The sequence below is a fragment of the Ursus arctos genome, unplaced genomic scaffold, assembly GCF_023065955.2.
Source record: "Ursus arctos isolate Adak ecotype North America unplaced genomic scaffold, UrsArc2.0 scaffold_12, whole genome shotgun sequence".
Taxonomy (NCBI): Eukaryota; Metazoa; Chordata; class Mammalia; order Carnivora; family Ursidae; genus Ursus; species Ursus arctos.
Genome location: NW_026622786.1, coordinates 28,283,147 through 28,405,042, shown reverse-complemented (window position 1 = coordinate 28,405,042; position 121,896 = coordinate 28,283,147). Strand labels below are relative to the sequence as shown.

At 38.5% G+C, this 121,896-nt stretch overlaps 1 protein-coding gene across 7 annotated transcripts; it reads right to left on the bottom strand.

Moving 5' to 3' along the window:
* Positions 1 to 12,099: 12,099 nt before the first annotated feature.
* Positions 12,100 to 85,525, bottom strand: ARHGAP29 (Rho GTPase activating protein 29). Of its 7 annotated transcripts, none has more exons than XM_048220684.2 (23): positions 85,400 to 85,525; positions 68,268 to 68,504; positions 56,179 to 56,313; positions 46,791 to 46,887; positions 46,338 to 46,410; positions 43,952 to 44,000; positions 43,317 to 43,454; positions 42,377 to 42,441; positions 41,843 to 41,953; positions 41,653 to 41,733; positions 41,254 to 41,442; positions 40,359 to 40,496; positions 28,755 to 28,912; positions 28,072 to 28,211; positions 27,691 to 27,795; positions 25,337 to 25,435; positions 23,451 to 23,590; positions 22,993 to 23,181; positions 22,582 to 22,719; positions 17,766 to 17,998; positions 15,838 to 16,168; positions 15,590 to 15,698; positions 12,100 to 13,231 (listed from the first exon to the last, which is right to left on the bottom strand). In XM_048220684.2, exons 2-23 carry the CDS (start codon positions 68,470 to 68,472, stop codon positions 12,357 to 12,359), a joined length of 3,798 nt encoding a protein of 1,265 aa, XP_048076641.1. In that variant the 5' UTR covers positions 68,473 to 68,504; positions 85,400 to 85,525; the 3' UTR covers positions 12,100 to 12,356. The 7 variants fall into 7 exon arrangements, with proteins under 7 accessions (XP_048076641.1, XP_057166435.1, XP_026353366.2 ...); XM_057310452.1 differs by having other exon boundaries at positions 68,268 to 68,496; positions 85,400 to 85,466; XM_026497581.4 differs by lacking the exon at positions 85,400 to 85,525 and adding an exon at positions 74,063 to 74,195.
* Positions 85,526 to 121,896: the final 36,371 nt, after the last annotated feature.

Sequence of the window (121,896 nt, the reverse complement as noted above, 5' to 3'; positions counted from 1 at the left end):
GCTCTGAGGAAAATAGAAAAGACAGGGGGATAGGGGCCACTGTTTTGAAAAAGGGAATACCTTTTACAGAAATATCTAATGTATATTATAAAATTTTAAAAATGAAATAGATTTTTGTATATCTATGAACACAGCAACACAACAGTAACATCACATTCAGGCTCCGAGGAGGGTGGGAGAGCGGGAAGCAGGGATAAAGACCCCCCCACCCCCGGCAGGGAGCTCAGAGCACAGGACACAAGCTAGGTCAGCAAAGGATGCTGCGTGGGTCGCAGAGCGGCCGGACTAGCATGAGGTTCCTCTGCTCCCCGCTGATCGTGCAAACAGGGCTACATCTGTCCAAGGGGAAGAGTTCACTTACCTCAAGGCCTTCATGAGCTTAGGCCCGAAAGTCAGAAAAGGTTTTACAGGTGATTTCAACCAACATCTTTCCCCCAGAAAGATTTCTCACCAAAATATGCTTAAGAGGCAGGCGGTCACCTAGTTTTGGCTTTGCATGTGTTCTCAGTGACTGAGAAATCATGGGGTCACACGTTCCATTTAGAACTATTCTAACTGCAAAATGGCACCCTTATATTTTTGCGCAGCAACCTGGGTGCTATGAGTCCCAGCCTTTGGTTCCCCTTTCTCCCTAAAGGAGCAGACAAGCACTGTCACTTTAGTCCCTTCCCACTCCAGGATGTAAGGACGGCTGTCATGTCCCCCTGTTCCCTTGTTCCCAGGCCAGGCCCCCCCAGGTCAGTGCATTCCAAGTGCTCCATCCCCACTGCCAACAGGTATTATGTCTAAAATATTTTAAAACTATGCATTTCATTATTACATATCATACTTCAAATATTATGTGATTTCAACAGAGTTGGCTAACATTGGGGAAACCCTGAACAGCTCTGAGTACATTATTTTATGAGTAGCCTTTTCAGATAATAGCTTAGCCCAAATAAGATTACAGGCTTTAAAAAATTCCCTTTGAAATTAAATTTAGGTCAAACAAAGGGAAGTAGTGAGGAAAGAAAAGACTTATTCAATGGGTAACCAAAAGAATTTGCAACTAACACAACCCACTCAACTCCCTCATGCTAGGAGATTTTTGTCTTTATCACATGAAGTCTTTACAGGATCCTAAATACTTTAGGGCTTGCTCTAGAATGGGTCCTAATTTCCCATGATAGCTAGAAGCACTTTGCTATTTACAAAGCTAATTATAAATATTCAGTTAAATGTTTAGGCCCACATTTCCAGAGTGTCCCTCGAATAGCACTAGGTTTACAGTAGGATAAAGTAGTTGCGGACAATCAGCCTGTAAGGCCGGTGCTGGATGTTAAGGTTTTCCTAAGTTTAAATTCAAGGGATTCATTCATTCATTCATTCATTCATTCATTGAAAGAGAGCAGGGAGTGGGGGACGGGCAAAGGGAGAGGGAGAATCCCAAGCAGGTTGCACGCCCAGGGTGGAGCCCCACATGGGGCTTGACCTCACAACCCTGAGATCATGACCTGAGCTGAAATCAAGAGTCAGACAACCGAGTCACTCAGGCGCCCCAAGGCTTTATTTAAATGAATAAAACTTCTGCAATATATAGTGTGCACACATAGACACACACACACACACACACACACACACACACACACACACAGAGGTGTGGACTTTGAGGTCAATTAAATCATAGAATATACCTTCTGCAGGGCTGGGATCCTAGGAGGAAGAACGCAGCCAGGAGAACAGGACTGGAGACGTCTGGTGGAAGAGTGAAGGAGAAACAAAAGCGTCAAAAACAGCATCTCACGGGTCCAAGTGCTACCTTCTTTTGCTGGCTGAACTTAAGGGAAAGCTCAAAACGTCTGCTCTGCCTATGGAACAACTATATCAATGTGCCTTAAAGCGCATTTGTAAAAAATAACGAGAATCAGTAAGACCGGGTTGAATGTCTAGATCAGTTTGGAGAGAACTACTATTTTCATATTTCGAATCTTCCAATCTGCAGAAATGGAATATCCTTCTATTCATTTAGGTCTTTAATTTATATAAAAAGATTTTGTGTATTTCAGTATAGAAATAAACATCTCTATACATCTCTCCTTAGATTTCCTAGTTCTTTGATGTTCTGAATGTTATTTTAAATGATGTCATTTCATAAATTCCCTTTTCTATTTGCTTTTGATTTATAAATATTAGTGACTTTTGAGTGAAGTTCTAAGCAGTTTGTTACATTCACTTACTAATACTAATAGTTGGTAAATTCATTTGGATTTTCTATGTACATAATTGTATCATCTGCCAACAAATGACTTTTCTTTCTTTTCAGTCTTTACTGCCTTTCATTCCCTTTTCTTGCCTTATTATATACGGCAAGAATCTCAGTATAATGTTGAATAGAAGTAGTGATTGTAGGGATCCTTGCGTCATTCCTGTTCTCAAGGGCAAAACTTCCAGTATTTTACCACTAGATATGTCTGCTGTGGACTATATCTCTTATCAGTTTACAGAAGTTCTATTCACAGTTTACTAAGTTCTTATCATAAATGGCTGTTAAATTTCATCAAATCCTTTTTCCAATTTGCATCTGTTGAGATAATTACATTTTTATCCTTTTATAAAAATTAACGTGGCAAATTACACTGATTGATTTCTCAAATGTTAAACCACATTTGCATACATGGAGAATTAACCTCGCTTGGTAGTGATATATTATCTTTTGTATATATTGAAAGTCACTTTCCTATATATTGTGATGTCCTTGTCAGGCTTTTGCTATCATGGTTCTGTTGGACTTAGTTTGGAAGTATTCCCTTTTTTAATTTACTGGAAGCATATGTATAAAATTGAGGTAATATCTTTCTTAACTGTTTGAGAAAACTCATTGGTAAGGTTCTATATTTTCTTTGTGTAAGGGCTTTTCATGATTGATTCAATTTCCACTAAAAGAAGAAACTCTCCAGATTTTCCATTTATTTTGTCAGCCTAATTTTTTGAAGAATGTGTCCGTATTCAGATTTTCAAGTTGATATTGTGTTCATTATATCATCACATCTTTTCACTGTAGAGTCTCCAATGTTACTATATTTTTCATTTCTGGTGTTACTTTTTTCTCTTTTCTTACTGATGTCTTTCCAGGGGTATGTCAGTTTTCTTAAACTTTTCAGAGAACCAGCTTTTAGTTTTATTGTTTTTCGTTAGCTTCATTTTCTATTTCCCTGATTTCCAATCTTTGTTTCCTTCTCATTCTTTGCTTTTCTCTCCTTGCTTCTAGAGATGAAGTGTAAACGATTTTAACCTTTCAACTTTCATAGTAAATATAGTTGAGGCTATAAATTTCTAAGCATCGCCTTAGCAGCTGCTGCCCGCAATGTTTGATATAGCACATCTTCATTTTCATTCAGCTTGCAATATTTTCTAATGCCTGTTATTTCTTCTTCGATCCATGGGTTATTTAGAAGTGTGTTCTGTTGAATTTGCATTTGAGGATTTTCTAGTGATCTTTTGTTACTGATTTCTAGCATAATTTCCCTGAAGTCAGAGCATATGTTGAATTATTTCGATCCTTTGAAATGTTTTGAGGCTTTCTTTATGGTCTGCTTTTTGTCAGTTTTAGTAAATTTTAAATACGGGCTTAAGTGAAATATGAATTCTGTCGTTGACAGTATCCTCTACATATCAATTAGGTCCATTGTGTTTACTGTGTCCTCCAGATCTATATTTTTACTACTTTTTTGTCCGTTTGTTCAGAAGTGCGTTAAAGTAGCCCTTAGGATTGTGGATTGTCAGTTTCTCTTTTTCGTTGTCTGTTTTTGCCTTATACATTTGAAACAATGTTATTGTGATTATGAAATCTCCCTTGTAAACTGACTTACCATTTCAGAATATCCCTCTTCATCCCCAGTAATGCTTCTTGACTTCAGTCTGTTTCATCCGGCATTAGTCTAGCTGGGCCAGTCTTTTCATCATATCACATTGCATGTTTTAGCTTTTGCCATCCTTGTACTTTCGGTGCACTTGTACTTAAGATCTGCCTCTTGCAATTCGGACGTACATGGGTTTTATTTTCTTCCCAGTCTGACATTAGCATATTACTTGAAGTATCCAATCCATTTTCATTTAATGTAATTCATGATTTAGATGATTTGATATCTACCATCTTACTACTTGTTTTCTGTTTGACCCACTCTTTCATTTATCTTTTTTTCTTCTGTCTTGTCTTCTTTTGGATTACTCAAATATTTCATTTTCTTCTCCTTTTAATGTACTCTTTTTGATATTACAACACATATCTGGGTTAAATTTAATACTAATTATTGTATTTACCACTTCCTTGATAATACTAGTACTTTATACTTCCATGTTTTTCACCTTTTCCAATATTCTTATCATGTCTTCTAACTCTACATAAATTTTATTTTTTTAAAAGATTTTATTTATTTGAAAGAGAGAAAGAGTGTTCATGTGAGCAAAGGAATTGAGGGGGGGGGCAAGGCAAACGGTGAGGAAAAGCAGACTCCCTGCTCAGCAAAGCAGGGACCCCTGGATCCTGACCTGAGCCAAAGGCAGCTGCTTAACTGACGGAGCCACCCAGGTGCCCCTCTACATTCGTTTTAAACTTCACGTTACTAGCATTGTTTTGTAACAGTCAATATTCATTTATATTTACTTTTTTGTAAAGGTTTTCATTCTTTGCTACATTTCTGCATTTCTATTTGGGATCTCTTCCCTTCTGCCAAAAAACCTCTCTACAGAATTTCAATTAATGCAGCCCTCCTAATAACGAATTCTTTTCTGTTTGTAAAAACATCTACATTTCAGAGGATATTTTTACTCTACATAGAACTTTGGGTTGACTTTTTCCCCCCAGCACTCTAAAGAGGTCTTTAATGATGTCTCTGATGAGGTACAAATGCTTCCTTGCCTACACTGATAACGGTGGCATAATGAAAATACTAAAATTGCTTACTGCAGTGATTTTAGGATTTGCAGCACCTAGAAACATCTTCTTCATTTTAAATTCAAGGCCATAGAATTATGATCAGAGCTTGAAGTCTTTACAGATCATCTAGCCCAACTTCCTCCCTAACACTAATCCTTGTAGGAGGGTAGTTTTGCCTTAAACACTTTTCCAGTTTTGAGGAATTCACCAAATCACAAGATCATGCATTCCATTTACAAAGGTTTACTCATAAATGGCTTCCTTAGAGAGTACTGAACAAAATCTGCCTCTGTTTCACTCTGTCATGGGACCTCATTCTGCCTCAAGGAGCAAGTAAGATATTTAACTTCAATCCTTTGTTTTCACTCATAATATATGAAGAGAACTCTTATGTGCCCGGCTTCCAGGTTCAGCATCACATTCTCGACTCTGCCAACTCCACCCTCAACCTTCACCAACTCCACATGCACCATGGGTCACTAATCCCTGTCAATTATGTTCCTAAAAATAAATTGGAATTAGGTCAGTGGCTTAATTTAGGGCCTATTTCTCACCTGGAATGCTGACTCTTTTCCTGATTACCAAGCTGGGAGATCTCATGCAAACCATATTCTCTATATGCTTAAATTCCTCAAATAGCTCTCCATTACAGCACGGCTTTTCTAACTGTTCTTTAGGAATTGAGGGTGGAGGGGTAGAATTATTTGTTTATTCCATCATCTGCTCTGTTATCCTCTCATTATGAATAAAGTCTAAACTACAAAACTCACTGCAACCCAGAAAAACTTCAGCAATTTAGATGCAATGGTTTTAATGAAATGAATAAACTTTAACGCACATGTACACTAAAAATGACCTTGGAATTGGAATATAACCCAAAACTTCAGTTTCCTAGCAACCAGTAAGAAAAACTATAGCCTGAAAATATATTTATGACTGACCCTGGTTTAAAAAATGAAAATAATTTAGAAATGACAGGGTTCATAATAAAAACATCTGGGTTCAAATCTTGAACCCCTTATTAACTCTATAACATATAATAAGTTATTTAATCTCTTTGAAGCCTATCTGCTCATCTGAAAAAGGCAGTTAAGAATACTTGCCTTGGTAAATTTATCATAGGAATACTTTATAGTAGTTAAAAAAAAGGAAAAATATGTTTGCAGCTATAAACATTTACATGGATTAATCTTAAGAAGATGATGAATGTAACAAGCAAGCCACAAAAGAATTAAGGATGGCACTTGTAAAAGGTTTCATAGGAATACTTTATAGTAGTTAAAAAAAAGGAAAAATATGTTTGCAGCTATAAACATTTACATGGATTAATCTTAAGAAGATGATGAATGTAACAAGCAAGCCACAAAAGAATTAAGGATGGCACTTGTAAAAGGTTAAGAGACAGTCAAAATTAAATAATACATAGACAGCAAATTTTTTTAAGAGACAGGAAATGATAAACATAGAATTCAAGACAGAGGGGCTCTTGGGTGGCTCAGTTGGTTAAGTGTCTGACTTTGGCTCAGGTCATGATCTCAGGGTCCTGGGATCAAGCCCCACCCTGGGCTCCCTGCTCAGTGGGGAGCCTGCTTTTCCCTCTCCCTCTGCCCCTCCCCCTGCTCGTGTTCTAATAAAATCTTTTTTTAAAAAATCTTAAAAAAAAAAAAAGAATTCAAGACAGAGATTACAACAGGGTTGGTATGTGTGTTGGAGAAGGGGGAGAGGTGTGATCAGGGAGGCATGCTCTGGTGGCCCCCTAACATTCTATGGAGGGGTCTGGGGGTTAATGGGAGTTCATTTTACAGTTCTTTAAACGATATACATATATTTACATATTTCTGCACATATGATCCAATTTAAAACAAAAATCATTTAAAACTCCCAGTGAATCAGAGTTAAATATCGTATCTGCACTTGCAGATGGAGAATTCATAGGTTCACTACTTTCTCCTGTGCTGAATCACAGCACGGTCTGATTTCACTGGCGACCGACTACATGAACTCTCACAACTTTGAAGAAGATAGCTGGATGCAGAAAAGTTTTAATTCTTTGGAAGTAGATCTCAGAAAGAAATTTCTGGTGTAAAACGAAATGAGATACAGATAATTAATTTAGCGGACAGAAGCTATAATACTCCAGGCTGTGTGCCAGCAATTGTGAGTAAAATCTTCCCACACTTGATCTATGTCCTGAGTTTTACTCCAGGGCCACATTCACTTACCCACCAGCACTCTCTAGACAATGAAAAAGCTCACTGGTCTATTCACATTTGCAACTCAGAAGCATGGACAAATAGTCTCTTTCCCTCCGCTTTCTGAAAAGTATGTTAATTTTATGTTTATAGGGTAATTAAACTGGTTGTAAAGACAAAAAACAACATAATATGTAATATGGCTTAGTTATTACAGGAAGTATTAATATCTAAAAATTACTCGCAAGTATTAGGGCTGAGACAAAAAAGGGATATTAAAATAATTTAAAACTTCCTATAAATTTCATAAATATATCCATGTTAAAACATTTCTGATAAGTATGTTTAGCCATTCATTTGCAAACTTTTCCTAATGAATTTAATGAACAAATATTTAATAGTTGCTCATTATCAAAAGTTCATGAATTTGTCCCTTCCCTCCTCTCTGGTTGCGGTGGGGGATTCAGTCAGATGACCAGGGCCTAGGATCAAATGGTGGGGTGAGGACTGACATCACTAGGGTCAAGGTTCAGCTGGCCTGGTCCTTGTTGTGGTTGAGGCTAGGGTTTCAACAGGCATATGAGGGAGTTGTACGGTCAGGACAGTGTGGTGGTGGCTGACTTATTTGACATATTTGGAGCTAGGTGGGCCAGTGCAGCCACTGGCATTGTCAGGGGGTTGGAACGTAAAGGGTAAGCAAATAATATATTTAGGATTATGGGAGCCAGATCTCTTACTACGAGAGACAGGAGTTACAACTATGTAAGGGGAAATACTGGATTAAACCCTTAAGCACTGAATTAGAATTGAAGGCACCAGTGTGAACTCAAGGTTTCCTATATATAGCTGTATGTCTCTGTGTGTGTACACACATGTATTTCTTTTTTTTCTAAAAATTTTGAGAGAGCAAGAGAGCACAAGCAAGGGGGAGGGGCAGAGGGAGAAGCAGACTCCCCACCGAGCAGGGAGCAGACACCTAACCTTCTGAGCCACCCAGGCGCCCCCAGACATGTATTTCTTTGATCTGTCCACCAATAAGGCTTCATTCAACGACTTGTTCAAGTCAACCAATGACTTTCTAGTAGCAATGAGCACTTCTCAGGTTTTGGTTTCCATATACTATTTTCCGTTTAAAGGAACCAAGGTTCCTTGGGAAAAGTACAAGATAAGCTTGTGATACCTTAATGTGCCAAAAAAAATTAGAGCTCGAAAAAATCAAAAGGACACAGAAGCAAACTTGAATAGACCCCCCATAGACCAAATATGGGAAAAGCTCAGTATCAGTATCAAAATGCACGACAGTCCTATACTGGAACTTGCTGAATAAAGTAGGATCCATGAGTTCACGCTGATACAAATGAATAGACAATGAATGGAGAAGGGACTGGTCTTCCTCACAGAGTATCAATCAAAGCATTAGCAATGATGAACTCACCATCTGGCAACCAGAATAGTGATAATTGATTCAGGTAACAGGTGTTAACAGATTCAAACTGGTGACAATTTGATGAGAAACAGGACATTTACATAGTCTCAAAGACTGTCCTCACCAAATTCTTTTTACGAATTTTAAAATAGAGAAAGCTGATATAGATACTATCCTAACCAAGTGATCAAAATTAACATTGCCAAGAATGGGACAATTTGACATTGTGTACCTCCAGGTACGATATAGTGAGAAGAATACAACAGCATTTCTGACAAAATGTGTATCTTGAATCTAATCATGAGGAACCCTAATCATTAAACCCTAACTGAGGGACATGCTACAAAGTGCTCCGCCTATACTCTTCAAAACATCAAGGTCATGAAAGAAAAGACTGAAAACTGATCCAGATCAGGAGAGACAAGAGACAGGACAACTAAATGCACCGTCTGACCTTGCACAGGGAGGGGCGCTGGCACAGAGAACAGTACTGGGGTAATCAGTAAATGTGAATACTGCTGCGGATTAGATGCTCTGCATCGATGTTAATCTCCTGATTTTGATTGTCCTACTGTGGCTATGTAGGAGTGCTTCTTGTTTTAAGGAAACATCATCAAAGTATTTTGGGGTAATGGGGAATCATGTCTGCAACTTACTTTCCAACGGTTCAGAATTGGTTCAATATTGGATAAGACTACACTGAATCGTTAAATAAATGGAAGGTAAAGGAACATCTTTACAACATTGAGGCTTCCCATCCATGCACATCATAGAGCATTCCATTTTTTCCAAGATCTCCTTAAATGTTTCTTTTGTCTAAAATTATCTCCATGAAGATCCTGTACATATTTTGTTAGATTTATTCTCAGGTATTTTAAATTTATATTGAGATCTTTCTAAAAACGTTTAGTTCTTATTAGCTGATGATATAGAGGAAGACAGCTGACTTTTGCACATCGTGAATGTAGCAACTTTGCTAAGCTCCAGATATTACTGAACTGCCTACGTATATAATCACATCAGCACATCAAAAAAACTCCCTGCCTCTAGGAAGGAAAACCCCAGAGAATTACAATGACAATAACTTGCCATAAAAACATACAGGGTTGCCACTTCAAGAGATTTTTATAGTTGTACAAACACCGTAAGTAATACAAGGTTAGCTGGGAATAGTGTGGCTGTAGTACCATCTTTAAATTAAATCACCCAAGGAAGGGAGGTATGACTTCGCTGGCTTCTGAAATCTCCGAACAAGTCCTTCACAGGGAACATCTCTTCTTCATCTCTATATCAAAAGAAATACATTGCTGAAGTGCACTACAAGTAATTTTAAATATTCATAGATGCTAATTAAGTTCTCAGCATGTAAAACAAGCCTATCAAAGAAAGTCATGATCAACCCTTCACAAATGACTTCTTGCAAACTTGAACAAGATGCTTTCCACAACCTTTCTGGTGGTCTGGTAGCTCTAAAAGGGCTCCCCACTACTGCCTTTCCCTTGACCCACATTCTTTCCATGCGTCATAAAACAACTTCCTGTGAAGGACTGTCACCAAGTTACTAAGTAGAACAGGGCACAGTGTACACGCTGGGTACTCTAGAAACAGCAGCATTTGCTCAGGAGGAATGTGCTCCATGTCCCAGGAAACAAGAAGGCACCTATAGACTGATGCGTTAAGCTGGATGAGATGCCAGAGAGCCCTAGAGACAGAAAGGACCAAGCGGAATTCCCACTTGTGAGGTTAAACAGTGAGGCCAGTTGATTATATGATAGATTCTTTGACTCGGTTGTCTTAATACATCAAAAGAACACCGACGTTTTAAAGTACATTTTCAAAGTTGCAGTATGGAATGATGAGAAAGTTCTAGAGATGGGATAGTGGTCATGGCTGCAGAACAATGTGAATGTACTTAATGCTACTGTATACTTAAAAATGGTTAAAATGGTAAATTTTGTAATACATATTTTGCCACAAATAAAAATTTAAAGGTGCATTTTCTACTGTTAAATATTACCTGATATTACTTAGTAATAACAGTCATTAGGAGTACTAACCATCAAGAATCTGACAGCCCTGTGTTTGAGACTTGACTCCAACTGTTACACCTGTGGAACCAAAGCACATCATAACTAAGCCTTGGTTTCCCTGTCTGTAACACAGGAATAGTAAAATACTTACCTACGTATTATAGTCTGCTGTGAACTTGAAATCACTTACGTAGGAATTTAGCAGAGTTCATGGCACAAAGAGAGGGCTCAATAAATGTTGGCTCTTATTTTCTTTTTAGGTTTTCGTAGCAATACAATTCTTTTATATTTTGTACAATAAGGACTAAAAACAAGACTCTAGCACAAAGGAGTTACTCATTTCTCCCTAGTCCACAATGTCATATAAAGCTATACAGCAACTTCCCACAAAATGCATTCCATGTTATAGTCAAGGGATGTATGAGGCCAAGCGTTGACCACTAAGCCAATGGTTACAAAATCTCACCCCTAAGAGGCAACAATTTCAGAGAAGCCACGAGAACTTGAAATAATTTAACTATACATATATATATATATACACACACATATATATTTATATATATATGTATTTTTTATCAAGGATAACATGTTCATATAAAAGCATTTGCTACAAAGAGAATTCACACATTGAAAAAGAGGTTATTTTAATTTTTTTGTCCCTTTTATATCCTATTTTAGGCAAAATGATGAAACCCAGAAAATTTACAGAACTGCACTGGTTCTAAAAACTGAGAATTTTATAAATGAAATCTATCCATCTGATCATCTACACCTTTTCTCAAATTCCAAACAATGAGGCTTATCAAACTATACTCTTAGAATCAACTTAAATAAATCTCTGCATGATTTGGATGGAACATACATTGTCAATGGTTAAAAATTCAGGTAGAAAAAGTACATAAAATTACTTAAAACTGAAAACATTTCATACTAAAGGAGTGGTTAAAAACAAAACCCAGACAACATGAAGAGGAAATGCATTGAGTTTTAAAACATTTTTGGACCATTATATAAAATACTAAAATGTTCAAAACTGTTGAAAAGCAAAAGTTTATGTAGAACAAAGCCAAGAGGTGAAAAAATATGAAATGTGTTAAAACCATCTAAAGCCAAAGAAGACGTAACTGAACTATGTAATTTAGAAACAAGTTTAAGTGCACCTTCTTTGTACAGCTCAACTGACTACCACATGGAAAATCTGGCCATTAATCAAAATGAAATTAAAAAGAGATTTGCAAGCCTTTTGGCCATTATGTAAATATTAAAAGGTGAATTGCCAATTGAAAAATAAAAGGTTACATACATACCATGTAAGTGGTCAAAGACACACTATAAAATTGTGTGAACAAGACAGTCATACCAGACAAAGATCTTTCAGGCACTTGCATTCGGAAATAGTCCTTTTATAAATAAACAACATAGTTTCACTTCAAAAAATAAAGCGGATTTTCCCCAATTGCATCTATTAGTTGAGAACTATATCATATATTAGGGATGTATTTAAACGGGCCATTTTATGGGAAAAATTGACTAAACTTTAAAAAACATGAGTCCACCTATTTATTCACAACTTTAAAAATACAGAGAATTCCAGTGAGGCACAGATGGGGCCCTATCAAAACAGTCTACCATTCAATATGACCAACACAGTGTAACATGATACAACGACAAAAAGCAAAACCCATGATGTGGCAATACCATACAAAAGGGGCCCTGTCAGAAGTTTCTTTCACGAAACAAACACAATACCACAAAACAAAACAACAACAAAGCAAAGCCAAATTCTGACAACCCTACACAAACTGCGGGATTTCATCTTCAAGGTCTTCAAACTGTTGCATTCGTTTTAGCCTCGGTCTCTGACATGTGGGAGGCACATCAGGCACGTCCCGCTCCTCAGAGCTCTCTCTCGGCTTGCCGGTGGGCTGCGTGGAGGCAGCCGGCGCCTTGTCTGAGGTGGGAACTGCTTTTAGCACATGTCCCTGGGGAGTGGGGGCTGTGCCGGGAGGCAGTGCCGGGGAGGGTGGGGCAGGCTTCTCCTCATCCCCTCGCAGGCAGCCAGTCGGAGCCCGTGGTTTGTAAAACGTTGTCCAGTGCTGGGGCTGCAGCGTTCTGGGTGCTCTGACAGGAGCGGGAGGGCAGGAGTCAGAGGACCGTCTCTCCGACCTGACTGGTTCTGTGTATGGCTTACTGGGCTGGGGGGCACTGCCCGGCTGGTCCCCACCGATCCTGAGGCTCGTGGTTCCTCCTCCTTCTTGGAGTGCGTTAGGCACAGTCACTGCAGTCTTTGCACTGAGGCCATTCTGTTCATACTGTTTCTCCCAAGTTTTGTGTAGAGCTTGCTGGTCAAAGCCATCCAATTTGGAACAGACAATAGTAGGAGTATCTTTCCTACTAACTCCTTCAAAGGTAGGATTCTTGCAAAACTTGTCTGAATTTACATTTCCCATATTTCTGACATTTCTCTCATTGGGAGGGCTTGCAAGAAGAAGTAGTCTATCTACAGGCAAACTTGCAGGTCTAACCTTGGTCCTTGGAGCATGCCTTTCAATACTGTTTGTTTCCCTATCTGATTTCAGAGTAAGTGGCTTGGAAGTTTTACAGATATCTTCCATCTTTTGTGATGCTGATTCAAGGTCTTGATCTACAAGCAAACCCACTTTGTTGTCTAAAAAAGGAAAAGATTTATTAAAAATCAAACTTCATGGCATGTGGTTAACAAGAATCATATATTTTTCCAAGTTATTCTCAGTTATCTATGGAGACAAGTTAAACATTCATAAAATATTAAAGATGCACTTGAAATAAAAATGTTAGAATTTCATATTTATTTAAGTCAATATAATAAGCTACAAAATCTACTGCAGGTTAGTAAAAGAAAATTTGAAGTAACTTTTTTTTTAAATGTGCTCCATGTAAACAATTATTTGTGAGGGGAAAGGAGTGTCTCAATTTCAGTAGGTAATTCAGTAAATTAACCTCAGAAAAGCTACACCAATTTACATACCAACCAAATGCAGGTATGCCTCGAATCCAAAGATTTTTGCCAACTCAATCTGCTATTTTCAGTTACATTCAACCACAGTGAGAATATATCCCATTAACTGCCTCAGATGCCTTCTTATCTGATCAACTCATAAATATGCTATAACATTCATCCTGTCCAAGTCAGGTTGAAGAGTTCAGTTTTAAGTAACAAACACCATTCTCCCCATTGGTTGTTCCCTTCCAGGCTTGCTTTCTTCTCTTTCCTATCAAGTCTGGATCCATGGTCCATGCTTTCTTAAACTAGAACCCTCAACTCCTTCCAACCTGGTCCCTTCTTGTAGCTTCTCCCCTAAAACAATTCCAATTCCTGGAAAATTCCAGCCCTCTGCTCATGCTGTCCTTTCCTGCTGGAAAACATCAAACAAGTCTGTGCCTTGGCACCATTCTGGCTTTGAACTTCAGCTGCCCTTCTCCCTGTGGCCAGGTCCTTCTCCCACATCTCTGGGGCAGAGGTGTGCAGACAGGAGGCCATCAGAATCAGCTGTCAGTCTTCATGTCATCTGACCTTCCTTACCTGACACTGCCGACCTGTCTCCCCTGGGCTTCCAGGGCACTGCGCCCTCGGTTTGCCTTCCCAGGTCCTTCCCAGCCTCTGTGGACCACTCTAAAGGAACTGACTGCTGGTGGTCGGGCCACAGTCACCAACCAAAGCACATTTTTTTTTTAGCATTTTTTAAAAAGGTTTTATTTATTCATTATTTGAGAGAGAGATAGAGATTGAGAGAATGAGTGGGAGGAAGGGCAGAGGGCGAAGCAGACTCCCTGTGGAGCAGGGAGCATGACGTGGGACTCGATCCCAGGACCCTGGGATCATGAATGAGTCGAAGTACATTCTTAAAGTTCTGAAGGACAAACTTAGAGCGCAGTGGGTCAGAGTACAGACTCCGAGCCCAGCTGCCAGGTTGAGCTCAGCTCTACCTCTTTGGCGCGGGCAATGTCACCGGCCCTAAGTGCCTGCATCTGTCAGAAAAGATCATGATTGTATCTGTGATGATGTGTGGCCGACATGATCTCATCATGAACAGTTCTCAGAATGATCTGGTCTGTAACAGGCCCTCAAAAAATGACATTTATTATAATTACTCTTCCTTATTGGGAGCCCTTGATCATGAGGTAGTAAAATAAGCACAAATATAAGTTCAAATACTGACTGAACAATTTACCAGCGGCATGACCTCTGACATGATTTCACCGCTGTCAGAGAATTCGGCTATGAGTCGAATGGGGCAGATACTACCGACTTTACAGCACAGAACTGTTATGAAGATCAACTCAGATAAATGGAATCAAACAAGAAGCACAGTGCTTAGCAGAGAGCAGGTAGATGCTTAAATGAATGGTAGTTCCCTCACTTTTTAGATCCTGTCAGGCTGTGATCACCGACACAGGATCATGCATCAAATTTAACATATGTCTCTGCATTCTTAAACATTGGAATTTAGTTCTAATGATATATAGCATTATAGTAACAAATGGAAGCCTTTTCACCAGCACGACAGCTACTAATCACTACAACTAAAATTACCATGCAGGGAATAAAATATACATACTTGTGCTCCATGTGTGAAAGGTGACAGGTAAAAGCATTTGAAAAAATTTTAGGAGTCTAGTTGACTTGTGAGCAGTTAGGTTGATACAATGATTCATAGTAACAGACTGTATGATAATTCATACTGCTCAACACATTTCTGCCTTGACTTCAATTGATGGCAAAAACAAATAAGAATTTTTTTTGGAAAGAGAACAAAAATACCTATGAACTCTAAGATGTCTTTTTATAAGAAAGATTACTGTAAAGAATGACATTCACTTAAATGTAAGGTACAGTAAACAGCAACTGTTTAATGACCAGTAAAGATGCATTTCCTAATGAAGCTTCTTTCTCTGATTTCTCTCAACTTCACTCACTCTAGCTGTTAGACAAGCTTTATCAGCACAGTCTGACATCTACAAACACACATTTCACATGGCCACTCACCAATGAGACATGTATCACGTTTTTCTAATGCATTTTGCTTTCGTTCTGATTCCTCAAATGAGGAAGCTGGCCCAAAAATTTTGGTTTCGCTATCCACAGTATGCATATCCTGTTGATAGAGGAGAATTTTTTAATCTGAAGAAGTAAAACACACCTCAATACAACTCAAAGATTTTTAACTTTAACCTTATTAATAACTAATGAACATTACAAAATTCCAACACAATTCCATAAAGGTCAAAACTCACTTCCTTTGAAGAGAAAAACAGTGACTTCGTAGAATGTTCTGGGTCTCTTTCTTCTGGTGATAAGAGGGGCTTTGGAAGGCAGCCTTGATCAGCATGAGAAGCAACACCACCTGTACTACACACGACTACCTCTTGCGGCTGCAGGGATCCATCGAAGATCTTCTGTGAGTAAGTGATGAGGAACTCTACCAACCGTGCTTGGTTTGAGTATTCAGCAAGAGAGGAGATGGTGACAGGAGCAGTTGTGGGCCTTGGCCTAATGAGACTTGGTCCAAATATCACCCCCAAGTTTTTGGAGTTCATTTTGTTTTCTTCTGCATGATCTACGACTCTGTGAAGTAGAACACATAAAGCTGTGTGAGATTTGCCTATTAGATTTCCTTGCTGGTAGTTTATTATGGGTTGGGAAGGATGGAGGAAAAACGGGCTGCAGAAGTCTAGAAAAAGGATATACTTATTTGACTGGATACTGACCACACACTGAATTGGGTTTCACAGTATTGGGATAAAATTTAAGTAAGAAGGAACTACTGAAGTTTTACCAGAAAAGCAAAAACAAAAAAAACAAAACAAAACAAAACAAAGAGCTGCTCCTATCTTAGTATATACTGCATCCTACCAGGTCCTTATGCTGGAAACATCATCGTCGATTTCTCTCTCATTGCCACAGCTAGTCTTCAAGCCAAGCTGATTCTGCCTCCTAAAGATCTTTCTGCTCGACTGCCACTCCCAATGCTCTGGCTTTATTTCAAGTTCTCCACACCTTTTATTTCTATGACTCCAAGAAGTTCTGAAATGTAGTAAAGGACCCCCTTCCAACCCATTCTCCATACTGCTGCCAGAAAGATCTAACAAACAAATCTAAACATGTTAAATTCTTGGCTCAAAATTCTTTAGTGGGTACAGAAGGAAGACTGTCAACTCACCTGGCAGGTATGTATGACTTTATCAGGCCTCTGCCTAGCTCACTTCAAGCTACTGCTTGCTATGTCCCCGCCTAACCAAATTAACTATGCTTCCCAAAAGCAAAATTATCTCGTGTCCCTGTGTCTGTTACTCTCTACCTGGAATGCTCTTTTGCACATTCTTTGTCACCAAAACACCACACAGCTCAAGTCTGGCTCACGGTTAACTTTTCTGACTCACGACCCCCCCCCCCCCATCCCCTCTCATCCTCTGCACATTGTGCTGGCTCCGTTAGAACAGGAACGGTGCTGCACCACACTTGTCTGCAGGTCTGCCCTCAAGCTGACAAGCACAACAGGTGACAGAAACCTTGCATTTGCATCCTTATCTCCCCAGCCAGAGCACAGCACATAGGAGGCATCTGAACAGAAGATGTGAACTGCAAGAATATATATTCAATGTCTCCCTTTCCCTAACACATATGAGAAATGAAACATTCATTTTAAAATATCACAGCAATATGAATGTACTTAATACTACTGAACTGTACACTTAAAAGTGGTTAAGATGGGGGTACATGAGTGGCGCAGTTGGTTAAGCATCCAACTCTTGGTTTTTTTTTTTTTTTTAAAGACTGTATTTATTTATTTGACAGAGAGACACAGCCAGCCCCGGGATCACGCCCTGAGCCGAAGGCAGACGCTTAACGACTGAGCCACCCAGGCGCCCCCCAACTCTTGGTTTTGGCTCAGATCTTGGTTTTCGTGATCTCAGAGTTGTGGGACTGAACCCCACATCAGACTCCACGCTCAGCACGGAGTCTGCTTGGAATTCTCTGTCCCCTCTCTCTGCACCTCCCCCCTCATGTACTCCTTAAATAAATCTTTAAAAAATAATAAAAGTGGTTAAGATGGTAAATTTATGTGTATTTCACAATTAAAAAAACCCCAAAAAGCAAAACAAAAAACTGATCAATTATCCACCCACTAATGAATGCTCGCCTTATACAAAATTCTTCTTACCGCTTCAGATGAACTATGAGGTAATGAAGACTGTTAAAATTTGATACTGGCAGTTGTCGTAGAAGGTCTTTGCTTTTTATAAGAATTCGGTTTATTTCTATGCATGTACTCGGCCATTTTTTGTCCTCAGAGTTATCCTTTTTTGACTCCTGTTCTTCATTTACATGCTGGATCTCTTTTGCAAGGTCTATAAATTCCTTGTACAATCGGAATAAAATGAACGGTTCTGGGAGCTAAAGAAATAAAATCACATTAGGAATATCATTCTATTTTTTTTCCTGTTAATGATTTCCTGAGTAGCTATTGATGGATTTAGTATGTCCCGATTAACAAGACTTAAGGTCAATCCACATTTAGAAATATACATGTTTGTTACTGATGTTATCTATAAATATCTGACATTGCCAAAAATTGTATCTATATTAAAAATGAGTTAACTGATAATCAGTAAAACTTTCTAAAACCAAAAGTTGCATGATGGGATTTTAAAACTCTGCTACATATCCTATACACATTACATTCATGACCGCCCCAAGGTTAGCGTGATCTTCAACTGTTTTACTAACACAAGCCCAGTCATATTAATTAGAAAAAGCTTATATTCTGAATTTTAATGGTATGAGGTAGACATAGAACAAAACACTATTGGGTCCTTTTGTTTTACTTTGGACAAATTGAAAATTAGCATAAGACTATATGGTTTACAAGAAAGACACTGTCAACGTTTTATTTATCTAATTTTTAAATACAACTTGAATTGCCATAAGTAGGTTAAAGAAAAAGTTCCTCTCTCAAACCACCAAGGGGCATGCCACCTTCATCTCTCTACTGGCATAAGCGATTTCAATATTTCCACTGCTCAGTGATGGAAATAGCCTATCTCTGGCTAGCTGGTGTCCTACACTATCTATGGTGAGGTAGGCATCCACTTCTCCAGTTTCCCCTGCTGGTCCCAGAGAGGGGAAGCCTTGAGATTAATTTCTACCTCTACTATTCTGGAATGTGAAGGAGCTCAGTTAACCTTGAGGCTTCAGATTTCCCATATAGGAGTAAAATGAAGGCTACTCTCTAATACTGTAAGAATTGAGCATGGCTCCCCACACTAAAATGTTGGTTCCATAGTATTCTTGAGATGGAATAGTATTGGACCCCATTTATTTCCTCTCCCTGACTGGCTAGAAGAGATAGAATGATTCATTGTGAGATTAACAGTCATTCAGAGGTACTCTGTCTCCACTTCTCGGCTGAAAATTCTATAAAATGTGAAAATCCTGTAAAGAAATCAAGTTTCCTGGGCTAACATGGCAGATCAACACTTGTACCTAGTTTCTTTCCCTCCAGCAACCCCACTGAAACACCGTTAAGCCCACAAGATTAGGAGAACAGGAATGGAGATAAAAGCAACATTTCACCACTGAAGAGCAGATAAATAATGACTTAGCAGTCCCGAGAAAGCTAAAATTCCGAAATGAGAACCAATACAATTTATAGGAGACCCAGACACTGTCAGCACTAGGTACTCTGATCCTGGAGGAGGATGGGCTATTTAAGAAGCATTAGATCTCCAGAAAGACAACTATCATATGATTTCTCTCATCTATGGAACATAAGAACTAGAATGATCAGTAGGGGAAGAAAGGGATAAAGAAAGGGGGGGTAATCAGAAGGGGGAATGAAACATGAGAGACTATGGACTATGAGAAACAAACTGAGGGCTACAGAGGGGAGGGGGGTGGGGGAATGGGATAGACCGGTGATGGGTAGTAAGGAGGGCACATATTGCATGGTGCACTGGGTGTTATACACAACTAATGAATCATCGAGCCTTACATCGAAAACCGGGGATGTACTGTATGGTGACTAACATAATATAATAAAAAATCATTATTAATTAAAAAAAAAAAAAAAGAAAAAAAAAAAAAAAGAAAAAAAAAAAAAAAAAAGAAGCATTAGATCTCCAGATCCTTGCCTCTACTCCATGCTTCTGAACAACCTCTTCCCCAGGAGTGTGGGGATTTCTTCTCTGAGCAGTTTAAAGGAGAGGGCCTCTGGATGGGCAATGTCAAGCACAAACAACAGGTGGGCAACTATCTAAAAATAGGGATTTAGCGACTGCATGCATGCTACGGCAGAGATCCTGGAGCCTTCTTACCCAATGTGGCTCACAGAGTTCTGGTACCACATGCACAGGTGTGGTGTAATAGCCAAGCCTAAGAGCAGAGCCCTAGAGATACAGACAACAGGTGTGTCCCAAGCAGCCCTCCTAGATCACACTAAAGCTCAACATCTTTAAAGCCTGCATGTATTCAAAAGTTCCCAAAGAGACTTTAATTCCCAGTTCTTTCATTTTAAGCAGATAACCATGAAAGACTGAAGTCAAAATAAGTAGAAACAAAACCAACTGAACACATACGGCTACTGAGCACTGGAAATGTGGCTATTCCAAATTGACATATGCTCTAAATATAAAGTACACACCACATTTCAAAGACTCACTAACCCCTCCTGTCAAACAAAACAAAAACCAAAAATATTTCACTACAAATTTAAAAATATTGATTAGATGTTCAGATGATATTTCAGTATGTTAAATATTAAAATTAACTTCACCTGTTTCTTTTTATGTGGCTCCTAGAAAATTTAATATTATATATAGGGCTGACATTATATTCCTATTGAAAAGCACTAGAGGCCAAGCAGAGAAAAGAATGCTTTTTAGAAAAAAAGCTATGAAAATCTCAGATATTACATTCATTAAAAAGGATGCTGTAAAAGGAACAGAGAACCAAGATCTTAGAAATGAAAATATGATCTCAGACATGCAATAGATTATAGCAGGTACAGAAGATAAAACTGAGGAAATCTCGGGGTGCCTGGATGGCTCAGTCAGGTAAGCATCCGCCTATTGGTTTCCGCTCAGGTCTTGATCTGGGGGTTGTGGGTTTGAGCCCCACGTTGGGTCCCATGCTGGGCCTGGAGCCTACTTAAAAAAACAAAACAAAACCCAACAGAACCAACTGAGGAAATCTCTTAAAAAGTTGTTAAAAGAAAACAAAAACAAAAAAAGAAATGAATAACAGAGAAAAGATGAAGGAACTAGAGAACCAGTACAAGCTGTCCAGCATGCACATTTCCAGAAAGAAAATACAGGGAAAATTTTAAGAGCAACAAAATAAAAGTCCTAAGAACAAAAGGCCGGAGAGGACAGAGCTTGTGGAGGACCTGAAATAACAGATGAGAATACACCCACATCAAGGCAGACACTAGGAAATTATAAACAATGGGGAGAAAAAGGAGATTCTACAAGCTTTCAGAGAGCAAACAATAGGCCTCATACAAAGAATTAGAAATGATAAAGATTTCATACTTCAAAGAGAATGAAAAATGCTTTCAAAAAATGCCTTCAAAATTCTGAAGAAAAATAATTTCCAGTCTAGAATACTATAACCTTTCACACTATCCACTCCTCCATCCCATTCAAGAAAGTAGAATAGAGGTGCCTGGGTGGCTCAGTCATTAAGCATCTGCCTTTGGCTCAGGTCATGATCCCAGGGTCCTGGGATCGAGCCCCGTATCGGGCTCCCTGCTGGGCGGGAAACCTGTTTCTCCCTCTCCCACTTCCCTTGCTTGTGTTTCCTCTCTCACTGTCTCTGTCAAATAAATAAATTAAATCTTTAAAAAAAAAAAGGAAAGAAAGTAGAATAAAGACATTCACAAATAAATAAATCTACTCTTACTCCACCTTGCTCAATGATGGCATGACCAAAACAGGAGCATAAACCACAAACACAGGAAGACATGAAGCAGAAGACAGGTGCTCCCTCAAAAGACAGGAGGGGGCCGAGAAGGGAGATTCCAGGAGGACAGCTATTCGCAGTATTAAAAAGGGCCCAGAAGCAGAACAGAACTCCAGAGATGGACACTGCTCTGCTCTCTGTGACTGTCTCCTCACTTTTACCCAAGGACAGAATGCAGCTGGGCTTGACCCAGATCTTTTCTGTATTTGGCTCATCATGGCAATGTACTGATTGTTCCCGCAATCCCTCCATGAGCCTGAAGCCACTAAGGCCAATCACTGCTTCACCCCACAGAAGTGTTTTTTGTTTTTTTGGTTCTACTCCTGTAAGTCCCAGATACAATAGTGAGTACGGAAAGAGAATACAGAGCAGCCCACCCCTGATCATATTCCTGCCGAATCTCCAGTGCTTAGCTTGTACAAAAGCCCTGCGTGATGCCCCAAATTTGTTGAACTACATGTTCCCAGGATGCATTCATGATCTTGCCCGCTGACCTCCCACAATAGCTATTTGAGAATATCAGTGAAGGTAAAGCTGGACTAGGACTCAGACACTGTTGAAACTACTGAATCCTTTAACAGTGTGAATAATGGCCTCTATCTTACACAGCTAGATTTATGCTCTCCTCTCAGTTACCTAAAACTTAATGATACATTGTTTAGAAACATACAACAGGTATTAAAACTATTAAGAAAAGAGACGGAGGTATTGACATGGTTAGAAAAGACCACTGGGGTGGAGCTGAGGGCTACAACTGGACAAGGGCACACATGAGCCTTCAATAAGGTAATGTTCTACTTCCTAAAGCTAGGTAGTGGGAAATGAAATGTTTTTATTATTATTGGTCTTTAAACTGTACATGTATTTTATAGACTCTTTGATCTGTAACAATTATTACAGACACATTGATACAGTCTACATCAATGCACATATCTGTGTAGCAAATGTTATCACCAAAATATGAATCCTATTTTCGTTCTTTTCTATTTAATGGTATGTTTCAAGGGTAAAAACTTTACCTGTCGAAGGTATAATTTCAAGACGTCACAGATGTCATGTGAACTAAATTCTGAAATGTCTACCAAGTGCATTCCATTTTCCAAGGCTTGACACAATTTTTCAGTTTTTATTTTGTTTCCACATACGCGATAAATTCCCTTGAGAAGAAAACGGAAAAATTTGGCAAAATTCTCCTTTAGTACGAATGGCTAAATGCAGGTATCTATATATATCTGATGTGTCTACTTCAATTTTTATTAATAATTTAGGAAAAAACTAGGGCCAAATGAGGTAACATTGTCTAAATAAATCTGAATAAATTCAGTTACTTATTAAAAATTGAGAGCACTGTTTTCCTTTAAAGGCTCATCATTAGAACAAATCGCACAGGCGTTTATATTTTTAAACTTAATTTTAAGATTACAATGTACCTGAAGACACAAGGCTCTATTTTCAATCTCTGAGGCACATATTTTGAGTATAAAAGGGATGCCATCTGGTTCCTTTTTCGCAACTTGTGTGAATTCTGCTCCAAATAAGTGTATTTTTCCCGGAAGTTTCTGATGACCACAAATGATGACTAAATTTTCCAAACACTTCCGGTGACAAACAAGGAGACACTGCAAGAAAATAACAGTTAAAAAATGGTTCCCTCACCTTAAAACTATGAACAACTGAGCAAACTATAGGTAGAGTAACACAACAAAAATGATTTTAAAAGGTATTACTTGTGGTGTCTGAAATACACTTCAGAGCTAAATGAAATATAAAATTACACTGTGGTTCAATTTATTAAAAACATATTTGCAAGAGAGCCTCATCTATAAAATTAGTAACAGAAAAGTATAATGCAAAAGAAAGAGCTAATGTAATTCCAGAAAGATCTTACCTCTTCACATTCAACACCTTGGAATACTACAATGCCTTCACAATCCCTACATTTTGTGGGGGATCTCAATTTTCGAAACTTGTGAGTGAGAGCTGCCTTTGACATCAATGTTTTCTTAAATGTTCCAAGGGAATTGGGTCCTTGCAACAAAAATAAATTAGTATAAGAATTTTAAGATGACATAAAAATTATAACCCATGATGCTAAATTTTGAAAAATCTATAGACTTTGTAAACATTCACGTTATAGGAAGCTACTATTTTGAGTAACATCAAAATAAGAATCCAATTTATAGATCTCTTACAAAGTACACATCTATCAAACATTTGAGCTATAAGTAAAAATCACCAAAAAACCACTAAGATACTTCTAAAACAGCATGGGGTAATGTTTTCAACATTGGCAAATCTACACTGTTATTAATATACTCTGTATAGCACCTGGAAGGCTGTTACAGAAGTGGCATTACATTCTTAGAAAATGTCCCTTACAAAAGCTTCAAAGAAAACTAGCTGTATGAGACCAGTAGTGTCACTATTATTCGCATTAAAGATAAAGCTACTCTTATTCTGAATTCATTATAAAATTAAAGATGATACTAGCTATTTCTACACCAATATCCTACCAGAGGTCAGATGTTCCATATTATTCTAGTAAATGACGCCTAAACAGGTATAAGGAGTTCTCAAATGTACAACTAATTTATATGAGTCTAATTCAAGTCATTAAGGTAACTGATTTCTTTTATATCTGTCAACATCCATAACTTCCCTTGTCCTCAAGAACATATTTATTTACTTTTCCTGCCTAACTTCTTACACTCTTTTATTTTTTATAATAATTTTTTATTATATTAGGTTAGTCACCATACAGTATATCCTTAGTTTTTGATGTAGTGTTCCATGATTCATTATTTGCGTATAACACCCAGTGCACAATGCAATATGTGCCCTCCTTAACACCCATCACCGGCCTATCCCCCACCCCCTTCCCCTCTGAAGCCCTCAGTTTGTTTCCCAGAGTCCATAGTCTCTCGTGGTTCATTCCCTCTTCTGTTTATCCCCTCTTCATTCTTCCCTTCCTTTTCCTACCGATCTTCCTGCTATTTCTTATGTTCCATAAATGAGTAAACCATATGATAATTGTCTCTCTGCTTGACTTATTTCACTTAGCATAATCTCCTCCAGTCCCGTCCATGTTGCTGCAAATGTTGGGTAATTGTTCTTTCTGATGGCTGAGTAATATTCTATTGTATATATGGACCACATCTTCTTAATCTAGTCATCTGTTGAAGGGCATCTCGGCTCCTTCTACAATTTAGCTATTGTGGACAATGCTGCTATGAACATTGGGGTGCATATGACCCTTCTCTTCACTACGTCTGTATCTTTGGGGTAAATACCCAGTAGTGCAATTGCTGGATCACAGGGTAGCTCTATTTTTAACTTTTTAAGGGACCTCCACACTGTTTTCCAAAGTGGCTGTACCAACTTGCATTCCCACCAACAGTGTAAGAGGGATCCCCTTTCTCCGCACTATTTCTTTTAAAGACACTTTTTCAGAGTTTCTCATGAATTGCAACCCTTTTAAGAGTTGAGTCACTGTATTAGGTTTATAATAGATCAAAACACCTAGCCTATTTTTGCACCATGCTAATACATTTTAGATCTAGTAGTTCTGCTACTTACTTTTTTCTTATTTGTAACATTTCACTAGTGCATTATCAACCCATACTTGTACATAATTTTGGGGGATATATTTAAGTCAATATAATGTCTTTTGTTTAATACACAGCAAAGTAATTATTTAAATTATTCTATTTTCCTATATGCAGTATTGCTGACTCAAAGGGTTTGGAGGGAACTTGATTCAGGTGAGGGCGGTACCAGCTTCTGAAGGGGAAGGTGGCTCTCTTTCATCTAGATCATCTGCAGAAGACATGGTTCCACTGGATGGAGTTCGTGGAAGTTTTCGATGAAAGTCTCCTAAAAGAAAATTGTGAATACAATCACCTGACCATTCACTGGAGAATTTGAGAAATGGGTAATGACAATATTTTTTAAAAAATAACACAAGTCATACTATTTTGTGGGCTACAATACAAAAAGCTGCTTCTGTTCTCAGACTTTAGATATAGGGAATTCTGATATTTATTACTAGGAACAAAAGAGAATTCAACCAAACCTGACTTTTCCAAATACATTTAAAATTGAGGAATCGCACATTCCAATGAGACCTTACTGCCAACTTCTGAGAGTTAAAGATATATGCTCCACAAGGACAGGGAGTATCTTCTACTCATGTCTTAACATCTGCTATCTAACAAAGTGACTGGCACAATGGTAAATTGTCATTAAATGCTTGTTGAATTGAATTACAAAGAAACGTATATAAAAATAATATACAAAAATCTATGAACACAGCAACACAACAGTAACATCACATTCAGGCTCCGAGGAGGGTGGGAGAGCGGGAAGCAGGGATAAAGATCCCCCACCCCCGCCCCGGCAGGGAGCTCAGAGCACAGGACACAAGCTAGGTCAGCAAAGGATGCTGCGTGGGTCTCAGAGCGGCTGGACTAGCATGAGGTTCCTCTGCTCCCCGCTGATCGTGCAAACAGGGCTACATCTGTCCAAGGGGAAAAGTTCACTTACCTCAAGACCTTCATGAGCTTAGGCCCGAAAGTCAGAAAAGGTTTTACAGGTGATTTCAACCAACATCTTTCCCCCAGAAAGATTCCTCACCAAAATATGCTTAAGAGGCAGGCGGTCACCTAGTTTTGGCTTTGCATGTGTTCTCAGTGACTGAGAAATCGTGGGGTCACACGTTCCATTTAGAACCATTCTAACTGCAAAATGGCACCCTTATATTTTTGCACAGCAACCTGAGTGCTATGAGTCCCAGCCTTTGGTTCCCCTTTCTCCCTAAAGGAGCAGACGAGCACTGTCACTTTAGTCCCTTCCCACTCCAGGATGTAAGGACGGCTGTCATGTCCCCCTGTTCCCTTGTTCCCAGGTCAGGCCCCCCCCGCCCAGGTCTTCACCATTTATCATGTGACAAGTTTTCAATTTTTTGTCTTTATCACATGAAGTCTTATGGGATTCCAAATAATTTAGGGCTTGCTCGAGAATGGGTCTTAATTTCTGGAGGTAGCGACAACCATCTTGTTTTCACAAAGTTAATTACAGATACTCAGTTAAGTATTTAGGCTCACGTTTTCAGGGTGTTGCTTGCACAGAGCTAGTTTTAAAGGAAGACACAAAGTAAGTGTACAAACTCCAATGCTGCATGGAAGTGATTTCTAACTTTAAATTTCAAGAGACTTATTTACATGAATAAAATTTCTGTAATATATAGAATACTATTAAAAAAATGCCTTGGACTCTTAAGGTAGGTTAAATCTTATAACATATATATCCCACAGTGCCAAGGATCCTAGGAGAAGGGCTGGGAAGAACAGGACTGGAGCAGTCTTTGGCAGAAAAGTGGAGGAGAAAGAATGTCGAAGTAAGAATCTCATGGGTTCAACTGCTACCTTCTTTTCCTGCTAGCCATATTACCTATGGCAAGTTATCTTCTCTGAAGCCACTAAGGGGGAGTTCAACACACCTATCCTGCCTCTAGAAGGAGCACGGGACTCTCTCTATCAAAGTACCTTTTAAGGTACATTTATAAAACCTGAGTAAGTAATCACAGGCACAAAATTGGTGTTAACTCTATTGTTCATCACAGCAATTAACTACAAAACAATCTAAAAGGTATAGTTATGTTCACAGAATGGAATACTATACAGAATACAGAAAATAAAGACATATAAAGACAGCTATTCACATCAATATGGATCCAAAAAACAGATGAAAGAAGTCACACAAAAAATGGTATAATTCCATGTGTATAACATTCCAAAGAGGGCAAAGCTCAAGTAGATAGAGGTAGTAACACATTTAAAATAGCTAGAGAATGACTGACAAAGTTCAGGATGATGGTCTGATGATGGGCAGCAGGGCAAGGTTTTCAAGGAGGTGCCCACAGGGCCCGTCTAATACTGATAATGTTTTATTTCTTATAGGCTGGGTGGTGAATATATGAGGGTTTGTCTTATTTTTCTTTAAGCTGCATGTGTACATGTACATACTCCTCTCTAGGAGACAGTTCATTAAAAAAATAAGGTAGTTAAAATATATCCCCCAAAAGGAATATTTCATTGAATTTTCTCTGCTAGACTTAAATGCTTATGTACCTGGACTTATAGATTCAGAATCCAGAGATCTAGATTCACTGCTTCCTCCAGTGCTCTCAGAGTCACTAAACATCCCAAATGTCCATGACCTTATAAAAGAAGGACCTTTAAGAAAAGAATATTTAAAGTCAAACTTGGCTACAGACAGATTTCATGAGGCGAAATACTGACATTACATAAAATGAGACAAGTCAAATTTCTTTAACAGCGATCAACAGGCGACTTTAAGATAGGCACAGTGCTTACAACTGTGAATAAGGCCTCCCGAAGTTATCATTCAAGGCCTGATTTTTAAATTCCAGAGTTGCAATTCATTTCATATTCACATTTAAACAACTTGATCCTTCATACATCAGGGTTCTCTTTAATGCAAAAATCTACCTGTGACGTCAGCACTATGGGAGCATCTGTCCTCTTCAATCTTACTAGAACTGTCAGGAAGGCGCACTACGTCCTCTAATGAGTCGGTAGGTCTGTATCCAGAAGTGTGGGGACTATCTGTTAATTGTTTATTAACATTCCTAAGAAAAACCCAAATAAAACTCATCATTTAGAAGAATAACTAATACCCAGCCTATTTTATTCTATTTTCAGAAAAGTCTGTTACTTTAATGAACAGAGTAATGAAATATTAAGAATAAACCTTATTATATGGTTCAACTTCTTAGAGGAGATGGGAACAAAATTTATTAATCATTTGAACTTATTACAGCTGAAACATGGAAAAGAATAGCAAAAGTATGGTCAATAATTCATGTCATGATTAAACTTTTCTAGTATAACCTCTGTGGAAAATGTAGGTTGTTAAATCTGTGGACATTCAAAATAGACATGACCATGATTGCCATTCTCAAAGGATTTCTAAATCTCAAAGAACTGAGCTCTGTGTCAAAATGAAAAGTTTTACTCTTAACGTGAGTTACATCTGAATATAAAAAAAAAATTCAGAAAGTTTTAAAGTCAATTCTGCCAATGTTGGAAAAGACACCACCTACTACCCGATAGGAACCTAGCAATAAAGGTTTTACCTTTTGAAATAATTTCATCTACACATTAATTCTTACCCATCAACTTTTTCTTCTTCGGCTGAATTTGTGGCCTTGACAAACTCACTGTACTCTTGGCCTGGGTCATAGAGTTTGGCACTATCACAGAGAGACTGTAAATTGTTTGCAAGGGAGGCTGCCTGTAGGTGTTGCATCTGGAAGAGGTTAACTGTCACCTATGGTCACAGACAGAGACAAAAGGCAAAATAACTTCTGCTATACAGAACGCTATATAAATATACACTGATTTCAAAAGAAAAAAGGCCATACAGTGAAGCATAGAACACTGAATATCATTGCGACAATACTATGTTGCCTGACTTTGTGCAAGGTCTAGATCAGGAAGAAAAAAAAAAAACAACAGTTGTAATCCAGTATCTAGGAGTAATCGTTGCCAGCAAAACTGGCTTTAAACTGGAAAGTTTAAAAATATATCCCCGTGTCCCCGCTGGTTCGTAATTTTAGGACAGATGTGTTTTTGAGGATCCCCAGCTCCATAATCTGATGGTCTGACTACAACGGTCTAAACTCTTAAGTGAAAAGTATAAGGAAAAAATTTCAATCAAAGCACAATTATTTTGACTTTCATTTTTTCAATTCTAAAAAATAAAAATGCTTTATAACTATAATGCAACCTATAGTACTCAGCTTTAATAATTAGGTGTTGTCTTGAATCAATCCAAAATATATTATCCCACTGAGTTTCTACAAATGCCTACGTATACTATTATTCCTACTACTTGTAGTAACAGTAACAAAAGCCCCTAACAAATGCCTGCAAACATGCCAAATCCATTCTGAGAACTACACACAAATGAACTAGTTTAGTGTTCCCCAAAACCTAGGCTTTGAGTATGCTATGGCAAATAAACAGATGACAGCCCAGTCCTCACAGAGTTTTATGGTCTCCTGAAAGTGGTGTGAGAGGGAGGGAGAATAAATTTTGTAGATAAGATAATTTCTGGTATTGAAAACTTCTATAGATACTACATAAGACGGTCAAGTTATGGAATATAACCTGGTATGCATTTGCAGAGGGGCATTTTGATACAGTAGGTCAGTGAAGCCTCTCTGAGGAGGTCACATCTGAACTGAGACCTGATGCAAGAAAGAGCCAATGCAAAGTTTCAGGAAGAAGTCCAATCCAGACAAAAGGAAGAGGTAGCACAGAGACCCCAGAGCAAAGATGAGTGCAAGAGAGCTTACCATGCTCAAGAAACACTTGAAAGGTCAGTATGGCTGAAGCACATCCAAAGAGGTGAAGCTTTGGTTTGAGATGATGCCAGAAAGAGAAACAGTCATCTAAACCACAGTAAGGAGTCCGAATTTATGTATAATGGGTAGCCAGTAGAAGGTTTTAAAGGGTGTTAAGAGCTATCACATAATCTGATTTATTTTATAAAATGCCATTCTGGCTTCCAGGTGAGCAATGTGAATAAATGCCAAATTTCAATTGGCTTAATATTATTTCAACGACTGCCATATTTCCTCTTCATCTCTCTTGATACACCAGATCATATGCTGAACTTCTGATTAGCCTCTAAGTCCTTGCCAAGGTAGACAGGCATTCCCAAGGGATAACTAAGACTCAGCATAAATAGTATTTGAAAAGTGCACATAAAAGAATAGCTTACTTGTACTTTAACTCTCTCAAGGAACAAAGGAAATTCAAACTGTGGATGGTAAAGTTTAAGTCCTGCAACTGGCTATGATGAGAAAATTCACCAGTTAATGGTAAACTGAACTTACTCTCTTGATTCTAAAGGTAACTGTACATTTTTATACTTTTTAGTAAGCTTTATGAATCTAGTTAAAAACACCAATAATTGAAAAAGCCAAATGAATTATGAATTGGCATAATCAATTCATCTGCTGAATGTTTCTGGGTATTCATTAATAATAAAGACTTAAGCAGTAATATATACAGGTAGCCCAATCTTAAAATTTGTTTTCCCTAAGTTACTCAGCCTTCTCACTTACCTAACAAAACACTACTGAATGAACGCCCATGGCGTAGATCCTACAGGACTTGCTGGGCATCTTGACTGGGGTGGCTCACAGATACCTCAAAAATCATCCTGCTTCTACGTTTTTTGTGCCCCAATCTGCCCCTAAGTCCCTGAGTCAGGAACTTAGACTTTTCTTCTAGGTCCTCTATTTAGCACAGTGACCTAAGTGCCTTGTAAAGGGGAAATGACCAAATGTATAGTGACAGAAAGTGTTATTAGCCAAGGTCATACTGTAATTCTCTTTGTTCTCTGGGACTGCTCACTCGAGCACACAGGACTTCCAACCTTATGCTCAGCTTTCATCACCTACAGTAAATTTTTAGTTTCTCCACTGGCACATGGATTAGTGCAAATATTTATGACAGCTGTTCAAACAGAATTTTAATTTCAAATAATGGGCAAATTTCTTTCATATAAATTAGCAATAATCTAAAATAAATTTGGTTCAGTATAATTCTCTATCCTGTATTATTTTAAAGATAAATTTTTCTTGAATGTACTTTAAAACAAAACAAAACTCTTGTTCTAAGTCTTCCCATTCTTCAAAGCTCATTGATCTGGTTAGGTCTCTAGTCACTGGCCTGGTCATTTCTTCTTCCTCTCAGTAATGTACTTATGATCTTTGTCCCCTACCCTTTGATACTTCATAATTCAAGACAATTTTAGATATCCAGAAGTAATCCTAGATGTCCATGATATAACTTACAATTTTGCTGGGATATAAATGTGATTTGTGTATCTTCCTTAAGATAGTGAGAGAACCTGAGTGTCTAGAATCTTTGTATCTCAAATAATAATTTTGTTTTCTCTGCAATCACATATGTAATATGTACTGGAGTGAAAATAAACAATTTTTAAAAACAATTTGAGATGATGTTGAAAAATAAGTCACCAAAACCCCCAAGTTCTGCTTCTGATGGAGGAGAAGAAAACATAAAGGAGGGCGCCTGGGCGGCTCAGTCAGTTAAGCGTCTGTCTGCCTTAGGCTCAGGTTATAACCTGAGGGTCCTGGGATTAAGTCCCACATTGTGTTCCCTGCTCAGCGGGGAGTCTGCTTCTCCCTCTCCTCTGCCTGCTGCTCCCCCTGCTTGTGCTCGCTCTCTCTCTCTCAAATAAATAAATAAATAAATAAAATCTTAAAAAAAAAAAAGAAAGAAAGAAAACATAAATCTGAGAAAGTCATTGCTCTTAACCAGAAAATAATATCTATATTCAGGAAATGAATGTTGGATTTGGTATCTGCTTGGATCTGCATGTGAATAAATCCTAGACAGAACAACTAAAATTAATTAAATTTGTTCAAAAGAACTCTAGCTAATATGAAATTTTATTCACAAAGATATACACAGAACACCTCTATTAGCTGTCTCTATACATTACATGCTGTAGAGGTTTTCGTAAGTTTGGGGATTTGTCCAAGTTCGAGAGACCTTTAACCTTAAAGCCTACTTCGTATGCTGACAGGTATCGCTCTCCAATTTTTCAGATATGTTCATTCTCTCTTCCTAAATATATGCTAAACTCCTTGGAAGCAGATATCTGTCTTACATTTCTTTTATCTACATAGTGGGCATTAATAAGTATATATATGTTATATACAAAATTAAGTAACCTCTTATTTATACCACATCAAATTAAGGGAAATCATAATTGCTGGATCACCAAACAGCATCATTTTTTAAGAGGTACGAAGACAAGATTATACCTTGTAAGAGAGCTTAAAACCATGTTATATGAAAAAAAAATCAGATTTGGGAGTGTGTAGTCTGGAAAAAACATTCAGGAAAGGAAGATAACAATTATCTTTAAATATTTAAAATGTTATTTTGTAGAAGAGGGATTATAGCAGTAAGGTATAACTTGAAAGGTCCACAAGAAAACAGATTTTCTTTCAGCTCTATATAAAAATTATATTAATTTTGGGGTTGCGACACCCAGGCTATTAATCATTCAGCAAGACAGCACAGTATTTAAGAGTACAGATTCTGAAGTCATTCAACCAAGTTCTATCCTAGCTTTACAATTTACATGCTGGGTGACCTTGATCAAGTTATTTGTAACTTCTCTAAGCAAATGCTTCAAAAAAAGTTAAAGTGCAAATGAATCATGTGGGAGATTCCTGTTCAAAACGCAGATTCTGATTCTAAAAGTCTGAGTTGAAGATTCTGCATTTCTCACAGGCTCCCAATGTAATGAGAACATGTGATGGGCCCACGGACCACATTTTGAGAAAAAAGGTTTTCTAAACTTTAGTTTCTTTACCAGCAAGATGGAGCTAAAGGCATGGGATTGTGTGAGAATTAAATGAGTTAATGTAGGCAAAGAACTTAATACACTGGCAGGCACATACTCAATCTTAGCTATCATGAGCTACTGTCTGAGGTGAAAAGGACTTGTCAAGCGCAAAGGGTGGCCTAAGTAACTCATAATGTAATTTCTAATCCTGGGATTTTTATAATTCTTCTAAATCATTTTGCTAAAATTGGCTCTCTAAATTAATTACACATTAATTGGAATTTGGTACAATTTTAAATACTCAGGAACATTTTATGGAGAGTTTCTGACTCAAATGGAATAGGCTCACTCCCCCAACCCCCCAGGTTCCTACTGAATTCTCAACTTTCTGAGAATTCTGAAAAGTAAATGGTAGCAGGCTGATTGTGGAGAGAAACAACAAATCAAGGTATGAGCAATCCAGGGGTATGCTTCCTGTTATTTCTTTTGCTACTGTTTCCCAGCCAATACTGAACTCTTAGTCAAAGACATGTGACTGAAAGGGATGGGGGGACCCTCTAGTTTCTTTTGTCTGTCTGTTTTCTCTTGTCCCCCAGACTCAAAACAAGTCCCGAGCACTAAGATGTGGTGCTGTGGCACTGACGGCAGTAGCAGATGAACGGACATCTACAACTTTGAGGGGAATTCTTCTCTAGGACCAGATAAACTGGATCTGTAGAGTGAGGGGTCTGAAATCCCTATTGTTTTTTGTCTTTATCCTTTCCCTACTTGGCCCTCACTAGCAGCAGAGTAGGTTGACTAAGTTTCACAGCTGGAAGACTTGGAAGGGATTCCTTAGGAGCTGTAGAGTGAACCTAACTAGATCAAATGCCTGCTAACAATGAAAAAAAAAAAAAATCCAACATTCAGTATAGGTTAGAAAGATGACCCTGAGTCACATAAGGTAATACTGAAACGTCCAGAATATCATCCAAAATTACTTGTTACATGAAGGACCAGGAAATCTCATCAACACGCAAGATAAAAGATAATACACAGACACTAACCCTGAGATGACTCACCTATTTGGATTATCAGATAAAGACTTTAAAGCAGCTACTAGGACGGTTTAAATATGTAAGAGCAAATAATCTTAAAATATGGGAAGACTGAAGCCGCAGCACAGGAATGGAAGATATAAAAAAGAAACAGGAAAATAAAATATCCTAAACAAAAAAATTTACTGTTTTGACTGTAGAGGAAAATAGAGATAACAAAGGAAAGAGTCAGTGTACTTGAAGATAGATTGATAGAAAAACAATCAAGAGAAAAGATTTGGAAAAAAAAAAAAAAAAAAGACTCCCCCCCCCCCCCAAACCCATAGGATAAAAACATAGGTCTAAAATTTGAGTCACTGGAATCTTAGAGGAAGAAGACAGAAAGCTACAAAAAAATTTTGAAGAAACAATAGCTGAAAACTTCCCAAATATAACGAGTTAAACCTGCCGATTCAAGAAGCTCAGGGAACCTAAAACGGAATAAATTCAATAAAATTCACACCCAAATAAACTGTAATCAAAATGCTGAAAACCAAAAATAAAGAAAAAAATCTTGCAAGCGGAAAACAAAACAAAAAACTCCCAACACAATCCACATTGAGGAAACAATAATTCAAATGACTAAGGATTTCTCATTAGAAACACAAGAAGGCAGTGGAAGGACATTTTTAAAGTGTTGAAAGAAAAGAACTAAATTCTTTGTCAAATGAAAATATCTTTCAGGAATAAAGATGAAATAAAGACATTCTCAGATGAAATACAGAATTCACCACCAGAAGACCTGCTATAACAGAAATGCTGAAGGAAGTTCTTTAGAAAAGAGAGAAATGATATCAAAGGGAAAGAACCTTAGAAATGGAAGAGTAGAAACAGAAATGGTAAATATCTGGGTAATTAAAAAAGATGACTTATCTAAAATATGTGACTTTTGAAAGCAAAAATTATAAGACTGGTGAGGTTTTCAAAGTATATAGATATAATATATGCACATCAACTACAACCCAAAGCAAGTAAAAGGGACTTATATGGTGGGACTATGTGGTTTCTACGTTCCACTTGAAGGGGTAAAATATTAGTTCTAATTAAGCCAGTGAAAAGTTTTTATAAATATAGCCCTAGTGCAACCATTAAAAAAAGCAACAACTAAACTTAAAAAAAAAAAAAAAAAAAACTGTAAAAAGAGATATAGTCAAAAGCCCAGTAAATTAAAATGTAGATAATAAAATGCAAATAAGCATTTTAGATAAATTAAAATGTAACTCTAATACATAAATAAAGATAGATTAAATTAAATCTGTAATATAAATTATAGGTAATTCTAAAAAATTATCAATTTATCCAATATAAGGCAGCAAAAGGCAAACAGATGAAGGAAAACATAAGGTACAAACAGAGAGAAAAGTAGGCCTAAGTCTGAACATACATTTGCATTAAATATAAACTAAGTATTTCACTTAAAAGATAGATTGACAGTTTTTTTAAAAAATCGAGACTGAATTTACCTGGTACACCTGAAACTGATATTACACCGTATGTTAACTAACTCGAATTTAAATAAAAACTTTAAAAAAACCCTAAATTTTTCTGTAATTGATAGAAGTAAAAAGTAAATCATCAAGGATATAGAAGAAATAAATAGCACCGTAAACCAACAATAACCAGTTGACATTTACAAAATACCCCAGCCAAGAAGAGCAGAATACACATTTTTAAAAGTATATGCATGGAACATTCACCATGATAGACCATATGCTGAATCATAAAGCAAACCATAGCAAATCTAAGAAAATTGAAATTATACAAAATATTTCTCTCATCATAACAGAATTAAACTAGAAATCAGTATCAGGAATTTACCTAGAAAATTCTCAAATACTTGGAAATTAACAATTAGCTTCCACACTATCCACAGGCCAAAGATGAAGTCTCAAGGGAAATTAGGAAATATTTTATATTTTACAAAAATAGAAATACAAAGTTCAAAATTTGTGGGATGTAGGTAAGCAGTGCTTAGAGAGAAATATAAATAAGTAAATATGTATATTAAAACAGCAGGGAGGTTTCAACCTCTTAGATGAACAATCTAAGCTTCCACCACCAAGAATCTAAAAAGAAAAGCAAAATAAACCCAAACCAAGCAGAAATAAAATATTAAAAATAACAATAGAGAAACCAATGAAAATTAAAAGCTAGTTCTTTAAAAAGGTCAGTAAAATTGATAAACCTCTATCTAGCCAGACTAACCAGAGAGAGAAAGAGAGAAGGTACAAATTGCCAATACTAGGAATCAAAGAGGGGATATCATTACAGCCTACTGAGTCACTGAAAGGATAAAGAAAAACTGTAAACAACTCTGTGCACATAAATTAGACAACTGGGACAAAAGGGACTGATTCCATGAAAGCCACAAACTACCAAAATTCACCCAAAAAGAAATAATTAATTCGAATAGGTTTATTCTCAAAAGAAATTGAACACATAGTGAAAAATCTTCCAAAAATGAAAACTCCAAGCCCAGATACTTTCACCAGGGAATGCCATCAAACAACTAAAGAAGTAACCAATTCTACACAATCTCCCAGGATACTGACAGGAAGGAACACTTCCCCACTCATTTTATAAGGCCAGAATTACCCTGATATTAAACTAGATAAAGACAGTATAAGAAAAAACAAACAAACAAATAACATACCAATGTCTTTCATTAACAGAGAAGAAAAAGGAAAAAATACTCAACAAAACATTAGCAAACTGAATCCAGCAATATAGAAAAGGAACAATGCATCACAACCAAAAGCAGGTTATCCAGGAATGCAAGACTAGATCAGAACTCAAACGAACATCAATGTAATCCATCAAATTAGTAGACTACATAAGAAAAACTGTTTTATTACATCAATCAAATGATGTGGAAAAAATCATTTGATAAAATCTAACTTCTTTTTTTAAAAAAAGCAAAGACACAATTATAAATGTTTATAATAATTTAATTAGCAAAAATTGTATCGTAAGTCCCATAAACTGTACTTATATTATTTGTTCTAAAGCTGTTTCTCTATCATATTTTGGTGTATATGATACAATATGTAGTGTGTAAAGGTACATATAAAGGAATAAAGGATATACGTACACACATATTCAATATATACTGTAGCAGACAGTTTTGCTAGCTTATGCTCCAGTAACAACCCCAAAAGTCTCAGCAGTGGAAAAAAAAAAAACCAACATCTTCATCATGAAACTTCCAGCAAACTAGAAAAAGGGGAAATTCCTTACCTGATAAAGGGCATCATCAAAAAACCTATAGTTATCATCATATGTAATGGTGAAATTGACTAAGTGCTTTGCCCTTGAAGTCCAGCATATGACAAAGATATCTTCTCTCACCCAAGCCTATTCAATAATGAACTGGAAGCTCTAGCCAGTGCAGAAAGAAAAAGAAATAAAAGGAATAAAGATCGGAAAGGAAGAAATAAAACTGTCCCTATTTGTAGATAACATGATTTTCTATGCAGAAAACCCCAATGATTCTACAAAAAAGTTCTAGAACTATTTAGTTTTAGCAAATTTGCAAGATACAAGATCAACATACAAAAATCACTTGTATTTCTAAATACTAACAATGAACAACTGAAATTTGAAATTAAAGAAGTGTGTGTGCATAGATACATACACATAAATTTCATGTGCTATTTATCTATGATGTCACATTCACTGTAGCTACCCAAATAAATACATACATACATAGGTTTAAATCTAACAAAACATGTGAAAGACTTTTACATTGAAAACTACAAAATGCTGATTAAAAAAATGTCATGTATCTAAATAAATGGGGAGACATACTGTCTTCATGGATCAAACAACTCTCTCTATATAGTTAAGATGCTACATACGTAGTCAATTCTTCCCATCGGATCTAAGATTTAACACAATTCCAATTAGAATTTTAGCAGGATTTGTTTGTAGATATCGCAAGCTGATTCCAATGTTTTTATGGGCAAAGGATCTTAAATACTCAAAACAATTCTGAAGAAAAATAAAGTTGAAGATTCACACTACTTGATTTTAAGACTTGTTATAAAACAAAAGTAATCAACAGAATAGTAGAGTTTGGGCCAAATGACAGGCACATATATCCATGGAACAAAATAGAGAATCTAGAAATTGACCTATAAAAATATGGTCAACTGATTTTTGACAAAGATGCAAAGACAAATCAATGGAGATGGCACAATGTTTTCAACAAATGGTACTGGAACAAGTGGACACCTGTATTAATAATGTTTTTTATTTTCCATATTTTATAATGTTTTGACATCTTGAGAAGCTTGCCGGCTGGGGAAAGTCTGCTCCTCCCAGGGCTAACCAATTCTTAGCACAGGGGTGGGGAGTGGTGGGAGGGCATCGCTTTCATATGCAACCCGAACAACCTCATTATCTAACTCACACACCAAGTTGTTACTTTCTTCTGCTCTGAATTATCCCAGAGCCAGGTACCAGGCAACTGGACACCATCCCAGGAATTATCCAAACTGGCTAATCCTATACTGCTTATCCTGTCCTAACTGGTCTTTCCCTTGGAAACCCCAGTAAAGCCTCTGTACTCAGCTTTCCCCTCACTCCAGTCTCTGCTTCACCAAACCTGATACTTCGGTAGCCCTATGTGGCACAGCACGTCCCCTCCTCTGGGGAAATGTAAGTAAACAATTCATCTTTCAGTATCATTGACCTCTCCATGTCAGCATTCAGTCACCTCCATAAATTCAAATCCCACAGGCATAATTTTAACATAACATCTACATACAAAAAATGAACCTCTACCTATACTTCACACCTTATATGAAAATTAAGTCAAAATAGATCACGTATCCATGCTAAACTATAAAATTTTTAGTGGAAAACATAGGAGAGAAGTCTTTGTGACCCTGAAACTCTCTTAGATATAATGCGAAAAGTATGACACATAAAAGAAATTGATAAGTTAGATTCCATCAAAATTAAAACCTTTTGTTCCCTGAAACAAACTGCTAAAAGAAGAGAAGTTTCAGACTGGAAGACAAAATATGCAAGCTCAATAAGAAAACAAACAACTCAATTTTAAAAAATTGGCAAAATAGAGACTGCAAATAAGTCCTTGAAAAGATGCTCAATATCATTAGTCACTCCAGAAACACAAATTAAAACAACTACCACTACACACACATTAGAACAGTTAAAATATAAAAACAACAACCGACAAGTATTGTCAAGGATGCAGAACAATTGGAACTCTCATATATTACTGGTTAGAATGAAAATGTTATGGCCATTCTGGAAAACAATTTGGCAGTTTCTTATAAAGTTAAACAGACATTTACCATAACATCCAGTAATCTTACTCCTACGTGCTTACCCTAGAAATATGAAAACTTATGTTGACACAAAAACCTGTAGACAAATATTCATAGCAGCTCTATATTCACAATCACCCCAAAATGGAAACAACATAGATGTCCAACTGATCAATGGATAAACACTATGGTAAATTCATATAATGGAATACTATTCAGTAATAAAAAGAAATGAAGTACTGGTACAGGCATAACACTGATGAATCTCAAAGACATTATGCCGAGTAAAAGAAGCCAGTCTCCAAGTCACACACTATAGGATTCCATTTATATGACACTCTGGAAAAGATCAAGCTATATAGATGGAGAATATATCAATACTTGCCAAGGGTTAGGGGTGGGTAGAGAGTTTGACTACAAAGGGGCAGCATGAGTAAAATTTTTTGGAGTGATGGAATTCTTCTGAATCCTGATTGCGATAGTGGCGATTACACAAATTTATACGTGTGTTAAAACTTGTGAAATGTACATCAAAAAAAAGGTATTTTATATATAAACTTTTTATAAAAATCATTTTAAAGAGGCAAGTGAAAACACTTGAGGACAGGATGCTTTTTTTTCCCCACATAAATCATTGTGTTCAATTTTAATATTTAGTTTACTCAAATTTTGAAGAAATACCTCATAGTGCTAACAGAAGTTTCAATAGTCAAATCCATTTTGTCAACCAAGCCAAGAAAGACAGTGGCTTAGAGGCAATTTCAAACTCTTGGACTTTTAATTGGACAAAACATTGATCCATGGGATGGGGGACCAGAAAAAAAAACGTAACTCAAACCATTTACCACTATTAAAAGCTAAAAGTCCATTTCCAAACTCTAAATGTTTCATTAATCTTAGAAATTAAATTCCTTAAGAATCATGACTCATCAAGCATCCCTCTTCCTTCTTCTGATATTTAGACCCTTTTTTGCCCCTGGCCTTCAAAATACTGAACAAAATACTTACAGCTTTAAGGGTGAGATCACACTGAAAAACAAGTTTCTGGAGTTGTGTTAAAATTTCTCTTTTGGTATTTTCTAGATCATTTCGTCTCTCTTCAACATTTGTCACACAAACTTTGTAGAGTTCATTTGCTTCTTCTACCTTTAAGAATATCACAGAAAAAAAATAACACTGATTACTAGAATTTATATTTTAAAACAAATACTTATTATAATAAAACTCAATGGAAAGAATTGAAAAGACTTTTTGCATAAAAATTATGGAATGTCTGTTTTAAATAGAATATTTCTAAAGATAACAGACAATCTGTTCTGGTCAGTGACTCAAGGGCACTAGACTTTAATGGATAGTCAAGTAGGACTTACAATTATTATACCATCTACAAAATAAATGTCTACTTCTATTTAACAGTCTTTTCTATTTATATTTACCATTTTCTATGTAATCTTACAGAATTCATCAAATTATATTTCGTAAGTAATATAAAGCTCCAGCCTAGCTTTGCTATCAGGTACTAGAATTAGCACACATACACACACAGTGGCCTAAAAGGTGAACTTCCTGAACAATAAAGTAAAAAATATTAAACTACTGCCTTCTCTAAGATACCTTCTCAGAAACAAACCCAAAGATTTAAAAGATAAGCAAACATCTCTTAGCATACTGGTTCTCAGAGTGTGGCTCCCCATCACCGACAGCAGCAGCAGCCGCCTGGGAGCCTAGAAGTGCAAGCTGTCTGGGGCCAACCCTAGAGCTACTGAACCAGACACTCTGGAAGTCCGGCCGAGCGGCCTGTTTTAACAAGCCTTCCAGGCAATCCTGATGCATGCTAACATTTGAGAACTGATGCCTTAGCAGATTATTGCTAATTCAGCTTGCAAATAACAAAGATGATTACTTTCTGAAGAGCCTCCTCTTCCAACCTTCGCTTTTTCTCTAGCTGCTTGTTGAGGTTTTTTACTAATCCGCCACTTGAGCACAGGTGCTCCTCTTCTGCGCGGAACATGGAGGATTTTGCCTTTTCATACTCATCTTGACGCTGCATGCACAACAACTTTGCCTTTTTAAGAGCAGTCTCTGTTTCCAGCTATACAGGGAAAACATAAGACCGTTAAATACAGAGTGAGAAACAAAGCCTAATGTATAAGTTTCATTAGCATATTCAACAAGATAGTTCAAACAGCACCTTAGAAAAACTACAAAGTAAGGTAAGCATCTCCCGGGGCAGATGCGTACGTAGTGCCCATGATGTCAGATGCTCACAAGCAGGTAGATGAAACTCCACCAGGATACTCACCATTTTATTTTGTTCCTGTTTCCAAAGTTCTTTTATTTCTTTCCTTTGTTTTTCCATTTCATTTTTCCTCCCAAGTAGAGGCTGTCAAGGGTATTTTAAAACAAGAAAGAAAAAAAAAAAAAGCTGTTTTCTAAAGGTATGCTGTTGTTAAAAAAAAAAAAAAAAGTGTATCATATGTATAAATTTTTACCTGCACAAATTTGTTGGCTTGGAGAGCTGCAATTGTTTGTTGTAAAAGGTGACTATTCTTTATATCATTAAGAAGAGCATTGGTAAATAGAGACTGCAGTGGCATAAACTCCTAGAATTTACAATTGAAAAGTAAATTTTCCAACAGAAATAGCACTAGAGTTCTAGACCCCCAACCAATTCTTCTTCAGAGGGAGAAATTTTAAGTTTGGACATTTTTCTGCAGACAAATGACTAGTCATAAAGATGACTATATGAGAAAGACACTGAAGAATGCTAATTATAAAACTAGGTAGCAAGACTACTGGCTAACAAAACAATCAACATTTGTATAAAATTGTGATTTTCCTAGTTTTTTTTTTCATAATGGGTCTCCACATAAATTTAAAAGGCTTTTATTTTGCCCAACCAAAAGTTTATTATTTCACTTCTTTCCTTTATTTAGTATACAAGTTTCTGACTTCGCAAGGCACTATCATGAGCTCAACCAGGTAACCTCTTGGTCCCATACCCTAGGAGGTCACTGAACACTTACCTGCATTCCAATGTTACTTCTAGTTGCCTCTGCCAACTTGACAATGTTCCTAGTGGACTCCAATTCTGAAAAGGTCAAAGAAAACATCAGAAGGTAAATTAACTACTGCCCCCCATACTCTAAAATTATTCGTGATTCCCACATTAAAGAGTGAGCACCCATACTAGTCTGCGTCATAGGACACTGTGATTCTTATCCAGAGTGCACATCAAAACTGACTAGGAAACTTTCAAAATACACATGCTTGGCCTCACTTCTCTGGGAGATGGGACCTAGGCCTGTGTATTGCCCCTTTATAAGGCTATTCAGGTGATTCTGATGGGCGTTCCCTATTTAAAGCAATTTGGTAGAAAGAGCACAGGATTTGGGTAAATCCTATATTCTTCCAGTTAGTGCTATATAATCCTACGCAAATCTGCTATCCGACCTTAGGCAAATCACCTGTCTTGTTCGCCTGAGCTGTAAAATGGGAACAATTCTTTTCTTGACTTCTTCCCAGGGTTTTGGTAAGGATTAAGTGAGGTACAAGATGTGAAAGTATTTTGTCATCTGTAAAGCACTGGGAAAATACTAGCTATTAAGATGTTTTCATGGCCAGTGCTCATATACCTATTGTTGCTTTGATTTCTTTTAACCATATTATCTGATGATTGCATCTCTTTTTGCCCATTGGGGTATGGCTTCCTTAAAGGCAAAGACAGTATACTATTTGTCTTTGTGTCCCCAGATCGAGTGGTTGGCCCACAGTAATGTTTAATAAGTACATTTATTGTAAGAAGAGTCTTTCCTATTTCAAGAGAAAATGGACAATGATTTTATTCACTACAATGAAGAAGCTACTAATTTGGAATCATATTAGTCATCGTCTGTAGAAAATGAATTGCAAACAATTTAGTTCTTACACTCCAGAGTTAATCAGATGCCCCAAAGGGCAACTCACCCAAGTTAAGCTTCTTTTCAACCCATGAAACTATGTTCTTGGTATATTTTGACCATGTTTTAGCATAGGACAAAGCCAATTCTACAGAATCAGTGTTCTTCAATAGCACGCTGTCTAGTTCTACAGGAGAAAAATTTCCTGAAAATAAAAATATCAAGTATATATTAAATATCAGCACATAAACTCTAAACAAAGAAGCATTCAAATCCTAAGATGTTCTTCAATGAAAACTGTTTAAAAAAACTACAAGTGACAAATTTAGAATTAAAGGTCGCAGTTTAAACTTAAAATGGTTTCAAATTATGTTTTTTATCTTAATATATATTTCTATTGTTCATCAAGTTATAAACCCTATATAATCTTGATCGGTCTCTATATTATCTATCTATTCTAGCAGGGTTTTATTCTTAAATTTTTGTGCAAAATTTTACACATCATTTTGTGTTAAAAATGAGTACTTGAGGTTACTGAGCAAGAAGAGATTAAGTAATCCAAAACATGTATTGAAAGTAACTGTAGCGGGTTGGGGAGTGGTAAAAAAAAAAAAAGAGAGAGAGAGAGAAGAAAGAAAAGAAAGAAAGGAAGGAAGGAGCTGCAAAACATTTGACTAAGATTCTAAGTACCTCAAGCATTACCTTTTTCGTTGGGTGAGTCCACTGATTCCACGGAAACATTTTCAAAAGACTTACAACACGGAAGAAAACAAATTTAAGATTAGAGCAGAAGATAACAGATCTTTGCTTCAGAAATTTTTCACTCTAATTTGTTACTGTGACATAATTCCTGTTAAGGAATTTCAAGTATTTAGAACTCAAAGGGCCTAAGAAATCTGTTTGAATGTTACATCTTCTAAGAATTACATACCTTTTTATAATTGCAGTTCTCAAGATCCAAGAATAAATAACCTCATTGTTTACTAACAGCATTAGTTAACACTAATAAATCCATTCAAAACTTTAAATTCTGCAGATTTCAAAAATATTAGTCAGGAAGTTACAGAAACAATCTAAATAGATTATCACTTAAACTGAAGACAAAAACCTGTTTCTTCCAGCCATCTTTTACCATTTTATCATATGACAAGCATTTCTCTGAAAGTCTAGTGGACAACTTAGCGCAGAACTTTCTATGATGATGGAAATGTTCTGTATCTGCACTGTCCAGTAAGGTAGATGTTAGTTACATGTGGCTATCTGAGCATATGAAAAGTGGCTAATGTAAATAAGAAGTATATTTTCAATTTTATTTATTTTAAGTAATTTAAATTTAAAGAGCTACATGTGGCACGTGGCTACCTTACTGGACAGTGCAGGAGAACGTATCTACCACAATTGTGAGATCTTAAACAAATGTGATCTATTTGGTTGGGCAATACAGACTAGGCAGGGATTCAATGCAAAAGGGATCAAAGACACCTGGGTATGAAGTCCAGCTCTACCACTTAGTAGCTGTATGACCCTGGACTACCATATATTTAGGCTTAACTGGGATAAGAACACTAGTTTCATAGGGCTACTTTAAGGCTTAAGATGATCTAGGTTTAGCACAGGGCATGGTACATAATAAACACTATCAAATAAATGGCAATTATTATTTAAAGTATTTTTCAAAACTCTTCACCAAAGTAATTTTATTAGTAGCATTATATCATCATGGACTTTTAAAGCTCAATCTCTAGGGTTAATTAAATACTGCAAAAAGGAAAATAAGGTGCAAAAGAAAAAAAGGAAAAAGTATTTTCCTATTAAGAATTAGTGTAGTATGTGCACACAATAGAGCCAACAGGGACAGGAAATATGATTCACACCTAAAATTCTAATTCTTCGGAGCCTTGTCACACACATATAATGTTATCTTCTGAATTAGTATATTTGAAAAGATAAAATTGAAGAAAAATTATAAACAATAGCAAAATATTTAAGGATCTTAAAATTCTTCATTACTCTGATATGGTTTATACACTATCCTTGATTCATCAATAGATGACCAGAAATAGTCAATTGTTTTCTCAATATTATAGTACATATAACAAATGCTTCGATTAGTCATTCGTATTTTGTAACATTTTAAGAAAGACCTGCAATTTTTATATTATTTTGATATAACACAAATACTTGGCACATTTCCAAATATTTGTTGAACTCCTTCTGGATTTGAACATCCTTAAAAAGAAATTATTAACGTATGTCCCTATTCCAGTTTTTAAAAATAGCCTGCATTTAGTGAAAAAACTTTAGTCAAATAAAAATATCATTACTATAAATCTTTAAAGCAATATTCTACAAACATTCTTCATGTTCTATTATTTCAGAGTAATTTTTCTTTAAATTGGGAATTGGGGGGTGCCTGGGTGGCTCAGTCGGTTAAGCGAGTGCCTTTGGCTCAGGTCATGATCCCAGGGTCCTGGGATTGAGCCCTTTGTCAGGCTCCCTACTCAGCGGGGAGTCTGCTTCTGCTTCTCCCTCTGCCTCTCCCCCGCCCCCCCCACTTGTGTTCGCTTGCTCTCTCTCAAATAATTAAATAAAATCTTAAAAAAAAAAATAAATCGGAACTGCAATCCTCTGACATACTGCTCTTAGGGAGAATTAAGACCTATAGCCTATTAATAAGTGTTTCATGGTAACAAACTATAGGATGTATGAAAAGATTAACACCCTCTTTACTTCTTGTGTTATTTTTCTAAGTTTCCACCAGTCTTTAAGAACTGTGACAATGTCAGGAGAGAAAGATGGTTAAGAATTACTTACTAAGATTTTGGACCATATGACATACAGATCCATTACATAGGACACCATTAAACTATCAAATACATTCTTTCAAAATGATAGCTCCACTTGGAAGTATAATTAAATTTTTGTTCCAGAAACTGACTATAAGTTATCATATTTAAAATGAACTGATCTGTTTTTCTTGCTCAACTCAAAAACTATCAAAGACTAATGCTGAGATTAAGATCAAGAAATTATTGAAATATTAAGTTAAAAATATTAAAGTCTCTGCTTTCACACAAACTTGGCCTACCTTACTTTCCCGAGAAACAGGCAGTCGCAATAATGAATCATTGCCTACATCTCCCATAAGGAAGTTTGTCAGGCTATCCAGGGAAGTTAAAAAAAATAAAAAAAGAAAGAAATAGAAATAAAAAGACAAGTCATTACATTGCTCTGTCACAGGCTTCACATGCAACATGTCATCTAGAATAATTTTTTTTTAAGTAAGAACCTTAGAAATAAACTCCTAGGAATCTATTCACATAAACATAGTCACTTGCAAATGGATGTTGCTTCTGAACAGCTGTATAGACACTGCCAAAAACAGTAACAAAACAATAATGAAATAATGAACGTATTTTTTGAGTGTTGTGATGATATTTTGTATTGGTTAATACTTTACTTTCTATGTATCTACTGAACTATGTGACATATTCTCAGACACCCAGGCCCAAATTTCTTTATATGACAGTCCTCTACTTACATATTCCCAAAGGTAAAGGCCAAGGTCTCAATGGAAGAAAACACTTCTCTGAAGAGATCGTTTTTGTTTTCTTCATTAACTTCTGTGAAGTTCACAGCTACAGGGAAAGGTTGGTTACAATAAATGAGGAAGAAAATATTTTAAACTAGATTTATACAAAGATATTTAATCTCTTAAAAATTTACCATTACTTCTAGAAGCATCAGAAGATTAGGAAACTGAAAAGCCTAAGACACAAAATGAGTATGATGTTCAAGTTCTTCATTAAAGAAATCATAAAAAAGAATCAGCTTGCACACAAGTGGCTGGCATTCCAAACTTACTACTCCACGCATTACATAATTTGACACATCTAAAAAGTGACGCAATGTGAAATCAATCCGTCTCAGAGTCACAGAGTCCATGTGACATCAGACCTCTCATTAAGAGCACTCTGTGCTATTCTCTCTTGCTTATTGCTTTATGACATTTGTAAAAATAGCTAAATGCACCGTGGCCCGCTTTAGTCAAATGAAGTATATTTTTCACTATGAATTACCAATAATTGAAGTCATATATACATTTGACATAGCGTAAGTCCTATATACAAAGCATATCACATAAACACCCAATGCTTCAGAAAATTTAAATTCCTACTTATTTATAGCCTTATTTCTTACAGGCTCTTGGGCTCTGAGGTCCATGTTAGTTGATACATATTGCTGTCTCTTGCTTGCCGTAGGGATATTTTAACATTTTGCATTTTGCTAAAGCAAATTGTGAAATATAACTGAAAAATTTTTCTTATTTTAACTTCTTCTCTATGCACCTTTGCGAAAAGCCCATATACAATTTACTAAGACAAAATCTGAAGGTGGAATTGGAAATTTTTTTAAAAGTAACCCCTTCTGAAGACTCAGGGTGAGTTTAAGGAGCAATTGGTTCCTTGTATCCCAACATCCCTAGGATCCTTGCCAATAAAGGGAAGGTAGAGAGACAAAGTGAAGAGGAAGCCATCCTTTGCTTTAAAACAAGCTGTTTTGAAGATTAGCTGCACAGCAGAATTACCTAGGGAGTTTCAAAAACAAAAATCTGGGTCCTACCACCAAAAATTCAGATTTCGCAAGCCTGGTGGAGCATAAGTATTTGTTCAAAAGCTCTCCCATGTGATTCCAGTGTACAACTAGGGTTGAAAATGCTTGCTGGAAAGCAAGAACTCCTAAGCCAGGATGAAGGAAGCCTCAAGCCTCTAAACCTCATGAAATTACAATCAAGCTTTTACAAGGATAAGCCTTTGTAGATATGAGGGGCTAAGGACCACACCTTTCATCAGATTCTTCTAAATATTGCTGATACAAACAAAAGAAAAACTTTAAGGACCACCATAAATAATTTTAAAGCTATTTTTGGACTTGTGCTCTGGCCAAGATGGAAAAACGTTTACACTTCTGCCTGAAATAACCAAAAGAAACTCATACAAAATACATGAAACAAAAATTTTCAAGACATTGGCTAAAAGGCAACAAAAGACAAGAATCTTGACAGACAAGAAATGAACATGGTAGGCTCTACAATAGCCCCAGCTTAGTGCCTAACATCACACAGAGTAGATTTCCCAGTAAAAGAAATTATGATGGAGAAGAGTCATTTTGTAATAAGGAAGGAGTCAATTTACCAAGAGGACATAACAATCCTATACATTTATGCACCTAATAAACAACTTCAAAATGCACGAAGCAAAACCTAATTGAACCACAATGAGAAATAGACAAATTTATAATTATAGCCAGAGACTTCAATAGCCCTCTCTCAATAATTGACAGAACACGTATATGGAAAATCAGTAAGGATATGGAAGACTTCAACAATACTATCAGCTTCCTCTACCAGACGGACAGGTGTAGAACACTCCATCCAGTAACAGCAGAATGCATGTCTTTTCAAGTACACACTGAATATTTGCCAAGATAGACCATACTATAAAACAAGTCAAAATGGGTTTAAAAGGATTCAAAGCAGGCAAAGTATGTTCTGTGACTAGATGGAATTAAATTAGAAATAACAGAAAGATCTCTGGAAAATCCCCAGATACCAGGAAACTAAGTAACACTTCTAAATAACCCATGGGTCAAAGAAGAAAAAGGGAAATTAGAAAGTGTTTTGAACACAATGAAAATGAAAACACCACATATCAAAATTGATGAAAGGGGACTACAGGAAGGCGCAGAAAGGAAGGAGTACCAAGGGGCACCCATTATCTGGATTGGGACAGTTTCACAAGGGTTTTTATGTCAAAACTGATTAAACTGTATCCTTTAAATATATGTATTTTATTGAATATCAATTATACCTCAACAACACTTTTAAACATCTCATTGGAAAGTAAACTTTAAATAGTAATTTATAATGTCTATTTACAATAACTTATATAACCAGCAAAAATGTAAAGCCTACTTACATTTCTTAACTTTAACCTGTTAGACTTTCAAGAAAAAAACACCTTATAACACTACTGCAAATTCTATAACAATTTCTCTTTCTTACCTATTTCTTTCGGAGCACTAAGCATGACTGGGAGATTTAAAAAGCAGGAATTGTGCGCAAAAGGACAATTATTGGAACCATCTTCCTTTATCTTCATCCTTACTTGAATGAGGTTACAGCCATTGAATGAAAATTACTATTATTGCCCCTGCTTCCAATTCAAAACAGCCCTCTATTTTTAATACCTTTTCTCTTTTTTGCTTCTGCTCAGTGTGTCAAAGAAAAGTCTTTGGCCCCTTTCCAGCAATAAATCTTTCCCCCCTCTCCTGCAGTCTCCAAACCCCTATGCCGCCTCCCTCCACAGCTTTATCTCCCACTCAACTGACATTTTTTCTTAGGCTACTAACATACTCAATCCTTCCTCTGTGAAAAAACTTTCATTTTACCATATTTCCTCTTAAAGCTACCATCCAATTTAACTTTTTATTTTTTTTAACTGCCAAACCTCTATAAATAGGTCATGACTAAATTCACCAGGATTTGGCTTTTCATCCAGTCTAATGGTTGTAAGAGGTTGAAAAACTTTGTGTAAAGGGCTAGATAGCAAATATTTTAGACTTTCCAGGACATGTGGTATGTTGCAACTATTCCTAAAGGAGCCATACATAAATGAATGAGATATGGTGATACATAAATGAGTAAGAGTGGCTGTGCTCCAATAGAAATGTATTTACAAAAATAGGCAGCAGGCCGGATTTGCCCCACCAGAAACAGTTTGCTCAGCCTGGTTAAGAGGATGGGTTCTGAAGCCAGTTTGCCTGGGTTAAATCTTAAACTCTGTCTCCTACTAGGGATTTAACACAACTGCTCTGTGCCTCAGTCTACTCATTTATAAAGTGGGGACAACAATATGTACTTTGAGAACTGTTATAAAAATTGAATGAACTTAGAACAGAGCCTGTTACAAAGAAAATGCTCAATAAATGTTAGTTATTATTTGCACTCAAAACCACTAACAACACTGCCAACAAAAACCTATTAGTCAAACTTGGATGCCATTTTTCCTCTGAGTTTTCATCCTACTCGTCCACTCTACAACTCTCAACAGCTCTACCACTTAATACATACGCAACCTTGGACAAACCTCTCTATGTCCCAGCTTCCTTATCTGCAAAATGGGTGTTGACAGAATAACAGTATTGACCTGAAAAATTTGCTGTGGGGATTAATGGAATAATCCAGACAGAGTTTAACAGTGTCTGGCATACGGTAAGTATCCTCAATAATGTCTAGAATTATTACTACAAATATTAAACACTTTCTTCCATCTTGAAGTATTCTGCACTCTTAGAAGCAATGTGTTACAGTAACTAGAAGAAGTGGGGCTTCAGAATTTCGGACCTGAGATGGAATCTAAGCTCCACCACTTCTGGTGTTATTCTGACTACATCACCTCACTGTAATTTCTCCCTCTGTAAAATGGTGCAGCATTGAAAGACATGACGGAGAAACAACTGTAAAGCACAGAGGAGAGGTAGAGTGCAGGGCTTGGTAGTTAGTAACATGAGTGCTCTCATGTTCTGTGTATCTATCTATTGACAATTTTACTTTATATAGTCGTCCCACCCAGCCTGCAGTCCTCTTTGGCTTTCTTCTCTATACATTATCTCCACAGAACTATATCCATTTTCTTCCCTTTGAAGGAAACGAATCCTTAAACTACCTGTCTAGTTCTCACCTCTGAGCTCCAGATCCACACTTCCAATGGTCTGTTTGATATATTCTTTCTCCTACTTCCCAGGCTTACCCACCAGCATTACAACGTCAACATGTCCTACCTGAACCCTATCCTCCCTTCTGTTCTGCCCTGCAAGCCGACTCTTTTCTATACATTCCTTAGCTCATTATCTTTGCTTCAAAATACCTCTAAAACATTTCTTCTTCCTTTCCATTCCCACTGCCATTTAGTTCAAAAGGCCACATTTTACCTGTAGTCTGGATTATTTAACAACCTGCTAATTGGTGTCGGTGTCTCCACTCTCTTCTCCCTATTAGCCATTCTTCAAAATGGCATCAAAATTTTGCTCAAGGTTTAAACAACTGTCTCCCGTGGGCTCCCTATTAAGTCACAACAATAAGCACTACGATACATTTAGTATCTCTTTAAGAAATCACATGAATAGCTTTCATACATACCATCTATTAGTACTTTCAAACTTTTTTGACCACAACCTTCAGTAAGAAATACACATTCTATCAAGACCAAGTATACCATACATATATAATAGTTATTAGTTACATAACACCTATGAAGTTTCAAAACATCCTTAAGTCTTATACAATGAGTGTTACATTCTGATTTTTCTTTTCTATTCTCTTTTGTATTTTAAAAATCCTGGTCACAATCTACTAACTTGATGTCATAAATAAGGGCTCACAACTTGCAAACCACTCAATTAAAAGTAGGCAAATTTTCATCATTTGCATGAGGAAAAAAATGTTTAGGGAGAAAAATCAAAAAGCAGTAAGGCTTACAAAATGAAAACTTTAAGTTGCTTCTGAGAAACACAAAAGACAACTTGAAGAAATGAAATGCATACTATAGTCTCAGAAATGCTAAATATGTAACTTCTCCTTAACTTATAAGTTTATAAAATTTATAAATTTTACTCATCATCCTCAAAGCACCAATTGATATTTTTTGGAATCAGATAAGCCAATTCAAAAGTCCTGATGGAAAAATAAAATCCAGAACAAAAACAGTACCAGAAAGAGGAGTTATCCCCACCAGCTACTAAAACATATACAACTACAGTAAAGATAGTGTGGTACTGGCTCATGACTAAACAAATCAATGGGACATAAAATGAGGTCCAAAAATAGATATAAATATACATGACAGTTTAATGTACTTATGATAAAAATGGCATCCCAGATCAGTGGGGAAAAGATGAATTATTTGATAAATAAGATAGACATGTAGACACTCTAGAGAATGTATCAAGGACTTAAATTTAATAAATGACACCATGAAAACATTAAATGAAAACACACTGGAGAATGCTATTATAATCTCAGAGGGGGGAGGTCCTTCCTAATACCTGAAACCCAAGAACCATAAAGAAGACTGATAAATTTAAATGCAAAAATAAAATACCATAAGCAAATCAAAAGATCAAGAAAATGTGCAACATAGATCAAAGATTAAGGGCTAATTTCACTTACGCAGAGTTTCTACAAATCAGTACTAGAAAAAAAGACCAACCATCAAAAAAAAAAAAAGGGTAAAGGGTCAACTCACATAAAAGGATGTACAAATGGCTCTAAAAGATGAAAAGATACTCAACGGCACTCAAAATGAGGGAAATGCAAATCAATCTACACTGAGATGCCAATTTTTATTATCAGACTGGGTAACAAAGCTTGGTAACCAGCTCTGTTGGCAAGGGTACAGTAAATCAGCCTTTTCAGCACTGCTATCAGCAAGGCAGAACCACCATAGAGGTTCTTTAGCAATATTAAAAAAATAAATACAAATGAACATGGCTATTCATTGAAGCATTATTTGTAACAGAAAAAAAAAATGGAAACAATCCAAGTATCCATTAGTGAATTGGTTAAAATAAATTATAGCACATGAGCATAACAGATTACCATGCAGCTTTAGAAAAAAACCGAACAAATCACAACAAAAGAATTCGGGAACCCTTTATGTATAGAACATAACTCAGAACAACGAGCAAGGAGCAGAATGCTACCATTTGTGTAAAAAGGAGAGTAAAAAAAAAAGAACATATTGTATTGCTTATATATGCATAATATGATTCTAGAAAGATACACAAAAATCCAGAAATAGTTGCTGCTTGTCTAGGTCAAGAAAAGGGTAGCTAAGCGTCTGAGGGAGGAAAGACACTTCACTGCTGGATACTCTTTTATGCCATTTGCATTGTACACCGTTTCAATGTATTGCCTATTAAAAAATGAAGTATTCAAAACAGAAAGAAGACACAAAGCTTCCACAATTTCAGATGTATAATTAAAGTTTGTTTTTCTTCTTTGTCAATTTTTAAACATAGGGCAAAATACAGATCACGAAAAACCTAAATAAATGGTCCTATTAATTTAAATTACAAATAAGATTGACCAAAATAAATGTAAACAGTGAAAACACAAACACTCAAATACATAATAAATTACTGAGTGCTGAAGATGTCTTTTATCTACTTCAAAAATAAGCTGTATCTCTCTTACCATATTGCAAATATTTTGTCAGACTTAACTTCCTGCTTGGAAACAGGAGGAGACACAGGAAATACAAATCACTACTAGAATGAATGAGGAAAAGCTTTGTCTTTTAAAGTTTTTAATTTAATTTAAAGCTTTGAAATTTTCTTTTAAAGTTATCAAAAGGTAAATTCCATACTTAAAATAAAAAATAAGAGGAGTCAAAGATTCCAATTTTATTCCAATGCATTTATTATACATCCACACCTGCAGTAGCACAAACAAGATTACACCTCCCTGATTCTAAAGTCATTCTGTATATGGTTTTTTTTTTTTAATGTCTTGGTATATTTGCCAAATGCATCGACAGTTAAGATGTCCAAGTCATGTCATCTTTGTTTCTTAAATGTAATCAGGGGTTTAAGACAAGATGATCTCCACATTCCGGACAGCTTTCTGATCCTAATGTACAATAGCTTTTTTTCTTTGAGTTTCCCCCATTTGAAATAGAAATAAAAACGCACTTGAATAGGTTTTTTTGAAAATATTAAAATAGACAGCATATACAAAACATCTAGACTGCCATAGAATAGAGATTCAAAAATGGTTTCTACCTTCCCCTCGCCTTTCCAGGTTTCAAAAAAATTATCATTAAAAGAAAAATTAAATAAGCTCTAATGTGACCTCGATTTTTCAGGTCACTGAATATTTTTCATTTTTAAACTCCCTTCACTTAGATGGCCTCAATAAGAGTGAGGAGGAAAGGTTTTATTTTAAAACATAAACTTACACCAAGGAAAAGACAACTTTTAAAATTTTCTAGTTTCATGGAGTCTTACTAAAACAGAGGAAGTTTAGGAACAACAAAGTAATCTTTTAAATTTCACCCAACACAAAAGTAAAATGATAACAATAATCCCAAAGGTAAAGACAGTCACAGTGGGAGATAATATTCAAAAGATAGCTTTACCTCAAAGGAAAAAAGCTCTCCAAGGCAGCTGAGAGGCCACTTTCTTCAAGTCTGTTTCTGGAATGTGGACACCAACTACACACAGGCACACTCCTTCCCCAGGACATCCTGACTGCGCACAATAGCTACTGACAACAATTGAATGAACTGTGGTCGCTATTTCCAAGCATGGAAATTTTACTATCTATAGACGCAAATTTCCCTATCTAAGTTAAGTTAAATGGCATGTATAAACAGTCTATTTAAAAACAAATTTGGTTACTAAGCACATTTTTAAAAGTCACAACAAACTATTCATTTTTCCCATTTAAAGGCATCTACATGTTTTTCAATGCTTGAAATACAGAAAAAGAAAGAAAGAAAGAAAAAGAACCACTCAAGCACAATAAATCTACATCAAAAAGCAGAGGAAATGGTTCACAGGTATATGGACCATATTTAATTGACAAGGTTTTTATTTTCTCCTCCTGCCTCATCCCTTGACACTTGCCCTTTGCCTTCTCTAGGCAGGAGTGTGTGTTTACCACATACATCAAGTTCTTCACATCCAGATTTCTTACAAAAGTGCTCTGTATCACAGTCCCCAACCTCCACCCACCCTAACCCAGGAAATGCCCACCCGACCTTTGAGACTCAGAACAGGTAGTTTCCCTCCCCAAAGAATCCTTTCCTTTCCTCATTCAACCCACGGTGAGTCACTTTCTATAGTTACTTTGCTTGAATTCAGATTACTTCAGTGACATTTAACACTGACAATCCCTTCCTAGAATCTCACACCTTTTAAATTCCATGACAACTCTCTCTAGACCATCTATTTCTTGGGTGTTTCTCAGGCTCCTGTTTTCTGTCCCTGGGGTCTCAGACTCAGCCTGCACTTACTCTGCATACTGAGTTTCTGCCGCCCTCTTCCATTACCACCTACACACCAACAGCTCTCTAGTCCCTGTCTTCAACTCCCAACTTCACGTTAATCCTCAACATTCCACCTGTCCTGTTTCATCAAACCAACATCCATCCCCTCTTCTGTAACAACCACACTCCTCCTCTAGCACACTCCAGCTTCTAAGATCAGACTGGCAGCCCACACCCAGGCCCTTATTTCTAATGATCTCCTGGAAACCCCTGCCTCATTCTTCTCAAATATTCCCTTCACCCTTAATCCTTCTTATACACAGCAGTCCAGAATAACAGACTCTAACAAAATATTTTTGGTGGCAAGTCATTTTATTAGAGGATAAATCACTATTCTTGATTCTTTAGCACATGTAATATACATATATGAATATGTGTGTGTACATCCATATCTAATTTTAGTTTCATTTTTTCACATTAAAAAAAAGATCCCAATTAAGTCTTTTTCTCTGTTTGGCTCCCTCCTTTAAGCGGAGTCACTACAAATGACCATTTTCCAGCAACAATTGTCCTTACAAAACAAAGAATTTTGTACACTAATAACTTACTTCAAAAGAGCATGCACTCAAAAATTTTAAATGTCAGTTTCAGTTATTATTTTTAAACTGCTTCCTGCCAAATGAAGTTTTAATTTTTGAAAGGAAGAGAGTTTTAGGTGTGACTTAGTGAGAATGTCTACATATTGAAGTATACGTTAATTCCTATTGATATATATGCCAATGCCATGTGGGGAGGTGGCACCATAGTCACTATGGACCAAAATGTATTACTTAGATGCTTTTTGCCCACACCAACCAACTTTTAATACATCTTTCTTACCTTTTACTTTTGCAGTAAGCATTTCTGCAGCATTCTGAAGATCAACAGAATTGAGGTTCTGATGTTTATTCATTACAGATTTTAAAACACGGAGAAGTTCGTCCAGACGTATATGAATGACTTCTTTAAAACAGTCTTAAAGAAAAAAAAAATTATTTGTTTCCCAGACCAAGTTTCAGGAATGCAAACTACGAAAGACCATTTTGAAGCACACTTAAAATAGAAGCTGCGGCCCCACGATGTTTGCCTACTGTATGCTCACTTGTATTTTCACCATTGCAATTAGTATATTCAATTTATACAGCCTTCAATAAATCTATGATCATTTTAAGTCAGTAAGGATTTCACAGTTATGGTCAATTTAGCCCTACCTTTTCAGTCTTCCAGTCTAAATCTGCTCTCCAGATTGTGCCTTCCTTCCCAGGCCCTACCTGTCTATCCCCAGCCCGCTCCGCTCATTTACACCAACTCTGGTCAGATGCAGGCAGACACGGTTTTACAAATCCTGCGAATAAGGTGGCCATATAATTTATTATCCAAACTAAAAAACTCTAAGCAAGTGAAAAGGGGAGTGCTTCTCCTCCTGCCAGCACCAAGAAGCATATTCCTGGATCACTATCCTAGCTAAACAAGAAAGTATAATCACCCTAACTTTAAAACCCCTGAAGTAATCTTCAAAAGTCTGAAAAGACAATTACTTTAAATGCAATACTCTGATGTAATTTTCCTTTCTGTAACCTTACATACAGCACGAGTGTTTAATAATAGTTAACATTTTTATATGCGTCCTATGTGGTAGATACTGTTAAAAGCACTTAAAAGATATTATCTCATTAACTTTCACATCAATCTTATTAGGTAATTTTAAAATATCCATTGTACAGATGAGAAAATTGAGGCACACCTAAGTTCACCAAGTTACTAAACTGTGGGGCCAGAATTTGAACTCAGGGAGTATAATTCTGGAAGCCATGCTTTTAATGTTAAACTGCCTCCCCTTGAAATAGCTTAAAAAACAAAAACCATTTTTTAAATAGAGTGTCATCTTATAATTTTACAATTGACTTTTTCACAAATGTTGAAAAGATAACCATTAGAAATAAAAACTGTCTTTAGAATAAAACACAAAAATGAAAAGTTCTACCATCATCCATCAAATATGCCATTCTTTAATCGTATTATCAAGAGAAAAAAAGGTGTAGGCAAGGTGGGGAGCTGGGTACATCAGGGCAAAGAGTATTCCAGGAAGAGGCAAAGAAGAATAATTCAAGGAGTGGTGGAAGCAGAGAGAACATAAGTGCTTTCAGGGGAAAATGTGACTCATTCATCCAATGAATTTTAACAACAGAAATATAGAATAGGTGCTGGCTGAAGTAGCCTTGGAAATGAGTGAGTCTATAAAGACTAAAAGCAAAGGAAATAAGTACTATAGTACTCACATAAGTACTATACTCTAGTTGATAAAGCATTTGCATCAGGTAAACAATTCTGATGTTGCTATACATATATACTGGAATTGAAAAACTGTGTAAATGGATGGTGGACGTTGGAAGCCAGGTATCTCACTGTTGCAGTAGAAATTAACAAATAAATGTAATGATCCATATTGTGGTAGCTTAGAGTTGGCCACTTCAGTAAGAATTCATGTCTAGCTTAACACAGCCACAGGTAGTTATATATAGAAATATTTATAGATGTGTGTATTTACACAGGTTCGCACACACACATATATTTCTTTGCTCTGTCCCCTGAAAGTGCCTAAAGGAAATGACACCCAGTAGGAACAGACACATTTACCACCCTGAGCTTGGTTTCTACTACCATTCACTAATAAAAGATATCAGGGCTCCTTAGAGAAATGGATGATTCTAGGACTAAGGCAGAAAATTAGGCACATCTAGTAGAGCCAGAAAGTAAGAGCTTAGAAAAAACTAACCCTCACACTGACTAAGGTATGTCAAGGGTACACAGGCGCCAACTGAAAGAGCTCCTAATGGCCAAGGCTAGAACAATCTAAGCAACAAATAAAGTAGTACCAGATTATAACTCATGTATAAAGTAAATATCCATGAGTACATACTGACACAAATAAATGATTGAATAAATTAATAAGTGGAGGAAAAGAGACAAATCTCTTGGATAGAAGAATGTCAAATAATTTATACAGATATTTTGTCCTCAAGGAGGTGGAACATGCATATAGTGACTTCCTTCCAGAGTATAGTAGAGAAAGGGGGACAAGACGAGTAACTTTAAAGTAGAGAAACTTTATTATTAAGACAGGTGATCAAGGTCGACGTTAACAGTGGTCGACGTTAACATGTTTCCAGTAATTATTCTTGCTATGACATGTGATGAAAATGGCACTTTACATCTGTTATCTTCCTCCCAACATCCCAATCTAATCATGAGAAAAACACCAGATAAATTCTAATCAAGATGCATCCTACAAAATACCTAACCAATATTCCTTAAAACTGTCAGGGTCATCAAAAATGAGGTTAAGTCTGAGAAACTATCATAACCAAGGAGGGCCTGAGGAGACATGAGAATTAAATGTAATACAATAGAGTCCTAGAAGAGAAGAGGGACATTAGGAACAATTTATGGAAATATGAGTAAAACTATGGGCTTTAATCAATAATAATGTATCACAGATGCACCATACCAATATTAGGATGTTAATAAATAAGAAAAACCAGGTATAAGAATATATGGAAACTCTCTGTACTATCTTCTCAATTTTTCTGTAAATCAAAAACTGTTCTAAGAATAAAGTCTATTTGAAAAATAAAATACAGATGGGCAAGAGATATTAGGAATTTTATGTAGTTTTGGAGTTTTCCCTGTAAATATATATTACTTTTATAATTAACAAATTCACTTATAATTTTTCAAATCCTAGGGAATATGTGCTATGCAGTTTAAAGAATTATCTTAAATTGTCACTATCTATATCATCTGTTTTATAATTGTGGATGTTACTTCGCTCAGTAGGTTTACTTGGTTGAGACAATACAGCTCAGTGGTTGGTTAAAAACATTATCTCCAGAACCAGATTGCCTGAATTTGAATTTCAGCTCCATGGTTTATAAACCTTGGGCAAGATACTTAATCTTTGTGTGGCTCAATTTCGTCACCTGTAAAAGGAAGATAATGGTAGCCAGTTCATAGGATTGTTGTATTCAATGAGTTAAAACACAGAATGCACTTGAACAGTGGTCAAAACATACTAAGCCCACCACAAATGTTTATAGCTCTTTTTATCAGTTAATGCAATAGCAAAAAATAGGTTAATAACAAAGGTTGGGTCTGAAATGGAACCTAGTAGCTTTGAAATAAAAGAAACTTCTGGAAAATAATACAGTTTGAATAGTTGTAAATATAACAATTATATTTTTCCCAGTTTTGCACTGCAAAGCCTATTGTTTTATATATACATACGTGTGTGTATATATATATACACACATATATATACATATAATGCTACTTAATGATAATACTTCTGACAACTTATCAAAACCAAGGTTGAATATCTAATATCATAAAAAGTTGTGCTGTACTCTTTTTAAAACCTAACTTAGTCTTAAAAAAGAGAAAGGAAAGCCAGTTATCTCTATCCTATACTGATTTTCACAATAAAATCTACGGATATTAATACACTTGGGGAATACTATAAGAGTACTTTGCCTTATTTTAAGGTCTCAGGTCAAAAGAACTTGATTTTAAGTGCCAACAACCGTCAATACTCAAAATTAGTGTTGGGTATTAAGCAAGAACTACAAAATACTACTGGCTTAAGTGCCTAAATAAACCAAGATAATAAATTCTGGTCTTTTCAGAGTCAAGGAAATTAAATATGTGGAATTAAATATATTTCAAAATTGTTATATGCTTTTCAATTTTCTTAGTTTTAATTTCTAAAACAATAAATAGTTACAGATACAGCCCACATAAACAAAAACCTTCAGGATCCTCAATAATTTTTAACAGTGTAAGAGGTCTTGAGAAACCCTGCTATGGGATTCTTAAAAATCACTGCAAAACATTCTAGTAACTGTTAACATAAATGTCTTACCAACTTGCAATTCTTTTTTTCCTACAAGGAAGACTTTATAAACAGATACTGAAGTTGTTTCAAGTCAAAATACTAAAAAACAGTAACTGAATTATTTAGTAGTAAATTTCAGAAGTACATCAAATTACCCTATAAATAATTCCAATTTCCTGTGATTGAACACATTTCTGAAGCCTATAAATCAACAGAAATGAACATGACAACTACATTTCAAAAATGTTAATTACAAAGATTCATAAACTTTCCTGAGTAGATGAGTCAACTACTAGAACATCAGTATATTCTGATACTACTTTAAATGGAACTTTATAAATTAGCAAGCCCTTAACTATATTTTATAAGTGGTAAAAAAAAAAGTTCTATTTTTACCAAATGTCCTTTTCCATTATAATAGGCTAAATCTATCTCAAATTAATTTTATGAAGCCAAAAGACTCTTATACTGAAAATATAACTTTTTTAAAAAGGTTTGAGTTTAAGCAGCTCTTTTGCCAACACTAAATACTTTTCCCACTCTATCCCACCGAACAGTTTGCAGCAATGAGCAAAGCAAATGAGTTAGTAACTGTTCTTCCCCAATACAGAAGAAAGCTGTAAGTGGCTGACTGATGGGATAGAAAATAGATTTAGGGGCGCCTGGCTGGCTCAGTAGGTAGAGCATGCAACTCTTAATCTCAGGGTTCTGAGTTCAGGCCCCATGCTGGGCATGGAGCCTAAACGAAAAGAAAGAACAGATTTAGATCAAGAAACCTGTGTTCCAATGCTTGATCTTCCACTTCCTTCAAATGACCTTGAAATATACAACTCTTGGTTTCTCTGATCTCAGATTCATCATTTGTAGAACAGAATTAGTAAGAACACCTGTTCTAGCTACTTTATTTGTTAATATCAAATAATGAACAAAAACAAAACTGCCTTATAGACTTAATATATATAAACAGGTACTATTTCTAGTAAATCTGTAAGCCAAATTAAACACCTTTGACAATAGATTTGTTTCAAACAGAATTATACTCAACAACAAATACTCTTATAGCAAAGTCTCACAATATTTTGGCTAGTGAAAAAGAGACATTAAAGTTAAGTTTCAGTTTCATCTTATATATAAAATCTATATTAGTAAATTGGAAATAAAGTTATAATTAAGGACATATTTAATATAAAAACATAATTTCTGCAATTACTATAATGTTCAGCCAAAATCTTAATACTAGTTATCTGGAAGAGTAAAACTCTTGTATCCCAATGTTTGCTTGTTTAGCTACCATGTAATATGGTAATCTGAATTTTAATTTATTGTTTCACTCATTTGTGCCATTTATTTTCTGCTTCGTTCAGCTTATCAAGTGAAAACAGATTAGCCAGCTCCACTTTTTGGTTCTCATGCATTAACACAATACCACAGTGTTTATATTGCAAACACTTCATGGAAATGCTTAAGTAAATAAATGAAAAAACTATGGTGTTTTCCTTGATTTTAAAAAACTGACAATAATTTTTAAAACTAGTCTTGTTAATTCAGCTTAACCTCTTTGGGAAAGCAATGAAAACAGGGAGGAAAATAAAATAAGTTTCAGAACTTATCACTAGGAAACTCCCTTTTTTGCCATAATGCCTTCTGAATTTACAGGATAAAAGCAAAGTCTGAACAGCAGCTTTCTTTATCCAACCACTTGGGGACTGTAAAAATAATAATAGCTGACATTTTAAAACACTTATTCTAAGAGCTTTACATACATGAACTCTAATCTTCACAACATCCCAATGATGTAGGTACTATTCTCTCCTTCCAACAGATACAGAAACTAAGGGACTAAGAGGATAAATAACTTGCTCAAGGTTACATACAACCAGCAAGTGTCAGAATGAGGATTCCACCTCAGTTGTTCTAGCTCTAGAATTTGTGCTCTTAATCACTATGATATGTTAATATGATTAAAGAAGTACAGCTTAATGACAGGTACTCTGCAGTCTGTGATTTAACAAGCTTTAACTTCTAATCAAATATGCCACCATTATAAATTATGTAAACCATTCCAGGCAAGTGTAAAAAAAAAAAAAAAAAAGCAGTCTCCTAAGAGCTGGCACATATGTCATAAAGGGGCTACCTGTATTTCATACTTCATTCCTCAAAGATTCATTTCAAAGTCATAACCTATCAATATTTACGCAAACTTCTCCTAAGTGATAGCCATTTAAAATCACTTCTGGAGAGGTTTACTTCTAAAAGAACATGGCAGGAAGATGTATCTGAGACTAGCAACCTAAACTTTATAATGTTTCACAAAATTTCTGGTACAATATAGAGCATGAAAGTTAATTAATATTCATCAGTGGTAAAATTAATTCTATTGAATTTGTCTGAAATAAATTTGCATATCCTCCTATGTACTCACCTGGGGAAAACTGAGTTAAGCAACAAGACAGGATTTCAATTAAGACTGAAAATTTATGCAGAACTTCTCTCTCACAATAGAACATATTATTTAATGGCATTAAACTTTTTATTTAACTTCTTCTATTCAAAAAAAATTGCTTTACAAAGTTAACATACCTCTTCTGACTATAGTTCTGCCAAATTTAGGACCTCAACAGAATTCATCAGAAGTTATCACATATAAGATTCAGTTATGTTTTTACAAAATAAAGTGATACACTCTTAAATCAGAAAGCTTTTTTTTAAATTAGAGAACTTTATCTGCAACTGATGATAAAGTTTTATCTTCCTTTCTAGCCTATTTAAAGAACAAAACAAAAACAAGTCACCACTGTCAACAACAGTAAACTTTTATTAAATTCCAGTTTCAAAATGTATTAGACAAACTAACAATTTCCTTCCAAATGCATTTTACAACAGCAATGGATACTTCCAAGCACTGAGGAGCAGAAAAATTAAACAATTTGCACTATTCTTCCTGGCCCAATTAAAAAGCCTTGTACCTTTCAAATTCTCAAATGTTGAGCCTCCTTGAATGGTGTTCTACCTGAAATAAGGAGGTATGTTGCAGAGTTTAAGATTATTGTATAAACTAGAAGAATACTTATGAATCTGTTCTTTGGAATTAAGAACACATTATTCTTCACGGGGACAACCATAAACCTGAAGTGGTATTTACAGAGCACATATGTTAACTGTTAGTGTTGTATTTAAACGCAGAGAGTATATATATAATAGAGTGCCTTCAGCATTTTAAAATAAAATATAAAATCTGGCCCTGTAATTATTCATAATGTGTCTTAATGACACTGGATAGAAATCTAAAACTTCAAATTCCGCATGTGCTACTTATACAAGACTACAGGGTAACCTTTTCCTGGAAATAAACAGTGGACAGAGAATCAACAAACTTTATCAGTTATGCTATCAAAGCATGAGTTTTCACAGTCCTCTGATGTCCCACATTAAACCCTCCATTTTTATTTGTAAATAAAAAAAGCAAAAACAAACTGCATACCTACCTTACCTGTTACTACAGAGCTCTTTGGTAGACACTTATTTTTTCTAATCAGTTCCTCAACAACTATGGCAATATGAGTTTCACATTCTCAGTTGGGAAATTTTCACAAACACCATATTTAAGAAATTTATCATAAAACTCACATTAAAAAAAATCCTATAAGCTGGTGGGAGGCAGATGTCCTCTAAAATGCGTTATATAGGGGGCCCCTGGGTGGCTCAGTTGGTTGAATGTCCAATTCTTGATTTCTGCTCAGGTCATAATCTCAGGGTCATGAGGTTGAGCCCCAGATGGGGCTCCACACTCCACAGGGAGTCTGCTTGAGATTCTCTTTCTCTCTCTCTCCCCCCCTCCAGTCTGCCCCTCCCCACCTGCTCACAGATGCATGCTCCCTCTCCCTCTCAAATAAATAAATAAATAAATATTTGAAAAAATAAAATGCATTATATAGTTGAAAAACAAATACTTAGCTGTCTTCTCCAGCTCTGAACTCTTGATATTCAGAAGAATGCACAATCTCTAACTCCGATCAAATTCTGAATCACAGAATTATGAAACTGGTAGCATCTGCTATAGCACCTCATTCTTAAATCATTAAATGACTTAAGCCATATTCCAAAATTAGACAGTAGCAGAACAAAGTTTAGAACCTAGATAATGTGATTCTCTTTTCAGAGCTGTTTTCTGCTATCCATTACAACCAATTTTATCAATTTGTATAGCCTGGCTCTAAACTGATCTGGTTCATCTCAAAGAATAGCATTAAAGCTATGCACTCCAAAGGCAACTCAAAGGGATTCCAAATAGACCCCAAGAGTTCCTATTTCTAAATAACATTTTCTTAAATTTGCTCCAGTAACAACTTTTTCTAGGTTTCTTTTAATGCTATAGAAATAAAAAAAATATTTATAGCTCAAGAATTCATCTCAGTAGTCTTCAGATTGATAAAGGCCAAATGTCTATGCCAGCACTGTCCAAAAGAAATTTCTGCAATGATGTATATATTTATATCTTCACTGTCCAAAATGGTAGCCACCAGCCACATGTGGCTAATAAGCACTTGAAATGTGGTACAACTGAAGAGCTGAATTTTTTATTTTAATTAAATTTAAATAGCCACATGTCTAGAGGTTACCATACTGGATAGTGCTGGTCTAGATATTCCCCATCGAAAACAGAATTGGCTGATGAAATAATGAACTGAGTAGTGTTTTTTTAAAGTCCCTGCCATGTGAAGCAGTTGAGATAGCATGGAAAGAACACACCATTCTGCATTTATGACCTCTGTTTTCCAAATGAAACCACTATTATATATCAGCAATAAGAGGTTGATGAAATCACACAATCTAAGTTATAGATACAACTCATCTGTGAAATGAGGCTAAAAGTACCTGTCTTTGTGGGGAACTCTAATCAAATGCTGTTTGTATGTAAAAGTACTCTATAAACTACAAAGCACCTATAAAATTATGTATCATTTCTCTCACAAGTTGAAGGAAAGGAAAATGTGGCTATAAACCAATCACAAAGCTATTAATCTAAGCCTCGCCTCAAAAATATGACTGAACACCTGAAGCAATAGTCAAGTGATTTTGCACATCATTGCCTCATGAAAGGTAACGCATATAAAGAAAATGGTCTTCAGATTATACCAAAAGGTGATTTAACTGTATCTACATTCTATATTTTTAAAAGCTAAATTTTTAGCTTTTTAACAGCCAACTGACGTGAATTAAAGGGTAATTAATAATGACAAAATTCTGGTATCCTTCTTCTTAAGGAAGCAAAAGACAAAATATTGGCAAGGTACTGACAAAGCTCCCACACTCCAAAAGAAAAACAGTGAAACAGCTTTTTTCTGTCTGGCCAATTTATGAGTAGGGTAGTAGTAAAGAACAGCAGAAGTGCAGGGAAAGTTCTCAATACTCAGAAGACAAAAGCGTGGCCTATGCCTGGTCTATAGGAGCATATATAACAATACCATCTCAAGTAATTACAGAATTTTAAACTTCTTGCCTGCTTTTCTGAATATTATATCTTGTGTGATTCTTCTAATAATTTCATTAAGTAAGGAATAGTCTGATACTCTAACAAGCTGAAAATCATGATCAAAATTAAGCACAAGCATATTATTATATAGCATTATTATTTATAATGAAGTTAATTTATAGGTTTATATATACTCCCTTGTTTAAGAAAAACAAATAAGGTTCCATCAACTCAAAATTAGTATATTTCCAGATTTTAATAACAATGATCCAAAGACAGAAAATAAATTCTTGTTAAATTCAAGATTTATTTTGAGATAGCATACATATATCCTTTTAACTCTGACTGAAGAACCAAACATTAAAATCAATCCAAAGGTAAATAATGAAAATTCTCTGGCCATGGCTTACTAATGAGCTTTGGTTATCCAAAGGATGGTTTTTGCATTTTTAAAATTAATTTACCAGCCATAAATGGCAAACTTTTTTATTATTAGCAATAAAATCAAGTATTTAAATTTCAAATAAATTTTCTTATTAAAAGGACAATATTTTGAGGTGCCTGGTTGGCTCAGTTGGTTAAGTGTCTGACTCTTAATTTTGGCTCAGGTCATGATCTCAGGGTCTTGAGACTGAGCCCTGAATGGTGCTCTGGGCTCAGCGGGGGTCTGCTTGAAACTCTGTCTCCCTCTTCCTCTGTTTCTCCTCACCCTGGGTGTGCGTGCACCCTCGCTCATGCTCTCTTAAATCTTTTTTTAAAAAGGGATAATATCTTTAAAAATTTTTAATATTAAATGTTCATGAAAATTGTATTTCCATATGCGTACTTTTATCTCAAGGGGCAGTCTTCTTTTGCCATCTTAGAAATTCTCTTTTCTCACTTAGGATCAGCTTTCAATCCTCTTCTAGTCTCTGAATTATCTACTCACAAATTGAAATTCACATAAAAAAATTGAAGATAAAAGTTGTCACACTGTTTTAAATTACCATCATTTTAAATCTGTGAGATAAGGGATAAACATGCAAGATCAGGATTTGTGAATGACATAAATCTCCAGAGGAAAACAAATAAAAACAAATAAAAATCCTAATTAAAAATCGTATTTATATTAACGAACACTTAAATTGATACATTAAAGAAAATCGGATTTAACCCTAAATTGAGGTAAATGATTTGTCAACCAAGGCATCATTTTAAATCTTACTTTCAAAATTAGCATAGTTAATGAACTTACACCAAAAAGAATGACTTTCACTATATGTAAATTTAAAAACAAATTTAAAACAACTAACCCAGTTAAGAACAAAGCTTTATTTAAAACTATGCTTCTTTAAATAAATGGCAGATGGTGTCATTTTGGTAAGAAATTTACTCCCACTATAACGTTTAATGTATTTAGAGTACGCTTCCACAATAAAAAGAAAACTTTATTACCATTTAATCAACCATAATTAGATCCCAAAATCAAGCTAGTAAAATGAACAGGTGTATAGGCAACTTCTTTTTTTAATAATACTACAAATAGTCTCAAAAACATGATTTATGTAAGGAAATTCAAATACTAAAATTTTGAGGCTATAATTCAAGCCCAGGTATTTTGGGCATTTCAAATTGAAAATTAGGTTAGAAATAAACTCTTAAATGCAGCATTTAGCAGAAGATGTGATTTTAGTCTCTTTTCTAGAATATATATCAGAAAATGAATATTTATCTTATATACACAGAAAATACTTAGTGAACTCTTCTATCTACGAAGCCCAAGGAGGTCTCATACAAATAAAACTAGGAATATTCATTTTCTACATCGAGACCTACCATTATGAATATGGAAATGAACTACCATTTATCACAAAAGAATAGGGGTTGTATCTTTATTATCATTGCCATCAAATCTGAATATAAAACAGGCATTAAAGTTAAAAGACGCAGGGACTAAGATCCAATTGGGAAATGCAGATGTACGTAGATCTTTACTTTAGGAGAATCAAGTCTTGTGCTCATTATCCATTTCTAACTAGACAGAGAATAAATTCTGATTATCCCTTAAATGAAGAATAGGTTATAGAACAGCAAAACAGAATTAAGTGCGATTTTTGAGAAAAAAGAAATTCGCTCAAATGCAGTGATTCTAGATTAAGTTTTAGGAACAATATAGAAACTGAATCAAGGCAGAAGTATCGAAAATGTAAATGATAAACATTAGTCTGCTTATTAAAGACTAATCAAGGCACTGTGCTACCATTAACAAGAAGGTTAAAATTCCAACTACCTAAAATTTTCCCATGTCAAATGGGCCTAACTGCTAAGAACCAAAGACTGAGTTTTTTTTGTATTCTTATTCCCTCCAACTTACCAAGGTTTCTATTATGTATTGTACTGTATCTGATAATAAAATAGCTTACACCATAACATCAAACATCAAACATTTGGGGGAAAAATTCATAAAATAACTAAAGAAGAATACCCTGTTCTTATCACTGTGTACACTTTTATCTGTAGCTAGGCTGGCATTTAAAATTTTACAAACTATCCAGTAAGAATGCTAAGAGAAAACAGTTGACAAACCTGAAAGAATAGCTTCTTTCAAATATAGTAACATATGCGAGAACTTCCTGATATCATTCACCAACTCCTTGATGTAATCCGGATCAAAAATGGAATTGGAACTTATGGACTTGAGCCCCATTTCAGGAGTTGTAACATCGGTAGAGAGTTGGCCTGATGACAAAACACGTTTTTTCTTTGTCTTTTTCTGTTTGTGAGCAATCATCCTTCCATAGAACAATCAGAAAAACTGAAATCCTTAAGCGGAAGGGAGAAAAAACAAAAGAGAGAAACACAAATACCACATCAACCAGGGGAAACAGACTAGGTTTACATTAACAGCCCAGAGCCCACCTCAGTACTCAATTAACGACAATGAAAAACACTGTACTACTAATTTATTTATTACGTGCCAGTCATCTTGACAACTCTATGTTATGCAAACTACTATCTCTTCATTTCACAAATAAGCAACCTGAGCTTTGGAGGTTAAATCATTTGTCTAAGCACTCAGCTAAAAAATGATGAACTGGTACTTAAAACCCAGATCTGCCTTGTAAAAGTTGTTCTGAAAAGTCACTTGGTAGAACATACTCTACCTCCATGACGTCAGCTTCAAAAATAAAGATGCAATATGAGCTCTAACAAAAGGGAAGACCTGTTTCCAAAATCCACTCTATCGTTTACTATGTCTGTCCTGACAAGCTGTTAATCATCTCCTCATTTTGGTATGCTCATTTATAAAATAGGAATAACATTCTGACTATTCCTATACCTCATGAGATTATTGTAAGCATTAAAAGAGACAATAGTATAGAAGTGTCTGACTCAGGGGCACCTGGGTGGCACAGCGGTTAAGCGTCTGCCTTCGGCTCAGGGCGTGATCCCGGCGTTATGGGATCGAGCCCCACATCAGGCTCCTCTGCTATGAGCCTGCTTCTTCCTCTCCCACTCCCCATGCTTGTGTTCCCTCTCTCTCTGGCTGTCTCTATCTCTGTCGAATGAATAAATAAAATCTTAAAAAAAAAAAAAGTGTCTGACACATAAAAGTAGTTCAGTTACAGTTAGTTCTCAATAATAATGCATACACACACACACACACGCATACACATTCTAGGTTATCAAGTTTTAGCAAGAATAATTTTCGGTTGAACACAAGCTCTAAGGGTGTCCAGTAATCTGATACATCCTGATTAACTGAACAAATAAGTGTATGAATATCAATATTTTTGGTAATTTCAACATGGTATAGTAAAAACACAGTCTTTTGAAATGAGAAGGATTTAGACTTGACTTCTGTCTCAACACTTTCTAAATGTGTGATCTATATAATTTTGCTGATAGGCTGTGTGAGAATTAAAAGGGGACAGAAAATTAAAAGACCTCATATGTAAAACACTTAATCCTGGCACATAGTTGAAACTCAGAAAATCTCAGTTTTTTTCTGCTTCATCCTCACATTTTACGTTTCCAGAATTGGAAGTCCTATATTTTGTTTGTATTTCTTGAATCAAAAAGGAAATTAGTGGAGGAATTAAGTTAGCTGAAGCATAATCATTAAAACACTTCTCAAATACTTTCTCTTCAGTATTTCAATACTTTCAAAATGGCAGAATTACTAAGAACTTCTGTAAAATTTACAGTAGGAAGTTTTATGTAGTATTCACTTCCAGGTCATGTGTAAGATATATTATTATATCACTTACTCTTTCCTATACCTCACCCAACTCTATAGATTTTTTCCTTCCTAATCTACAGTATCTTTAATCTATCTACTTGTATCTGTACTATCATACTAGGTGAATTACCATCATTTCTTGTCTGAGCTATTGTTACTAATTTCCTAATGATCTCTCCACATCCATTCTTATCCTGTTCCAAATGTAGTAAGCACACTTTTCAAAACATGAATCCCAACATGTCATCTCTGCTCAAAACTCTTCCAAAGGACAAGTAAGAATCTATTGAGAACTACAAGGCACAACATGAGATGTGGCTACTACCTACCTCTGCAATGTCATCTGGAGTCATAATTCCTACTCTCAACACTCCTGCCACCCACACACTCTTCTCATTTTCCAACAGTATTTGTTTACCATGACCCACAGTAGGAAATGATTTCACATTATGAGCCAGTACACACATTAAGTATGTTATGTTTGTGTGTGGTGTGTGTGTTGGAATGCCTAAAACATAAAACAGATTCTGGCTAAGGAACCAGGTGATGTACTCAGATGTCTTCTATCCTATTCCATTTCATTTTTTAAAATGCTGGTTGCAGCCCATCAAATTGGTTTCATACTCATAATGGGTCATGGCCCTACAACTAGAAAAACACTGACTACTTGACTCAGGGTCATGTCTGTATACAGTTCCACTTGCCTGGACTACTTCTTCCCCTTTGTTCACTCATTCTGACCTCAATTCAAGGATCACTTCCTCAAAGAAGTCTTCCTGGACCACCCCTACCGCTGTAACAACCACCACCAAACTAGAGCAGAATCTCCTGTTAGATGCATTATAGCATCTTACACTTTTCATCACTGCACTTTTTAAAGTTCAAATAGATGATTCATGTTTTCCTACCTAGATTATAATCCCAAGGAAATCAAGACCATGTCACTTTGCTAACCACGTGTTCCTTGCTCAAAGCACAGTGCTTGGCACAGGAGGGAAGAACTACTCAAAACTATTTGCAGAATAAATAAATTTGCAGCATGAACACTGGGCTTATAAAGTTGTAAAGTTGCAACTAACTTTTACAGAAACAAAAAAGGTTAACTTTGGATTGTTGCTGTGTTTTAAATGGAAAATATATACGGTTTTTCAAAAAATCTGTCTAAAAAACAGAATCTTTCAAAAAAGAAAAAAACAAGAATATAAAGCTGATAAAGGAAAGACTACATAAAACTGGAATAAAAGTTGGATTTCCATTCTTGTTTCTCTACTTCTGACTATTAAATAAGATTTCTCTACTTCTCTAATAGCTTTCAATGCTGCTTTATTTAATGTTCTTGTTAATCTCAAATTATTTGAGAATGTAATTTCTACATTTAAGCTAGTTCCAAACCTATTTAACATTAATCCTTAAATGTGTAGATAATTTCTAAAATGAGCCCATTTTTTAGTACAATTATTATACCTGAGTCTCCCCACCAACAATAAAAACAGAACACCCTAGTACCTTGTTTGGGCAGTGCTTTTACAAATCACTCATTGAAAAGGCTATTACTAACTTAACATTTTTGCAGCTTACTTATTAAAGTCATTCTGATTAATTTTGACAGCTTTTAGTTTAGTAAATTAGATAACTGGTCATTGTCATTGGCAAAAAGATGGTTATCAAAGACATAAGTTTCGAATAAAACAATTCACCTATCTAAGCAATTCACCTGTTTCACCATCTTCATGGTGTCAAATTAATAACCCAAAGTTGTAAGAAGTTATTTCAAAAATGCTTAAACTATTTTTACTCAAGACTAAGAAAATCTATAAGCAAACAAAATGGGGAGGGGGAGGGAGGAACTAAAAAGGGTTATACTCCACCTCTAGTCAGCATTATGGTGAGTAATGTACTAACATTGTTATATATATTTTACTGTTTTTCATATTGGAAACTGAAAAAAGGAAATATGACAGATGAAAAAAAATATTAAATAACAGTTAATCCAAGTTTTCATAAAACTGAACTATGATAGTGGAAAATTTGGAGGACATACACTTTGCAAGATCATCCACACTACCTTCACATATCCCAAAATGAATATCCTCTAGTTTGGTGGTAACAAAATGTAGTTACTAACATAGTGCAACCGGCAATTTAATTAAATGAGGTAATAATATGGAAAGCACTTAACACTGTTCCTGGTTCATCATGAAGACTCAATAACTGTTAGTCATTATTACTAGCAATGCTTTACTGTGGGAGATTTTTTTTAAAAATATACTTAAGTAATGAACAAGATATGGCTTCACCACAATTCATCTGTAGATTGTGAGCAAGAAATATAGCACTGGAAACAATTCCAGAAACCTAACTGACTTCGTGGAAACCTACTAAATGGTTTCCAAGTGAAGTTTGAACCGTGCAAACAGACTGTTGAGCAAAATATTTGTGAAACTCTCCTAAATCTCATGCTTCTTTTCCAACTACAAACCATCAACATTAAAAACATGTTTTATGCACTTAGCAAAGAACTTTGCAGCAAACAATATTACTACACAAACCTACTTTCTCTATATGTTGTAAATTCTAAGTAATATGTGCATTAGAAATGTGAACGCTAACTCCCCAGTACTTTGTAATGTGACCTTCCCAAGACTTGAGTAGCCTGTGTTAATCAAATGTCCCATGCTCCATGTACATCCTCCCAAAAACACATCATTATATAAGAACTTTCATTTTAGGCAGTAGACTAATTGAAGTGTAAAACTGCCCCAAATATCTACTTAATAGTTCCCATCTTACGATTCCTACCTCAGGAAAAATTGCCAGATATTTCAGAAATCTGCTATTTCAGCACAATTTCTAATTTGGTAAGAATCTACTTACAGATGCTTTTTTAAAAAAATCAGAAAAATTCATCCTGGAGGTCTTTTATTGTATTTTTGTAAAGCTCTCCCCACAAAAACAGATAGGGACAAGTCAAAACGTTTTATCAATAATATGCAAATAACTGTAATTTCTAAAGAAAGGCATGCAGTGCACATACACTTCATTCCTGTGCAGTTAGAACCTAGCACGTTTAAAAAAGAGGAAGCTGCCCAACCTCCCACGCCTCCAGAATGTCTAGCATTCCTGGCAGGCAGGGCTCTCTCTTGACCAGCCAAAACTACCCAATGCCAAAGAGCACGCTCCCCATCCCCGTATTTAAACACCGAGTGGGGAAACGGAGCAACCAAAAAGGGCAGAGGACATGGATAGCGACAGAGGAGAGAAACCGTTACGGAGACAAGCTGGAGAAAGGGGAAGGGGCGCTCAGCTCCCGCCTTTAGCAGCTAACAGTCCTGCCGCCCCAAAGGGTGTGAGGCCAATTCCTTCTTGAGAATAAGAGTAGAAAAAGATTAACATGGAGACACGAGGCTCAGTACTAGGGCTCTTGAGCTCACCCGTTAAGAAGAAGTAAAACAACAGTCAAGCCCCAAACACATCCACAACGGATTTGGGAAAAACCATTGACACTGAGGCCTCGGAACGAAAGAGCCCCTCCTCAGCCCAAAAGACAGAGACGAAGAGAACAATGCACCACGGAAATTCTAAAACGTCTCGGGAATGGAACCCGGTTGAAGTGAGGACTGCTGTCAGGACAGGTGGGAGTGGGGCGCGGGTCAGAGCTAAGACCAGACTCCGTAGCGGTCAGGAGCACACATTTTGGAGCAAAACTGCCTGGGTTGAAACCCTCACTGACAATTACTAACCTGTGTGCAGGTAAACTTCATTTTCCCCGTGTAAAAAATAAGTTAAATAATCACGGACCTGTCGCGAGGATTAAAGAAGTTAAAATGTGGAGCAGTCTTAGAACAGTACGTGGACTGTGGGACGAGTACCCGTTTGCTTTAATTTTAATCGTCATCTGCTCTGGGCCACCGCTCGCGGCCGCCCGGGGCGCCGTTCTCCCCGTCGAACCCCTCCCGCAGGACCAGGAGCACAGAAGACACGAGCCCGACCCCCCGCGCAACCCGCAGCGCCCTGGGCTCGGGGCCGCCGCATGGGCAACCCACACCCTGGACCGCAACTGGCCCCCAGCACCGCGGACGACCCCGGCCCCGAGCCCCAGCCGCCGCGGCCGGAGCGGGCAACACCGCCCCACACTCACCGCGGCGCTCCATCCCGCGTCCGGGACGCGGACGCCCGCCCAACACTCACGGCCGCCGCCGCCTCAGCCGAGGGCTGGAGCTCGCCGCCCCCATCCCCCACGGCCCGCGGACGCCGGGCCAAGCCGCCGCCGCCGCCGCCGCCGCCGCCGCCACCCCAGCAGCTAAGGCCACCACCGCGCCGCCCCGCTCGCTCCACCCCCGAGCCTCGCGCCTCCCGCCCGGCCGCGGCCCGCCCCCTGGGGCCCAGCCCATTGGCCCGCGCGCCCGAGGGGGGCGGGGCTCCGGCGCCCAGCCGCAGGTGGGGGCGGCCGCCGGCTCAAGCACGCGGAGCGCGGATTGTCAGCGGCACCCCAGTGGGCAGTCTGTCCCCAACATTGCAGGACGTGTTAGCCACCCTGTGAGGCTTGCGGCACGACAGGCGGAGCGAACCTTAGGCACAAGTCACCTGATGACTAGATCTGGCTAACAGGGGCTTCTCAGATGAGCAATCTACAATTCTCATAAGGTACTTCTTTTGATCACCTGTTCCTCCTTCATCAACGCCTTTAAGAAAACAAAAACAGGACCTCACAGGGGTAAAGTGTAACACAAGCCTGGCTCAACTCCCCTCTGTAGAGGGTAATATTTCCCACTTAGACCTATATTACTTTCTTAAACTGCTATCTCAAAATTCACTCAGAATGAGAAAAATGTCTGAGAAGGATGGAATAATTAGGAAAGCATCAAGGGCCCAAAGCACCTAAGCTTCCATATCATACTACACACTGAAACAAGCAATGTCCTTTGTGTCAGTGTTGGAACATTTAGAAAAAGCTGATGGAGAAACAGAGGGCACATGGGGCAGGAGTCTGTGGGTAGCGGTGAAGAAAAATCATCACCATGGGAGAAAGCAGAAAAAGACACAGAAGAGTGTGAAGAGGAAAAGTAGAAAGAAAATGGGGTGCAGAGATAGGAGGAGGCAAAATCAAAGAAGACGGTGATGACAGAGAAAATAGGATTCAGAAATAAAAGAGAGAAGGGAGAGATTACCTACTTACGGACAGAAAAAAATAATGAGCCTGCTTGAGCAAACAAGTAGTGAGAAAAGGAGAAAATACTCATTGACAAAGAGGAAAGGAACATCTTTGAACCCTTACAGGAAAAACAATGTTAGTGAAATAAAGGAAATGTGGTCCTTCAGATGCTACTTGGAAAAGATAAATAAGAAAAGGCTCAGCTCCTTGATTACTTTAGCTGCACACTAGATTTTTCAAGCTCAACCCCAAACACAACAGTACTAAGGACATGTCACAGATACTCAAAAATGTCAAAACCAAACTGTCGTCCTAAGCATACTTAAAAAGAAAAATCACCATGGACTCTCATCACTGAAATTGATGGTGCCTTGCATGGAAACAAACTAGTAAGAGGAGAGGTCAGGGGTCCCCAGGCCAAAAGGGGACTGGAACAGTGTAACCCTGACTAAATCATAAGACTTTGGGGAAGAAATGTGAGGTACTCATGCAACCTCAAACATGCCCTTACATCTATTTTAAATGATATTAATTACTTTGTGCTATCTTACTTACCATTACCCTTAATAAGAACAGGACGATTGTGTTCCTTGTTGAAGTGGAGCTAGCAATGTCACTGACAATATCTTGTAAAAGGTCCTGTTGGGAAGAAAGGGTATGTGGGGAGGAGGTGGTGGTGTGACAAAAACAGTAAGAAGCACACAGCAGGGAGCGAGAGAAAAAGTGGAGAAAGAGAGACAAAGATGTGAGGTGAGAAGCAATTGTGGAAAGGAGAGAAAGGCAGAGAGGAAAAGACGACAGAAAGATGCAGAGACAAGTGCAGGCAAAGAAAGAAAATAAGATGAGACAATAAAGAAGAGAAGAGAGATAAAAAGAGGTGATAGAGAGAAAGAGATTGAGAGACTACCCACCGACAGAGAAAGGGAAGAGGGACTCACAGTTCTAAGGAAGTGAAGCCAATCAGGCCCGTATGTTGTTACGTGAAAAAGATAAATATAGGAACCCCAGGCTCCCTGATTACTGCGCTCTACTATTATTTTTGCAGACTTAATTTTAAAAAACATATCCATTAAACCTTAAACATAACCATACCAAGTTCAAAAGCACTAGAAATGATGAAGATACCTAACATCTTCAAACTCCATGAGGAGAATGATACACCATGGACACTCACCATGGAAACCACTGATGACTAAACTGAAGGACGCCAATGGGGAAAGAGGAAAAAATTCTGAAGGCCAATAAGGGTAGGGGCAGGGCAACCCTCAGGCAGCTGACGGGAGGAAAGCCTGCCCCTCAGATCTGCTCTGGGTTAATCTCAAGACCTTTCCCACCAGATCTACCTCTACACCATCTCAAAACATAACTATTGTGCATAGAACCTGACAGAGAGTGGGTCTTCAATGAATGTTAGACAGTTAAATTATAAGTAAGGTTATCGGAGGGAAATTTTGAGAAGTCTCTCAATCCTAATCCTTTTACATCTTTTAAAAAATACATTAATTACCTGTCATCTTCTCCACCCTTGTTCCTTAGTAGGGAGGATAATAACATTTGGAAAGATTTGCAAAAATTGTAGTTGACCTTAAAATTAAAAGGGTTATTTTATTAATTCTCCCAACTTGCATTTTGTTTTAAGTAATTTTATATCACACAAATAATATCTTTCTGGAAGTTCAAAATTCTTGGTTTATAATTAAATTGTAAAGTACTACCAAAAAAAAAAGTAAACCCATCTGTATATCTATTGTAGAAGTCCAACGTCTTAAAATGTTCAATGAGTTGCAAAAAAAATTTATGAAAGCAACATATAATTGAAAATAAACTTGTGTTTTTACCAATTTATGTTATTCTCTATTACTTTTTCCTTCTGAAACAGAAACTCACATCCTCTATAATGTTGCTCTTGAGTCAGCTATTCTATAAAACCTCCAATTGCTTATTGTTAAAATCTTTTTCATGTGTTCTCTGCAGTGTTAACTAGCCAGTATTGTTATTTTTTCTAGGTAGGTGTCTTCATATTCCTGAAGTTGTTTCTGTAGTTTATGTAGCCTACTTTTCATAACAGAACATGGGTCTAGGGGCGCCTGGGTAGCGCAGTCGTTAAAGCGTCTGCCTTCGGCTCAGGGCGTGATCCTGGCGATCTGGGATCGAGTCCCACATCAGGCTCTTCCGCTATGAGCCTGCTTCTTCCTCTCCCACTCCCCCTGCTGTGTTCCCTCTCTCGCTGGCTGTCTCTCTGTCACATAAATAAATAAAATCTTTAAAAAAAAAAAAAAAAAAAAAAGAACATGGGTCTAAAAACATTTTACAATGTCTGGAGATATTTTTGGTTGTCGCAACTGGGGAGGGGGTTGTACTGACATCTAGTGGGTAGAGGATAGGGATGCTGCTAAAACATCCTACTTGCACAGGAGAGCACCCCCCACCCAAACCTTTATATCCCACTCCTAACAGAGTTATCAGGCCCAAATAGTGTCAAGTTTAAGAAATAATGTCAAGGTTGAGAAACTCTGCTCGAGGACTAAATACTACTTTATAAGCAATATATAAAATAGAGGAATATGCTAAATTATATCACAGGATGCACCCAGCAAAATCTAGACTGTGGGTCATTTTCTAGAGCAAATAACACAATTTCTTAAATAAATGGCAAGGAAAAAGATGGAAAGAAATCTCTAGATTAAAAAAGGCTTGAATTTTTAGATACATCAAGTGCAGGAATAAATGAAACCAGATTTACCCTTCCACTATATTTTTTTCAGAACTGGACTACAGACAGCATAGAACTATGATCCTTGAGGTATGGGATCACAAACAAATGAGACAGGCCTTTGACTGCCCCAACTTTCTGCCTGGAGGCACATTCTAGACCATGGCACAGGAAGTAGAAAGACAAGTAGAGCAGATTGGGGCAGCTGGAATCTGTACGACAGAGTACCAAAAAGGAAGGAGGTAGGCAAAGGATGAGCTCCAGAAATTTGCACAGGCAATTCCTTAATTCTCTTGCTGAATACAAAGCCACACATGTGTGGGTGAAACCCCATCAAGGATAGGCTAAGAATTTCTGGGGAGCTGTAACTGAACAATTCCCAGGGATCCCACAGGGCCGGAAGACCTCTGAGTTTTCATCAGCCAGAGTTGAGAGACCTGATGAACACTGAAGAAAAGGTCCCAAAAGGGCATGTGTTAATAGTATATCTAACTCAGACCTAACAAATATGGTATTCTAGATTCACCCCAAAGAAGCTTTAAAAGAAGCTTTAAATTCTGTAAGTTAAAAAAATTCATATTTAAAACAAAAGTAATAATGATGTGTTGTGACATTCACAACATATACAGAAGTAAAATGTATGACAATAGCATAAAGGAGAGAAATGAAACTATACAATAAGGTTCTTACATTATACATAAAGTAGCATAATATTATTTGAAAGTATATAAGAAGAAGAAGAAGAAGAAGAAGAAGAAGAAGAAGAAGAAGAAGAAAAATGATAAGAGGAAGCTAAAAATGTATATTAAAATCCTTATAGATACATTTACACAGTCAATAGAGAACATAAAGGGAAGTTTAAGGAATTAATCCAAAAGAAGGCAGGACAAGAATAAAAACACAGAGGAAAGAAACCAAACAGATGAGACAAATTAAAAACAAACAGTAAGATGAGAGACCTAAGTCCAATCATAGCAATAATTACACTAAATATAAATAACCCTATAAAAAGGCAGAAATTATCAAATTGAATAGAAAAATAAAACTCAACCACATACTGCCTATAAGAAACAGACTTGAAATATTAAGACGGAGATAGATGGAAAGCATACAGAAAAAGATACTTAATGCAAATCAAAAGAAAGCAGAAGTAACTCTATTATATCAGACAAAGAGTTTTACCAGGGATACATAATGATAAATGAATCAATTAGTCATAAAGACATAATCCTACAAATGTTTGCACCTAAAAAGAGCTCCAGAATATATGTGGCAAAAACTGACAGAAGTGGGTGGGAAAATAGACAAATCCCAATGATAGTTAAGATTTCAACAATCCTCTTTCATTAACTGATTGAAAATCTGTAAGGATATTGAAAAGTTGAACAATACTGTCAACCAACTTGACCTGATGCTGTCCACCCAACAGCAGCAGGGTACACATTCTATTCAAATGCACATAAAATATTCACTAAGTCAGACCATTTATGGGAACCATACAAGAAGTTCCAATAAATTTAAGGGGACTGAAATCATACAGGGTATGTTCTCTGACCCAAACAAAATTAAATTTGGATTAATAAAAGTAAAATAATTGGAAAATCCCCAAATAATTATAAAATATACTTTTAAATAATAATATTTTGAACGGAATGAAAAGGAAAACGGCATTTCAAATTGTGTAAGTTACATAGTAAAAGCAGTGGTTAAATAAATATGCAGTTTTAGATGCTTTTAAAAATAAAGTTCTAAAATCAACAATCTAAGGTTCCACTTTGAGAAGCTAGAAAATGAAAAGCAAATTTAAACACATAGTAAGAGAAATGAAATAATGGTAAGAGTAGATATCAATATAGAAAACAGACAACAGAGAAAAATCAATGTAACTGAAAGCTGTTTTTTTGAAAAGAGCAAGTAAATAGATAAGTATCTGGCTAGACTCATTAAAAAGTAAAGGAAGAAAATGAAAATTATGAAAATCATGAATGAAAGAAGAAATATCAGTACAGACCTTACAGATATTAAAAGGGTAATGTGAATGTTACAAAAATTTTGCCAATTCAACAACTCAGATGAAATGGGAAAATTCCTAGAAAGACACAAATGACCAAACCTAACACAAGAAATAGAAAATCTGAACAGCCTTACATTTATTAAAGAAACTGAATTTGTAATTTAAAATGTCTACAAAGAAAACTGCAGACCCAGATGGACTCAATGATGAAATCTATTAAAACAGATAAAATAATCCTACAAAAACTCTCAGAAAATAGAGGAGGCAGGAACACTTCCCAACTCATTCTATGAGATCAACATACCCTGATAACAAAATCAGACAAAGACATTACAAGAAAACTTCAGGCCAAATTTCTTAACACAGTATTAGTAAGTCAAATCAAATATATAAAAAAGGATAATACATTATGACCAAGAAGGGTTTCTCCCAGGAAGGCAAGCTTATTTTAATATTCAATAGAGAAAAACCATCTGACAAAACTCCACATCTATTCATGATTAAAGCAGTCATCCCAGAAAATAATTTTCAACAAAAGACATCTACAAAAAATCTACAGCTAACATCATGATGAAGGTCCACGTTTTCCTCTTAAGATAAGGATTCATATTGCTACTGAAGGTCTCTGCCAGTACAATAGAACAAGACAAAGAAATAAAACACATTCAGATTGAAAAGGAAAAAGTAAAACACTTTATTCCAAGTTGACATGTTTGTGTACCTAGAAAATCCTAAGGAACCTATAATAAGCTACTACAACTAATAAATGAATATTATAAGTTCACAGAATATAAAGTCAATATACTTCAATTTTATTTCTATATACTAACAACAAACAATTGGACAATAAAATTTTAGAAACTAATACCATTTACAGTAGTATCAAAAAAAACAAGATTTTTTTGGAATAAATTTAATAAAACACACCCAAGATTCTAAATTTAAAACTACAAAACACTAATGCAAGAAATTAAAGAAGTTAATAAATCAACAAGTATACCATGTTCATGGATTAGAAGACCCAATACTGTTAAAACTTCTATTTCTCTCAAATTGATCTATAGTTTGAAGCAATCCTAAACAACATTCCTTCTGGCTTTTTTGTAGAAATTGACAGGCTGGATCTAAAATGTACATGATTATGGAAAAGAACTGGAACAGCCAAAACAATACTGAAAAAGAACAAAGTTTGAGGACTTACACTGCCTGATTTCAAGACTTAACTACAGAGCTACAGTAGTCAAAATAGCATGACATTGATATAGAGACACACATCAACATAATAAAATAGAGTCCAGAAACAGAACCACATATATACAGTCAATTGATTTTCAAGAGGTGTTAAAGTAATTCAATGGGAGAAAAGATAGTCTTCAATAAATGATGCTGAAATAACTTGATATCCATATGAGAAACAAATGATCCTGGACCCTTACTTCACAGCATGCCTTAAATTAAACTCAACATGTATCATAGACCTAAACATATAACCTAAATCTATCAGCCTTTTATTATTTTTTATTTTTTTTAAAGATTTTATTTATTTATTTGACAGAGAGAGAGACAGCCAATGAGAGGGGGAACACAAGCAGGGGGAGTGGGTGAGGAAGAAGCAGGTTCCCAGCAGAGCAGGGAGCCTGATGTGGGGCTCAATCCCAGGACCCTGGGATCAGGCCCTGGGCCGAAGGCAGATGCTTAACAACTGAGCCACCCAGGCGCCCCTCTATCAGCCTTTTAAATCCAGGATTCAGAAGGGGCAGCTGCCTGTTTTTATAAATAAAAGTTTTGGGGGAACACAGTCATTACTGATTGTTTATGTATTGTCAATAATTGCTTTTAGCTGCAACAGTAGAGTTGAATAGTTGAGGTGTATAGTCTATAAGCCTAAAATATTTATAATCTAGTCCTTCAAGAAAACGTTCAAGAATCCCTCTTTTAAAGAAAACATGGGAGAAAAATCTAGGGAACAGCTTCCCAAACAGACACAAAAAGCAAGAACCACAAAAGAAAACATTGGAAAACTGGACATCATCAATATTTAGAACTTCTGCTCTTTGAAAAACAACTTAAGAAGTGAAAGATAAGACACAAATTGGGAGAAAATATCTGACAAAGGAATTGTATCCAAATTATATCAAGAACAGTTACAACTCAATAAGAAACAAACAACCCAATAAATTAATGAGTAAAATATTTGAACAGAAACTTTGCAAAAGAAGATACACAAATGTGCAATAAGCCCATGAAATAGTGTTCAGCATCATTAGTCTCAGAGAAATGCAAATTTAAACCACAATGAGATACCACTAAATCTCTACTAGAATTCTTAATTTTAGCTAGACTTAAATACCATATTTTCGGTAGGATGTAGAGCAACTAAAACTCGCAGACATTGCTGCTACATGAGGTACCACTTTGGAAAACAGGCTAGCAGTTTCTTATGCAATTAAACACATATACTATATAACCCAGCAGAAATGCATACGTTCATCCAAAAACTTGTACATAAATGTACACAGCAACTTTTTTCCATGATAGTCAAAAACTGGAAAAAAAACAAATGTCCATCAACAGATGAATGCATAAACAAATTTCGATATAGCCTTACAATGGAATACTATTTAACAATAGGTATCCATGATATAGCAAGAACCATGGATGAATCTCAAAAGCATTATGTTAAATGAAAGAAGCCAGTCACAAAAAAATATATACTGTATAATTCCATTTACATGAATTCTAAAAGATGATGAACCTAATTTTTAGTAACAAAAAGCATGACTGGTTGCCTGGGGACAGGGCTTGTGGTGTGATGGTGGGGAAGTTCCAAATGAGCATGAGGGAACTTTTTGGAGTAAAGGCAATGTCTTAAGATCTTGATTACAGAGGTGATTACATGGGTGTACAAGTTTGTCAAAACTCACTCAAACTGAATAAAAATCTGATAGCACGCTAGTGCTCAAAGAATATTAGATAAATAAATTATAAAATCACACAATGTTACATTTGAATAGTCCTTCAAACTCAACTGACTCCCTTCCTTAATACTTTTCAAACTACTTTCCATTTTCTTCCTTGGAAAGGAAGACTATGGTATTTGAAAACTATCTCAATGACAAATATTGAAACATTTTCTAAGAAAAAGAAAAATTCTTATTTAAAGAGGCAGTATAAGCAAATGGCTCTTTTGCTTATCAGAGTAATAATAAAGATAAAGAAGGAAGGGTAAACACTTCACAAAAATCCCCATGTACCAAAACGTATTCCTGACTTTCCTTTTAAACCCCTTGTTTCTTTACACATCAGTGTGTCCTTACGTATTGTGGCTCATCATCATCTGGAGCTGAGGTAGGAAACTAAAAACAAACAAAAGAGCCTTCAAAGCAGAATCACGGAAGCTGATCAGTAACATCCTGGTATGTATTACAGATAACCAGCAATTCTGTCCAGAAGGGCCTTTCTGCCTTCCGTGCTTACTGAAATTATTCTCTTAATTTCAATCTCATACAAAGCATCATTTCTTCCAAGAAGCCTTTTCATTCCTTTGCTGAAAATAAATCACCCCTCTACTTCCCTATAGGACATTCAATATACTTTCTTGTGTAACCCAATATATTATGCCTTGGGCCCTATCAATTTGGAATTACCTATGAAAGATTCCACAGGATCCTGTCTAACATACAGTGGGATGAAACTACAGTATCTGTGTGACTGCTGAATGAATCACCAATGGCACAGGAATGCAAATCCTTCCAGGGGGCCTTCTGGGTGTGAGCTTTGTTCAACATAGTGCTGACTCCTGGGACCAACAGCACTGGTTGTGGAAGCCCACATTCCTAGGTCAAGGGCTTCTACAGCTGGGAGGTGAAGGCACCGATAATTTAGGTGGATGTTCTATTTTAGGCAGGTGGCCAGAGTGGGAAGGACCAGCCACCACAGATTTGCTGAACAGTGCTTTCTTCATCTCAGCCGAAGTTCTATTTCCTACCAATTTGGGGACTGAAACATTTTCTACCCAGGCCTACCTTACTTTCCTTCAGGTTCACTCTCAAACCCTTCTCAGAATCAGGAGACCAGAGCTATCTGTACCATAAAGTTAATGAATTTTAAGCGTCAGGGCTCTCACTTGCACTGTTTCTTCAATCAGGAAGCATTTTTAATTAGCATTTCTAGCAAACCGCCTAAAGAAATCTCTGAAGAAAGGAATCTAAATTTCCAAGATTCTCATAATTAGTTCTGACTTCTTTACTCATGAATTCTTTCTCCTGAAGAGAAAACCCCTTTCCCAAATGGAATGAAGATGCAAAGCTAATTCCCAAGAATAGAGGAAAGAAAAAGAGAAGGAACAAAAAGCTCATTGGCAACTTTGGCTCCATCACGGTGTTGGAACTTTCACCAAACACTTAACGCTCCCCAAATATCCAACATTAGAAGACTGAGGACGTCAAAAAATTCAAAAACCCCAATGTACGGAGGGGTAGTGGTAAAACCAAAACCAAAAACAAATAAACAAAAAACACCTCACCCTTGTCTGTAAAGAGTGGTGGTGGTGAAAAGGCGAGATAGACCCTGGACATTTCAGATGGGCTCAAAAACAAGCAGAGCCCCTGGCTACTCTCCTGGCCAAAGGGAGGCCGCCCCCAGGGCCAAGTTTCCATCATAGGGTCCTGGGACATCCAGGGAAACAAACTCACAGGGCTACGTTCTTCTCCTAGTAGCTGCAAACCCCCGCCTGTCAATTCCATTTTGCAAAGCACAGGTCTTGTCCTAGAGCCAAGGCTTGGGAAAAGGTGGACAGAGGGGGTGGTGGTGAAGGGACAGTTGGGGTGGGGGGGAGACGAGTAGGGAGAGGGGAGTGGCGTGGACAGAGTGACAGAGACGCAGGAGTGGGGGCACTCAGATAGAAAGGGAGAGTGTTTTTCTACCTTCAGTTCTTCCCCCACCTCTCCAAATAATAAACAGCCTGGGCCTAGGTGACGTGAAGTGTGATAAGAAAAGGTAGATATGGAACACGAGATGTCTGTTATTTTATCTCATCCTTTCCATTTGTCAGACTGAAGTTTCCGAAAACGCCACCAAACTTTCAAAAAGATCCCAAGCGAGGAAGACGAATGCGAAGTCCCAGTGAAGGAAACCAACAGGGTAGGGGGTAAAAAGGAACCCCTGAATTGCGCACGAAGGCGATGAGGGCGTGTGGCCAGAAAAGGGAGAGGGGTTGCAGGACGCTCGGGGGTAGGACCTGGAATGGGATGAAAGACGGCCCCAAGAGCCTCTCCCCCGCGGCCGCGCGGCGTCGCCTAATACAGGACACCCATCCGGGGTCCGAAGTGTCCGCGCAGCGATTGCTCGCGCCCTTCCCGGTTCCTCCGCTCCTGCCGGGCCCGGGGCGCCGTTCGCCCCGTCGAACCCCTCCCGCAGGACCAGGGGCACAGAGGACACGAGCCCGACCCCCGCGCAACCCGCAGCCGCCTCGGCTCGGGGCCGCCGCATGGGCAACCCACACCCTGGACCGCAACTGGCCCCCAGCACCGCGGACAACCCCAGCCCCGAGCCCCAGCCGCAGCGGCCGCAGCGGGCAACACCGCCCCACACTCACCGCGGCGCTCCATCCCGCGTCCGGGACGCGGACGCCCGCCCTACACTCACGGCTGCCGCCGCCTCAGCCGAGGGCTGGAGCTCGCCGCCCCCATCCCCCACGGCCCGCGGACGCCGGGCCAAGCCGCCGCCGCCGCCGCCGCCGCCCCAGCAGCTAAGGCCACCACCGCGCCTTCCCGCTCGCTCCGCCCCCGGGCCTCGCGCCTCCCGCCCGGCCGCGGCCCGCCCCCTGGGGCCCAGCCCATTGGCCCGCGCGCCCGAGGGGGGCGGGGCTCCGGCGCCCAGCTGCAGGTGGGGGCGGCCGCCGCTCAAGCACGCGGAGCGCGGATTGTCAGCGGCACCCCAGTGGGCAGTCTGTCCCCAACATTGCAGGACGTGTTAGCCACCCTGTGCGGCTTGCGGAACAACAGGCGGAGCGAACCTTAGGTACAAGTCACCTATTCTATCGTCCAGCAGGTAGAAGATCCTCAGTCCTTGTTTAAGTGGACATTTCTTTGGTGGGCACTGAATTTCTCCCAGTGGGCAATCTGATCTTCAACTTGCTTTGTCTTCCTTCTTCCCACACGTTCCTTCTCCCTTTCAGAACAGAAATACGTGTTGTGCTCAACTTTAAAATTGACCCACTTTCTTCTGTCTTCAACTGATTGTCATTTTCAGAAAACTAAACTACTCATAACATTAAATTTTATATATAGTACCTGGCTCAGTAAATACTACTTGAATGCATGTCCTCCTGACTACGTTTCTTGCTTCTTACCATTAAATGCTCCTTGAGTAATGGGACTCATCAACGCTGTTGGGGAAACGAACAACAAAAATTAAAGCCTTTATCTAGATGTTGGATCACACATCATATATGGGGAAAAAATAGGGCGTTTCTGTGGAAGAGTTTATAAATTAGTAACTCTTAACAACTCTACCAGGAATACTCTTTCTATCGTCTAGTCTGAGACAAACCAGGCACTTCATGAATACTTGCTGAATAAATGGGCAAAATTATAGGAAGGGAATTTGAAAAAAAAATCCTTCGATCTCATCCTCCCCTTAAATCTTTCTCAAATATATTAAACACTTGTCACAGTCTCCACTTCTCATCATTAGTCAAGAGAAATATGATACTTGGAAGCATTCTGAGAGAAAGATGGTAATTCATTTTTGCAATAAAATAAATGCAATTATTAACTGAGAAAGAATGAACATCAAACATCTGTCATCTGGGACAGATCTCTCATGTGTGTAGTAAAGAAAAGAAGGAAGAAAGGGCAATACCTCCACCAAATCCTATAATAGTGTCCCAGCACATGGCCTTATAAACTGACTTGCTCTTACCTATCTGTGTTTCTTGGTTAAAGTGGCTCAGAATCACAGTTTTGGAGCTCAAGGAATCACAGACAAATAAAAATTCAGAGACATATTTGGATGCTAGATTAATAATGAAACTTTCTGACAGATGGTGTAATATTGCTATTTTATAATTATAGTTTTTATTAATAACACATAACCACTCTGCCTATTGAAATGTTCTTCATTTTTTCCATGATAAAGAGAATACCACCTCTTCTCTGAAGCTTTCCTGTTCTCCTCGCTGAAAATCAATCATCCCATTTGACATGATGTGGTATATAGAATCCTACTTTTGAACCACTTGTGATTCTTATGGAGTATTTTATTTGGTTGTATTTATTTATACTAATTAGAGTATAACGGGTCTACAGTATTGTGTTACTTTGGCCTGTGTTCAGTACAGAAGGGGTCCTTACTAAGTATTTTCTGGGGGAATGCTGAGGGAATGACCAGTGAGCCCAGGAATAAAAATCTTTCCAGGATGCCTTTCTCTCTCCTTCTTTTTTCTTTTCTTTTCTTTTCTTTTCTTTTCTTTTCTTTTCTTTTCTTTCCTTTCCTTTCCTTTCCTTTCCTTTTCCTCTTTCTTTCTTTCTTTCTTTCTTTCTTTCTTTCTTTCTTTCTTTCTTTCCCATAAGTCCTGCTCAACCTCTTGAAACTAGTGAAACCAAGTACAATGGCCACTAAAAGTAAAGCCTGCCCGGGTACCCTGTGCCTTGAGTTGAAGGGCCTGATAATGTAAGCAGATGGTCCATGTGGCAGGTGGAGATGGGAGTCCAGCCCCACAGGATGGTACAGTAGACGGGTGCTCTACCTCTCAGTCATGCTTCGGTGACAGTCTGTTTAGGAGAGTGCAACATGGTCCACCAGACCTACCATATGTTTAATTATTCCACAAATACTTACTGAGTACCCTTAATAAGCCAGGCATTGTTCTAAGCATAGTGAACTTTAAATCCACTTCCAGACCCTCCCTAAATATGATTAAATCCTGGGAGAAGAGAAGAAATAATGGAAACAGGTAGGGATGGCCCAAAGGCAGGCAGGTTCCCTGTCTTTGCTATTGTTCTTGACCTTCACTTCAGGAGCATTTAGAAAGAACCACAGAGAGCCCGACAGCCCACAACGAGTACAAAGGCTCCAGATTCCAAAGTGTACAAAACTCACCAAGCAGGTTATTAATCTTGATTCCATGATGGTTGTAATTGAGAAACAAGGAATCAATTCAGACCACATGCTGGAAATGAATGTGAAAGAGATTGCAAACATCCAAGAATTCTGTGTTGCCATCAGGAGAGGAAACTAAGATTGACTGAAAAAAATAAAGAAAAACTCAAGTGAGTATATGCATATATCATATTCATGTTATGTCTAAATGAACATATTAAGCTTTAAACCTCAGTTCTTTTCCATTTTTAAGCTCTCTGTAAGACATTTGATGACATGAACCTCTGTGCTTGAGTCATCACATACCATGACCTTACCTAATGTCCTAAGAACATGTGTAAGGAAACTCGCCCAATAATTAATGGTTGACACAAAATAAAACTATTGGCTTAAAAATTTGTACTGATGTTGTGAATAAAGAGATGATGATAATAGTAATAAAAACTAACTCCCCATGGTCTACTCTGTGGTTGATACTATCTTAATTATCTTTTTATTTAGTAAGTCATTTAGTTCTCACAAGCCTATGAGGTACTATTATCATCCCCAGTTTACAAATGAAAAACTGAGGCACAAAACAAAAGAAGTTCAATAAAGAGTTTCTGCTAGAATGGGGTGCCTGGGTGGCTCAGTCGGTTAAGTGTCCAACTCTTGATTTCAGCACAGGTCATGATCTTGGGGTCCTGGGATCGAGCCCCGCCTCAAGCCCCATGTTAGGCTATGTGCTCAACGGAAAGTCTGCTGGAGATTCTCTCCCTGTGCATGCCCCCTGCTTGTGCGTGCACTCTCTCTTTTTCTCAAATAAATAAATAAATAAATAAAGTCTTAAAAAAAAAAAAAAAGAGTTTCTGCTGGACCTAAACTTGATGTTAAGATCGCTCTTTCCTTGGGAAAAATAATGGGGAATCGTTCCTCTCATTCTTACTCTACCACTCTGGCCTTCTTGCTGTTTCCCAGAGACCCCAAAGTCCCTCTTGCATAGAGCTTCTGCTTTTGCTATTCCCTCTACCTGGACTGTATCTACATGACTTCCTCTTTGTTCCCTCCCAGTCTCCTGTTGTTCCGTATCATTGACGTATTCCCTGGCCAGTCGACAGAAAACAGCATTTCCCCTTTGATACTCCCGCATCTTTCTTACTCTGTTTTAAATGTTACCATGGCACTTATCCCTCTAATGATTTGGTAGAGTTGTTAGCTTATTTGTATGTATTTTTATTTTCACTAGTATTGGAACTTAAGCTCCCTGCTGGAAAGGACTCTGCCTATTTTGTTCACCATTGTATACCCAGACCCTGGAAAAGTACTTGAAATTAATCAACAAATGAAAAAGTTTAAAGAAAATAACATATGCCTAGATACGAGATTTCTCTTTTGAAAAGATTAGTTTGTTAACATTTTTAAAATTTTAATCAGATATGAGAACCATATTGCTTTGACGAAGATTTTATATTAGCTGCTTAGAACCAACATATTAACACATGACAAATTTAATTACTTTACCCAATCTCTATCTGAAAGAGCCATAAATAACTCTGGAATCTAAAATTATTTCCTTCCTTCTTTAAAGTGGAGGGGCAAACATTTTCTGCTATTGTTTTTCTTTCATTTATTCTGCCAAATGCTGACTTAAGAAAGCAAATACAGCTACCCCTCACCTGTGAGTTCTATTCCATGGTCAACATGATGCTTGGGAGTACATCCTGTCATTTGATCTCACCAAAACATTATGAGATAGGAAGATGGATTCTGTTTTTCCCAAGAGCATATCATAAATTTTCAGAGTCAGAGGGATATTAGAGCACATCTACTCCATTCTCCTTTATTTTATAAGGAAAGCCCAGCCTAGCTTTCCCAAAGATCATACGGTTAGTCGGCCTAATTCGGCTGGAACCAAGACCAGAGCTCTTTCTACGCTGATAGATAAAGCTCTTAGACAGTCTGTAAGTCCATGAAATGAGGTTAGAGCATCTACCCAAAACATTTTTAGTTTCGTGTGTAAATATTTAAGCTATATTAGCATGCTTAAATAGGAAATTTGTTCTATAGATTTACTCCTATTATTTTGGAGGTCTGACCTAATAAGTTACTAAAATTAATGGCCCCTAAAAAAAAAAAATGGCTTAGCATGTACCCAAAGAGGAGTTTGATTTGCTCTTGAAGTCGAAAGTTGTCTTGAGACATTCTGGAACATACACTCATAGATTACTGCCTTTCTCCTGGGGAGAAGGCTGGCTGGCTTTAGGAAGGAGTAAAGCCCAATGGAAACATTGCTAATCTCTTTCTTTATCTACTTACTGAACAAATATTGCTGAACCCTGAGAAACAATGCTACCACTAGGGACTTTAATGAGTGTTTATCTTTCTAACTGCATATTTATATAGGGGTGGCTGCCTGTGGCACGCTTGCCAGAGGATTGGGAAGTGGCTGCTTGTAAAAGTTGAAAAATATTTAGTTTTAGAAACCTGTTTCAGCAAAGTCTCCTTTTAAGTTTATTCGAGAGGAGGTTGCATTCTACAGCATCGGGAGAACGGCTATTATCCCATCATTTAGGTACCTGGATTTAAACTATTTTATTCTGGGTGCCTGGGTGGCTTGGTCAGCTAAGTGTCTGTTGGCTCAGGTCATGATCCAGGGGTCCTGGGATTGAGTCCTGCCTTGGTCTCCTTGCTCAGCGGGGAGCCTGCTTCTCCCTCTGCCTGCCACTCCCCCTGCTTGTGCTCTCTCTCTGACAAATATATAAATAAAATCTTCTTTAAAAATTAAACTATTTTATTCTGAAACTATCTCAATAGCTGGGGCTTAAATTCGAAGGAAGAAAATATAGGGAAAAAACTAGTGCTATGAATTAATAATCCTATTAACTCTTATTGGTGTCTGGAAATGTCTATAAATGCTTCTGCTTCAAAAACCTTGGAAAATATTAATTGATTATCACTGATGGACTGATTTCCTTTGCCGATGATAGATTTGACATTGTTATTATGTTTGATGACATATTCAGTTTAGGATGTTCCTCAATGTGATTACATTTTGTCTGGGAGCTACACGGTCCTCGAGTGTATGAGGTCACACACATAACCATCTATGTTACTAGCCAGAAAGCTGATGAAATCCTTGTTATGTAACATCACTGAAACCATCAGCTTAGTATATTCAGGGTGGAGAACAAATGGAGTGGCAAACAAGGCATCAAGACTGTAAGTTGCCTTGCTTAGGAGTGAGCCTGAGTCGTGCTGCAAGGTGAAACATGCATCTCTTGTGTGAATAGATGAAGACAAACATGCTTCGTTGGAATGACCAAGATCAAGCCAACTTCTAATGACTTCCCTCTGGGTAATGACTAAGAATCAAGGGGAGTGGGGGTGGGGGTGGGGAGGGGGGAAGAGTTCCATTCTGGAAAAATGACTAAAAGATAAAACAAGCTTACCAAGAAACCAGAATCTAAGGAAATGAGTAGACTGGTAGACAGAAGTCTTGATATAGACCTTGGAGTTACTAGATACTAAAATAAGTAGAAGCATAGAATGTGGGTCAAGGAACAGTGGCTTCTAGAAGGACTCTTTGAAGATGTTTCATGGAGAACTGGTATTTTAATCTACACAAGCTTTTCTTGAACACCAGGTTAGTGAAATGGAGCTGCCAATGTCAATAGCAATGTTATATTCATGAATTAGTGTTTGAAGTGCTATGAAACTGAAGGGGCTAGGTGGTTCTGGTAGTGGGGGTGGGACAAGACTGTGGGGAGAAGGAAAAGATCAAGGACAACGCACAGGAAAAATTTCTTGAGAACAAAGTAGATCATCGATTTATCTTACAAGGTGTTATGGGCTGAATTGTGTTCCCTTGAAATTCATATGTTGAAGTTCTAACCCCTCATACCCCAGAATGTGACTGTATTCGGAGACAGGGTCTTTAAAAAGGTACTAAGGTAAAATGAGGCCATTAGCGTAGGCCCTAATACAATATGACTGATGTTTCTATAAGAAGAGAAGATTAGAGGGTGCCTGGGTGGCTCAGTTGGTTAAGTGGCCAACTCTTGATTTCGGCTCAGGTCATGATCTCAGGGTCCTGGGATCAAGCCCTGCATGAGGCTCCACACTCAGAGAGGAGTTTGCCTCAGGATTCTCTCTCTCCCTCTCACTCTGCCCCTCACCCCGCACTCACATGCTCACTCCCTCTCTCTCTCTCAAATAAATAAGTCTTAAAAAAAAAAAAAAAAGAGAGAAGATTAGGACATAGAAAAACACAGACCATGTAAAGACACCCAGGAAGACCACGTGAAGACACAGTGAGAAGACCACTATCTATAAGCTGAAAGAAGCCTCAGAAGAGGGGCGCCTGGGTGTCTCAGTCTTTAAGCATCTCCCTTTGGCTCGGGGTGTGATCCCAGGGTTCTGGGCCCTCCCAGCAGAGCAGGAAGCCTGTCTCTTCCTCTCCCACTCCCCCTGCTTGTGTTCCCTCTCTCGCTGGCTGTCTCTCTCTCTGTCAAATAAATAAATAAAATCTTCAAAAAAAAAAAAAAGCCTCAGAAGAAACCAGCCATACCAAGACCTCGATCTTGGAATTTTAGCTTCCAGAATTGTGAAAAAATAAATTTCTGTTAAGTCACCCAGTCTGTGGCACTTTGTTATGGCATCTGCAGCAAACCAACACACACGATAACACCATTGAAGTTCTAGGAATCAAATAGGAATACCATTCATGGGTTCTACTTCGACCCAAGACCATTTCCTTCTGCCCCATAGAAATATGAAGTCCGAATCTGGCTGAATGTTGCCATTATCTAACTCTTGAAGAAGGTATTTCTGCTTCATAATATTCACAAGTCGCAATGAGTCAATATCACTCCTACTCTGGGGTGTAGGCCAGGATGTGGCATCATCTCCATTGTAATATTGTCATTAAAATCAGAAGGCAGGATGTTTACAAGCCTGCTGTTCTGTGAGTATTTTCAGTAGGAGGAGACTGATTGGTTTCTGCTCAGAGTGGAAGGGATGCTCTGGTCTCTTCATTTGTTTCTAACAGAGGAAGATTTAGAGTGGCAATTGTAACGATACCACTGCTGCCACTGCAATTAGTATTGGTAGTTAGTTAACAGTAGCAATTCCATCCCAGTTCTTGGTTCATAATAAGAGCTTAATAAGTGTTCATTTACTTTTCTATTATTCTTTCACAGCATTTCACAGTGTACAAAGCTCTATCACATATGTTATCTCAATTTATCTTCAAAACAAGTCTGTGAAATATGAATTATTGTTATCACTCTTAATCAGATTTCTGATAAGAAAGCTGTATCTCAATGAGGGTAAGCTATTTTACCCAAAGTTGCACAATCAGTTAATAGCAGAGATTGAACTCAAAGCAAGGTCACCTGTCTCCCCAAGCAGGACTCTTTCCAACTCACCCACCAGCTCTAAATAGTCCTAACCCACACTGTAAGTTTCAAATAATCTGCTTTGATCAAGGAATGACGTTTTCTCTATATTTCTGTATTATGTATATTTCTGTATATCAAATATTCTAGGTAATAGATAACTTTGACATTTATTATATGTATTGTGCTTATTTTACAAATACTACATGAATAAGCATTTTGCATATACAAATGAGCACAAGAAGAGAAACCACCTCAGTAAATTACATCTCCCACCATTGGCCTTGGTTCAGAATTTCTAGAGTGAGTACTTACCCCCCCCCCCCCCCCAAAAAAGAAGAATACTTAGAAGATACTTCCTCTCACATACAAAATTCAAACTACTAACACCCAGGGATAGATTAGTACCCAGTACTAATCTTTAGATATACTATGGTATATTTATTTTATAATATATATAATTCATTTTATTTGGGGTATACATGTGTATGGGGTGGAGACATGACAGCGTTGTTTTATAGGAATATGTCTTTTGATTCTTTATGCTAAACTTACAAGCAACTTTTGGAACATAATCCATTCATTGGATGGGGACTCCTTTAAAGTTCAGAATTTTCAAAGAATTAATTTATGTTCCTCTTAAACCAATCCTTTCATGCTTCAAGAATCTTACAATGTCTATAGATTATCGTGACATACAAGACATAACCCAATGATATATGCCCTACAGACACAGAGAAGGACTAATTAATAAGATACTGGATGATGACAAATTATTAATGACATTACATAGCTGTTACTATGCTGTTGGAAATTCTGTAAGAATCCCTAATATCTCATGAATGAAGTCCAGCATATGCACTGATTGATGATTCACCCCCATTTTCCTTCCTTCTTAGGAAGGAAGATGATAGAAGCCCAGTCAGAGATGTTTGACTGTGGTGACAAAGGGCCAATTACTAGGCATGATATACAAAGGTATTAAAATAGAGGTTGAAAATTCAAAACCCTAGAGGTAGGGGCTAACTGAGAAAGCCAGAAGACAGGCATTCATTCTTACTTAGCTCCAGAACACTGGGGTAATGGGTAGGGTGACCAACCACATATCCCTATTTGCCTCAAGCAGTTTCACTTAATGACTGTTGTTCAGGCATAATTATTAACATAACCACCTCTCACTCTCAAAAGTGCTCCAGTTTGTAAAATGTGGTATAAGGACACTCAAGTCATAGGAAAATTTAGGTGTAATATTGCCTGGTCTTCTGATTTTTCAACTCAGAAATTTGGGCTTTTAAAGAACATCTTTGGATTTTTAATGTGGGCAACAAATTCCAAACTTTTAAAATGTTTTCAGGGTCAAGGAAAACTCATGATGGGCAGAATCTGGCATGGGATCTGCCAGTCTGTGACTTCTCAGTTAAAACATCTGAATGATATGAGAGTGCTCTTTGGTTTGCCCTTTGGAGAATGTGTCTCCTATGTGGCTGATGAGAAAAGGTCTTTGGGTGCTTCCTTACATGGGAGGGCTTTCTTGCTCTAGGAAGTTCCAGTAGAAATCAGTGTGGGCTTCATGAGCTAAAAGGCCTGATATGAGCAACTTGGGCCAGTTGTTGTAGTCTTTAGTAATAATTATAGCTAGCACTTCTCATGTACTAAATGCATTTCACAGATGATTTCATTTACTCTTCACAATAGTTCTGCAGGGAAGATATTACCATATCCATTGTCCTGATGAGTAAACTAAGACTTAAAAGACTAACTAGTTTGAACAAGGTCATCCAGCTAGCAGGTGGCAAAATCAGGATCTGAACTCATGTCGAAATTGAAGTAATCGGGCAGGAGAGCTCTACCCAATAAGGAAAAAGGTAAGCAAGAGCACAAAGAAGACCCTCTATGTTGAAGAGTTTAAGTGTCTGGAGATCTCGCGCTGTTGGTAGCAGGGACAGAAGTTGGGAAGACACAGATAAAACACAGAGAGTAGAAACCATGAAGGTGACAGATGCCATTAGTGAGCAGAAGCCACGAAACAAAAAGAAGAACACATGAAGTTGGCAGTAAAAGGCAGGAACAGTGAAAACACAGGCTAAGTGTGAAAAGGACAGAGCATTACTGTCAGGTGGATGGATGCCCACGGTCTCATCGGACAGCCCAAGTTGCATTGTATTCTAAAGCAGCTTCTAGTTTTTAAATGCTGTTCTGCACTCTGTGAGGCATAGCTGTACAGCCATTAAGAGGGCTCCTGACTTCCTTACACCTTTCATCCCTATAACATCTTATCCCTCTGACTCCTGCCATTAACTAAGGTAAATACATTTCTATTCTTGAAGCATTAAAAAACCAGGCTATGAAACTACCATGTGCTGCTGCCCAGTTCCATCAGATTAGAATTCTTGGATTCCCTCACAGTGATCCTGAGAGTCCAGTCCCCTGCTGGACACTGACCCTTGGCCTGCTCATTACCATAGCTTGGCTAGTCCTTCTTACCCCAATTCTGCTGTTTTCCTGTTCCCAATTCACTTGCTGTAGAAGTTCTTTTTTTGTTTGTTTGTTTTTTGTTTTTTTAGATTTTATTTATTTTATTAACAGAGAGAGAGACAGCCAGCAAGAGAGGGAACACAAGCAGGGGGAGTGGGAGAGGAAGAAGCAGGCTCACAGCAGAGGAGCCTGATGTGGGGCTCGATCCCATAACGCCGGGATCATGCCCTGAGCCGAAGGCAGACGCTTAACCGCTGTGCCACCCAGGCGCCCCTGCTGTAGAAGTTCTGACATGCCTTATAAATCAAGACACATGGGTTATAATACTGGTTCCGTTCAGCAATGAACTAATAAACATTTGCATTTGTTTCAACAAGGTTGGGTCTCCCTCGTCTTTACTGTGTTATGCAAATGGGTCAAGTGTAGGTACATCTCAACAGAATTAAAGATTTCAGTAACTTAGAAGTAAAATATTCGGGGTCTTGTGTGTCCAGCTTAACTACAATCAGAAACAGCAGTGCTCTAAAGACGTTTGAAGTCTTGCAGACCATGTGTTTGTGCATGATTTTGAGGTATGATTATGAAGTGTCAAACAAGGAGGCCGAGGGGCGCCTGGGTGACTCAGTCAGTTAAGTGTTTGCCTTCGGCTCAGGTCATGATCCCGGGATCCTGGGTTCGAGTCCTGCGTTGGGTTCCCTGCTCAGTGGGGAGTCTGCTTCTCTCTTACTCTCCCTCCGCCCCTGCTCATGTACTCTCTCTCTTTCTCACTCTCTCAAATAAATAAATAAATAAAATCTGGGTTTTTTTTTTTAAAGATTTTATTTATTTATTTGACAGAGAGAGAGACAGCCAGTGAGAGAGGGAACACAAGCAGGGGGAGTGGGAGAGGAAGAAGCAGGCTTCCAGCGGAGCGGGAGCCCGATACAGAGCTTGATCCCAGGACCCTGGGATCATGCCCTGAGCCGAAGGCAGATGCTCGACGACTGAGACACCCAGGCGCCCCTAAATAAATAAAATCTTTAAAAAAAAAGAAACCCCAAGGAGGCAGAACTCCTTAACATAATGAATTTCACTCCATGCCCTAATTCCCCTTAGGTATTACATGGTACGTTCTGTTTTCTGTTTATAATAACACAGGTTCATTTTAGAAAACTGGTGAGAGTTTTAACACAATCTATAATATCCCTACCCAAGATAATGATTACTAATGCCTTAGTATTCCTCATTTTAGTCTTTGTGCATTTGTAGATATATTTAAATTTTTTCGCAATATTGAAATTTTCCTATATACACCACTTTCTACTTCTGCTTATTTGTTTTGTTTTGCTCTGCTTTTGCTTTACCACTTAGCATTTTACAACATAAGCATTTCCGCACGCCATTTAGGATTCTTCAAAGGCATGATCTAGTGCGGTCACATAATAGTTCATTTTCCAGAAGTCCTTTACATTAACCTGCCACTGAATGTTTGTATTGCTCCTAGTTTTCTTTAGGAATGAATAACAAGATGGAGAGCTTCCTTGTACATAGAGCTGAGTTTGTGTCAATCCTTATTTTCTTAGATTAGATCCCTAGAAGTGGAAGTTTTGGTCAAAGGCTGGGCATATTTTTATGGATCTTTTCACATACGGCCAAACTGGTCCCTGGAAAGAATATACCTCTTCACAGTCTTGGCAGTGGCATATCAGAAGGGCATCTCAGCAGCTTTTGGTTTCTTGCCCCCATGAGGTAGCATAAGTCCCATGGAGCCTTGGAGTTCTTGCGGGCTCCTCCCTGAGTCCTTCTTCGTTGGGTTCCATACTGGTCCTCATCTCATCTCTACTGTTCATAATTAGCACCCAGATGTTAGCCTGCCTTTTCCATCCCAGGACTGGGAAGGCTTTGGTTAGCAAGAACATCAATAGCGCTTGCCCTGCTAGTCAGTGCGAGTCTGGAAATGGCCTTTGGTTCTCAGGCTGAAATAAGACCTAGGTGCTTCGATATCTTTGGGCAATGATTCTCCCTGGATGCCCCTGGGTGCCCCTCCATAGCTCTCTTCCACTTGCTTCTTTTGTGCTTTTTCTTTTTTTAAGATTTTATTATTTATTTGAGAGAAAGAGAGAGAGAGAGAGAGAGAGAGAGCTCACACAAGCTGGGGGAGGGGCAGAAGGAGAGGGAGAAAACAGACTCCCTCCTGAGCAGGGAGCCTGACTTGGGGCTTGATCCCAGGACCCTGGGATCATGACCTGAGCCCAAGGCAGATGATTAACCAACTGAGCCACCCAGCCTCCCCTTTTTTGGGCATTTGAGTTCACTCAGGGGAGGCCCACCTCGTACCCCACAATCAAGCTGGTACCTGCTTTCCCTGCATCACTTTGCTTGCCCCATTTCCTGGGGCTGAGCTATCTCTTGCTCTTCCCTACCTCCTGTTGGATAGATTTCCTTGAAAGATTTAGCTTTATATTTCACAATCCCACATTGCAACAATCTTCCATCCCACCCCATTCCTGGTCTCTGCCAGAGGTCACTGAGACCATTCCCTTTAGCCGTTCCCCTGTGTTAGTTATCCCTTTGACCTTGACATCCACGAAATGGGCCAGTATTTCCTATACCTTTGCTTGATCTTGGTCCCTTATTGCCTAATCCTCTCCTCTGGGAAGCCACCTCTGCCCTTGCTTTGCCCTTGACTCTGGCAAGTCTCTCTTGCTTTGGCTCAGAGTTTCTTCTCTGTTCCCAGCACACCCTGGCCCGTGTGCTACGAGTCCAGTGAGAAGCTGACAGCTCAAGGCCTTGCTTCAGGATATTAAGGGAGTGTACTAAATGAGCACTGAAGGTCTGTGGCAGTTTGCCAGTTTCATCTTAATAAATTCTGTTCCACTCCCCAGTCTTATCCCCTCCCTGCTCAATATCCATTTGATCCTTCCTACCTCCCATGTATGTAGCTCCATCTCTGGCATCGGCACCTTGGTTTACCTTCCCTCCGGCCTCTGGCCCACCGTGTGATATCCTTATTCCCTACTTGGCTCTTTCCTTCTACTTTGGCATTACTGGCCTGGCCTGGCTTTCCTCTGAGCTGTGTCCGTAAGCTGTCCTAGCAGGGATGTCCTGACATTCCTGAGGGCCCTGCCTCCTCCTGGGCTTGACCCTGCTCCAGAAGCTATAAAAACAGGATATTTTAACCCCTCCAATCTCGGTTTTCTTTTGAGAAGATAAGGCATAATACTTGAGTGCGGGCAGCTCAGGCTCAGACCATCCCTTTCCAGCAAATCCTTCCCAGGGACATACTTTGGGAAGAAGGAATGTGGAGAATAGGGACAGTCACTTGGATCTGAAGAAACTCTAAGAAAGAAACCATCAGTTGTTGTCTAGAATGCCCTGACCATCTCTCTATGGGATGTTCTTAGCCAATTCCAGATTGTCAATTCATTGGGAGCTACCACCGGGCTTTACTCACACAAGTGGGATCTCCTCTCCTTGCTGTTGCTGCCTGCTCCCGGAAGCCCTGGTAACTTTTTCCTTAGACCTGCTGCTGACTCTCTAAATCCACCTGCTTCAAGGTGGGGGCGACTGGTTGCCCTAGTGAGTGCTACAGCACCGGGGCTATTTCACCAAAAGTGAAGAGATGTCTCTTGGTTTGTGAAGCCAAAGTCCAAAAATCCAGGAGGAGTGTCTGGTGCCTTTTCACCCTGGCAGCTGCTACGGACTTGGCACAGCACCAGGAATGCAGACGGAGGGAGGTCGGGAAGAAGCACTCTTCTTATTCCGGGTCTATTTTATGAGCCAGCAGGCAAGGCACGTGGGGGTATTCCCTCTGGTCAAGCTGCTTTTGATTAAAAGAAACTGAAACCTACTCCGAGTTCAGGCAAATGGGATGGGAGGAAGGGCTGGCCCCTCTACGGTAAGGCTAGCAGGGAAGCAGGGGACGGCAGGCTACCTGACATGGCCAGAGCAGTAGGTCAGCCAAAGCTCAAACACCAGGCACTAAATGGACACTGGTCGCTGTCATTGCTCTCCTTCTGTAATGCTTATTCCCGGGCTTCCTCCTGCTTAAACAAAGACTAGGTACTCTCGAAGCCTGTGCCACTCCAGAAACAGCTCTCAACAGTCAGTATTCTCTCACCTCCAAACTATGCTGAGGAATTACAAGAGCTTTGAATGGGATTCCGAGTCTCTCTCCCTTAGACAGGCGCTAACTTCTCCTGAATGTTGTGCTTACTGCGTAGATTGGAGAGCTAAGCATATCTTTGCCCTTCTACTCTCTCCTCCCCGCTTCAGGACCTGGTCCCTTAGCACTACGGCCTCTGCTCCTCTTCATCCGCACTGTGGTGTGGTACAACCAACTTATTCTCTTATCTCTGGTTCTAAAGAAGACTCTTCGGGGTCCGTGGAGTTCCTGTTAGCCAATCCTTACTAAATTTATGATAGCTTACCTCTCAGTATTCATTACCTCTCCAGCATTGGAGTTTCCCATTCTCAGCTTTCTGAATCAAACTTTCTGGTTCCAAAGACAGATATACAAATAAATTATTTGTGACAACCTATCATTAGCTCCTAAAGGAAATATACCCATTAGCATTCTTTAATCTTTACAGCATGGGGCCTCATATGCATGAGGAAACCAAGGCTCATAGAGGTGAAATGACTTGCCCAAGGTCACATGAGTTAATGGTAGAGGCAGGACAGGAACTCAGATCTTCTGTCTTCAGTCCAGGAATCTTTCCATTATCCTATCACGCCATCCTCAGCATCTGGTTCACTTTGGCTTATGCAACACTGTCTCTTGAGTTGAAATTACTTCTGTAGCTCAGAAATAGACCAGTTGCCTGTTTGGCATTTTCTTTTCGGCTTTTTGGCTTTCTGGCTTTCTACAATGGAGCCTCAAAATAATATGGCCTGCTAAAGTATGGAATGGGGCATCATGGGATTATCTTAGATCCTCAACAGGTGTGCGAATAATCCCAAATCCTGGAAAGTGCTTGTTGGTATCTTCTCACTTAAGATGCATTTCTATAGCCTTGGTTTCCAAAGGCAATAGTGTCACAAGATTTGAACGTGGTTATGACCATAATGTCCTTAAGTCACCATTTCTTAAGTTCTGGGACCAGGTAACAGTGCAATGTGATCATCAAATCCTGTTTACATTTCTCTTCTGTTCTTGTGAAGATTTAATTCACTTTTACCTCCCATGACAAACACAAATGTAATAGTGAAATGTAGTGGAGGCCACCATCAAGAGTGAGATGGTGGATTGTGACATCAAACAATCTGAGATCATATCCTGACCTTATTATGATTATTGTAGTCCTTTGAACTATCTCTGCCTTCACTATATAACAGGAAACCTCGATACTCAAGCTACTAGATGATATAACTATGTTTCTTTGGCATCCTGGCAGCGTTAATATTTGTTCTGTTGACTTTTCCCTCTTTCTCTAGCTCTCTTAGTTATTCTTACCTTGTACAAGCTTTAGGTAAACATAGGCTTCTTTTGACAAACAGAAAAGAATGATGAGCAAATTTCATTAATTATAATTCTGTTTCATACTTTGATTTTTAAAATGAATTATATCTGTCTTAATTCAGATTTCATTTGAATTATAACCATTGAAACTCTTAGTTTAATTAAAATATCTGTATTTTATGGCAAGACCTAGCGACAATATTTGATATGTTAATTTCAAAGATACCCACTTTACTAATTCCCTCTCCTTTAAGTTTTTGTTCAAATCTCATCTCATTAATGGGGTTTGCTCTGGTCATCCCATTTAATTTTGCAAGCTTCCACCTTCCCATGCTCCTGCCACCACCTCCATCCCCTCGACTGGCACTCCTGAATCATTTTATGTTGCTCAATTTTTTTTCCATAGCACTTATCACCATCTAACATACTATGTAATTTTATTATGTTTAATGTGTTTCCACATGGGCAGAAGTTACTCTCTCTTCCCTCTCCCTCTCTTCCTCTTTCCCTCTCTCTCCCCCTCCCTTCCTCTCTCTCTTTCTCAGTAATATTTCTCAAGTGCCTACAATAGCACCTAGGACATAGATATTCAGTGAATATGGTAAATATTAATGTTTGTTAAATGAATACACTGGCATATGTGTCCTTAAGCAGGTCAAGTTAGAACTACCAAATGATTATCTTCCGTAGTAAAAACATAGACAAATCTCTGAGCCGTTGTTTGTCTTCTCCTGTTTTCCTGCTCAGCTAGACTTCAGTAATAACTATTTATATAGACCCGCATGTGTATATATGTGTACACACTTGCGCATATATAATGTGTGTATGAATGCACATACATCCACATATGTAAGAAGATTAGATATTTGCATAGTGAATAACTTTTAAGCCTGTCAACAGAGTGTAATCCTTCTTTCTTTTTTTCTATTTTGAGGCAACGAATGTTTATTTTTAAAGACATAGATGTTTCATCACATATCCCTGGGATGAATGCCCTGGAGTGAAAGTCCAGAAAAGGTTCTTTTTCAAAACTCCCAGAGTTGAGTCCAGGTTTGGCCCTGATCCAGTCAGACAACTGGATCATTCTCCACGTTGATCGTGAATATGGAGCATCATTTTAGAGGGAAGCTCAGAAAGAATCTGTTTTTATCTAAAATAAAGTTGTTATTTGCTGTTTAGCCCTGACAGGCTGACTTGATTCATGTTCATGAACATTCACTCGGTCACCTTGCTTATTTCCCATTCTTTGTCAGGTATTGGGCTAGGTCCTGGTTCTGTACGATGGAAGGACAAAGTTCCTCCCTGTAAGGAATCCAATCTAGGACAGTACTAGACAAGTGAAAAGAAAATTATAGTGCGAAGTTAAGTGCCTCTTCGCCTCTGACCAATAGGATGTTAAAGGAACACAGGGGTTAGGATATAGCCTGGTCTCTAAGTAATGCAAAGCAAAGCCAGGTTCACCCTTGATAACCAGATTTTTGAGATTGGATCAGCCCTCTTGACTGCTCTGAAGTGGCAATTGCTCGTGGCCAGGAACAGAGGGAACAAAATTCATTATTATTAGTATTATTATTATTATTACTATTATTATTATCATATATTTAATGGTAATGATGACAGTGAGGGAAAGGGTTTACAGAACAAGGAAAACAACCTTATTCATAATGAAAACAATGCAAATTAAAATAATAGTACAATCAGCTTGTGAAATACTGAGCGCGTACCGTGTGCCAGCACGATGGAGGAGCAGGACGCACAGCAGAGACTAAAACCCACAGACTTGTGGCTCTCAAAGAGCTTATATTCTGGTTGAGGAGACATAAAAAAAATGAGTAGATAATAGGTAGGTGTGGGAGCTTATAATTAGAGTCCTGGGTAAAGCCCAGTTGCAGTGGGTCCACTGGGCCCATGGATCCAAATGGGGGTCGTTTCCCTTGTTCTTAAGTGTATAATTGAGATTAACAGACTTGAAAGTTGGAGATGGAGAAAGCCAAGGGGATAAAAAACAATATTACAGTTTAGCTCCAGGGTTATGCTAATTATCCCACTTATCACAATATAGTCTGAAAAAGAGAGCTGGACTTCTCTCAGAACATTATTACATTGATAACATCATGCTGATCAGGCAAAAGAAACAGGGGTAGTTAACATACTGGAGACCTGGGTAGGACGTGTGCATGCTCCCGCAGGTAGGAAAGAAGCTGTATGAAGATTCAGAGATCTGCCACTTCGATACGGTTTCCAGGGTCCAGGGGTTACAGAGGGGGTGGGGTGCTGGGATAGGCCTCCAAAGTAAGACACGTATTACTGCATCATCCATCCTCTGCTACAAGGAAGGAAGCACTGTGATCAATAACACTTCGGGGTTCTGGAAGCAACACATTCTACACCTAAATATTGTGCTAGTCCATATACTGGTGATCTGGAAGACTCCAGCTTTGAGTGGGGCCCAGAAGAGAAAAGGGCTTTATACCCGGTCCAATATAAGCACCTGAGCTGCTTGGGCCATAAGCTCCAGCAGATCTATGAAGGTCAAGTGGTCAGTTGGTGGAGAAGTGGAGTTTATGGTCAGTCTCTGTGGGAGAATCACAAGGTAGGCTTCCAGAGTTTTGGAGCATGGTTGTGTCATCTGTAGCTACACAAAGATCTTGATATGTTACTGAGCCCTATAGACCTGAATTATTGACCAGGAAATACCAAGTACCTAGACCTGCCTGTGATAGATTGGGTTATTTTGGTGCCATCAAGTGAATAAAGTCAAACAGTTCCGGCAGTGGTCCATTAAAAGATGGAACTCGTCCATCCAGGACTGAGCCCAAGCAACACCAGGAGGCACAAGTCAGCTTCATGAGCAGGTAGTCCAGGCCCCCATGTCACCCACAACAGGGACAAAAGCATTTCTCCCTCAATTTGTACCCACCTATGCTATATGGGGTTCCCTACGACTGGCTTAAGCAGAAGGACAAAGCCTGAGTCTGAGTTCTGGATGGGTTGACTTTGCATAGATGGGAGCAAGCCCCAAATGGACAGCAGCTGCATGATAGCCACTCTCAGGGTGGACGTGAAAGAAAGGGAAGGAAGAAAATCTTTCTGATGGACAGAGCTGCAAGCAGCATGCCTTCTTCTTTGTGAAGAAGGAGAAATGTCTCAAGATAGGAAAGTGTATTTCTTATCTATCACTACATTACAAATTACCTTAGTAGCTTAGAACAACACATATCTCTCAGCGTCTGTGGGTTAGAAATCTGGGTGTGGTTTGGCTGGACCCTCTGGCTCAGGGTTTCTCCCAAGGCTGCAACTAGGACGTCAGCCAAAGTGGAGGCATCTGCAGGCTCCACGGAGGGAGGAGCGGCAATCAAGCTCACGCACGCAGTTGTTCTCAGGATTCGGTTTCTGGCGGGATGCTACACTGAGGGCCTCGGCTCCTTGCTGCCTATTTTATTTTATATTTGAGTTCCTGTTCCTTGCCACATCGGCCTCGATAGGATAACGTACAACATGGCAGCCGGCTTTCATGAGAGCGAGCAAGTAAGAGACTAAGAGAGGGTGGGCATGACGGAAGCTAGTCTTTTTGTAACTAATCTCTAAAGTGATATCCCATTGCTTTTGCTGTGTTCAATTTGTGGCAAGGAAGTCACTAGGTCCAGCCGCACTCCAGGGGGAGGGAATTACATAAGGGCATGGCCACCGCGAGGTGGGGATCATTGGGAGCCATCATAAAAAGTGCCTTTCACAATACTGATTCCCAGGCAATGGCTATTAAAGCATTGGAATGGCCTAGTGAAGGTACAGCTGAGGTGCCAATTTGGTGGCAATACCTACAGGTTGCAGAGCTCAGGACACAGTATCTTTTACAGATCCCTTTATGAGACTGTATCCCCTCCAAGAATAATATTAAGAATGGAAGCAGAAGTAGTCTTGCCATTATTTCCAATGACTTATCCTGGTAATTCCGAGAAGTGCACAGTTAGAAGTCCTGGTCCTCAAAGGAAATGCCCACATGCCTGAAACAGAGCAATGAGTCCCATTAAATTACAAGGCACAACTGCCACCTGGATACTTCAAAACCTTTGTGTCCAAAGACCAGCTGACAAAGGGTAAAATCAGGAACAATTAACCTGATGCGTAAGAGCGATGAGGCCGCTTTTACACAACGGGGGCGGGAATGAACTCAAGAACTTGGGTACCTCCTGGTCATCTGGTACCCAGCTGTAACTGTGAGAGGACACACACAGCAACCCCAGTGAGGAGGGATATGAAGACCCCTCAGGAATGAGGGTTTGGGTTCAACCACCCAGGAGAGCCACCAACACTTGTGGAAGTGAAGGTAGAGGACGAGGGAGATTTAGAATGAATAGTAGAGGAGGGAGAGGGCGAGTACCAGTTTTGACTCAAAACCTAAGTGTGGAGGTGGGACAATAGCTTGTCCCACTAACCTCCTTTTTCTAAGTTTCTCCTCAGGAAGAGGGGACTATGGGAACCATGCATGAGCAGCTCTTCGAACTTGTCTGAAGTGGATGCCTTGGGAGGCACTAGGGGTGGACATTGGTGACCACAGACATGCGTTGTTCAGTTCTTCCTTTAAGAGAACCAGATGTTGTACCTTTGGATACATCCCAACGTTCACCCTGAGGCCACAGTCATGCCAGACTGGTCCCAGCCGATGCCTGAGATGGCGGGCTCTAGAGCTAGGACATTTCTGCCAAACATGAGACTTCTCTGGGAGACTGTCTCAGCTCACAGTAGCGCTACCGTGCACTTCTCCTTCCCCTTCTCTCTTCACATGCATTACACCTACATCACAATTGGAAGGCTCTTCTGCCTGCTCCCACTCTCTAGCCCCCTATATCCTAAGTGGGCTCTGCCCCCAGTAAACCTCGGACATGCCGAATTCCTTCTTGGTGACTACTTCTTGGAGGACCTGAACGGACACAAGAGCCCTTGGAGTTCAGGGTAAAGTTCCAAAAGAAATTTCTTAAATTTAAATCAATTCTAACCCAACGCGTGAGTCTCCCAGCTATACAAATCCATGCTACAGTCCCACTTACAGAGGATAGATTTGTACATTAACAAAAACTGTAAATTCCTGTTGCTCTGGGCAGTTAGCCACAGGGCCCGAGCAGGTAACCCCACAGATGGGTAGAAGAGCACCGAAAGAAGTCAAAGTAGGAGTTGCCTGCTGCTGCAAATTCCTCTAGGGCAGAGTCTTGGTCCATGCCAAGACTTCGGAAATCTTGAATGCTAAAGGAAAAACTGAAATTCCACTTGAGCTCCACAATCAGAAAATGAAATTAATAAATAAGATGTTAGGTGAGTCAGAGAGCTGTCCTCCTTTGCATGAGCGGCAATCCACTCAGCAGGACATCTGTCTGATGAAAGGACTCTAGCAGGAGTGGTCAGCCGGCTTTCCAGAAATGAGGGCTCCAAGTTAAGTAGAAGATGCCTTTAGAGATTCTTGGCTTGGTTTCCTATTTATCACTCAGACCTTTTCACTACAAAAACCACTGGATGTACTTCGTGCTCCACCCCCACCTCTGCATTTTTTCAAGACATTTAAAAGAAGTGCTATGGGTGTCTGATAATAGAGGCAATGGAATAATATGCAAGACAGATACCAAGCTGGGGGATAGATGTGTGTGACGTCAAGCTCCTCTTCTGTCTCTTACAGTGAAGCCTGTGCAAAAGCAAGCATCTCATAGCAAAGCATGTTTATTAAATACCCAAAGATCTTGTCTTGGATGTTTTTTAAATAGAAATAAAGATTTAGAGTCTTTGTTCTAAGGAGCTGGGCAGTTTATCATCAAAGAGTGGTTGTACCCAAAGTTCTTTCAAATGACAATGCTTCTGAAGCTAAAGAACGCTCTGGTTTTGCTTTTATTAAAAAATGTTAAAGCAGATGAGGAATAGCTGAAAAAAGACAAGAGGGAACATAGGTGAGTTTTTAAAGTAATAAAAATAACAGCTAATATTTGCTGAACACCTAGTATATTCAGCTTTACAAGGATTATCCCATTTATTCCAAGCAAAACCCTATAAGATAGAACACCATTACTATCCCCATTATCCAGATGAGAAAACCGAAATTCAGAAAAGCTGAGCAATGTGTCCAATGTAACACAGGTCCTCACAACCCTAGGGCAGGAGTTGGCAAACCCTTCTGTAAGAGGCCAGATCATAAATATTTGGGGCTTTTTGTGGACCGTACAGTCTCCGTCTCTCTGCGGCAACTACTCAATCCTGTGGTTACAGCCTGAAAGCAGCTATAAATGATAAGGTAAATGAACGGGCGTAACTCTGTTCCAACAAGACTTTTATTTACAAAATCAGGCCACCTGGACTTGGCAGGTGGGCCTAACCTCTGTGAATGTAGTTTGTTTGCTGTTCTCAGGTGGGACAGTGTTTTAAATTGTGAAGCACGTGGGTTGCTTTTCAACATAAATGCATTTGAAATCCCGCAGAGAAAATTCTCTCCAAGTTGGAACCATCTAAAATACGAACTCATTCATTCAGCAAACACTGGGTGAGTACTTAATGCTGGGGTACCGACAATAGAGTGATAACGGATACCTTAGATGGAGTTTACAGTGGAGTTACAGTCATGTAGATGGTTATCGTGTGAACATACTGTATAAGTGCTATATGATAAGGGCAGTGTTTGGGTAGCAAGGGGACATAGAGGAAGGGCAACTATCCGACCTGAGGAATCGGGGGCTTCTGGCGGAATGGGCCAATGACCCAGTGTCAACACTGTGCCCCTACCACTTAGCTCACTCTCTAGGAGCAAAGCACAAGCAAAGGTTATTTGTGTTTTTGTTTTTTTAAAGATTTTATTTTCAGGTCGTCTCTGCACCCGAGGTAGGGCTCAAACTCACCACCCCGAGATCAAGAGTCCCATGCCCTGCCGACTGAGCCAGCCAGGCGCCCCCACAAAGGGTATTTGAATAACAACAGCTGGAGCAGGGCTTGAGCTTGCTGTGCCTTCTCCATTAGTGTGAAACTCAGGCTCTATACAGTGTAAATTGCTCTGGCCCGGGCTTGACAATGTCACCTGGCAGTCTGTTCAAAAAAAAAAAAAAAATTACCAGTTCATTTTTAGGGATCTTAGTTTCTCCGACTTTGCTTTGCCTCCTTACCCTAAGAAGCGCTGTGCTCACTCTGTGCGTGTCCGCCCCCGAGCACAGCAAGTAGAACAAGTGGGGAGCTGGGGATCGGCTGAGCAGTAGTTCTGAAACCTGGCTGCCCGGGAGATACTCTCTCGAAATCGCTTTCTAGGGCCCTGATCCTTAAGATAGTGATTAGAGGGTCTTGGTTAAGTGTCTGAGAATCCAACTTTTTAACAAGCGCCACAAGTGATTTTGACGTGCATGAACTATGTTTAGAAACTGCTGGTCAGGAGGATTTCTGAAGTTGCTTTTAACCTTTCCAGGCAGCTATTCTGTGTTTATTGCCATGACTACATTTACAAACATCCTACCAAGAGGGAAGGAAAAATCTAACTGGTTTGAGTGATGTTTACCACGGTTACTACCTTCCCATCACTCCCATGTAGGGCCAATGATTTGTTTGATAGGCTGCTGTGTGGGAGTCAACTTTGTTGCCCTAATATGCTGAAGAACGGTCAGGAGTTCCTCCTTGTTAGGCAACGCGATAAAAATGAGAATCTTGGATGGATCATGCCAGCATGCTTACTTCAGGCATGCTTTACATAGCCAAAGAGCAACACCTGTGTATAAATCAAGCCTGGCAAAGCACAAGCAAGACTCTTCCTGCCCCGGTTTCTGGACAGACGGGTTAGCAGTCTTCTTAGCCCCCGAGTTGGTTTAAACTAATGTCCAGCAGGGTCACTGAGTGCCAGCTGGCAAAACTTATAAGCTGGAAAAGCAAAAGAGTGAAGGAATAGGAACGTACGAGAGAGAGAGAGTTTTAGAAGGCAATGAGAAAGAAAAGAAATGCTGGAGTGGCAGAAGGTTTCCAATTTCCTGATTCTGCTTTAAAAATTAGTCCAGGGGCCCCTGGGCACTCAGTCGGTTAAGCGTCCGACTCTTGATCTCAGCTCAGGATCATGAGTTCAACCCTGGTTTGAACTTAAAAAAAAAAAAAATTTAGTCTAACTATTGGGCTTTCAGTTCTCGGGTACTCCAAAGACCCGGATTTTCATCTTTCATTCCACATTAGGGCATTTGGGTAGAAGCAGAGCCATGAGCCCAGCAGGAGGATTTTCAACCTAAAAAAAGTTCTGGATGCCATTCTGGGTATTATTTCCTTTGCCTCTTCAGAGAGTATGGGGCAAGGAGTGTCTTATTAGGCTATAGAAATATGAGTAAGATGATCTCATAGGGACAATCTGATAAAGGCATCAAATGATCACATTAAGCTACAACTGTTCATACATAGAATTGATTTTTAGAGATTTTTTAAAGGTATAATATAGGTATTAGAAATTCCTGAGTCCCAATTTTCTATTGTTGCTGTAGTTCCTATTATTGATATATTGGAAAAAATATTCTGCACGTTTCTCATTTTCTTTTTTGTAGTATTCGTCACCCTATTCCTGAGCATTATAAATGGCCAGCTAACTTCATTGAATGTTATGAGTCTTGGCACCAACCAGCCAGTGGGTTTAACTCCCATAGCTATGACCCCAAAATTGTTACTGAGGCCTTTATGAATACTAAAAATGAAGACAGGCAACGCTTTCAACTGGTTTTGACGCAGCACGAACTTTCCCAAACAGCCAACTCTTAATTTTCCATGCTTTAGAGCGGAGTGCACTTTTTCATCTTACTTTGGAATGTGTTTTTATTCTAACATTTGAATATGGATGTTTCTAGAATTCTGGGAATTCAATGGACTTTAAATAAAATAATGTTGCTATTCGGGAAAGATCCAGCTCTGAAGAAATCGGAGAGCAAGCCAACTTCTCATTCTTAAAGATGAGTTAAATATGCAGGGGGAGGGAGTCATGTCACAAAGAAACTGAAAGGCAGATTTGTCATGGATTTGGGTAATCAACATTTGGCTATGCTGAATGAGACAGTTCAGACCTTGTTTTTCATCCGATCATGTTCCCCTAAATTACTGCTCAAGGTGAAAGCAAATGCTCATTTTGACTAGGATTTTAAACAAATTATAAAAAAGTTATTTTTTTAAAGTGCCATTTATTTTTGTAGGTGCTGCTAGATCAGACTCCACATTTTATTCTGTGCACGTGCGTGTGTACGTATGTGTAAGACTGTACTCCCCGAGTCTACCTGGGAAGGACCATCCCACTGCAGCAATGAAATAGGTAATATCTTAATTTTCCTCTTTCCCTTTCTTTGGAATTCTCTTCTCCTTCCCCATCAAGGTAAATATCCCACAGTGTGATCTGCCAGAGAGGAGAAGGAAGACAAAAGAGCAGGCTGGTGATTTGCTTTTCCCTAAAATCCCTATTGGAGGGTTGGTTAGAGCTATTGTTCTCCATCTCAAGATGTAGCACCGGAAGGGAAAACAACTCAAGCGCTTGGAAGCAGAGGGTTTAAGTCATTTGGGGAAAATAAACACATGCTGGTAACTCTAAATTGTCTCCAAATTTTATGTTCACTGGCCAGTTAAGAAAATCTCTTAAGGAATTTCTCCATTCCTAATTCTGCTACTTGCACAAAGCCATGAGGTTGAGATTCATACACGCGCGTGCACACACACACACACACACACACACACGATGTATTTTGTACAGTTTAGGATTCTCTAGTTCCCTTAAAGGGGAAGTACTGAGAACAGCCATTCCACTGTGGACTTAATAAAAGGTAAGAACTGGAAGGGAATTTGAAAATCTTGTCCAAACCTTTTTCTTTATAGATAAGGAAAGGGCAGCCCAAAGAGGTTCAGTGATTTTTCCCAAAGTTAACACAGCTTTTACCTGGCATATGAAAGCCTAAAATCCATCCTTAGGGTGCATGCGTGCATGTGTGTTTCTCACCACATCTAGGGAAGAAATGTCTTGAGAGACATTCTGAAACTCATTAAAAAATTAACCTAATGGAGGTTGGTATTGAGGGTGTCTTAATTAGTTATTAAATTTATTAAACCAAACTTTGCTGTGGACCCTCAGGGAACAGTCACATTAAAATATTTTAAGCCATATAAAAACCTCACTTTAATTACTAAGTAGGCATGCCAGCCTGGAAAGATGGGTTTTGGACCAGCCCGACAGTCAATAAATGGGAACAAATGCTTGAAGCCTTCACAGCACACGTGTGAACGGCCGCCCTCCCTTGTCATAGGCCCTAGAGGAAGTGGAGCGATGAGGACTGGATTCAGGCTTATACAGGCACAAATGGGAACATAAGGAAAAATACTAACTTCTGACGTGCAGGAGATAAGACGGTGACAATATTGATCAATTTGCATTTGTCAGGAAGCAACGTAGTCTAATTACTCGTGCATTTGTAATGCAGCAGGCTGACTCCGCACTGGTGACTAATCCGGCTAGCTTTCCTAGGAGTGCTGGACGGCTGTGTCCTACTTTCCAGCGTCTTTGGCCATTTGGCCATGTTCGCTGTTTCTCATGGTTTCCTTTGGTCCATTAACACCGCGGTTCTCAAAGAGCAGCTGTGAGGGTCCTCCAGATGGTTAATCTCTAGCAGGCTGGGTACCTCTGCGTAGACTAGTGAGCAGCTGCTTACGGCATGGAGCAATACTTCACCCGCTGCGATTTCATGCCCCTCTGTGTCTGCTAGCCTCTCGGCCTGGATTGCCCGGCCTCTGCTCCACTGATGCGTTTCTACATTATGCTTCAAAGACTAGGTGCCAATGTCACCTGTCTGCGAGGTTTCTCCCTGACCCCAGAGGCATGGCCCCAACCTCTCCTTTTCCTCTGTGCCATTTCACTTAGCGCATAACCTCTGTTACAACACTTTCAGAGCTGATCAAGATCACGAAGTTACCTTTCCATCTTTCAGAGTAGGACAGAGTCCACGGTGGCAGTGACCGTCATAGCCAGTGGCTGCAGGGACGGCTGGAGTAGGCCTTTCATTCATGTTTGTCAAACATGTGCTGTTGCTTCGTTGTTTTCTGACTCACTGAATAAGTATCTTCATAGAATCTCCTCTCTGGTCTGAATTTTGTCTTAACTCTTAGACCCCACCTCCACCCCCCTTCCCACCCCAGTGTCCTGACGGCCTTCCCCTAAGAGTGGGGTTGACTTGGACTTTCACTGTAGCTATAGTCTTTTCCTTAGGGTCTTTCTTTCCATTTATTCTGACAGGTATTTGGTGAAAATTGCTCTTTTGGGCCAAGGTTTCTCTAATATCCTAGCTTTGTCTCCTATCATCTTTTTCTTTTAAGATTTTATTTTTAAAATAATCTTTATACCCAACATGGGGCTCACATTTACAACCCTGAGATCGAGAGTTGCTCTCCCCACGGAGCCAGCCAGGCATCTGTCTCCTCTCCTCTTGATACTACTCTTCACTGTGCACCCTGACCACATGCGGCTCTTACACACCACTCGTCACAGGTTCCTCACACTCTCACAGCTCCCAGCCTTTGCTCAGACTTGGCTCTCATTCATTTATTCATTCACATTTGCATTTCCATTCATCTATTCATAATTATTGAGCACTTACTATATGTCAAGCACTGTTCTTTCTTGTGTTCTGCCAGGACCACCCTTCTCCTCCAAAGGAAATTTTGTCTCCTAATCTCCCCCAGTCAGTCTTGATTCTTCGTTCTCCTACCTTTTAGCGCTTTGCTGTTTTGTTTTGTTTTGTGTTTACATTGTACTTGGTTTGATGATTAGTTTTTTGGTCTGGCTTTCTTCTCCAGCAGGTGAGGAGCCCTCGGGGGACAGGAGATGGTCTGCAGCGCTGTATCGCCCATGCAACCCAACATAGCCTTTTACAGGTAAGCCTCCCGCAATAAAAGTCCCTTGAATTGAAAAGTGAGCAAACTATTAAGAAAGCTGTAGAAGAAGATGGAAAGGTTGGAGGCTTCTAGGGTTTTTACACGTACGCTCTTGCTAATCTCCCCCCAGAAGCCACATAAGCTAACTATAATCAGCATGGTGAACTCATGGAATTCACCATTAAGTAGAGAAATCTCATGCTACTGGATTGTATATTTACAAATGGTTAAAATGACAAATATTATGTTATTTATGTGTTACCCAATTTAAAAAAAAGAGAAAAGAAAAAGTAGTTTTTGCCCTGACTTAGGAAAATTAAAAAAACAGAAACAACTTAGGGGCACCATTAGGAAGGGAAGTTGTTTCAGGAATGAAAGAAAGAATGTCTATAGCTTATCCTGATTCCTTTCTGCACACTGCAGTCGGATCCCCTAACTATTGCATTCCTCTTCCATAACTGGGAGGAGGGGATGGATTTGTCAAATCATCTTACAGAGGGAATGGTGGTGGGAGAAGCAGAGAAGACTGGTGTTTGCACCCCCTTCTCCAGTGCCACATCCTCCACCAGTCCTGACTTTCTAGGTGTCACTTCCCAACTTTGTATAATGACTTCCAGTGACATAGAAGGGTAACCAATTCAAAGATTAATTATGGGCTCCACATGGGGCGCCTGGCTGGCTCAGGGGTAGAGAATGTGACTCTTGATCTCTGGGTCGTGAGTTTCAAGCCCCACATTGGACATAGAGTTTACTTAAAAAAATTATATCTCTACAGGTAACAACTGTGCTCTGTTACGATTATTAGATACCAAAATGGCATAATATTGCTCTTTGAGATGTAAGAAACACTAGCAAATTTGTGTCATATAGTATATTGGTATACACATGTCCCTAAGATCACACGTACGCATACAATTAACCACATCTCTGGGCTTACAAAATATTCACAAAGAGACACACACACATACATTTAAACTCACTTTCTAAAACAAGTGTCTGCAATTTTCTAAAATTACACTAAATCCTTAGGTTTGCCGAGCAGGACAGCATGATAGGGAAGGAATTGGAGGCCTTGTGCTGTCCTGTCTCGCGGGGGCAAGCCCCAGGTGGGAGGGGCGCTAGAGGCTGCTCTTTCTGAAAACAGCCCAGCACTTAAAGCTAACTCTGAGTTCAACACCATCAGTGAGACGAGTTACAGGACTTCATGGCAGCGCATCACAGAACTTCAGGAACGTATCAAAGCATTCGTCACTCTGGTGGCAGGAAATAGGCTGAAAGCATGTAGGGAATTACAATCACACTATCACTGGGAACAGTAGAATTTGGATTATGTGCACGTAAGCTCCTTTTATTTTTATTTGATTTTTAAAAAGGTTTTATTTATTACAGAGAGAGAGCATGAGGAGAGGGAGGGGTAGAGGGAGAGGGAGAAGCAGACTCCCTGCTGAGCATAGAGCTTGACCCAGGGCTCCATCCCAGGGCCTCGAGATCCTGACCTAAGCCGAAGTCAGACACTTAATCAACTGAGCCACCAGGCACCCCTAGGCTTCTCCTTTTTTTTTAAATAATATTTTTATTTATTTGAGAGAGAGAGAACGAGCAGGGGGAGGGGCAGAGGAAGAGGGAGAAGCAGATTCCCTGCTGAGCAATGAGCCTGAGGCAGGGCTTGATCCCAGGACCCCGGGATCATGACCTGAGCAAAAGGTAGACACTTAACCGACTGAGCCCCTCAGGTGTCCATCCCTAGGCTTCTCCTTTTCAATGAGTTCCTCTTGCAGGTACTGTTATAAGCACTCAAGGGAAAGGGGTTCTGGATAAAATCAACTAGGGACCAGTATACTCACAGTGATTCCCAGTTCTTAGAGAACCTCCTATACATAGGAGGGAATCCCTGATAGTCACACCAGTGCCATGTGCTCCGGCCATGAGTCTAGAAATCAAATGATTTATGCATGCTAGGTGGCCACTCAGAATATTATTCCTAGGGATTTTGAACCTAGAAGCAAGGGACACAGAGCCTGAGAATCTTTAAATTGAGTCTCATTAATGATAACCCTATAGAAAGAAGGGCCACCATGAATAGTGTACAGTCAGCACAATTATAAGTGGTGGCCCTGGTTAAGGTTTGTTTCTTTTTTTAAGTAAACTCTACACCCAATGTGGGGCTTGAACTCTCAACCCTGAGATCAAGAGTTGTGTGCTCTACCGACTGAGCCAACCAGGGTCCCCCCCCCCCCCCCCGCCATTTAAGGTTTTTTAGCTTCTGCTACTGACATCCTCAGAGCTGTCCTCATTCAGGTTCTTCCTGGCATTTGGTTGTTCAATTCCTCCAATTCCATAAACTTCTCCAATATTTTTCCAATAAACTACACTTTTTTTTTTTTTTAAATTGAGTTAGCCAGAAGCTGGTTTTTGTTTCTTGCAGCCAATGGCATTTACACTATTCGAGATTATCATATCATGCTAGTATGTCTGGATTTTACCCTCAAGACAATGGAGAGTCACTGACAGATTCTGAGAGGGGAAGTAACATGGTAAGACCTTTGTTTTGGAATGATCACGCTTTTTGTGGTATGAAAGATGGGTAGATTAGAATTATAGATTGTTTAGAGGGTTATTATAACATTCTAAGCAAGAAATAATGAGGTCAGAAGGAATACAGAACGGGCATGGATTTCAGAACTATTGAGAAAGAATTAGAACCAAAAAGAGCTTGGTGACCCAATGAATGAATAAGAATTGGTGCGTTATGAGTCAAAGATGCTGACAGAAAGTTGGGTCCCAGTGACTGCAGAAATGGAAAACAGTGCCATTCAGTAAAGGTGGAAGACTCAGGCAGACTGTCATGTGAATTTTCATTTGTAACATACTGAATTCTGGGTAATGGTCAAACATACAGTTAAAAGTCTCATCAATTAGATATACTGATTTGGAACTTAGCAGTATTTGACCTCTAGACTTAGGGACCCTGTGCTTATAGGTTGTTTATGCTGGTGACAATTGGCAGTGAATAAGAACACCTGGCGAGATGTGAAGAGCATTCAATAAGAAGAGGATGAGAAGAGGGCAAAGGGTGGACCCTCTGGCGACAGGAGATAATATTGAACTGAAAGGCAAGGCAATAGAGGGTTTCAAGAAGGAAATTTGACAACATTGTCAATGTCTTCAAGAGGCCAAATAAGGCAAAGCCTGAAAATTCAATCATCCTGAGAAATTAGGAATGTAGTGCTGACCATGGAGAAGCAACTGCAGTGGACAGTGTGAGACTGAAAGAGACTGGAGTGCGTTAAAGTGAGAAAGAAGGGGCGGCTGGGTGGCTTGATCAGTTGAGCCTCTGACTCTTGGTTTTAGCTCTGGTCGTCATCTCATGGGTCATGGGTTTGAGCCCCGTGTTGGACTTCCTGCTCAGCAGGCAGTCTGCTTGAGATTTTCTCCCCCTGCCTGCCCTTGTGCACGCATGCTCTCTCTCTACCTTTCTCCTCACTCTCAAATAAATAAATAAATAAATAAATCTTTTTTTAAAAAGTGAGAAAGGTAAAATGGCAGTGTTGACCCTCCTTTCAATTTAAGCAGTTTTAAAATTATATTGTCGAGGAGAAAGAGAGAAGATGTTGACTAGGGATACCTAGAAAGGTCGGAAGTGAGGTTGGAGATTGTAAAAGAATAGTGACACCCATACGCACAAATGCATGTTCCTTTCCATCGGTGCTAGGGAGAAGTAGACAGATGGATAGTTGGACTGACCCAGGACTGGGATTTCTCCAGGTTGGTATGTAGAAGAAAGAGGAGACATGCAATTGAGAGTATTAGGCAAGAAAGAGATTGAAAGAAAAATGTATCATTGTTTTTAAACTGCCTGGAGAAGGGAATGAGGACAAGAGAAGACTGAGAAATTGGTGGTGGGGTGTAGGAGTCAAGGGCTTTAGTGCTTTTGATGCAATTATGAAATATATTGATAAGGTTAGAAGATTATGCTCAGATACTAGAGTTTAAGATTTCAGAGATGGGACAATCCCCGTTGATGACAAGATCTGGGATGTGATCAAGAGTGTAGGATAGAAAAAGTAGATAGCAGGCAAAGATTAAAGATCTGTGAGGCTAGGCTGCTTGAGCATGTTTATTTGTTGATGAGAATGCATTAGAGAAGGAGAGTGTGTCAGTTAGTAGGAAACAGACAAATTACTTTGGGATCATTTGAGGAAGGGACTATTTATAATGGTGTAGTTACGATATAGGGAACTTACAAGGGAATGTAAAGTACCCTGGGGCAAGAAACAGCGGAATAATGACCTAAGATTTAAAGGGGTGAGGGAAGGGAGAAATTACCAGAACCCAGAAGGAGAAGGCTGCCTTGAGAGGACAATAACTTTGCTCAAAAGAAACAGCCAACCCAAAATGACTTTGAGGTGAAGATGTCAGAGAAATAGGTGCTCCTATCTCAGGCTCCTCCCTCTCTCAGCTCTCCTGCTGGGGCTTCCCACTGGCCACCCCCCACCCCCCAAGAGAACAAAAGGCAAAATCACCTGCTGATATAGTTCATACAGACATCACCTCCCCCAGCAAAGGCAGGGTAGCAAAGGATGAAGAGTGGCTCTGGAGAGGCAAACAGAGCTATCTAGCCCGGTGAGGTTAGAGATACAGGCTAGGGAAAGGCAAATTCATAGTGTGGATTTTTTACAAGATAGGAGGGGATGATATCCGAGTCTCAGGTAGATGAATAGGGCTTAAAATAGGAACAATAACTCTTTTATTATGTGAAGAGAATTAATAGAGGATGGGTTCCATTTTGTCTGTGAAGCAAAGGTCGTCACTTGAGATGGAGTGGGGAAGAGATGATGTTACCATTAGGGCACATAAGAGAAAGCCAACCAGAGAATTGCCGAGGATCGCTGGCCATCCTGAGAGTCCATATGAGGTCTAGTCATGAGCTTGGGGTGAAATCAACCTTTCCTTTGTGTAATTTTTTTCTCTACTGCTATTTAATTGCTCATGTTCAGGCATGGAGAAAAGAGAGAGTTAGGCTCCATGGACTGAATTTTTGCCAAATGGAGGCCAGGGAATTTTCAAAATGATGAACCATAAATCAAAGTTACAAAGGGAGGAAAATGAAGGCAGGAGGGGACTAATGCACATGGAAAGAGCAGAGGAGTTGGTAGAAAACTGGGTGCCCTGAGAAGGCATCGTTGAACAAACTCTCAGGAAAGATGACAAGTTATAGAAAAGAGTGTGATGCTTGAACTCATGATTTTGAAGTTTGCATTGGTCTGCATCTCTTTGGTTATAAGTAGCAGAAACTAAACTCAAAGTAGCTTAAACCGAGGGCTTCAGAGGGTGGGGGGTGGGGGAATGGGATAGGCTGGTGATGGGTAGTAAGGAGGGCACGTATTACATGGTGCACTGGGTGTTATACGCAATTAATGAATCATGGAACTTTACATCAAAAACCAGGGATGTACTGTATGGTGACTAACATAATAAAAAATTATTATTATAAAAAAAATGAAGAGATTTATTGGCTCATATAACCGAGAGGTACAAGGGCAGAGGGGGTTCCAAACATACCTGATTCATGGGATTGGAGGACACTATTAGGGCTCTCTTTTTTCATTTCTAAGGTTTCTTAAAGGTTGTTATTCCTTATTCTCTCTTGCAATAGGCAGACTTTCTCCATAGGCTACATATGGAAAGGTGGCTCCTGGCAGCTGCAAGCTCACTTCCTGGCATTTCATGATCCTTTAGGAAGAGCTACTCTTCCGGTGTTTATACACCAGATTTTCTGGAAGGACTGAGATTTACCTTGCTTGGGTCTCAGCCCATCCCTTGAGCACTTATGTGCACTGGGCACTATACAAACTTACACCCACAATGCTATTTAATCTTCATGGAAACGTCCATGGACTACTGAACTGGATAGTCACTGGTTACTTCTTCATTGTCCATTCCCCTTTGCCTTCTCCTAGTAGAGCCCAGATTTTCTTTGGGGATATAGGAACTCCCCCATTCTTTGCAAAATTGTTAAAGAATGACAGATTCCACTCTCAGTCCACCGACAGTCCCTAGCTGGTTAAACTGAGTCAGAGTCACACACCCACCTGGCCTTTCATGAGGATTTATTGGTGTTCGTTAGTAGGATTTATTAGTAGCTCTTTTTAACTCCTATACATATACTTTAGAAAGCTTTATACTGCCTAAGTATAAAGAAGTAGAATTACTTTTAAAATAACATGTATTTTCTTTCTATTATAAAATTATGTCCATTGTAGAAAATATAAATGGTAAGTCATTTATAGTTGGACTAAGAGCTTATGGTCATTTCTACAAAGATTGAGCACTGGATCTTTGACCAGGAAAAAAAGAAAAAAACACTTCCTTATTCATCGTTCCATAGAAAAATCACCTTTCGTCATTTTCCACTTATATTACCTGATTTAGGAAAACCAGTTATGATGAAAATGAGGAAGCCGCGTACTAAAGCAGTCTCTCATTCTCTGTTTCTTTCTCACCTTCTCTCCTTAGCTTTGTGTTTATTTGCATTCATTGGGTTGTGTACATAAAACAAGTTCAGCATAGCTCTTGAAGATTGTTTTTGTTTTTTGGCTTACAATGTATTAATAAAAACATTTACTAAAGAGCAACGAAGTAAGTGTCCTCGGGGTCAAGAACCTAGGACACTATTTGCCACAAAAATAGATGGAGGCCTAGAAGAGTAAATATGCATATGATGAATTCATTTGTGGGATTTCACATATTTAATCTTGCAAACCCAACTCGTGACAATACGTTTGTGAAAACAAAACATTAAAAAACCTTAGAAAGTAATAATAAACACAGCGCTGCCGAAACTCCACTCCACCACATCCTCGGTTCTGGTTTGGATGTAACACAAGTGTTTTAAATTGCACTGGGTGGAGGCCCTGGCGGAAGGAAGCATCGGATATTGCTGGAACATATCTTTGTTTGAGCAACAGCTAATGAGAAAGGTCACCATTATGCTTTGCTTTCAAACACTGTGTCTGTTTTGAAATGAGTACTGAACATTTCATCACAAATGCTGATTTATAATCATTGAAGTACACAATCCCGTAATATTAACTTGTTTTCTCCTAAGTGGAGAATTAAAACCAAAGCCTATGCTCTCACCACTGTTTTGATCGGAATACATCAGTAAAAGATAAAATGACTTCCTATTTATGGGCTCAGGGCTTTTAGCTATTTACAAAATTCCAATAGTGGATTTAAAGAAATGATGGTGGTTTTTTTTTGTTTTTTTGTTTTTTACCCTGGAATTTTAGTGTTACTTGTATTTTTGTTAAACTCACTGCCAGTGTTGGAGATGTAAGACTTTCTGGACTTCATTTCCCAACATTTTACTGCATCTGTTTAGTGGATCAAGTCAGTGGCACGGAGGTCCTAAGAAAGCTTCCTTTTTTTCTGTGCAAAGTGTTTACTGACAAATGCAATAAACTTCAGAAGGTCTCCTTCCAGGATGGGCTGACTTGAATCAAAGACGGTAAGAGCAGTAATATTAGTAATAACAGTAAAAGCAGATATTTCGGCTACAACGTTGGGAGGGGAGAGGAATCTCTTAAATCTCTCCGTTTATATTTTTGGTTTTCCCTGTTGGCCAGGCTGTTGTATTCCCATGTCCGCAGCACGTTCCACTGTGGGAGCCTGGAGCTCTCAGAATAAACTTTGGGAAAGGCTGGGTCCACCCTCTGGGGATAAGGGAGCCAGAGGGAGGAAGGGGAGGGGGTAAAGGAAAAGGCAAGGGGACGGCTGTCTTCCTGTGTTTGGATGACCTTTCCTTATGTTTATCTGGCGGGACTGGGCAGCTACGCTGGGCTCCGTGTCAGTCTGCCATGTTGGCCCATGTGATCTGTTTCTTAGCTTCATGTGGGTAAAGCTTTGCTTCTGCTGGAAGGACTAGATTTAAATCTCTGAGAAAACAAAAGTGTACGAGTCTGGGAAGGCTGAGCGCCTGGAGAAAGAAGGCTTAGCAAACATACACATATGCCTGTGTCTAATGGGTTCCTAAGGGAACAATCTGAGTGTCTCTTAGAGCCCTCTGAGGCAGGGCCCACCCGTGCTTCTGCCCTCCTGCTGGGCACGAGGCTAGAGATCTTCCTTCTCCTGAATCCTCAGCGTTTAGCACAATGTGCTAACGCAGGTGCTCCATAAATATTTCATAAATGAGTAAATAAAGGAATGAATGAATGAGCAGCCATTGAGCGGTGACTGGGCAACGAGCAGTGGGTCGTACGATACCTAATGTATTCTCCGGTCTCTGCTCCAAGGGCCCTGGGTAGGAGCCCCGCTTCAAAGCAACCATTTCCAAACCTCCCTGCCTCACATTCCTAATGCCTGAATCACTCGTTTCTTGGGGGAGGCTGAGACTAACTCCTCTGGTTTCCACCTTTCCTTTTCAGTGTTGACCTCTCACCCTGGCCTGGCTTTAGCTTCAGTGTTACTCCCCAGAGAAGCCATCCCTTAATGCCCTCACCCTTCTCTATCTAAATTAGGGGCCCCTGATAAACTTCTTATGAAATTCTGTTTTCTTCATAACGCATAAGACAATTTCTAATTATGTTTATTTGTGTGATAGTCCATACTGTGTCCGTTTGCCCCACTCGATTACACACTCCTTAAAGACGGAACCAGGTGTCTTTCCCCATCGCTCTGTCCTCAGCACCTAGCACAGCAGCTGACATAGAACTCAGCAAGGATGTGCTACGCGAATGAAGGATCCAATTAGGGAATGGATTGTATTTGGAAGGAGAATTCATACTAGGTTCCTGCGTGGAGATGGAGGATAAA

What these genes read in the sequence shown, in the direction of transcription:
- ARHGAP29 (XM_048220684.2), bottom strand. Translation starts at nt 68,472, where the DNA reads ATGATTGCTCACAAACAGAAAAAGACAAAGAAAAAACGTGTTTTGTCA. An exon ending in GTGATCTCACCCTTAAAGCT is followed by an intron (nt 28,913 to 40,358) that starts GTAAGTATTTTG and finishes CTGTGACCATAG; the next exon opens with GTGACAGTTAACCTCTTCCA. An exon ending in TGTTTTTCTCTTCAAAGGAA is followed by an intron (nt 15,699 to 15,837) that starts GTGAGTTTTGAC and finishes CTCTATCAACAG; the next exon opens with GATATGCATACTGTGGATAG.